The sequence below is a fragment of the Echiichthys vipera genome (assembly GCF_963691815.1).
Source record: "Echiichthys vipera genome assembly, chromosome: 13".
Lineage (NCBI taxonomy): Eukaryota > Metazoa > Chordata > Actinopteri > Perciformes > Trachinidae > Echiichthys > Echiichthys vipera.
The window spans coordinates 15,979,476-16,107,455 of record NC_139838.1 but is presented as its reverse complement, the minus strand read 5'-3'; the positions used below and the strand labels follow the sequence as shown (position 1 = coordinate 16,107,455).

At 41.8% G+C, this 127,980-nt stretch overlaps 4 protein-coding genes across 8 annotated transcripts; all 4 read left to right on the top strand.

Annotated features, from left to right (window-relative positions):
• The first annotated feature begins 8,896 nt into the window (after positions 1-8,896).
• fbxl2 (F-box and leucine-rich repeat protein 2) lies at positions 8,897-27,536 on the top strand. Of its 2 annotated transcripts, none has more exons than XM_083925020.1 (14): positions 8,897-9,467; positions 13,730-13,791; positions 17,675-17,729; positions 18,682-18,756; positions 19,146-19,240; positions 19,897-20,061; positions 20,163-20,289; positions 21,056-21,130; positions 21,224-21,351; positions 22,878-22,938; positions 24,035-24,079; positions 24,405-24,461; positions 24,572-24,784; positions 25,381-27,536. In XM_083925020.1, exons 1-14 carry the CDS (start codon positions 9,438-9,440, stop codon positions 25,486-25,488), a joined length of 1,296 nt encoding a protein of 431 aa, XP_083781146.1. In that variant the 5' UTR covers positions 8,897-9,437; the 3' UTR covers positions 25,489-27,536. The 2 variants fall into 2 exon arrangements, with proteins under 2 accessions (XP_083781146.1, XP_083781145.1); XM_083925019.1 differs by having other exon boundaries at positions 21,221-21,351.
• Positions 27,537-28,514: 978 nt separating this feature from the next.
• On the top strand, positions 28,515-89,623 carry clasp2 (cytoplasmic linker associated protein 2). The gene is made up of 43 exons (XM_083926108.1): positions 28,515-29,220; positions 35,955-36,033; positions 40,038-40,141; positions 40,582-40,673; positions 42,823-42,898; positions 43,600-43,697; positions 48,617-48,687; positions 58,852-58,992; positions 61,774-61,847; positions 62,001-62,093; positions 62,220-62,365; positions 62,824-62,959; positions 63,085-63,155; positions 63,275-63,334; positions 63,500-63,577; positions 63,802-63,969; positions 65,017-65,057; positions 65,482-65,634; positions 67,067-67,090; positions 68,300-68,401; positions 68,630-68,656; positions 70,909-71,082; positions 71,287-71,331; positions 73,623-73,730; positions 74,039-74,101; positions 74,664-74,770; positions 74,920-74,943; positions 75,116-75,271; positions 75,723-75,814; positions 75,899-75,962; positions 76,674-76,733; positions 77,507-77,670; positions 78,805-78,883; positions 80,749-80,892; positions 82,792-82,935; positions 83,051-83,157; positions 83,587-83,728; positions 85,960-86,155; positions 86,253-86,446; positions 86,533-86,661; positions 86,909-87,115; positions 87,348-87,464; positions 88,167-89,623. The coding sequence occupies exons 1-43, from the start codon at positions 29,023-29,025 to the stop codon at positions 88,242-88,244; spliced, it is 4,626 nt and encodes a 1,541-aa protein (XP_083782234.1). The 5' UTR covers positions 28,515-29,022; the 3' UTR covers positions 88,245-89,623.
• Positions 89,624-90,825: 1,202 nt separating this feature from the next.
• On the top strand, positions 90,826-104,543 carry ubp1 (upstream binding protein 1). 3 transcript variants are annotated; one of them, XM_083925688.1, is made up of 16 exons: positions 90,826-91,022; positions 94,943-95,094; positions 96,612-96,688; positions 96,779-96,884; positions 96,985-97,091; positions 97,245-97,397; positions 98,077-98,187; positions 99,919-100,026; positions 100,343-100,446; positions 100,973-101,069; positions 101,323-101,416; positions 101,509-101,599; positions 101,902-102,020; positions 102,121-102,263; positions 103,633-103,684; positions 104,263-104,543. In XM_083925688.1, the coding sequence occupies exons 1-16, from the start codon at positions 90,949-90,951 to the stop codon at positions 104,298-104,300; spliced, it is 1,626 nt and encodes a 541-aa protein (XP_083781814.1). In that variant the 5' UTR covers positions 90,826-90,948; the 3' UTR covers positions 104,301-104,543. The 3 variants fall into 3 exon arrangements, with proteins under 3 accessions (XP_083781814.1, XP_083781813.1, XP_083781815.1); XM_083925687.1 differs by lacking the exon at positions 90,826-91,022 and adding an exon at positions 91,408-92,279; XM_083925689.1 differs by lacking the exons at positions 90,826-91,022; positions 99,919-100,026 and adding an exon at positions 91,408-92,279.
• Positions 104,544-109,614: 5,071 nt separating this feature from the next.
• On the top strand, positions 109,615-126,817 carry pdcd6ip (programmed cell death 6 interacting protein). Of its 2 annotated transcripts, none has more exons than XM_083925374.1 (18): positions 109,615-109,902; positions 113,202-113,256; positions 113,335-113,404; positions 114,588-114,715; positions 115,674-115,827; positions 117,239-117,339; positions 118,689-118,805; positions 118,951-119,173; positions 120,667-120,790; positions 121,008-121,185; positions 122,568-122,679; positions 122,800-122,969; positions 123,431-123,679; positions 123,956-124,090; positions 124,261-124,355; positions 124,535-124,652; positions 124,756-124,964; positions 125,551-126,817. In XM_083925374.1, exons 1-18 carry the CDS (start codon positions 109,697-109,699, stop codon positions 125,759-125,761), a joined length of 2,655 nt encoding a protein of 884 aa, XP_083781500.1. In that variant the 5' UTR covers positions 109,615-109,696; the 3' UTR covers positions 125,762-126,817. The 2 variants fall into 2 exon arrangements, with proteins under 2 accessions (XP_083781500.1, XP_083781499.1); XM_083925373.1 differs by having other exon boundaries at positions 118,674-118,805.
• The last annotated feature ends 1,163 nt before the right edge of the window (positions 126,818-127,980 follow it).

Sequence of the window (127,980 nt, the reverse complement as noted above, 5' to 3'; positions counted from 1 at the left end):
TAAACAACTAAACAACAACTAAATAATTAAATAACATATATAACATAAGTAGAAACTTAAGGTACTACTACAAAACTATGGCTAATAGCAAAATAAATACAATAATTCAAGAAAAAGGAAAGTTTATTTCATTATTTATAAGTTTTCATTATAGATTATACCTATAAAATATATAGTTGTATTGTTTCATTGAATTTTTATGCTTTGACAACAGAGAGAGAGAGAGAGAGAGAGAGAGAGAGAGGGAGAGAGAGGTGACATGGATAAAAGCCTCAGCTTATTCATGTTATTAATGTAAGGAAGTGTGTGTTAGTGTTGAAGAGAAACACACTGACATTGCATTGCTATTTAAAGACAGTTTAGCACCCAGTGGCTAATGAAGGACTTCAGGCTCAGTATACACACAAATGGAGCTGATCCTTTGAGCATAAAATCTTAATTAAGGTGAATTGTCCCATCTGCTAGGCCCACCTTCTTTCTATTGGGCGGTGTGTGTGTGTGTGTGTGTGTGTGTGTGTGTGTGTGTGTGTGTGTGTGTGTGTCCCATTTGGTGAGGGAGATAAAGAGAGATGACCGCAGCCCACAGAGAGCTTTTTGGAGCATTGTTTCAGTGAAGCTGCAGGTGAAGATAACCAACCCACACAGTAAGCTACCAGCAGGCTACATATACAGGATCTACGCCACGAAACCTATAAAGTGACATTATAACCTATAAAAACGTTATCGCAGACGATAAAAGTTATCACAGACGATGAAAGTTATCACAGTGTGCACATATGCTTTTTTTTTAAAAATAAACAAATAAGGTTCTTGGCCATTTTCCTTTTATTTCCATACAGATGCATGTGCACAAACATCACATGCAAGAGGATGTTAGAGTTGCAGTATTACTCATCTGACTGACTGTCATTTTCTCACCTACAGGCGACAAGATTGAAATATTTAGAAGCTGAAAGTTCATTCTTGACCTTTTAAAACATCAGTGGATAAAGTAATCCCATCACAATGTTCATTTAGTAACTGTTCTGGAGCGTTCCTTATATTCCTCAGCTGTTGTCGGGGAACTGTAGATGCTCAAACTTCCCATTTCTGAATTTGTCAGAGCTTTTCCTCTCAATTCTTGAGCCGACTTGCTCAAGAAGTTTATATAAAGTGAAAAGAAAATGGACATTTTATCATCTACAATTTCATACGACTGGGCAACAAATCATAATGAAAGCTCCAGACAGAGCAGCTACACACTGGCCCTCGTAGTGAGATTAACAAAGGAAGAGGTTTTTAAATAATTAAAAAGTCAATACAAATACAATACAAAAAATGAAAAATAAATCCATAAACATACTGCATTGAAAATGTTACTTACATAAAAGTATGCAAGTATTATTAGCAAAATGTACTTGAGGTATAAAAAGTACTCATTGCATGAAAATGGTCCCTGCATGTGTTGTACTATTAAATATCATATCATTAGATTATTAATACTGATGCAATAATGTGTTAGCAGCATTTTACTCTAATCCTTTTCATCATAATCTTCTGAGGATTTTTCTCGATCATTTGATTAATGATGATTGATTGAATTGAATGATGATGATTAATTGTTCTGTGAAATACTAATCAATGTCATTGTTTCACAAAAGCCTAAACTGCCTTCTTCTAACGGCTTGTTGTCTCTAAACAAACAGTCCAAACACTCCAACCATTCAGTTTACTTTCATTTAACAAAGAAATGCAGCAACTCTCTAATTATATATATTGTTAGATAACCTCATCTATAACAGTACATCACATTTATGAAATCATCACGTTTTGTATGTAAAATCTAAATTTATAAATTAATTATATGATTCAAAAAAGGAGTAAAAGGTACAATGTTTCCCTCTGAATTGAAGTTCATTGTTATAATGTGGCATGAAATGGAATTACTCACATAAAGTACAGGTACCACACATTTTTACTTGAGTAAATGATAATGATTATTCTATTCTGTGTCTCTGTTCAAACCAAAGCGATGAAAAGGGAGAGAAGATGCTGAAAACATTTGGAGGGATGGAGTTTTGTTCCTCTCCCTGCAGTAGGAAAGATGAAGTCTGTGATTTGGAAGGAGAGAAACTGTGGTGGAGATGACCAGCGTGTGTGAGTATGCAGATGCACGCACGCACAAGAAAACAATTGGAAGCAACTGAAATTCAAAAAGAAAACGAGACAGTGTTTCCTTAAGGAGGGACACCTTTGTTGAGCTTTCACGCTTACTTCTCTTTCCATTACTTTCTTTCACATCCCACCTTTTCCATTTTCATAATTCTCTGTATTCCCTCTCATGCCGCTGCATCGTGGCTCTCAATCCCCCGCTGACGTCTTTCCATTTCAGTCACTCTTCTCTGTTTCTCCCCGTCACATATTTTCACCCTGCTCTCATGCACCTCAAATACTTTCACCTCCTGTTCAGAGGGGTTTGGGTGAGGGAGTTCAAGGTGGGCTGGGATGTTGACTCATGCACGGGGGCTATTTCTGGAGAGAGGTGGGGGTCGTAGAGGAGAGGGGAGAGTGATGGAGAGGAGGAGAGAGATGGTGATTCACACCTGCACCACCTTGGAGAGGCTGGTGAGAATTATGTTTGCTGCAGGTGTCCTTCACACAGGTGTGTAATCTCAGAGGACTTCCAGTACACACCCGTCAGATAATCTGCGTTGTGGAAACACACACACACACACACACACACACACACACACACACACACACACACACACACAAAATCCCTTACCCTGACCCTAACCTAAACCTAGTTCATACCTGATCCTTAAAACCAAGTCTTAACCCCCAAACAGGACTTTGAAAAAGTGAGAATGTGCTCACTTTCCAAAAGTGTCCTCACTCTTTTGGGAAAATTCTGAAAGTGGTCCTCACAAAGATAGCTGTACAGATACACACACACACACACACACACACACCACAAGATTGCTCTGAGTATGTGTGAGACCAGTGACTTCCCATGTGAGACATGATCTGTCAGACTGAGGTGTAGTGCAGGTGTGTGACTGACTCACAGGAGATCATTGGTCACACTGGACAGGGGGGCGATATGGCTTTGTCTCCATGGTAACAGCATCTATGAGCAACAGGGGCCCGGAAAAACAGGAACAGCTTTGAAAGCCAAGAGTGTAAGCTGCACGCAGGGGAATTTGGTTTTTGAGAGAGATGATTGATGTGTGTGCGTGTGTCTCGCCGTCCTGTGATAACCATGACTCTCCAAAATGTCAACTTTTCATGAGCTAAAGAAAACGATCCTGTTTTTCATCATCATAAAACATGGTTTTAGAAGGCTTCTTTAGGATAAAGACATTGGGAATTCCCCCAAATTATGAAGCAACACTTAATAATCCAATTAAAGAAGCAATGCGTGTGATATTTTACGAACTATGGCGTTCTATTTAACGCCATGAGGCGGCGCCCAGAAGTGGACTGCACAGTTAGGTTTAGGCAACAAAAGATGACGGTTTGGGTTAGGCGTCAAAATGACTTGGTTAGGATTAGAGATAATGTTGTGGTTTGGCTGAGTACTTCTGGCACACAATTACCCTTATAAGTGAGTCTTTATTTGATGAAGCACATAAGGTGAAAGTATTTAAATGCAGGTCTGCGGCAACTCTGAGTTCTTTTAAATCAAGACTGAAGACTTATCTATTTGATGCTGCTTTTCCGTAAACTGCACTGTAACGTCTGTAACTATAACCATCTTTAGTATGTTTAAAATGACCTTTTATGTGTTTTTGAAATGTTTTATATGTTTTAAAGGACCTTTTATGTGTTTTAAATGTATATGTTTTATGTGTCATTTTCCCCAATGCTTGAAATGATTTATGTAAAGCACTTTGAATTACAGTGTTGTTGAATTGTGCTATACAAATAAACTTGCCTTGCCTTGAATCCCTGTATCATCAGCTGAGGTGAAACAGAATGTGTTTAACATTATTTATGTCCTTGCTTGACATCAGCGGAGTTCCTGTGATCATCAGGACACATTCAACACCGAGCTGCGAGCCACAGAACAGTCAGGATGAGAAGGACATGGAGCTATTCAAAGAGCAGAGTTAATGAATTTGACTTTCGATGAGAGATTGTTAATTTCCATGCAATGCAGTGAGTCGCGGTGGCACAAGGATTGAAACTGTGTTGCATGCAGATGAAAAACTACATCTTAGCACAAGCGTCATGAAATGTGTTCATGCCTACACACACACACACACACACACACACACACACACACACACACACTCTGAGTCATACCTTTTCTATGTTAGTGGTATAGAATAATACCGTGTGTATGACGACAAGCATTACTTGACTGTGTTTGCAGAGTCTGAATTCAAATCCCGGTGCTAACTTTACTGTAATTTGCAGCAGAGCAGCTGTCGATCAGCATACATGTGGATGAGAGTGAAGTCTATATGTTTTCATTTAAAAAACATATTTTTGTGTATTTTTTTTTGTTTTTCTGCTCTTTACCAAAATCAATTAAATAACTCCAAACAACATCAAAAATAAATCCCAGAAATAAGTCCGATATCTCTATTCAGATATTTCTCTCTCTGCACTAATATTCAATAATATTAATATTAATATTATAATAGTGTTAAAGGTGACATAATATGCTCATTTTTGGGTTCACTTACATTCTTTAATGTTCAAAAATCTGATTTATATCGTCTATATTATTTGTCTCTGTCTGTCTGAGTTTAACAGTATTCACCCTCTGTCTGAAACCTTCAGTTTCAGCGCCTGTCTCTTTAAGACCCCCCTCCAGAAAAAGCCCAGTCTGCTCTGATTGGTCAGTGTTTCTGGGTCTTCTACATCTGTGCTCTTGGTGTCTCTGCAGAGTAATTGCAGCTGGTTAATGACTGTAACAGCGCTATAGTGGCACTTTCTACCTATATGTAGAGTAGTTGTGAGATTACAGCGGTGCAGAAGTACTGACAGCTCGTTTAGGCACAGCTTCTGAGTACAGGCTCTGTTTGATATTTTCATAATACAATTATATAGCACCTCAACCTGCTTTGTAGTCAAAAGCAACATGGAAATCTCACTTTTTCAGTATGGGACTTTTAATAATAACAAACGTATCTAAATACCATACAGGACTTTTGTGAGGGGTTGCAGGGCGATCAAGCAGACCATGCTCCCAGGCTGCAAACCTCCCCTGACGACCTCCACCAATCAAACAGTTATGATTTCAGTTATGGTTAGGTTAGGATTAAAGTTTCTATTGAAGGTGAGCAGGTGGATGGTTCTCAGGCCCAGAAACCAGAACAACTAAATATAATTCAGTTAATGATGTTATTAGTTACACCTGTTACCAAGTGTTGGACAAAAGTACTGTCAGCATGAAGATCCTACTATTTCTGTATCAGTGTGGTCTAAAAGGCCCGACATTCATTTACTTTGCCCAGTTAGTCCGCTCTCAGGACTGCGTGGGTGACAAACTGAACTTGACTGACGTCTGCCTCACTTTCCTGTAAAAACAAATGAAACGCTTTCCTTATTGGCCTTTTTCTCAGCAGGCCTTTTGACTTCTAAAGCAAAGGTGTTACTAATAACGTTAACGACGGTTCTGTACGTCAATACAGAGCAACAGTGAACCAGGATACACAATACCAAGACCCTCAAACTGAAGATAACTGTAACTAAGTGCATTTACTCAAGTAATACAGTTTATCTATTATTTTTTTAGCTTAAGAAGAAGGAGTTTTCTCATCCCATAAAGGAACACTTAATGGTAAAATGGAGATAAATGGGGTATTAAAACGTAACTAAATCGGTTAAATGCAGTAAAAGCTACAATATTTCCCTGTGAGATGTTCAGTAAATAGCAGTTTCCTTCAGGTTAGTGCAGTTCAAAGGGCTTCGCAGATGAACGACAAGACAGAATGATACAGAAAAGGTGTAGACAAAAAAACAAACATAAAAAATGCAAAAACAATGTCACAATGACCATTACAGACCAATGCACACAAGATAATAAAAATGATGAAAAAGTAATACAACAGATTTAAGAGCTATAATAAGAGCAATAGTAGTAAAACAGAAAAAAAGACCAAGACTAAAGAACTGGAAAAAAACCAAAGCAATGATAAAAAGAAAACAATTTAAAATATTTAAATGTTGTAATATTAACAAAAAAATAAGAGATAATAGTAAAAACTAGATAAAAAGAGAAATAAAATGGATAAATGGATATCAGTTTAATAGAAATCAATAAAATAAGTGCATTAAATAATGTAAACAATGTCTTTAATCCATGTTTACTCGAATGCCTGCTGAGGTATAGGTTTCAGGTTTAATTGTTAAAGTTTTAATGTTGTGGAGTAGAAGTAAAGAGGAAATAAAAAATGCAAATACTCAAGTAAAGCACATGCTGCATGTGTTGTGTGTGTGTCTCCTCACAACAGTGACCAGTACAGGATGGACATTGATGAGGCTGCACTAGACCGCCCTCTAGCTGCTGAAAACACCTCCCAAGATATTCCATCCCGGATGTGCAACTCACACTCCAGTTTGTCTGCAGCCCTGTCCACAAAACCTGCAAAACAGGTGAAATTAGATCCTTGACTTCGAAAAGTAGCACTTCAACAAGGTCAAACAACAATACCAACAATATTATTAACAGAATGAGCTTAAAGTATCATAAGTTAAAGTTCTTCTTACGCAGCGTGGACCCTTTTAGTGTTATGTATGTGATAAGATCATTATTTACAGTACTTTGCATCATTATTGTGTTGGATAAGCTTGTTTTATTAGTAAGTGAGTAAAACAATGTTGTCAGTGCCTTGAAAATACTTTAAATAGTTGTTTTTAAATATATATATATATATATATATATATATATAAATCAACCTATTTTAAAAATATTTGAGAAATTTGTATGAATGGAAACAAGATACAATAAAAAAAAGATGGTTGAAAAATACAATGATACACAATACAATGTATTTAGAAAATACTTAGACAAGTTGACTTGAATTAAAAAGAAGTACGACTTTAAATCATGTTTTTACTGAATAATTAATTGTTTAGAAGCCGATTACATCTTTTGTATGAAAAATAACTTTGGTAAAGTAAAAAGAACAATATTTTTTATAAAAACGGGCATAAAAGGGAAATATTCAAGTAAAGGGCAAGCAGTCCTACTCAGAATGGTACTTATAGTAACTGAGTAAATGTAGGCCTGTTATGATATCGTCTACAGACTCTGTACATACTGGTGTCACAACACTATCGTCCAACATGATGAATTTAACTACATTTACTGGTTTTAAACATTGTCAATTATCTTGTTGACTTTATTATTGTTGTTCTTTTTAAATCTGCCCTGTAAGGTGACTTTGAAAGGCGGCTATAAATAAAATGCATTATTGTTTATTTTATTATAATTATTATAATTATTATTATATTATTATTATTATTATTATTATTATTATTATTATTATTATTATTAAGTACTGTTTTTTATTTATTGGACAGCCCGTTACTTACATTATATTATAATATACTGTATATATTATAAAAGATCTAAAACATGATGCTATGTTCATTGAAAAAAGTTATTACGGTTAAAACAAATCTGACATTGTACTTTGAATATCTCATCCTGTTTTCAACGTGAATCAACATATTTAAATATTTTTTTCCATAATCCCACTGCCTGTACCTGCCTTGATATTTAAGATGTATCCTAGTTGGTTATGTTGATTTGTTTCAAACAGTACCGCATTGTAAAATACATTTTTATGACTCCAAATGTCTTTAAAGCTTTGAGATTCTTGCAGATAAAAATACTGACTATTACTACTAAACTGCCCAACACTTGAAAGTAGGCTAGACTAGTTAAGTTCAGCTATACGTCAACAAACTAATACAAATGCTACGCACACTTTGATGTATCAGTGATGGTAATCCTATAATGTTAATATTTAATTTAAAGGGGTCAATCGTATGAGCACATATGATTCTAAATGCAGGGCTTTCACTTGTAGTGCAGTCTTTTATGGAGGATGACTTAAATCTCAATAGATAAATAAATAAATGTATAAATAGATACAGGAATAAATAAATACATGCATAAATAAATAAATAAATAAATGCATGAAAAAATGTATAAATAAATGTATAAATAAATACAGGAATAAAAATAACTGCATAGATAAATAAATGCTGAAATAAATTAATAAATAAATACATGCACGAATAAATGTATAAATAAATGCATCAATAAAATAATAAATAAATGCTTTACACTTATTTCTACATTTTTGTTCAACTATATTTATCCATGTATTTCTGTGTCCATATGTTAATGAGGTAGTATTTATTTATTCATTCATTTATTTATGCATGTACCTATTTTAAGTATTTGTGAATGTATTTATTCATGTATTTATTCATTTGTTGAGACTTAAGTCATGTTTAGTCCTCCATAGTCTTTTGCATATTTTTCTAATCAGATAGAGGAGTGTCCCACCTTTCCCTGAGCTGTTGCTACATGAGCAGTTTACATAATGCAGGGCCGACACAGAAGTTTTGGGTGTGAGTGTCTGCAGGTTGCAGCCTCCAGTGTGACAGTGTTACACATCTCTACTGCGGTCACACTCTTGTCTCCCGGATCACGTCCACAGATGCGAGTGTTTCCTTCCTTAACATCAGACCCACGGGTTCGTGTCCGGTCACGTCCCGGTGCTGTAATACCCGTGACTGCCACGGTGAATGCGGCCAAAATGAGTGCCTTTGTCGTAATTTCCTCCAAAATCTCCGCAAGACCCCACAATCAAAACAAATCGACCACGCGTGCTTTTCCCGCAGCACTGACGTCACGTAAGCCCTCCCCCTCTCCCCTGCAAGTAAACAGAAAACACTGAGGGAAGCGTCCGTGTCAGCCGCCGCACCAGCGTCTGAAGCGGGGAAAGTGCCGCGGGAGAGGACGGCGGACGTTAATGTGGCGTTTCCCGTGTGTTTTTAGCAAACTTTGGGGGGGATTATTCAGGGCCAGCTGACTCGACGCTGGAGCGATGAAGGGAGAGGCGGAAGTGAAGTCACTTGACAGACCGTCCATGTTATTATTGTTATTTTGAGTAGAGCCCTGTGATGAGACGGGCTGGGGAGCCGTTGGTCTCCGAGACAACGACCGTTGACGTTACCGCAGGACCGACACCACCACCACCCTCACCCTCACCCTCACCACCGCTGACCCGGAGACAGGAGCCTCGCTGACGGCTGGGGGGGTGGGGAGGAGAGGGTGTGAGGACCCAGCTCCTGCTCGGCTCCTAACGTTATACACACTCCCGGCCGACCAAAAAAATAAAACGGCGACAAAAACAATAACGGGCGAACGGCTCGACGACTGGCGTGTGTGCGGTGTGTAGCAGGGACGTGCCGCAGCCGCAGACATGAACGGTATCACCAAGGGCCGGTTCGAGGTATGACAGAGGGAGTGGACCACCAGCGGTTCAACTGTGTGTTTCTAGTAGACGTGGGAGTCGTGGGCTTGTATAAGCAGTGTGTGTTTGTGTGTGTGGTGCTCCTAATTTTACAGGCAGTTCGGAGCCGAGGTGTTTTGTTGGTCAAGGGTAATCCGAAATCCTGTTATTGTCCTGCCGCACCAGTAGACAGCGACAACATGGAGCTCAGGACTGCGGGGCAGCAGGGCTGTGGCTGAGGATACAGTCTATATCAGGGCCGAGGCGGGCTGGCACTGTCGCCTGGGGTTACAGGCTTTCACGAGGGGAGCTGCATGGAGAGAAGTGTAAATAAAAAGCAGTGTAACAGCATTCAATGAGTCATCACTTGGGTTTGACAGGCGGCACCTCCTGTGATACCTGTCAATAACAGGGGCCACAGGGCTGTCTGAGAGCCACCGGCACACTACAGGTGGTCTTTTTTAGTGTTCAAGAATCAGTCATAGTACAGTCGATGTTAACGGGAGCGCTATGAATCACCATGTGTCCTCACACAACCTCTCCGTGATCATTTGGCAGGAAAGTGGTAAACACACACCCTTTTGTATGTGTTAGAGCTCAGCTGCAGAGGTGGGAGAAGTATTCAGATCTTACCCCAAGGTTTAAAACAAACACTTCACTACTGGCTAAAGTCCTGCATTTAAAATGTTACTTGTGTTTTTTAATACATCCTATCTGCTTTGTGTTTAAAACACTGCTTTTCACTACAGCTATCAAGTATTTAAAGTAAAAAGCTACAATATAGTGGAGGTAAAGTAGCATAAAATGCAATACATGTACCTCAAAACTGTACTTAAATACAGCTCTTCTATTGTTTTGAAGTGCAGCTGAGCGCACCTGCCTTAGATTCATGTATATTATCTGCGGTATAATATTAATATTTGGTTTTGCTGAGTCAGCATTTTCTTCATAACTGTCAAAATTTCCAGCCCCACTGGTTTTAGGTCGCCTGAGCTGTGGGCATTGTTTATCTGGAATAGCATTCACACATTGTTGAGATGCTTTAGGGTTTGACCTGATGGTGCTTGACTTTCTCTGTCAGATGTTCAGCTCGCTGTGAGCTTGTCAGTAGTGTGAATGTCTACGTGTGAGTGAATAAGAACAGAAGGCGGTTGTGGTGCTGAATATGTGTGTGTCGCCATATCAGTGGATTTCTCAACAGAGCATTAAGCTTCTTAGACGCAGAGGAAAACCAGCGTGTGGTGGGAAACAAGCTCGTATGGCTATGTGTGTCAGAAGAGTCGGTGGATGCAGAGTAGTCTTTGGAGGGTTGACTGATAACACAAGACCTGAGAAGATGATTTTCAACGATCACCAGGCACAAACCAACCTGTGGTTGAAGGCCAGAAATGTAAAACCTAACATGGCCATGATCCCATTTCTTCATAGTTGTTTTAATGTGACGACTTTAAACCTGAGACATGTAAGTTCTGAAACCAGAAATGCATATCCACCCAGTTGTGCACTGTCTAGGAACAGGAGTGTGACTGCGGAGAGGAACTCCCTGCTTGGGAATGCTGCTCTGCTGGCACAGGGAACAAGGGCACCAGAATGCTGAGGTGCTCACTTTAATGAAGCACGCGTACAAGAGATGAACCTTGCCATCATAATATCATAACTGTGGCTGACATCACACATCAAATACAGTGTTCATGCTATTCTACCTGGAAACTTCTCTATCCGGGTTTGGGTTACCCAACACTTTTTGACTTTCCTCCAGCTGACATGCAATTACTGTGAAATAGGGCTGCGACTAATGATTATTTTCACATTGTGAGTCTGTGTGTGTGTCATCATGGCATATTGTGGTCCAGGAGACCCCCTACTGTACTGTAGTGGGAGCTACCACAGAGGCGGTTTTGAGTATTTTGTTGGGTGTTTATACGTCTGTCTGTCTTTCTGTGGTCAGATTTTGTCACCGCAGTAGTGTCACAACCGTGCAAGATACAGTCACGTAACGCTACAAGTGTTTACTTGTAAAGTTACAGATGTGTGTCGTCCGAGCAAGGACGCCCTAATTTGATGTCACAACTGGTGTTCTCCTAGCAAGAAGTTCTCTGGTCTACATTATCGATTTAATAGATGTTTATGACCAGCAGTCCGAAACCTAATCAATTTACAATGATTTTAGAGCTGTAATGATTACTCAGACGACTGGTCAAACAACTGACATTTAATCAATGACTTTAATCAGTTAACTGGTCTTAATTTTAAAGCAAATATGCTAACTTTTTTTATGTTTTCAGCTTCACAAAAGAGAGAATTTTCTGCTTTTTCTCTTTTCTCAGTAGGTTTTGGACTGTACGTTGAACAAACCAAGATATTTGAGGAGCTTCAGGAAATTACGCTGATCACTTTTCACTGTGTTATGTTTTATAGACCAAACAATGAATATATTAAGCTAGAAAGTAATCAGCAGATTGTTTGATGACGAAAATAATTGTTAGTGGCAGTAGGCTTGAACAAGGGAATATTTTGTATTTTCTTCCCCTTGATTGTTTATGCAGTAATGTATTCATTTAAATCATCTGCATTTGAAGCACTTTATTGTTGTCTAGCCAGTGTGGGCAGTAGATACTTGACTAAATGGCATTACAGTGTAAAGTTTCAGTTTACCACATCATGAAAATATTATTTTGCCAACGTTCTTAGCTCAAAGCCCACAGGGGTTAGGTAGTTGATATTGTGTGTAACTATGTGTCTTTTGAAGAAAAGGTCAAAGGTGAGTGATGTGTTACAGAGGTGGTTTGGTATTATATCTAAATTTAGTCCTAAATCCTAAGCCACCACTGGCTTTAGAGAGATACTGAGTCAGTGTACTGTTGCCTCTTCCTACTGTTCAGTATTGCACAATTAAGGTCACTTTACTTCCAGTTTACTCGATTAATAAGTTTCTAAATATAGTGGAAACTGGAAGTCACACCCTGACGATAAAGACTTTATTCTAAAGCATTTATTTAGAGATTTTGTTGAACTTTCTTGATGTAGTTGAACCCAACCACTCATGGGTAGGTTTTGAAAATGTGTTATTTAATACAGAGGTATGTGGGAACCAGTGATGGAAAAGGTTTAAACTATATCCTCGAGCTATTATTGGATATAGTTGATGAATAGGTTCTGATCAGGTTAAAGGCTCTTTGTCTGCTGTGTTGTTACCTGAGTATACTGTTGATGTTAAAATTCAAACCAGCTAAGTTAATCTTTTGCTGGACTTCGACTGGACCAACTCCCTCTCTTTTGTCTTTTTGGACCCCATTTCCTCTCAAAAGGCCTTTACTTCCTCCCCCTCCTCCCCCTCCTCCCCCCTCCCTTGCACTCTTCTCCTTTCACTCGGATTTTATTAATGACTTTTGTACATATTTGTCCTGCAGTTCTTGGTTCACCTTTGTCTCTTACGTCCCCCAGTTCCTCCCTCTTTCTCCCACCTTCTTTTTCCCTTCTATTGCTTTTCTATCGAGGAGTTAGTTTCTGTCGTGGAATCAGAATCAACCTTTGCTCTTCCTTTGCCTTTCCCTCACTCCCCTTTGTGTTATTTTTGTGTTTGCCTTTGAATCGGCAGGGAGTCCCCCCTCATTAGATACGGCTCCTGAGTCTTTGAGGATACAAGTGTATCACTGGCAGGATGCATGTGTCTGCAGAGGCACACCGAATGTGGGTGTTTGCCGTGATTTAAATTCATGGCTGAATCCAGCCCACCTGATCTAGAACGTTCTGTCTCTGTTCTTGAGGTCTGACTTGAATCACCTGCAACTGTGCAAGTGTGTGAGTGTGAGTGTGTCTCACTCAGCAGATGGCCAGACATCCAGCGAGTAGACTAATTGAGATAAGCATGCCAAGAAGCTGACCAGGCTAACAGAATTATAAGCTTGTAAGGACGGGACGTGGAAAGCTAAATGTAGCTCTTGCTTGTTTATTAGCTTTTTTTCTCACTAGTAACTGGAAATGTGCATTGTTCTATTTTAGTTATTTTTTCCCTCACATTTTACACTCACATGCTCATATGCCCCACACAATTAAAGCGACAATATTTAATGTACGTATGAAAATACGATAAGACTTACTTGAAGGAATGTGAGTTGAAACAACACAATATTCTCATATATATGTATATACTGTAGATCTGTATTTCCTGAGCTTGTGTGTGTTCTTTCTGTGTCATTGCTATTGACCACCTCAAACACACACAAACACTCATTGTTTATTTATCTTGTGTGTCTCGGCAGGTGTTCTCCAACAGTGATGAAGCCCCCATTAACAAGAAGCTCCCCAAAGAGCTTCTTCTTAGGTAAGATTAATAAGAAACCTCCCCCATCCATATACACACACTAGCACACACAGAATTCAACACAAGGAAGCATCCTTGAAAGTGTGTGTGTGTGTGTGTGTGTGTGTGTGTGTGTGTGTGTGTGTGTGTGTGTGTGTGTGTGTGTGTGTGTGTGTGTGTGTGTGTGTGTGTGTGTGTGTGTGTGTGTGTGTGTGTGTGTGTGTGTGTGTGTGTGTGTGTGTGTGTGTGTGTGTGTGTGTGTGTGTGTGTGTGTGTGTGTGTGTGTGTGTGTGTGTGTGTGTGTGTGTGTGTGTGTGTGTGTGTGTGTACAGTATGTCACTGGTCTGAAATTAGTTTTTTTTTAACTATGTCACCTACAGACCAATATTTTGTCCAGCAGCTGACCACATGGCCTATAAATCATGTACAGTGATGACATCACACACACACACTCGCACACAAACTGCCACATCCATCCTCTACACTGATTTATACATGGATGAGTGCATGTATGTATGAAAAGGATTCACCTGCATGTAGCTCCGCAGACACACGATGCAAACTGTTTATTTCTGCACTTGAGCACTGCGTGTTTGTGTGTGTGTGTGACGCTCTCCTGGGCCTATGCAAACTGTACGTCTGTGTATGTGTGCTATAAATAGCTCCTCTTAGCTAGTGGGGAATTCCGCAGTGCTGTGCTCTTCTGCTGCTCCAGCTGTGTACCACAGAGACCACCAGTCCCCCCATTACCACCAGCACTCCTTTCACTGGTGGACAGAAAAACATGCACTCACATGCACTCGCTAACTGCAACACATGACCTACTGTCACATGTGCCATGATGAGACACTTACACAACATCAGATGTGAGGAAGACTCTTTGTTATGGCAGTTAATCTTGTTTTTAAACCATGGAAAGTGGGTTGACTGGAGCTTTTTGTTTTTGTATTTATAATTTTGTTATGCCCTGTCACCATGGTACACAGAGAGGGAATTTATGTTTTCCCAGGTGGATTTGTATAATGCAAGTAGACATTCGATTGTAGATCATTTGAATCACGTGTAGGAAATTAGTTCACGCCCCTTTCATAATTAGACATTAGGAGTATAGGGCTAAGCGGAGGTTCCCAGCCTGAGGATTGGCAGGTTGCAAGATAAATCTTAGGGGTTGTTAGTTGATGATTCATGACGAAAAAGATGAAAACTAATATTCTACCCTCTTTGTTTTTTCTTTAGAAATACCGGACACATGTATTCAATATAACGTTATTTTTATGATAAATTAACCTGCTGATTACTTTCTCAACTAATCAATTAATCATTTTGTCAATAAAATGACAGAAAATAGTGACAGGTAACCACTACAAATACAAATGCTTTAATTCAACCAACAGTCCAATACCCAAAGATATGTAGATATGACAAACAGAAGCATCAAATCGTCACATTAATTAGGGGGAACTAGATGATATGTGACTTAAATGATTATTAAATTAGCAAAATTATTTTTCTCATGATTAATCAGCTACCTGTTTCAGCTCTATAACTAAGCAGGTTTTGAGGAGAAAACGTGGGAAGAGGAATAGCAAGCAGACAGAAGCTTCATTTTTAGGGGTCACCAGCCAAAAAAAGGTTTGGAACTGCTACAGTAGATCACTCATGTGGTATGTATTGGCAAGTGCGTTGCCATAGGAATATATTTGTCACTGTTTATGTTTAATGTATCACTGAGGTAGCCTGGGTACCTGACTTGTTTTCACGTCCGCCTGCCTCTCAGGCGTTGCATTGTGAACAGCTGTTATCTAGGCCAGTGCAGCATGGACACAAACTGTGAAAACTGTGCAGCGATAGAAGATCCTTGTCTGACAAGATGAGCCTTGGAGAGAGTTCGGAGTGGTTCAGGGTCCTCTTACCGAGAAGCACTGACTCAGCACCACCAGAATTCATGTCTGACTGGAGTTACTATGGCAACCAGTCCTAGACTCACGGTTAAGGCTTGACTCTCTTATCTTGCCATGCTTGAAGGGCCAGGTGTACATGTTGTCAACAAATGAAGCTATGTTCCATTAAAATCCCATTATGTACCACGTCAGAGAAAAACAGGCCGAATTTGACAGCAAAATCAAAGGCTGCTAACTCAGTTTCTGTTCTGTTTGTGTTCAAAGGTGACAACAGGGCTTTTGCAAAGTAAAGTAAAAAACGTACTTGAACTTGGCCCTATCATACCACCTGCTGTGAAAACGTCAGTGATACAGTTATAGTCCATCTGTATTCAATAAGAACCCGACTGATATATTGAGACTGGCCCCGAATTAAGAGGGGAAAAAGCCACTGATTACCGATATGGTAGCCAATATAGTCCATTGTTGAGCTGGAATGAAAATATACCTTTTTCTGTGTGGATTTTGCACCAATATGATTATGCAGAAGTATTCATGAGGCTGCTTTCTTAAACAAGTAACTGAACTGAAGAGTATTTAACATTAATATACTTTACATACATGTGTAACTTGCCAACCAATTCTAGAAATGAACGAATCAATTCAAATAAATAGCTAAATAAACATGAGTACTGTATTTTTTATTATCAGTCAATTGCTTACCATTTTAAATAAAGAACTGTGTAATGATACCGTTTCAAAAATCACCCCAAGCACTGTTTTGTGCATTATACGTTCTGTAAAAAGAGTGTTCATATGAGACAACATAAACGCCTGAAACGATAGATACCGATATGTCTTTGATAGGCCATCGGTACTGATAAATGAGTCAGGCTCTAGTATTCAACAATCTGTCTTCATCTAAAACATGGGGTTGTTCTCAACTATTATGGTTTTATTATAAAGTGCAAATGTTCCATAGTTAACAGGACTCACCAAATCAGACTTATGGCTTCCCTGTGAGTATGATTGACAGATTTCTCTCTCTCTCTCTCTCTCTCTCTCTCTCTCTCTCTCTCCCTCTTTCTCCCTCTCTCTATCTCTCTCTATCACTCTCTCGCACATAATGGAAAGTCAGATTGTGTTTGATTAAAACAGACATTCAATCAATGATCTCTGTGTGTGTGTGTGTGTGTGTGTGTGTGTGTGTGTGTGTGTGTGTGTGTGTGTGTGTGTGTGTGTGTGTGTGTGTGTGTGTGTGTGTGTGTGTGTGTGTGTGTGTGTGTGTGTGTGTGTGTGTGTGTGTGTGTGTGTGTGTGTGTGTGTGTGTGTGTGTGTGTGTGTGTGTGTGTGTGTGTGTGTGTGTGTGTGTGTGTATTGCTTTGTCGATTGTGGGCACGTACCCACTGATGCAAGACTCCGGTATAGATTATACAGACATGTCCCTACATGCCCTGGACCAACGCACATCAAAACACACAGCCTTTGTCTGCATGTATATGAAGGAAACAATGGCAAGCTCCTGTTTCCTAGGGTTAAAAGGACATTCAGACTGCAGCTGCACTCAAAGCTTTGGCACCATGACAATTCTCTGAATACCTAACATTTTCTATAGATCGGCCCTTTAAGGCACTTCTGTGAGCAGTAACCATTTAATCCCTGGGAACACGGACGAGGCATGCATGTTTGGTTTCATCTATGTGTCCTTCTGTGTATGTCATATGTTTCTCTGTCCCATGCTGTCCGTGGCCTTGCTTGTCTGAGTGCCAGAGATTACTCATTGGCAGATTAATGGATTGAGCTGACCCAGTAGCCTGCCGCATGCAGCCCTTTGTGGCTGACCATCCCATGGCTCAAACACTGCCTGTCTGTGGGGCTCTCTTGCTACCAACCACACATCACAGGGGATTGTTCTGTTTTCTACAGACACACACAAATACACCTATATCAAATCATACAAAAGGAAAGGAATTTAAACATCATGTTGAGTTAGAAACTAAGCTTTTTATGTCTCTGTTTTCTAGAATATTCTCCTATCTAGATGTGGTTACTCTCTGTAGGTGTGCCCAAGTATCCAAGGTAAGCACTTCCCTCTTTATACGTTCAAACCACCCGCTGCGGTATAACACACTTATTGTTTTAACACCAGTTTAACTTGATTGAATTATCCAGAAATGTCTATAATATAGTGCCATCTGCTGGTTATGTGTAAGTGGACCACTGTTCAGCCCTAGTGCACTGCAGCTGAAAGCTGTTTATGAATGAGCTATCTGTGAATAATGACAAGGGCTTGGCACGTGTGAATGCAGAGCTGTAGGGGCTACTTCTTTTACAACAGCTCCAATGTATTTCTATTAGAAACATGATATTAATCGATCAACTCTTTTGACTAGAAAGTGTCCGGCAACAGTGAAATACATTTAATTTCTTAGAGCCCAGGGTGACTTCTTCAAGTGTCTGGTTTTGTCTGACCAGTATGACCGTAAACCAAATTGTTCTCAGTTTACAACGATATAAAAGAGAGAAGTAAATCCTCACGTTAGAGAGGCTGTAGATGGACGTAAGAAGTGAAGTCACCAGCTTGTTCAACTGCTCCATGAACAAAATAACAAAAAGTGCGCATAGTTAAAGGGATAGTTTGGATTTTTTTGTAGTGGGGCCGTACGGGGTACTGAAATAGTGTGTTACCTACAGTAGATGGAGTTTAGAGAAGCAGGGAGCAGGACAGGCATCGGAGAAATGTACTGCTGTTCAGAAGGGAAGCAGCTAAACGTATTTTAGCCACCTAAAAAGGCCCACCTAAGATAATATCAGTTCAAGTGTAAACTAAACTGCTGCCTTGCTGCCTGTCAAGCCTGTTTAAGTCTACATGTGGGGGACTGAAGCCCATGATTGTTTTAGTCAGTAGAGTCTGGCCAAACCAACAGAGCCACCATGTTCATTAATTTCTCCTACATATTATGATAACAGACCCGCCTCTGTCTGACCCACATGCCTGTCTCTGTCCACAACCTGTCTGTCACCCTTTCAGGCGTGGAATGTCCTGGCACTAGACGGCAGTAACTGGCAGAAGATTGACCTGTTCAACTTCCAGACAGACATAGAGGTGTGTGTGTGTGTGTGTGTGTGTGTGTGTGTGTGTGTGTGTGTGTGTGTGTGTGTGTGTGTGTGTGTGTGTGTGTGTGTGTGTGTGTGTGTGTGTGTGTGTGTGTGTGTGTGTGTGTGTGTGTGTGTGTGTGTGTGTGTGTGTGTGTGTGTGTGTGTGTGTGTGTGTGTGTGTGTGTGTGTGTGTGTGTGTGTGTCTCTCTCTCTCTCTCTCTCTCTCGCACGTGTGTGCTTGTTGAGTAGCATTATCCAACCCAAGGCTTAACGCTGGGTCAGTAGGCTTTGGTACCGACTGTGACGTCACAGCTGATCCTCTGTCCTGTGGCCCAAGTCATATCTCTCTCTTTCTCTCCCTCCCTCTCCCTCCCCCTCTCTCTCCCTCCCTCCCAGGGCCGGGTGGTGGAGAACATTTCGAAGCGTTGTGGAGGCTTCCTGAGGCAGCTGAGCCTAAGGGGCTGTCTGAGCGTGGGAGATGCCTCCATGAAGTGAGATTGTCATTGTCACACTGGCGTACACCGATATAATGAGCGTGTTTCTGCTTTTACTTTTACCAACAGTCCTCCTCTTGGTGGTTTGACGACTTGCTTTTTTTGATTATGTTTATGTGTGATGAGACATTATTAAATGTTTAGGCAGGAGACTCTTTTTTTTTCTGATCTCACTTTACTGTGTACACACAAAAACAAATCCAAGGGCCAGCCGGTGGCCAAGTGGTTAGAGCAGTTGCCCCATGTAAAGAGGCTGAAGGCCCTTGAGGCAGCGGCCGTGGCTTCGACTCTGACCTACACTCCTTTTCTGCATATCTCCCCCTCTCTTTCTCACCCCATTTCCTGTCTGTCCTATATAATTAAGGCTTGAAAACTGCCTAAAAAATAGAAAAAAGAAAAAGAACAATGGGGATGTAACTTTTTACATGGAACTGTTACTACCTCTTCTACCTTTTTGATTTATTCATTGACATGGTTTCACTTGAGGATATCTAACACCTCTATAAGCAATTGCTTTTTAGTCCAAGCTCCTCTTAGATGACTCTATTAATTGGCTCCTGAACAACTCCCAGCATCTGACTTCTTATTTATTCAATGAAGCGACTCTTGAGTAATTCCCCTTCTCCCTCTTCTGCTGTTCGACTGTTTTCCAGGACATTCGCTCAGAACTGCAGAAACATCGAAGTGTTGAACCTGAACGGCTGCACCAAGATCACAGACAGCACCTGTCTCAGCCTCAGCAAGTTTTGCTACAAACTCAAACAGCTAGATCTCACCTCCTGCGTGTCCATCAGCAACCACTCACTCAAGGCCCTCAGGTAGCACACACAATAGGTAATTATATAATATGTGCATATGTCCATTTGGTTCACGTGTCCTGTGTGTTTTCTGTTTCTCTTCTTCGTGTGCCGATGCCCAGCGATGGCTGCAGAATGCTGGAGATGTTGAACCTGTCGTGGTGTGACCAGATCACACGTGATGGCATCGAGGCTTTGGCTAGAGGCTGCAATGGTTTACGAGCACTGTTCCTCAGAGGCTGCACACAGGTACAATTTTTAACAGTGGGCATTTTTTACGCTTTTTTTAGTTGACATTTTAATGCATTTTGACTTGATTTCTATAGTGGGTTATTACCATGTTGAAAATACAGTAGCCCAAATATCATAATAGATGAAAATAAATCAATAAAGGCAATGTTTGTTTTTTTTTTGTTTTTTTACAAATTTTCGTCATAAAATAGGAGATCATTGTTCACTAGTTTACTGTAAACAGGGTCTTCTGTGGTGAAGACAACTCACACTATGCTTCAGCTGAGGAAGTATTAAAAATAAATGGTAAAACAAAAAACAACTTAAAACAAATACTTATATATTCACAGATTATTTAAGATGAAACCAAAACCACAATACACCCGACTGCTGACCTGGAGCAGGCCTCACAGAAGAGAAATGTGTGCTCTTCCCTGTACTTACTGTTCCCAACAAGATACATTTGCCTTCCCATGGAATTTGTTTTTTTTTTACTTAATCTTATTGTTTGTTTTTTGTTTTGTTGATGCAGTGGTTTGTGTCAAGCTTCAGTTTTTGTGCTGCCTCTGTAAAGCCAATATTTTCTATAGATTTTGTGCTCAATTGTTGTCTTTTTTTTCAACCGAAGTCTAGTTTATTTTTCTTCCCTGAAAAGGGAGGGGACAGTAGTCACATGCATTTAACTCATAATAGAGGAAAGGTTATATAAAAATACAGATACATGCACAAATTATTGATCAAGGTAATAATTAACAACACTGTGCATTCTTTGTATTTAACTCAGCTGGAAGATGGAGCATTGAAACACCTTCAGAAACACTGCCCAGAACTCACCACCATCAATATGCAGTCTTGCACAGTAAGACAAACATTTGGGTGTGGGTGAGACTGATAATAATGCATGAGGGATGTGTCTGTGTCTTTGTAATTCGTCTTCTGTTGTGTCCAGCAGATAACAGATGAAGGCCTGGTCAGTCTGTGCCGAGGTTGCCACAAGCTACAGATCCTTTGTGTGTCTGGCTGCAGTAACATCACTGATGCCTCCCTCACTGCGATGGGACTCAACTGTCCTCGACTCAAGTGAGAAAAACACACCTTTCCCACAATCCTTCACAGGGACTCCATCAGCTTGCTTCGGTATCCACAAAATATCCTTCACAGGCAGTGGAACTACTGTCATTTCCCAAAATGTACTGTACTGTACTGTATTGTCAACAAAGGTATTTTTAACTTAAGCTGCCTGAAAATGCCAGAATCTACAGAAAGCAGGGGCTGAGTGGGACAAAAAAATCCACCGGGACAATTCTGACTGCACCGGCCCACCACCGGCCCACAACGGACCCAACCCATCCCCTCCAACAGGACTAAATATGAACACTAGATGGCAGAAGGCAAAATCACACAATTGACAATAAACTTAAGGCCCCTTATTAGGGGGTATGCAATGCACCCCATCTAACCCCACACATTATGATATTTTCCATCCATGACAGAGAAACATCAGATATGTTTATGGACACATGCGTCTCAATTGATTTTGTCACATATAGATGTGATTTAAAAAGAGACCTATCTTATCTTATCCCACCAAATCATGCACAATAAAATCCTCTATTGTTGTTATATGGTTGTTTCGAATAAATCCGTGATTTTTGACCATTTTGATGCACTCTCCTCCAGCATCTGCTTCTTCTTCATTCTGGCCTTTTCAGCCCCTCCTTTCTCTTTTCTCTTCTTGCCCTCCATCAGGTGTAACTGAGCAAATCAAACACGCAAATCCGATTGCTTTTCCACTGTAAGAAAATCCACTACTCCAAACGTGCCCGCTTTCTCTCTGTCCGACAGCCGCTCATTCATCCCTATACTTCATTGGATAAACGCGGAGCGATCATTGGAGCGATACGCGGTTCCCATTTACCAGGGGGCTTTGCTCCGACCATTCTACACTAATTTATGAACCAAAAAAACAAAAAACAAATTCAATTGTTGGCCATCTTATATTTGTGGTCATGAAAGTTATGTAACGTCTGAATAAAAATAATTCGATCAAGATAGGAGGCTAAAGAAAAACCAGTAGGATGGAATATGAGAGTGAGTCTGACACTGTAGCAACCATGAGTGAGATGTAGAGACGCAACATGTGTTAAATATAGTGGTTGAACTCTCCGCATGTATGGTTTATAGAGATCTTGGAGATTTTCAAAGGAACGTGTTTGAATCATGAACATCACACGGCTGCGCAGGGCAGTCTGCTGGCCGGTTTAATTGAGCTTATTTGCCACCGGCCGGTCGTCCTGATGGCCTCTCCGCCCCTGACAGAAAGGCTCTTTTTTCATCATGGTTGTCCTTCCACACGCTTGTAAACATCTAAAAGTCTTGAGAGACAGGTGCGTCAGAGCAGTCACTCATGGGCAAACAAAAAGAAAAAGTCCCACTCTCTAAAGCTTGGAAATAAAAGATGTTATTGAACACACAATGTTAAAATCTGACAAGGATCTCAGGTCTGATTGAAACCCACGACCAATTGCTGGCTGATGATTTTGATTGAGACCATACCCTCTACGAAGCATCTACAAGTAGCGTTTTGTTTGTCTGTGTCTTCTTAGGATCCTTGAAGCTGCACGATGCTCACATGTTACGGATGCTGGATTCACTGTGCTGGCCAGGGTGAGTTTTATTTCGCTCTCTTTGGGCCTCCTTCACCAATACTTTGAAAGTTAGAAAGATATTTTGTTAAATTTGTTCTTTAGAAAGATCCTAAGAAAAGTCTAGGTCAGATCCATGAAGGTGTTCTTACACCGCAGAACTGTTCGTTCCTCTGTTCTTAAAATGATTTATCCCACTGTCCTCGTAAATTGAAAGCATTTGCCAGTTGATCCTTATTACCATAGGTTAATGCCCCCAATCACCATAAAAGGGCATGAGACTGCAGAGAGGCCAAATGAAAGTCTACAGAGAAAGGAGCACCGGACTCCAAACATCTAAAAAAAATCTTTAAAAAAGACCTACTTTGGGCGATCGAATACTAATAGCTAGTGGATGGCATGGTTCTCAAAAAACCGAGGTGAACCGAAGTGTTAATGTAGTGTTTATTTAATTTAAAAGACCATATTGATTTAAAAAAAAAAGAATTATAATAAATTTGGCATTATACAACTGTATAATTGAAGAAAACGCAATAACCAATCGTCAGAACTCAAAAGTATGTAAGAGTGCTCTTGAGTTTGCATAGATTCTGTTCATCTCGAAGAACAAATCCGAAATGAGAAAACATTGGAGAATGTTTTAATGTTTCTGAAAACTATGCATTCTGTTTTTTGTTTTTTTTAACAACTTTATTTTCTGTTATAGAGACAAAGGTTAACATACATACTTACGCAAACATATCAATTCTCGAGAACATTATCCCTCCCCACATACCCTCCCTTGGGACCAAGAGTACAAGAAATTATAAAATAATATAAAATAAAAGGATGCTAATGCTGCATAAGTGCAACATCACTGGGCTAGTCAGACAAGTTGGTACCAAAGACACCATGATTGGTTAGAGATTTAACTTCTTTACATACTCAATAAAGGGAGAGCATACACTGGTATATGTGTCCCAAGAGCCGTTCAGTGTAGGCTGCTTTTAAGAAGAAATGTTTCTTAGTAACGTTTGTGAATGAGGCTCATTGTCCTGTTTTCTCGTCCCTAGACCCTTTATTTTCTTTCTATTTTGTCGTTGTTTATTTAATTGATTGATATATGTTTTTCTTCACAGAATTGTCATGAGCTTGAAAAAATGGACTTGGAAGAATGTATTTTGGTAAGATAATTTGTGGTTCCCTTATTTATTACCAACATCATGCTCATGGTATTTTATCTAGGTTGAATGTGACATAACTCTTTGATTGATTTGCCTCGGTAGAGATTAAATTGTAAAAAGAAAAAGTACACATGTGATTGTGTGCGTGGCAGGGTACGTTTCCAGCCAAGAGGGAGACTGATTTCAGTATTTAAAAATATTTTACAGAAAACAGAGAGAGACATAGGAAAAAAGTACGAGTGTGATAGGAAGCTAGACATGAACATTCAACGCACACTTCAACAAACTGCGCATTAAGACTTAATCAAGCTTGCCCTCTCCTCAGGTGACAGATAACACCCTGGTTCAGCTGTCAATCCACTGCCCTCGCCTGCAAGCACTGGTAAACGTCTACCTCTGCAATTCTGATTTTGTGCCAGGTTCTACCTTAGCCTGTGTGCATGCTTATGGAGCTTTAATCCATCTATCTGTGTCTTGCTTTGTCCCAAACAGTCCCTGTCCCACTGCGAGCTGATCACAGACGATGGCATCAGAGCTCTAAGCAGCAGTACCTGTGGCCAGGAGCGCCTCACCGTGGTGGAGCTAGACAACTGCCCCCTTATCACTGATGTGACCCTGGAGCACCTGAAGAGCTGCCATCGTCTGGAGCGCATTGAGCTCTATGACTGTCAGCAAGTCACCAGGGCCGGCATCAAACGCATCCGGGTCAGTGGAAATCATCAAATAAATGCTTTTTTTGAAACTATAGAATTGGCTTTTGTTGGGGATTGGATCAAGGAGACTTCCTTAAGGTCCCATATTGTAAAAAATGAGATTTCCAAATCTTGGCGGTACTTTGTGAAAGTATAAAAGCGCTCAATCCACAGAGAAATGCACACAGCCCGTATTCAGAAACTGTACCTTTAAACGAGCGGTCAGGACTTCTGTACTGTGATGTCACGATTATACTATATAGAGGTAGAAAGCGCTGCTACAATGGTGTTACAGTCATTCCCCGGCTGCAGTAATGGTGCAGAGATGCTGAAAGCGCAGATGCAGATGACCTAGAAACACTGACCAATCAGAGCAGACTGGGCTTTTCATTAGGGGGTTTAAAGAGAGGGGCGCTAAAACATAGGGTTAGATGAGATTATCAGTATCACTCTAACGTACGTACTATAACAGTGGTATTAAGCAAATTAGCATATTTCCCAAAATGTCAAGGAAAATTTGAACAGATGACTGGACACAGAATACAATCCTGATTAAAATTCTTTTTGTCCATCTTTTTATACCCTTGTATTTACCTCTTCCCTACGCAGGCCCACCTTCCAGAGATCAAGGTCCACGCCTACTTTGCCCCAGTGACCCCCCCTCCCTCTGTACATGGAGGTGGCCAGCGTCTGTGCCGCTGCTGCATCATCCTCTGACAGTGGAGGGCCAGGGGGGGCCACCTCTGTCTACAGGTCCTGCTGCTCTGATATGGGCTGAAATGGGATGAGGGTAGGGGGGGACTGGGGTGGGTGTAGGGGAGAGGAGGGGCTGGACCCACTCACTGCTCCTGATCACTGATCAATCAGAGACTGATCGCCCCTGATCAGTTGAACCCGCCCCTCCTCTCTCCTCTTTGCTCACAATTTAAGACTGCAGCAGCCCCCGGGGTTTGGGAGTGGAGGGCTGGGTGGAAAGAACATGGATGGGTGGACTCTCTCTTTTTCTCTCTCTATCTCATTCTCTCTTTCTCACTGTAAAGACAGACAAAAAAACACTCCATCTGGCTCCTCACATCCCTGACTCCCCACCTGCAGGCGTAGAAGACTGCATCTGGACAGCTGGAGATGGGCGGAAGGGGCGGGGGGTCTACAATGCATCGTGTTCAAACAACAAAAAAAAGACGTTATTGTCATCTTGAACAACAGTTTGCTCTCTGTGGAAAAACATCTCAACCAATCACATGACACCTCTATGTGACCATCCTGTGATTCATCCTGCTTTTACCAATAAACACGCAGCATGGAGGGAGAGGAGAGCTGCGGATCTTCTGGATATAAACGGTGAAGCTTTTGGCACAGCCAGCTCAACTCCCTAATGTGGAAGAGCTGAGGGCGAAAAAAACAGGAAGTACCGAACTGGACTTGTGACATATTTGTGCATCTGAAAAAAACTTTTGTTGAGATTTAGATTCTGTTTGTACAGAGAACGTTTTGCAATGGAAAAAAAGGAATTACACTAAAGGCGATTCACTCGAGAAAAACAACAACAACAAATGTCATTTTCTTTTTTTTTTCAGTGCTTAATGTAATTGCCCAAGCCTGTCTATCCAGAGAGGGAGGGATGTTTGTCATTCTTTTTGAAATGGAAAAGAAAAAAACTGTTGCTGATCAACAAAAAAAGGACCTATGGTTCAGACCCTTAGCGCCTAAAAGCGTAATGTTGACTCTGTTTGCTACTGGGATGAGTGGCCTCTCGTGTACTGTGTGGTTATGTTGGCTCGTAGGCCCTGATCCAGTCCTGTCAGTAGCCCTGTGTACTAGCTCCTACTTGACCATTTAAGCATTTGTTTACATCCTGGATTAGTTTAGCACCACACACAATCTTGTTTACATCAGTAGGTTTCCAGTCTCCCTACTATTCAGAGTGAGTTTAGTAACCCTGATATGACTGTGGTGTGCCCACTGTTTTTAACTGGACTGTGAAGTCCATTATTCCATTTTTTTTGCTGTGTGTATTTGGATATCAATCAGGGCTAACGGTGCAACTTTGCTTCAAAATTAATGAAAATTCGCTTAAAGCTGGGATAATAGTTATGAGAATGTGAGCAAAGGCACCTCAACTTTCTGACAATCACATGAATTTATGTATTTGAAAGTTAATTTAGTGTAGTTTTGTGTAATTGGCGATTTACTGATGATGTAGGATATCATTAATTGTCAGTATTCAATATACTCCATTCCCTTAATGCCCCGACCAACACATGAGCAAGTATTAAGAAATAGCCTTTGACACAAGTCTGGTGAGATTAGCTCATCCAATTTATTGAATTGATCAGCAACAAATTTCCGTTTATCAAATCCTACAAAACTCGACAACATGGATGTGATATACAGTGACTGGAAATCCCAGAACCAACCGTTTATTTCAGTCTATAAAGACACTCTTCAGATCAACAGGATCTCTCAAGATTAACTTTGTTGCCATACGGAGTAACACATGTACGGGGCATGAAATACCACTGCTCAAAGCACTGAAAATACAACAAAACAGAAGCAGCTCACAATTTTGCGCTGAACAAAAGACTGGCAAGTGCTGTGTAGTGCCAAGACTGGGGAGATTGGCAGGACAATGGACAGGACTGAAACAAGGAAAAAATATGAAGAAAGACTCAGATGGATACATAGCTGACTTGACTGGCTGTGATACTAATGCCCTCTCTTTGACAGCTGTTTTAACAATTTTATGTTTAAGAAAATAAAGAAATAAATGAAAAAAAATAAACAAATTAAATAAATAAAAGTGACTAATAGTAAATGTGCTTTGTCTCTCCAGTGTGAGATTTTGTCTTCCACTATCTTAAGAGAAGTAAACTGCGGCAAACTGAGTACAGGCCACACCGCAGCTAAACCGCGAGATGTCACCCAAGAGCCGTGGAGACGTCCGACACACCCACGTAAACAGTGCGGTTTGTTTGATTCATAAGTCTATTACACAAATTACATTGCATTGGAAATGAAAAACATAATTATTCTACTCATTGAGTGTATATTTCGCTCTATTTAAGAGCAAGTGCTGTCCCCAGTACTTGACAATTTGTTATTTTAAATCAGGCATTAGTCTGGCTAGCTGTGCGGTTCCTGAAGACCCATCGGCCTGATCAAGGCTAATGAAAGAAGGCTGGGACCTACACGCCCATAGTTTTCTTTTTTTGACGTCTGATCTGTAATTGCTGTGGCTCAATAGCTGTCGCACCATTATAGAACAATTAAAAGTATTATGTTTAAGAGTTGTGACTTTGTTCTGGAAAGTACTTGATTTGTATAAAAGTGATTTTGTCATTGTACTTAACTTTTTTCTTTTTTTCACTGTAGTTAACTTTATTTGTGTTATTAACTACGATGTAAAAAGTGAAAAATGAAAGAAAGAAACAGCCCAAGCCCACTAAAAGAGCACCTGAGCGGAAATCATGACTTTATTTCCAGCGCCATCTGGCGGAACCCTCTTTTTGTGTGTGTGTCCCAGCCTTCTTCCATTCGCCTTGGGCCTTCTAGTTGCTCGGTTGCTCCTCCCTCAGTCACCGGCAAGCTTTCAGCGCCACTTAACGGGTTTACCAACGGTGGCGGTGATTATTACTGGATTAAAGAGAAAACCAGTTACCGCGGGACCGGAACTGAGCTCTTATTGTGGACGTTTGGCGCAACTTTTCCCCTTGAAGGAGTAAACAGCTGAAAGCCCGGCAGACTTTTCCAGCCGGTGGTCATGGAAGAGTAAAGCGAGCTGGAGCCAGGCGTTAGGCCTGCGGAGTCTACCAGTCTGTCCTTGTTTGGGCTGCTGTGCTAACAGGCTAGGTGCTATTTTTTGTTAGCATAACAATTAGCCAATCAGGGTTTGTTTTGGTTTTGATACATTGAAGGAACCTGCTTGGCTATAATTTTACGTTTCCTGAACTTTCCATAAGTTTTAAGTTAACCTTCTGAGCTTACACTGTGTAGTAAGGAAGACGGCGACCCGCGTCGTTGTCGTACAAAGTTGAGCATTTTATTTGTGTGTTGAATTAAGCTGCATTATATATATTTTTTATTGCATGTTGATACTCAAACGCCAATTAGACGCAGTCCAGACCGCTCAGTCTACCTGCCCCTCCACGGGACTACAGCCACAATAGTTCCCTTTACACCCCCGGTCCCACCGACCGACCACTGTCCTCGGCCCCGGCTTCAGTGGCTGGCCACACGGCACTGAAGGGCCAAATGGAGGAGCATGACAACATGGACTATTTTTACCAGCAGGTAGTGCAGAAAGATGTTAGCCGCAGGTTGCAGGTTGGTCAGGACCTCATTGACTACCTGAATGATCCGCACCGCTCCACGGACGTGGAGCAGGACAAACCCCGGCTGGATAAGACCGTCGACGAGCTGACAGGATGGGTGAACGCCAGTAATTTCAAGGTGAGACATCCAGACCAGTCATCATCATATGAGGGGCATTGCACAGTCACTGCAGCAGTCGCCCCCCTCGGCCTGTTCATGGATTATTGTCCACCAGTTTACCCAGTGAGCTGGAAGATATGAGGGAGTCATGGGGATTTTGATGTTATTTGCCAAGAGGTTGGTTTTAATGCGCCCAACTTTAGCAGAGATAAGGTTTGTCAAGAGGTTATCAAACTGTAACCCTCTTTTCTTATGTGACCTCAGCAAAGTCAAATTTTATTCACATTTTTCATCTCATCTACTCATCAGACCTAGACAAAAGCTGCAGGCTTTGTGTTTCTATTTAACAATCTAGTACGGTAGTCTATCTCTGGGTAACAAGAGGCAGACATATTTAATGTCATCCCAGTGCCAGAGTAGGACAGTTGCAGGTCATTCCTGTGGTTTGTTGGAGATTATATTGTTGTATTGGCTGAGGCTGTGTGTCTGTATAGGGGGGGGGGGGACTGTAGATCACTGTAGCACTGGATGGGGTGGGGGAGGGGTTAGCAGACTCATTGTTGTACCCTGTGCTTTCTCTCCATCACTTACCCTCTTATTTTTCTCCTCCTCCCTCTCTCACACACATACACACAATCTCTATTTTTGCCTTTTAACTATTTTTCTCCTCAGTCTCGTGTGCTCCATCTTTGTGTTTATGCGGAGGCCTTGTCTGTACTCTTTGCCATATCTCAGAAACGCTGGAATGTGACATTTTTATCCAGCTATCAACGCCAATCCAGACAGCAAGTCAAAACAGTCTGAAATGTGTTTTCAAGGCACGCTGAAATTTGACTCCCCATTCTCCTTTTGAACTGATTGAAATAGTCTGCACTGATATGCAGGACTCAGCAAGACTGTAAGAGAGTGGAAATTGTGCATTACGCATGACCAAAGCATCCTCTCTTGGTCTCTCTTTCTAGTGGTAGATGTTCATTTCACTTGGTTGTCATAATCTTTTAAGTACAGCTTTGCAACTTACTGCGCATAAGTTGATAAAGATGTACCAGTGCTGCTATTAAAATTTTCTACACCAATTTCAAGCACCAATCCCCCTTACAAACTTAAAACAAAGGGTACCTACCACCAGTGCATTTAAGATGATTATACATGAGATAACTTTCAGTCATAGAAAACGTTTGCAGTCTAAAACGTAAACATGAATTACTTTTCTTGCATCCTCTCAAATAACTGACCAGACACAACATGTTTGATGTGAATAAAGGGAACAACAAGCTAACGTGTCCCTTTTTGTTCAGATTTGTTCCTTTTATGTGGATGACACATACAGTAACTCGAGCTGAGTGTCTGGCAGTGATGAGTGAGTGAGTTGTGACCCCAGAGGCCCCTCACACTGCAGGCTTTTTAGCGATGATGATTGACTCCCTGTCGGGCAAAAAGGACAGAGGAGTTTGCTGTAAGCAAGATGCTGAGTCAGCAGAGAGAGAGAGGGATGAATGGAGAGATGATGTAAAGCTGACAAGGAGTTATTATAAGGGGAATCCAGAACTGGAATGATAAATGGAGTAAGGGTATGTGAGTGGAAAACACATCAGGACTCATAAGTACATGTAAGGTTTGCAGAGAAATGAAACCAAATGCTGCTCTTCATCTGTCCGGTGGCCCTTTTCATCTCTCTTGTTCACTTGTGTGTCCTTGTCTGGTTCTTTTTTTATTCCCATTCTACTTTCAAAAGGTAGAACAGCAGATTACCTTCATACGCTTTGCTCTCACAAGTTTTCAAGATTCAAGATTCAAGAAGCTTTATTTATCCCGAGGGAAATTATTGTGCAACAGTTTCGATACAAAGGCGGAAAAGGATCAGAGTAACAATAAGCATAAAAACATAAATCAAATCAAAATAAAGCTAACGTCAGATAAATCAAGCAATGAACCAAGTGTGACAGAGTGCAACAGACGTCGTGGTTAAGCGCAGGTATATACAATATACAACAATACGCAGCGTGCAGTTTAGCAGCAGATTGAAATAAAATAAGTACAAACTAAATAAGTGAGAAGGAGCGATAAGTTATAAGTGTTAAAAATGTAGCAGCATGTCCTACAGAACTAAGTGACAGTATGGCACAGTGGAGTGTAGCAGCACTTCGTACAGAACTAAGTGACAGTATGGCACAGTGGAGTGTAGCAGCATTTCCTACAGAACTAAGTGACAGTGTGGCACAGTGGAGTGTAGCAGCATTTCGTACTTAAGTCAGTTACAGTAAACCACAGTGAAATGTAGCAGCATGTCCTAAAGCACAGTAAGTGTATCAGCAGATAGTTACAGTAAACCATTAATAAATAAATAAAGTGATGTAGTGGTGATATAAAGTGACAGTGTAGTATAGCAGCATTACTGACTGAAGTAAGTGACAGTACAACTGCATAAAGTACAACTGAATAAAGTGGTGCAGTGATGGTATATAGTGACAAAGTGACATTTTCAGGATACAGTGTCTCCACTGTTCCTTACCTGACTGGGGGGAGATGAATTATAAAGTTTGATGGCCGCCGGAAGAAAAGACTTCCTCCGGCGTTCAGTATTACACCGGGGGAGAATGAGTCTATGGCTGAATGTGCTTCTGCTGGAGGTCAGCAGCTGGTGGAAAGGGTGAGAGTTATTGTCCAGGATGCTCTGCAGTTTAGACAGCATCCTCCTTTCAGACACCGCCACCAAAGAGTCCAGTATGACCCCCAGGACGGAGCCAGCCTTCCTGATGATCTTACTGATCCTCTTCGCGTCTGCTGCCCTCAGTCTGCTGCCCCAGCACGCCTCTGCGCTTATGTAAGAGACGTAAACAGAGGGCATTAATATTGTATGTTGCATTTATGGGCAGAAGAGCCAGATGACTGCACACTGACCGTATTGATCGAGGGTTGATACTGCTACTAGACCGCCCTATGCAGCTGCACTAATCTTTGGGATTTTGTTAAAATTAAGACAGATTGTCAAATATCCGTAATTATATTTACACTCAAACCCTGATACAATATCTATCACAGTTCACGCTTTAGGATACAAACACTCTACAGTCACTTTACTGTACAATTAGAGTTAAATTAATCAACTCCAGCATTTATGTTCGGATTTCTCCTTAAAACAATGAACCTATTCTGTTAAACTGCTGTTCCTGTAAACTCAACCCTTCCTGCAGGTGCTTCATAGTAGAAACCTTCCAGGGAAGAGCATTTATTGCAGCATTTAGACATTTTTTTGGGTGCATTATTATCTGTAGATTAGTAGTTAGGAGAGGCAGTCCAACTCCTTATTTCAGTTTGGTTGAATCTTAGAGCTTAAATACAGAATATTAATGCATGCTCTGTCATTCCCATGCTGTTTTCATTATCCTCAGTAATGTTAGTCGCCACCCTTTGCAGAGCTGTGGGCTAGGGAAAAAATCCTAATACAATTTAAATGTAACTGGGCGAATATGGCAACAATATAGGCAAATGTAATCAGGCATGACATAAAAACAAAGGCACGTTTTGCCATTACTTTGTACCACAAAATTCGGCTAAACAGCAGTTTGCCTCATCCTACCAATTTCACAGTGATCATATAGATGAAAGTGAGTAAGTAACATAGCTTGAGCAGGGATTTGAACTCGCATAAGCCTCCATTCACTCTCAAATAAGCCAGTAGTTATAATTAGTTTTATTATCAATTAATCTGTTGGTTGTTTTGATATCATGATTAATTGTTCAATCTGTGTCAAAAAAGTCACAGAGCCTGGGCGACATCCTCAAACAACTTATTTTGTCCAACCAACAATCCAAACTTAATCAGTTTACAAATACATATAAATGAGAGAGAAGCAACACATCCGTATTTTTGCTTGGTAAGAAATTAAATCGTTGTCGACTAATTTCTTGACGATCGGCGGATTAACGGTCTAATTGCCTCAGCGCTAGTCACCATTTTTGTCCATGCCCACATGAGGCTGTGTGAGTCCTGGACCCTTAAATCACTTAAAGCCTCTCTAAAATCCAGAGTAAACCCAGTACATGGTATGTGAATTAGCAGGCTAAGCCACCAGACGCACCCACCTGAGTCTTCACAAAGAACCATTCATACCGGGCTAAATATTTACTGTTATTTATTTCTCTCCAGCATACCTCAGTCGCACTGATGTTTTGAAGCTAGCAGTCAAAAAGATGCATTGTATACATGCCTGATTTTTTTCAGTATTTGGGGTGATACCCAAGTACCCGTTTGTTTTCCTTTCCTCCCTCATTCCCTTCTCACCCTTAATCAGACTTTTCACTGCTGGAGAAAACCTCCTCCTCCATTTTTCTCCTGTTCAAGGTAGACATCAAGTCCACCCTCCATCCCTCATCCTCTATCGCCTCTGTCTCTCTCCAAGTGAAGATGCCATATGGTTGTGGGCGCCAAGCTTGATTGGGGTGCTGGGTGGAGGAGGGGAGACCTCAGGGCTGATTCCTTTCTATGCCGTTTCTTCTCCTGCTGTTTTTCCTCCCTCCCTCCCCCTAAATTAGGTCAGTATGAGGTAGTCATCATCGTGACCTAGAGCTCATGTTTCCTCTCCAGGTGATTTTTGTTTTGTCTGGTATTGCTTGGTCTTCGTCTCTGTATTTTTTCTCATCACCCCCATTCTCCCCCTTTTTGTTGCATGGTTACCTGGCTGTGCTTTGCTTTTGCCTAAAATAGGGCAAAAGCTGCAGTCTGTCTCCTAACTCAGGGCAGAGGAGTCTGGAGAGCAATGTTTTAATGGATTTTCTTTTTGGACTGCTCAGTTTTGCCGCAGCACTGCCAAAACAAGCATTCCAGGAGCACAGCGCAGTGTGGGATGTGATCCTAATCAGAAACACAGTGGAAAACTCAACTTTACCACTAGACAAAAACCCAGTCTACCTTCCCCCTACGACGAGTCATATCACAAGCCAGTTTTTTTGTCTTATGATTGGGCCAAATCACAGTGGTGATGAGTCCCATGAATTAAGGGTCCAGATGTTGTTTATCTGTAAGTCATTTGATTTCTAAAAAAAAAGGTGCAAATGAATGCATGATTCCATAAGCTGCTCTTATGTGGATGGTATAAAGAGGGCACAACAAGGTTACATAATCAAGAGTGCCACAGCTGTTAACACACAGTTACCTTTGATACAATAAATTAAATCGGGGCATTTATGTTCATGTTTCGGAGAGGTTTTTCTGATAGATTACAGTATAATTTCTCTATCTATGTCAACCTCAGCCAAGCGCCATACTTGAGAGCGTTTGTGTCACCAAAAAAATCTCACTGTGAGCCTACGAGGTGTTGTGGAGCTTTCCAGTGTCTGGAAGTGATGAGCAAGCGACTTGAGCAACCCCAGAGGTATTTTAGTGATTCTGATTGGCTCCCTGGCTATCAGGCAAAAGGACAGAGTTCACAAGTGAATGGAGCTGGTTTGTGTATCGTCACTTATTGATGGTGTCATAAAAAGTGGTCGTATATTGGGACAGAGTGGGTGTTCAAGGATGGTCTTTGGACGTGAAGACGTTTGTATTAGATTTCTGGCATTTCCATTCACTTAACTGGTGGATGGAAAATCACAGTAACTCAGTGTCTACTGTACACTGCACATTGTGCACTGCACAGTGCTGCCCTTTCAGTCTATAGACTTGTGTCACTTCATTATCACCAGATAGTAGAAACGCCATTGACTGACAACCCCTTAAATCTGCAGCGGGAGTCAAGTAGTAGAAAAATAAATATACTATCTTATATTAGACGTCCAATATGGAATTTAGAATAAAAGTGGGGTTGTTTTTATTTTACCGACGTTCCCGTTTGTTCCGTACAAAAGCACCGGTTTCTACTAAAACTGTACTTTGCTGTTGCCAGTCTGTTTAATACAGTACTTGTGTCAATATCTCACACTACAAGGCTCATATCCCAGATTTGGGGAATCAAACTGGCTTAAAAAGCCGTCGGCAGTGTGACTGGGCTGCATCTTGAAAGGGAGACAAGATACTTTGATTCCTTGGGCATGACCAAATTACCCTTTCCAGTCCTGGCTGTTTCCTGAGTCAGCAAACCTCAAGAGACAGGTTGATTCAGCATTTTTTCTTTTTGCCCCCCCGCCATTTAGGATGCAAAGATCGGACTTGAAATTTTGTTAAAACCTACAAAGAGAGCCTGATTTGATCCTCAGCCCATGTGTCTTCCTACCACTGCTGCTAATGTCGTTGATGTGTAAGCCGACAGTGACACTGGTCGAAATAAATGTGTACTTAATGAGTTGAAAATACGTAATGTATGTAATAATTGCCTATAATACGGCTGGGTGGTAATTTGATATTATCGTTTATATAAATCATATTGTGATGAAATCGTATATCGTGATGCACAATTACATCTAAACTGAAAAGAACAAGCCCACACAAACTCAAGTTTCTCAGAAAATCTGATGTTAATATTTTGAGTTTACATTTGCACTAAAAATGTTCATAAAAAGAGAAATAACTCAGGATTTTTCATTTGTTACATATTTAATTCACACAGGACTAAAGTATTAATATCGGCTTTACCATGTGGTCATTTTATACGGACTATTTATTGAGTTTCAAGAGAACATGCTATATTTTTATCGAGATATGAAGTAATCTATATTGGGATAGAAGATTTTGACAATGTCAACCAACCCTGGCGTATAATTATTTTGTATGACCCATTATAATCTTTACCTCTGTCTCACTCTTTGTTTTGTAGGTGGCTTTGTTGGGTATAGACATCTGCGGTGCATTTGTGGAGCGCATGGGAGAGCGGTTCAGAGGATACCTGGGCACAGGTGAGATATCTAACCTATCCCCACCCTCAATTTCCTTTAGGTTGTGCTCCATTTACAATGAAAGTCTTTTGTGAAGTGTTGTATTTGTTTTTAAACTGAGTTTGCACACAAAGAACACAAATAATCCCAGATCATTATTAGTAAAGTTGGTACGTATCAAGAAGTTTTTTGTCCCTACCAAAAGCTATATGGGGATTTTCAGTCTGCCACAAAATGTATCCCCTCTTTAAAACACACTGAAGATGTTCTTCCTTCAAGTGTTTAATCTTGCCCATATTTCAGATCATAACTAGTCACTTTGAAAAATCTGTGTCCCCATATAACTTTTGCTAGGAGAGAAGCCACTTCTCCATATTTTTCAGACTCCGGCTCCCCCGACACTCCAGGTGCGAGGGCCCGCTCATCGCTGCTTGCAGCTTTAATTAAGATTGTCATTTTAACCTTTACACACCAAGTTTATGTTTTTCATCCAAAATTTTTGCACATTTAAAAATAAATACGACCTCATGTTGTATCAATCAAGTTTATATTTTCTACGTTTTTCAAAGGTCATTTTACCGCTCTGAATCACGGGATATGCAAACGTCATCCTCCAAACAGTCTGATAAACTGATTGATTGACTTTGTCTCCCAGCACAAAGCACTTTACAACAAAGAGATGCAGAATTTAAACTCAGATTAAAGCCTCCCTACATTGTCAGATAGTTATGATCAGGTGGATGATGTTGACTAGGAGGGGGATATAATAGAGAATGAGCACAGCACACATAGAGGGAGCGCGACAGTGGTTGGAGGACAGCTCGTCCCCTTGAGGTAGCCGCGGTGCCAAATGCGCGCCACAGGCAGAGTGTGGAGACAGCCGGTACTTCCAGCGGAGAGAGGAGCGAGAGACAAAGCAACAGCATTTTGTCTCGAATATGATAATAAAATTCATCAGACTCTGCTTGAAAGATTTCAGTGCGTAGCGATTTTTTTCGGGATGGTGGATTAAACAACGCATGTGCAAAATACCATTTAGAATGGGTTTCGTTGTTCAGTTAATCAGGCTGAGAGGTAAATGTTCATCCTTCCATTATTTCACCTGTAAGGAAAGGATACATTTGCCCTCTTGGTCTCAGTTTCTGAAGTTAAATCTGTATCAATTCCCAAGTTGTACCTAACAACACTACTCTGTAATTTTACATTAAGTGTGGTGCTCTGTGTATTGTTGTAAAGGCATTTCTGTGTTTTGGCCTACGTCCCTCCATTTTGTCTCTCACTTCCACTTTGTGGTTCCTCTGAGACGGACCAACAGAAGAACTCCACAGACTGGCACCGCCCCCTCTCTACTGTACACACTTTAGTCTTTCTATATTAAGGCTCTGAACCGACTACCATGCTGTAGCTCCGTCCATTACACCCCAAAACCACACCTCACATTCACATGACCTCATACACTGAATCTTGTATCAGATTTCGTGTATGCGTGTGCGTGTGCGTGTGCGTGTGCGTGTGCGTGTGTGTGTGTGTGTGTGTGTGTGTGTGTGTGTGTGTGAGTGTGTGAGCCCTTGTGTGTTGCCCGCTGAAGGTGTCACCAGCTGTCTTTGTCACCCAGACTGGCCCTTGTCACCAACAAACACAGTCAGTCCTGCAGTGCAGCTCTGGGATGGCTGAACCTGTCACAGAGTGCAAAGTCTGCCACCACATACATATATCTCTAGGACAGTGCCATAGCCCGGCTCTGTGTATGAGTGTGCGTGTAATGGGAGTGTGTCTTGCAGATTGATGATGAAAACATCTCTCTGAGCCACCCACCCTCCGCTGGCTCTGGAATCTCCCTCCCTCCATTTGACTTCCATCTCTCCTTTCCTGTACTCTGTTTTCTTCCCCCTTTACCCACCCTCCCTCCTTCTACACACACACACACACACACACACACACACACACAAACACACACACACACACACACACACACACACACACACACACACACACACACACACACACACACTCACTCTCAGAGGGTAGGAAGATGAGATCATTGAAAGTGAGTGATTGTATTGATCTACAGGACTGACTCAGGGCTGCTGCTATTATTGCGTGCGTGCCTGTGTGGGTGCGTGCGCGCTGTTGTGAATGGAAGTGAAACATGCAGATCACACAAGGCTGCACTTTAACTTGATACTACTTTCTTGTTATCTTTGTAAAGGATGTCATGTTTTTGGCTTGTTTGTTTGTCAGCAGCATTACGGAAATATCACTAATCTCGATTTCCATGAAACTTGAAGGCTGTAGCATGGGCCAAGGAAGAAGCTATTGCATTTTGTAGTCACATGCTGGATACACAAAAATTATTTCTCACTTTCGTTAACAAATGCGAGGGCATGGCTTTGGCAGAGGGCTGCGCTCTCCGAGTGCCCTTCCATTTTGCTGTGTGCCCCATAAAATAAAGTGACATGATTGGCCCAGCAGCTGTTTGCCCGTTTGATCGGCCCATTGAAAAAGATGAAACAAAAGTAGTCATCTTGCCACATACAAGCAAACCATGTCTATGTGTGTGCAACAATGCCCCAACTGTCCTTTTTTCTGTTTGGGGGTATTGTCCTTATTGCTAAGGCAACCAGCTGTTATGATAACAATGTAAGTACACGCATGCACAGCAGGGGAAAAGGACAGATGACATCACTTCCCATACAGTAGTTACAGGCTAAGAATGTGGGTAGGAGCGTGTGTGTGTGTGTGCTCATGCCATTCTGTGTATTTGTTTTTATCTCATTGCCTGAATGTCAAAGGGAGGTTTTGAGTTTTATGTAACTGGGAACGTTTTTCTCTGTCGGACCATTTGAAGATTCATCAGATTTTGTATTTCATCTGTTTGAACAGGCTGTTGGATTTGGGACAAGCCATTTAAACCACTATATATTGTGACTTCTTGACTGTGTGAGTTAAAGAATGAGGTTTTTGTTCCTGTCAGCAAATCTCATGAAAACACCAAAACCACAAGTCCTCCTCTCAGTACTGTGTGTCTTCTATAGCGCTACTGTTTAGTCGTTCATTTGTTGAGGACTATTTTCAACAGCAAAATTGCATGCTAGTGAGCATTTATGGTGTGGTTTGGTATTGACTCACAATAAACTACAGTGCTCATGTTCATCATAATAAAGAAAAATGGACTCATGCAACAATTTTGGCTCATTGATGTGTTTTAAATAGCTTTTGAACAACAGTTGTATTGCTTTGGATACTCAGAAATGTCTTTATAGCTCATTGTTGATGATGGTCTTTTCATGGGAGGCGTTGATGATAAGTGAAATATTTAATAATATGACTCATCCTTTAAATTATCTTTTCACTGAAGATTATTTCTTCATATTGTCACCCACAAACGGTCTTCAGATAAAAAGCTGTCATGTAGCTGTTCAACTGATATTACAGCTGAAAATACACGTAAAGCTGAGGGCCGTCCTGCCAACTCTGTTCCACATTTCATAGTGGATTAGAGCAACCATCTGAAACATTTGTGCCGTTGCCAAAAAGTTCACTTGAATGCCAGCATTTAAAGGCTCTTAGTCTTAATTCTCCACAGTGTGCGTCACTGCGTCACATTGGCCCTGCTACTGGAGCAGTTGTGTGTTTGATAAAGTGGAACTGACACGAGAGCATTTGATGATCTTGACATTATATTAGTCACGGTCCATTTGTCATTTCCTGTCTTCTCTTTCCCCTTGTCTTATCAGAGCCTTGATGTCGATAGTGGTATTGGTTTAGCTTTCACATTGCCATGTTTTTGTGTCTTTCTGTCTCACACACCAACAGGCTGTAACTAAGGATAAACATAAATTTATATTTGTATATTTGTGTTTTAAAAGCACACCACTTGGGGGCAGCCTTTATCGCCGTACCTCTGTCATGTTCATTTCTCCTGTACTTCATGCAAATACTGCACATTTTACTGTAAATGTATATTTAAAAAATACATGCATTGACTCATCACTCCCTTTGTCCATCTCTCTTTCTGTCTGTAGTTTTACCAGCTTTGGTGGACAGGCTGGGTGATAGTAAGGACCAGGTCAGGGAGAACAGCCAAGCTATCATCCTTCGCTGTATGGAGCAGACTGCCTCGCCCATGGTGAGAGAAACATACACACACACACACACACACACACACACACACACACACACACACACACACACACACACACACACACATAAAAATGTCAGCCTCAGGACACGGTGAAAGACTGGTGTGTTTTGAATTGTATAGTGTTAGTCAGCATGCAGCAACATTCAGATCAGTTGTAGTTATTCCAGACAACAGACACAGCCACCAATAGATATTCACTATACGTAGGTGAGAGGTATCTATGTTATGTGGGCTCCCTCACCTGGGTATTAAAGGAATTACTCATGCTACATCTCTACTGATTGTAAACTCCCATGCACTCTGTAATCTGCTCAAACCCCTTGATGAGCTGCCCGGCAGGAGCTTCCTCTGCTCCTTCCAACTGACGCTCTCTTTCTTTTGCCCCGCCTCCCTTTTTTCTGTCTCTCTCCTTCTCCTTCATCCAGTACGTTTGGGAAAGGCTACTTCCTGGTTTTAAACACAAGAACTTCCGCAGTCGAGAAGGAATCTGCCTCTGTCTCAGTGCCACACTCAGCTCGTGAGTATTTTTCCCCCTCTTCATCTGTATCACTTCCAGGGCTTTTAAACTATTCATAGTTTCTCTCATCTTGTGGGCAGAAGGCCATATGTAAGTCCTCATAGTAAGTTCAAAATGTAAACATACACTATATCTAATTGTATATACTATAAACCAACTCATTTATTTCTAAGTATACAGAATGTTGTTTTTTTTAGATTCTACAGTCTTAGTCCTATACTGACGCCATTCATCTTCAGTATGAGTTCATTCAGAGGGGTCAGGTTTTTAATACCCCCCTGGAACATTTCGTTTGTTCCAGAAACTCACAGTCTCTGTCTCCAGGTTTAATCTTCTTAACGGTTTGTGTGATTCCGCGAATGGCACCACAGCTTTTGTCATGTGACGTTAACAACCTTAAAGCATACATGTCGGCTAGTTGTTGCTTTCAGAGAGATTTCAAAATCTGTTCTCTAATCGCCCCGGCCTGAACTCTTAAAGAGTGTCACGCTCATGTCAGGCGTGATGGAGGACTTGCTTTTCAACATTTAATTTGTATGGGACTGTATCTTACTACTGTTTTCCAAAGAAAATATGTCAGCCCATTTTAAATATGTTCTTCCAGAAATCACAAGAGTTCAAAGAAATCACATCTGGGAAAATTTAAGAAAAGAGACCAATTGAAATTGGCTTGTTGGTTAAACTAGACAAACTTTTCTCACAGCTTATTCATGTCTTCTGGTGTCCATTTCTAAATTAATGTTCTAAATTGTTGTTAATTTGATTTCCTCCGGTTAGTTAATAGAGGATTTATCCACAGTTATATTGTAGAGACATAGCTTTCACAGTCAACCTGCATTTTGCAAGCTCACTAACAAATCAAAGCCCTAGACAGCAGCTGGACAGCAGTTCAAAATAACTACAACCTGCACAGAGCGGGTTGTAGTTATTTACCACCTTCAGGTTACAACACACAGCAAATCTGGGCTGGCTGTAGAATGGCAGTGCTAACTTTGTCATCTTTTTGCCAATGGAAAGTCGCACTGTTGTGCTAAATGCTGAGGTGCTACTTGATAGTAAAGCTAAAGTGTTTAATGGACATAGTTGCGTTGCTCAAGATATTACATAAGCTGAAAAAAACTATTTGCAGTGCTGTTTAAGAAACTCATGGAAATAAGGAAGCCATCTTCATTTTAACACTTACAAGCATGCATCTTCATCAGTGTAGGACATTTAAAGAATATGTGGAAGAAGGTAATGTTTGCGCCCTCTGTCTAAAAAGTCAGGGCATTGACAAAATTTTGGGGGCACTTAGTAATTAGTGCATAAGGGTTTTTTTTTTTTACGTGAAATTAGATCAGATTAACTAATAATGCAATAATAACCACTTTGTGCCAACATGAGTAAATAAAAAGCATACTATTAATTATATAAATGCATTCATATTTACCAGGGCTGTTTGTTTGAGTTTATGTTAGAGATGGAATATTAAACTAATGTAGGATTGGGATATTGGCCTAAAGGGGCATTCTGAGTTTTCTTAATCTCACAAATACTTGGCCTCCATGCCAAATTTTAGCCTCCTATGGTGCAAAGTTTAACTGCCAAAGGGTGGGGACTTTTCTGTGGACCACCCATCTTAGTGAGATATAGAGCTGCTGGTTTCTGCTAAAAAGTGGCATAAAATGTGCACCGCAAATGCAGATATGTTGCATGTCGTACACAACAGTTTCCGTTTGACAAAACAAACTGAAAAACTTGCGTACGATGTTGGTAAGTTATGTAACCGTGTTTTTCTTAGTTTTAACATTCTGATTGCATTATTCCTTTATTATTGGATATAATTCATGTACACCTAATGCCTGCCATTTACTAATCACTAACATCTTCTTGTTGTGTGTCATGTGTTAAGCTCTCTCAGCTACCTTAAATAATCATTTTTATTGTGAATGAAGTAAAATGTGCATAATCTTAAGTAGCAAATTTGATCCATATATCCTGGGGTTCATAAATCCTTTTAACAATTTCCACTGCTTTCTAAATCCAGTCTCCCTCCTGAAGATAGAGGCGTTTTCCTCATTCCTGAAAATGTGATATGAAAGTTGCATTATCTTGTAATGAATAAATATCATCCCTCTCATTTGCTTGCCTTTTTGTGACTCTCTTTCAGGTATGGAGCCCAGCCACTGAGCCTCAGTAAACTAGTCCCTCATCTCTGCACTCTGACTGGAGACCAGAACCCACAGGTAGGAGACATAGTGCTTTAGCAAAACAATACAATACATGAACATGCCTATGGATCTGTTTATACTGGTGTGTGTGTTTCTTTTGCTTGTTTCTTTCTTATATCAGTCTGTAGCTAAGCTTGTGGTTTAGCTTTCAGCATCCAGAGTGTTGGCAGGCCTCTTAGAGCAGCTCTGTGATTATTACTATTATTAGTGAGTAGATGGGCTCGAGTTAAGTGCCCCCACCCCTGCCTCGCTTCTGAATCATGAGGACCAACATCCAACCATTAACCCACATAGTACTAGCTGAGACAGGGATAGAGAGAGGTTGGTTTTTTTAACCTCCTCTGGAGTTGCACCCCAAAGCTGAAATCTTCTCCTATAGTCTGCCCAATGACTTTCTGCCCACATACTGTCCTGACCAATCAAAATCTTCAGCAGGCCCGCCCACCCTCAGCTGCAGAATCTCTCTTTAACAGCATCCCACTACCAAATCACAGCAGTGCTCACAACATAACTAGCAAATCAGATGTCTCCCATTAGGGGGGGTGAGTACGGGCCCTCAAGGGATTGTTTTTTAATGTGTTTACGTTTGCAACCCTTAATGTGTGTAACCCCCGACAGCTGAGTGTAATCTGTATGGAGTTATTAAAGAAAATTCACCATAATCGTGTGTGTGTATGTGTAAGACATTTAAATTGGTTAATGTCTGCTGTCTGTAGGTACGTGAGGCCTCCATAGTAACATTGGTGGATGTTTATCGTCACGTGGGAGAGAGGGTCCGAGCAGACCTTGCAAAAAGAGGACTGCCTGCTGCACGGTGAGTTATTTTATCTGTCAGTTATTGAGAAGCTCTCTCTCTCTCTCTCTGAGCACTGGTTGTGTTTTTATTTGTCTGTGTGTGTAAGTCTGTGTTTGAGTGTGTTAATATGACATATATATGAATAATAGTCTTGATCACAACTTTGGCTTCCCAAAATTGAATGAACAGGATCAACTGTGATATTGATGTTTAAAATGTGTGCTGTGCTCACAGAAAACTCCCCCGCAAATCAAACCTAAACTAACAGCCAGCCACCAGGGGGCGATTGGGATGTTATGGCTTCACTTTTGGGATAGCTGTCATGTTGCTGCACCCTGCTGTACCACCCTGTGAAAGCAAAAAATCTGAATGTTGTGGCTGCAGTCCACAGTAGAAAAATAATGTACAATACAGAGCAGTCAAAGAGCTAGTCCCTTTTGGGTACAATTTTCTATATTTATCTTCTCGGACATTGCACTAACTAACTTAAGGTGAAGAATAACTTTATTTTTAAGTCCTAAATTAATCAATTTAAATGTATTATTTATTTTGATGCAAAGAGAGGTGTGTGTGTGTGTGTGTGTGTGTGTGTGTGTGTGTGTGTGTGTGTGTGTGTGTGTGTGTGTGTGTGTGTGTGTGTGTGTGTGTGTGTGTGTGTGTGTGTGTGTGTGTGTGTGTGTGTGTGTGTGTGTGTGTGTGTGTGTGTGTGTGTGTGTGTGTGTGTGTGTGTGTGTGTGTGTGTGTGTGTGTGTGTGTGTGTGTGTGTGTGTGTGTGTGTGTGTGTGTGTGTGTGTGTGTGTGTGTGTGTGTGTGTGTTCGAAGCAGGGGATGAGTTGTGTGGAGTGTCACTGGGTCCCGTGGCCTTGGCACTCAGTCTGTCCCAGGCCACACCATGCACCACTCTGCCCTTCACACACACAGAGAGGCACTTTCATCCAGAGCACAATGCTGACTGACTGGGGGAGGAGGGTGGGAGGGGGCAGATGGGGTACAAAGGCGTTGGGTGGAGTAACGGAGTTGAGGAGAAAGTGTGTATGTGCATTAATGTCATCTGAAGAGGTCCAGTGAGTGGTTTCGTCCTTCTTTGGTCGCTGGGGTTACATGCGCCAGGTTGAGGGTTATTTTAAGCACACAGTGACCCCACCCCCCACCCTGTTTCTCCCATGGGTGAGATCTTAGCAGCAGCCAGGGTTGTGTGCTGACTGCTCAGTATGAGTCTTGCGTCTGTGAATGCTGGCTGTGACCATGTGTCATGTGTTGCGCATATTAAGCCTGTTTGTCTCCAGTGTAAACACGCTGTCTATGTGGGATTCATACAGTCTGGTGTGTGTCTGTTATGTGTAGAAGTCTGGCAGATGCAGAGATTTAGGTCTGTAACCGCTGCTTGTTACAAAATTTGGCGTAAATTGTAATGCGCACAAATATCTGTTTAGTTACTATTCCCTATTAATTTTGGAGCACTGGTGTGAGGGAAAGGTGGAAGTTTTGTGGGCCTGAGTGTGTTTGTGTTGGTATATGGTTGCAGGATGGAATGCAGGGCTGCAGCCAGAGTCCTGCTGACCAGATCACATATCAACTCTGCAGAGCAAGCATCAGATAATGGAGACAAAGGATAGGGAGTATCGAAGGCCGAGAATAAGCGGTGAAAAGGTTGAGAGAGCATTAGAGAAATAAATTGTCTAAAAGCAAGGAGTTGACCAAAGGACTGCCTTTTTATTATATCATTTAAACGCTCAGGAGTTATGTAAACTATATTTCTAACATAGGGTTAGGCTGCATAAAATCCATGACATGTCTAGATTATAGCAGTTTGTGACACCTGCACTAGGGGCATTTTAGATTTTAGTCCCTCTCTCTCTGTCTCTCTCTCTCTCTCTCTCTGTCGCCTCTTTAATTTGAAAAAGAGCCTAATTGAAATTGTATCCAGGGCAGGCCTACAGTATTAAATCACACACAGACTGTGTATATATATATATATATATATATATATATATATATATAAATAACTGGTTTACATTACTAACTACTAATTGGTAGTACGCCTGGAAGCTGTGACTAATGAGTGTAATAACATTTTTGAATGCAGATCAGGACAATCTAAAGCCCAATCCACATAGAAATCTCTTAGAATAGAGTCCCAGTCTGGTCAGATGCGTACATGAACTGATGAAGTCTCTTGGATGAGAGGTGAAACATCTTCCTAGACAAACAACCAAGTCCAGTTGCTTTTGACTAAAACTGCTTTGGGGATAACGATGACCTGGACGAATGAGAACATTCACAGGCTTTAGAATAGAAGGATGAATAGATCCCCACAAAGAAAATTCACATAAGACATGTTTTTGACATCTGACTGCCAGTGCTTAGTCTCATTAAACATATAGACTTTAATTTTATAATATCAAAATTGACTGACTCTAAGGAGAGAGAGAGAGAGAGAAAGAAAGAAAGAGACATGCATATCGCCAAGGTACCTTCCATGTTTTTTCTACCCTCAGACTGTTGCTGGGAGCTTGCCGGTTTCACTATCTGGCATATTCTGGCGTAGCCCACCATGGCAGGTGGGAAGATAAACGCAATCAATCAATAAGTAAAGTTCCTGTGCAGCCTATTTGAAAGCTATTATTTTAAATATAAATATATCATATAATATAAATTCTGATTGTCACTCAGCCCGGTGAAGACCGTTTGGTATGCTGGTTCAATGGTCGGGTCAGCCGAACAGAGAATATAGTTGATGTGGATTGAATGGGCCTAAAGCTTCATTAGGTTGGATTCCCAGTGAGAGTTGTACCTTTGAATTATCATTTACTATGCAGATGATGTGAAGATGCAGGAGACGCATTCAGCAGAACCGTCTACAGTGCGTGCAGGTTGTTCTGTCTGCAGGCTCTTACATTTTACAGCCTGGTAATAAATATGTAGTTTACAAACTGTGTTGGTTGAATGATGAGGCATTTTATTAGCCCAAATTAGGTTTGTCCTTAAAGACTTCCCAGAACAGGATTGGAAAAAATAGTTCAGTTTCATCATTCAGGTCAGTTATTCTGGTCAGAGTTCACCGCACTGTACACTGTGTATGTTTGCCAGTTTCTGATGAGATCAGTCATCCTTCAGTGAACCTGATAACCCCTTTCACATCAACAGTGACACGAGTTAGACCTGCGTTGGCAGTCAGTCTGAATGGGTCAGAGAGACTGATCTGACCAGGCCGTTAGATCCACCTCTTCCTGTCCTGCTGTGTGTGTGTGTGTGTGCGTGTGTGCGTGTGTGCGTGTGTGCGTGTGCGTGTGCGTGTGCGTGTGTGTGGCAGCTTTATCGATCAGATTATTATTGAGTTTACAGTAACTACGTGGGATTAACCAATTAACAGTCTCCTATTATTCGGTCAAATGCTGCTTTAATGAGCATTCAATAGACCTGGAGCGAAGAGGGAGTAAAAAAGAGGAATAGAAGGGAGGGAGGGAATTATGGGCAAATGGGGTGAAGGAGAGACGTAGAGGAGAGGGGGAGGAGCAGCCTCAATTTCTGTCTGCCGCTAGCTGTACAGCCCCTCCCCCTTTGACAAGCGTGTATTTGTGTCTGGATCATAGACTGTACAGTCTATGGTCTGGATATGAGAGGGAGGTTATATAAAGGGTAACTGAATCTCTTTGCTGTCTGTCACATAAACTGGCCCATTTGTCTCAAACACACACACATGCATGCAAAGACTATGCCTGAGGTTTAACTCTTTGTACCACTATGGAGATTTCTCAGTGTGTGTGCGACAGTAGGTGGTGCTATGTCGTATGCCCGTAGCATGCTTTGGTCTTACGTTATTTGGCTCCTTCTCTCTCTCTCTTTCTCTCTCTCTCTCTCTCTCTTTCTTTCTCTCTCTCTCTCACGCCCTCCCCCCTCCTTTCTATCTCTCTCTCTCTCACACCCTCCCTCCTCCTGTCTTCCTCCCTCCCTCCTTCTCGGAGCCACTGCACCATGTTGGATACAAAGAGCTGAGGGAAGCCGAGGACCTGTGTGTGTCACTAGCATGGGAGCTAATGCAACGTTGCGCAGCAACCTATTAATCAGGCCACTGGGAAATACTGAAGCAAATGAGTATAGAAGACTAAAGACTGGGCTATTTCTGAACCAAATGGGCAAATTAGAATGCTAATGAAAGAAAGGGGACCACGTGAAAACGCTGCACGGCGGATGAGCCCATTGCAACTCTAATCGTGACTTACCAGGAGCTGCTAAGCTGTTTTGTAGTCGTTGACCTGCAAACAGACACCGAAAGACAGACAGACACACAGTGGGCGGTCTGTATGACTCTTAGTCTTGTATGCTCACATCTATTTCTAACCTTTTGGCAAGGAGACATTAAGGCATGTTACTGGACAAGGGTCATTGTGTTTGTGTTGTATTATTGTCTTACCAGTCATGTGTAAACAATGTGTAATGACACTGCTCAGTGTGCAGGAGATGTTTGAGGGGCCTGTAAATGTTCTCATGTTTGAGGTTATTATCCGTGCAAAGGTGTTACTGTCGCTTGGTTTGTCTGTGATCGACAAAAATCTTTAATATGCAGATAGTCTTACCTGTACAGAATGTGACTTAGCAGAACGTGGCTTGAGACGTTGTGTCTTTTGTGTGTTTGTTGCTGAGCAGGATATCAGGAGTCTTGGTCATGTAGCTCCTGCAGCTTCATGAGAGTGACTGGAATAATAGACAGACACACCCACCCGCTGACAGTCAGTCATGCAGGCTGTCAACATGTTGCTGCTAATGATACGTTTACTTGGATTTCAAAGCACCATGCCTGTCTCTCAGTCAAAAGTGTGTGTGTATTTTCTTTGTCATGATCCGGTCAATGAAAATGACTGCATGTGTAGTATATGTATAGTTCTCTATTTTTTTAAAATCAATGTTCTTCTCTGTCTCTCTCTCTCCCTCTCCAGGTTACAGACATTATTCGCTCGTTTTGATGAAGCCTTGAATTCAGGCAACATGGCTCTCAGCCCGAGTCACGGTCAGTAACTTCTCTCATATATTTTGCCACAGTTGTATTGCCACCAAGTTTAGTCATGTTGTCGAGATGATTTTACAGTTGTCAGGTATTGGGTGTGTACCTGAAAAATGTGTGTGTCGGTTGGTGCTAGTGCGTGTCTATATCTGCATGTGATCTTGTCAGTTTGATGCCATGAGCTCCTGTAAGAGGACTTGACAGGGTGTGTGTGTGTGTGTGTGTGTGTGTGTGTGTGTGTGTGTGTGTGTGTGTGTGTGTGTGTGTGTGTGTGTGTGTGTGTGTGTGTGTGTGTGTGTGTGTGTGTGTGTGTGTGTGTGTGTGTGTGTGTGTGTGTGTGTGTGTGTGTGTGTGTGTGTGTGTGTGTGTGTGTGTGTGTGTGTGTGTGTGTGTGTGTGTGTGTGTGTGTGTGTGTGTGACTTATTTGACCAACAAAGGTCATTCTGTAGTGGTATTAACTCTTACAGTAATGTTTCACTTAGTTGCTTTCACCTTTCAGAATATTGACGTTGGTACAGTCGGTATTTAGGGATTTTCACACTTGATTAAATGTTTGGGTGAAAACTCTTCACTGAATAATGATCAACAAAGTGATCTGGTTAGCTTCTATAGACCTTTTCAAAGGTGTAAACATAAACCTTCTAAATGTGTCCTAGTTTATGTCCAGTGTCAGTGAATGTCATCGACTGACAGGAAGTTGACAAGGACCAAGGCTGTTGCCTAGCAATAGAATTCCATTGAAAAGGTCTATTGTGTTGTTTCCACCAACAAAGTCATTGTTTTATAGGGCTTTGACAATCTGATATGCAGAATCAATTTCAGTGCCACAGCAATCCCTGGACTAATGTTACTTTATGAATAGAAATAATTCCAATGGCGTTAGGTAAAGCGTTTTTAAATTTGGCTAAAAAGAAAAAAACATAGGGCTGGGTATTGCCAACAACCTTACGATACGCTATGTATCACGATATAGAGGCCACAGTACGATACATATCTCAATACACGTTGATTTTGAGTAGGGACCATGTTCTAGCGCTTGGTATTATTTTCTAAATCGATTCAATTTTTAATTCAGTTTGATTTAATATGAATTCTGTGAGGGATATTTCAAAAAACACTACAAAACACTTTAGTTTGGATATGAAAAGAGATTCTAAGAGAATTAATGCTGTAAATTGCACAAGGAACCCTCTAACCTAACCATTATAACAAATATTAATGTTTAAGAATTACGAATTGACCCCTAACCGTTTTATTAAACATGAACACGCCATAGTAGTCAACATAATAAAGTGCAACTCTACAGACTCCCTGAGTTTTGAATGACTTTTACATTCAGATATTTGGAGACCAGAGGTCAGCGGACTCCTTTTGAAAATGACTGTGTCAGTTTTTCCCTCTCCAAAATGTAACCTAAATATGGAGCATTCCTGACAGGCTAGCATGACTGATTGGTACAAATGGATTCCTGGACATGTGTTTTTGTGTATCGGTTCTTTCAAAAGATTTTAATCAAAAAATCAATTTCTTTTTTTAAACCCAGCCCTAGTATTTGGTATGAGAGTTGGTATCAGGAGAGGAAAGGTCGAGTATGTGTTGATATCAAGCAGTCTACCATTGGCTGTTAGTACCTTTAAGCTGCCCTGTCAGCATCTCTGTCTGTCTCACAACGACAGCAGCGGTTTGTGTCTGGTGTGCTGTTGCAGTCTGTTTACTTGGAGAGAGAGACATCAGAAGAGACGTGGAGAAGAGCTCAGGGGCGTGTTAGTTGGTGTAGTTGCCATGATGCAATCTCTGGTGGCAGCAGAGGGACGGAGCGAGTGTTGCCTTTAGCTCCCACCTCCCTTGGGGTTTAGAGCACGGTTTTGTATTTGTGCTCTGTTGTTGTCTTCTGTCATGTGCTTCGCTGGGGAAGAAAGCACTGTTTGTTATCAAGATGTTAATAATGATAATGTCTTTGGACTTTCCATTTAAAATTGGTAGGAGACACATTATAGGAGTAAACTTTGCAACAGACTAGTGACAAGTTTGGTGTAGAGAATATGCAAACCATGTAGTGGTGCTTACACAACCAGCCTTCATACTTGAGACGCTGAAATCTCTACACTCTTACTAACTGTAAGGAGAAAGTTGCAACAGATGCTCACCAAGGTGAAGTGTGGCTGCAGGCCTGGCTGTTTGGCCTTGGCTGCCACCTAAAGTGTACTTAAGCTTCTTTCTTTTGCAGTTCTTGGCTAATGCAGCTTCTCGTGCAAAGGTTGTTGTTTCCATTATTGATCAGTCTGCAGATTATTTTCTTGGCTTATTGGTTTATAATGTGAAATGTCCAAAGTAACAAAACTAAATATTTTACATTTTAAAGCTGAAATGCGTGGCTAAACAGAAAAGTCATCTGCAACTATTTTGATAATTAATCTTTTGCAGATTGATTTTTTGTCATTCCTCAATTTGTGTGTCCTTCATACACATACTGAACTGAATTGACTCTCTTTCACGTGCAAAGCAAATTTGAATCTTCCTTGTGAATAAACAAATAATGTTCAAGTCTGTTAGTTTCCCCCAACTCGTTCCTGCCTTCTGAACTCATGTTTGGCACTCAACAAGTAACACTGATCAGCCCGAGGCTCACAGTCAACTCTACTTTTGGTTAGAAAATTTACTAAAAGGGGTAGCGGAAAGTGAGAGACAGACTGTGATGAGCATGAGCTGATGATTTTCTCTTAACAGTCCAAGAACTTACCAGGATTCAACCTCTGAGTACAGAACGCAAACTTGCACCATGTGCTAAAACCCATGGAAACACAAATTCGTTCTTACGTGTCCTTGCCTCACATCTCTGGTAGGCCAACTCTTGGCGTTTGCTCTAAAGGGTTTGAGACAGCTGTTGCTGAGAGAACAGGAGAGGAGTGAGGGAGGGAGGGAGGGAGGGAGGGAAGGCAGGCAAAGGATTGAGGGAGGAAGCTCAGAGATCTCTCGTAGCCGGCGACTCACAGCGTTGTGCCTATCACTGCCTTCCCCTGATTCATCATGACGGAGACAGAGAGAGAGATTGAACAAACGGGAGGAAAGGAGATAGAGTAAAGAACGGAGGGAGAGAAGCAAATACACACAAAGACAACAGGAAGTTTCTATCCATAACGCACTGTAACCATGGCAGTTGGGGATGATGGCGATGGTAAGTGTGTGTGTGTGTGTGTTTGTGTGAATTTAATCTCATCTGGCTGTGCATGTTGGCAGTCAGACAAAGGCTTGTCAGCATATGGTTTTAGATTGAAATCAGCTTAAACTGCACTTTCACCCCAAGTGCACTGGCTCAGATGTAGGTTACATCTGCGTGTGTGAGAGGGGAAACTGGGGTGTCCTAAAATGCCTCTGTCATGGCGTACTGCGTACGCATGTCTGGAGAGTAGGTATGCAAGAGCATGTTTGTATTCAAGCAATCCATTGTTTTTTCTGTTTCAATTTTAAAAATATGAAAGAGTGATGAGATTTGTTGTTATTCATGTTTTGTTCTTCCTTTGTTGTCGGAAATGGATTTGTAAACACTAATAAAGATATCGATTAGAGAGAGTTGGGACATATTTGGAGAGATGGTTGTCATGACTGAGGCCTGACTTGAAACCAAGGATCTCAGTCGCAGTTACCTGTGACAGAACGCACCTTAGCTACCCATTTTTAATTTTCTTGATTCTTGTAACTTAAACTTTAACCGTGGTGTTGGCAGACTTCCTGTTTCTGACTCACTGCCCAGGTTTTTTTATTTTGAGAATCAAGTCATCGGAAAGATTATTGATGATTGTTAATTATGGACAAATAATCATCATTTAAATAAGGTCCATTATAACTCGCTCTGCCTATCTCGACTCCAGCCTTGAAGACTGGGTTTCCTTCCCCATCAGACCAAAATATCTTGATGGCAGAAAAGGGCATTTTATTTAGATGTGTGTTATATTTAGATGAAACATAATCATCATTGCTGAGAGATTTTTTTCGTTTGAAGCAGTTTGAAGCAAATCAGTTCACCTGAATTTTTAGATTTCACCGATGCATCCACAGTGAGATAAAAATAATGATAACAATCTTAATGATAATAACAGTCAAATAAAATACCGCTGTTGCAAACAGGTCACATATTTATGATTTTGATACTGAGCACTGGAGCACGTACTTCTTGAACGGAACTTCAGTCCATTTAAATGCAAAACAAGCCATAATTTTATTCCGATATTTGGATGAATAATATCCCAAAAGGCACCAACAAATGCGCCAATCGAGTCTGTTTAATACCACGCACCAACAGCACAAACACTGCGAGAACGGCGGTATTGTGGCGGTAAAGCAAAGCAGCCACTCCCTTTATGCACTTTAAGCCTTAATATAATTTAAATGGATGACTTATGAATAAATTCACCCCCGAACAGTTGTAATGAATAGTGAAATTAAGTATTGGCTTAATTTCTCAGAACCGCCGTTGTCACTTGTGCTTAATGTCATCTATTGGCAATGCAGCTTTAAACCCAAAATACAATACAGACCCAATAATTTGTCATGTATGTGTATTAGCAGTATTTTTTTTTAACTTATTATGTATTTTGTGGTTCCCAATAAAAAAGGGCAATTGAGATGCCACATTGAACAAATCCTTTCTGTCAGACTGACATACTGTCTGGTTTCAACATTGAAATACAAGATTTCACCTGGACACGTGTCACTCAAACTCCGTGACAAGACAACCAAAAATGTAACCAAAAATTAAACTGGTTAACATTGATCAGGTCATTCATTCATTCATCTTCCAACGCTTGTCCCTGTTGGGGTCGCGGGGGGCTGGAGCTGATCCTAGCTGACATCGGGCGTGAGGCGGGGTACACCCTGGACAGGATGCCAGTCTATCGCAGGGCACATAGAGACGCACAGAGACAGACAACGATTCACACCTACGGGCAATTTTAGAGTCATCAATTAACCTGCAACAACAAATTGATTATTCATCATTTGCATACATCCTCTAGTTTATCTGTGTGCACCTAGATTAATGAAGCCTTTTCCGTTGTTTGTGTCTAAGAAAGTAAAGCATGTCAGTGCCGCTGGCGCCTTACTTAATGTTATTTGGTCCTGTCTGAAAATGTACACACACACACACACACACACACACACACACACACACACACACACACACACACACACACACACACACACATTGGTGCCTTGCAAACTGGCCATCAGCAGCAGCTTCCATAGCATGCATAGCTCAGTGTTGACAGGGGCTGACGCACACAAACACACTCTCTCTCAGTGTCTATCTCTCACAGACATGCTCATTCTGCTTCAGTGCATCTCCGGCTCTGCAAGCATGACCCCGTTTCCAGGCTAGGCTGGTTGCCATGGCAAAGCTTTCCCCTGAACATTATGGTTTATCCAGACTTGGAAATGGGACTCAATACGTGTGTGTGTGTTTGTGTGTGTGAAACATCTGATCATGATATAAATGTCTACAAACACACACTCCCTGTGTGTGTGTGTTGTAATCTGGGGTTTGGGGAGCGGGTGGTCACTTTTTTTTCAGTGTCTCAAGTACAGCACCTTTAACAGCTCTATTTCTGGACGTACCAAACACATATACATGTTATATATGCTATACACATTATATTTATGCTGCATTTATTCCTCCTCTTTTGCACTCATTCAGGACCTGTTATTACACAATCAAATAAGGGAGTCGGTGTGGTCTTATCTTATTTACTTCTGTACTATATTGGGCCTTCATGCTTCTCACTGTGTTTGCTAAAATCACTATACTCACATACTAAAGTGATAGTAATTTGTTCCACATGACTCTTTAGTTGGACTTTGTAGGTTTCTGCAGGAATAGCTGTGGGATTCATAGTCTAGTTGTCTGTTGACACACATACCTCTTCGGGTTTACTTTGGAGCTGGTGCAGTCATGAGCTTTTTAACAGCTTTTGTCCCAGTTCTTGCAGTGCTACTCATGTTTCTCATATAGTCATCTCATCTCTCTGTGTGTCATCTTTTGCATGGGACTCTGCACACTGTCACATGGTTGGGAGTGGGAATATGTGACATCGCCTGTTCCCCCTGTAGATTATAGCAGATCAGCACAAACACAGACTCCCTATAGTTAGTCTTAATTCCTCAGAAGATATCTGGTTATGCTCTTAGTCGCCTGTTTAGATTTTCAGAAGATATATGTGATGATGATGTCTGCTGCAGCTGCTCAAGTGTGTCCGTGCTTTAAAACAGCTAAACTGACTGGACATTTCTTCACCCTCTGTTCCTGAGGTTAAGAAAGATTTGCATAGGATTATGATATGATTATACTAACAGAAGTTCCTCTTTGTTATGAGATTTTTTGACTCATGATTAGAACAGAGCCAACGCTGCCACCGTGTGGTCTTAACCAACTAGTTTTTGTTTGTATGTTTGTGTTCACACATCTGTGATTTAATCACTACATGATTTTCAGTTAGTCTTCCTCTTTCCTTCTATCATATTCCTAAATTGTCACTATTGCATGTAGATTATATTTGTTTTTTGGCTGGGAAGAGCCCTGGGATTATTCTGGCATTGGGGCAAGCTTTTGCGGATGTATTTTTAACATCTGATTAATTTGACCACTTTTTGATTTTTTATGGACAGCTATCAGATCTGTATATTTAAGCCGGCCGTCTTCTCTCCTCATGTGGCTCCTCTGAAATGGAGAGAGGGGGGGATCTCGGCCTGGAGTTCCCATGGCAACACTGCCTGGTAAATGGTTGAGCTGATATGTCTCTGTGTGTGTGTGTGTGTGTGTGTGTGTGTGTGTGTGTGTGTGTGTGTGTGTGTGTGTGTGTGTGTGTGTGTGTGTGTGTGTGTGTGTGTGTGTGTGTGTGTGTGTGTGTGTGTGTGTGTGTGTGTGTGTGTGTGTGTGTGTGTGTGTGTGTGTGTGTGTGTGTGTGTGTGTGTGTGTGTGTGTGTGTGTGTGTGTGTGTGTGTGTGTGTGTGTGTGTGTGTGTGTGTGTGTGGTTTCCATGTGTATGGTTTCCATGTTGTGGCATATTTTTTGGCGATAGGTTGTGGTGTATCCTTGGAGACACTAATTCTGCTGAAGGAGCCTTTCTGCTCCATCAAACCAGAATTTTCCTAATTTAATAAACTAACATGAAGTCAGTGAATAAACAGTACATCCCAACTGTTGATTAAACCAAATTGGATATTTGTGTGTGTGCAAGTGTGCTTACTGAACATCTTTTTTTTCCCTGTTTGCTTCTCTGTTCATATGAGAAGCTGGTCTGCACGTGTCGCCATGGCAACAGCATGTGTGCAGTCTGCTCTCTACAAGGGATTGTGTGTGTGTGTGTGTGTCTCTCTCTCTCTTTCGCTCTCTCTTTCTCTGCCCTTCACCCGGAGACATTTACTCCAGTGGGGTCTGACTAGTCAAAAGCAAGAGATGCAAATCCTGCTAACAGCGAGGCTAATCAATGCTTATACCCTCCATGCATGACCAAATATTGCTAATTGGCCCGTGGGTTTTGTAAGAAAGTAATTAAATTCACTTAACTGGTGAATTCATTGAATTCTATTAGTGTCTTTGTACTCAGATTTAACTGTAAACAGCACTGTATTTTCTTATGCATGCATTCTACATTATGTAAGAAGCCGTTTCATAATTGTATACACAAAGGAGGGTCTTAGACCGCTTGACCCTTGAACTTTGACCCTAATGCTGACCCATAGCTGTTATTTAGAACCCAGGCTGTTTGCAAAGTAATTTGTGTATAACGTGCCAAACAAAAATAGAAAACAAAAATATCACTCATACAATCTGATAGGAGGACCATATATAATAATAACTTATTTTTTTACATAAAGGGATCCAGGCATTTTTCAGTCTGGTATATATACAGTTACAGAGTTTGTATTTATTTCATATCGGCACATTTTCATCACATTAGATTTTAAATTTAACAATGATTATGAGATTTAAGTTCACTTTAAGCTGTAATAGTTGTTTAATTGGGTATTTTACATCCATAACGGTTGACCAGTCTAATAGACATTGTGGTCCTTTTTTATCTACAGCATTCACACTTTAGGACAATGCTGTAACTCCAGCTGAGCTTGTATTTTTTTTATGTCTGTACCAAACTGATGCAAAACTTTCCCAAAAACAAGCAATAAGTGAAGATGTCTGCAGTGCGTTTACCAGGCAAAATAGCAAGTGTCTGCTGGTGTATTTAGGTTAGAGACTTGTCTGTAAAGTATTTATGTGGTTATATCGCATTTGTTTTAAAATTATTTTGTATTAAAAGCTGCTAATCTGATGTGGATGCAAGCAACTGGACTACAGAGTTAAATCAACCAAAAACATGCGCCTGTCCACATATTCACAAGCTGCACTGTATTTGTGTGTGTGCATCTGCGTGAGAGTGGGAGGGTCAAGGCCTCAGATGCAGGGGTGTGACCCCACACGTCACGCCCCACATGACCTCCTTTGATCATTGCTCCATCATCCTTTGTTCTTTTATGTACGTGAAGAGGGAAAGGGTGAATGAAAACATATGTTTCTTGTTCTCACAGGTAGATATAATAGCATAAAAAGTGTGTTAAGAGGTTGTTGAGTTGTGTGTTCGTGCGTGCGTGCGTAGGTATGGTGTATGAGGCTGGAGTGCTTGTGTTTTGTCAATGGTAATGAGTTTAGGTAAGCTGGTCTGGCAGGGACACCTAGAAGCCCTGTTAATATTCCTGGGGTGTCTGTGTGTGTGTGTGTGTCTCTCTCTCCCTTTCTCTCCCATCACATACACACTCACAGTCCTGCCTCCGCACTGGCTGCAACACTATGATGTCACCTCTTGTCTGATTGGTTGTGAGGCTACTGAGGGAAGGAGGAGAGAAAGAGACATAGAAGAGAGAGAGTGAAAGAAAATGCCGGCACTTGTATGGATGGAAGGGTTATCGAACAGCGGTGTGAAAGGCGTGTGTGCGCAGCTTTAGCCCCACTATGAAGTGTGTGTGAGGTGTGTGCATGTGTCTTGGTGTACGGTTTGGAGAAGAGGGACCCCAGTACCACGCCCTCCCAGAAGCATGAGGAGACTTATCTGCCAGCGGATCTGTGACTGTGAGTGCAGTGATGTGCGTGCGTGTGCTTGTGTGTGTGTGTGTGTGACGATGATTGCATGTGTGGTAAATGTTGTTGTCGTGGTAAAGTATACATATGTCTGCTTCTTTATATGTCTTCTTGACACAATGGGCTCTGCAATCTATGTGAAAACGTAGCTTGCATGTACACATGGAAGGCTGTCAATTGATTCTGTACGTCGACTGTGTGTGTGTAAGTTGATGTATGATTCAAGGTGTAGGGTGGTGGCTTTGGCGCATTTCGCAAACGGCTGGTTGTCAGAGCGACCAGAGAGCAACTGCATTCCTGAGCCAACAGTTTCATCTGCACTGATGACTTATTTGTCTGTGTATATATGTCCTCACATATTCCTCAAGTGTTCCTCAATTTCACATTCAGAATTCTGCACTATTGTTGCAAGCCTGTCTCAAGTTTCAATGCTAGCTTTTTAGCTAGCTTAATTTCTCTTAGCCTTCAGAACGAAAGCTGCAGGGAGTTCTGCCAGTCACTGGTTGCATGGATAGACATCTTGCGTGGGTTTGCCTTTTTCTTCGAAATGGTGTGTTTGTAATTAGTATTGATTTAGTGATGCCTGACCAAGGTCTCTGCAGACAACAACCTCCTACATTCGTTTGTCTTACTTTTTCGCCTTACTTGCTTTTCTTCTTCAAACGGCTGTAGCTTTTTATGCTCAACATAAAAGTTAAAATCAAATGTAATCAAGTTATTGGGACATGTTTCAGAAGGACCTGAGGGTTTTAATGATGACTTTGTTTCTGTTTACAAAGCAGATTTCAACATAGTAATTTAGAGTCGATGTCGATATTATTGTCAAAGAGAATCTGTAGTTGCAATTCTGTATTTGCTGTTAGTTTATAATGACTCTCATGCAGGTTTTGAACAAATAAAAGAGTCATTCCTCTGTGTTTAGAATACTTATGACCTTGGTTTCATGATAATGATTTGCAATATAGTGTAAGATGATCTTGTTCAATAATAATTTCCTCACCTTCAATGTGGACGCTAACGCTCCTCTCTCTGTCCTCTCCTTCCAGATCGTAGTTTTGAAGATGATGACAGTGTGGATGGGAATCGTTCTTCCTCAGCCCAGGCTGCCTTTAAGGTCCCAAAAGTCCCTAAGAAGCCGGCAGAGTCCTCTGCTGCACGCAGGCCCAGTGCTACAGGCGGCAAGCTTGGTATTTAAATTACTGTACCTTTACACACACAATGAATGTTGACACACAGCTGAGTTCATGTGTTTCTTCCAAGTTTGGAAAATAGACATTTCTATATTGAGAAAGTGGGGTCATTTAATTCATTTATGACTAGTAGACTTGTGGTTCATCTTCGTTAGTGGCAAATGAAAATTATCAGTATCAATACAATTGGCAAGCCTTACTTTTGTCTATGTGGCCAGAAGGTCTGTACGTCACGATTTGATTATTTAGAGCTTTTTAAATATGGTAATACACCCCACTGCCTCAAGATGAGTCCAAGGCCATAAAAGGTCATTAAGAATTTTGTGAGAAAACAACAGGAAACGTTTTCTTTTGTACAGACAGGATCTTGAGTGACCGGAATTACATGCATTGATACAAAGTTGGACCACAAACAGGAATTATTATTGATTATATTTGTAATATATATAATATATATTATATATGTAATTTTTCTAGAACTACAAGACTTGAGCTGTAAATGAGCCTGGTGCCACTATAAGTTTGTATCCGCCAGTCTTTTTAATTCAAACAAGAACTTTTAAAGATGTCTTAGAGTCACTTTTGTTTTAAATCTTCTTACAAATTGATCGGTAAAGAACATCTTATTATTTGTACATCCTTTTTGCAGTGTGAAATTGTGTTTTGATATTTGAATGTGAACTAAAAGCCAATGCAGGTGTATGTTTCCTTAATGCTCTGCTTTAAAGCCTAAATGCATGTGCAAAAGATAAACAATATAATAACAATAATAATACATTTTATTTGTATCGTATAACGCTTTTTAAGGTACTCAAAGACACTTTACATAATGCAATAAAAACCAATACATTTAAACAAGAAGCCGGCTATAAGTACTGTAAGTACATTAAAAACAAGTAGTCTACATTTAAGAAACAAGTAAGTTACGGTGAAAGATTCAAAGTGATAGAAATATAATGAAATATTTATAAATATCTACCCGGTTATCCTTTATTAAAGACAGTTCATTTTAGGCCACATTTTTCAGGTAAAAAATGTTCTCCAATCGTACATTACTGGTGGTCACAGAAAAGGGACAGGCTCTTGGGGCTGTTAAAAGAAGTGAAAGGACTTGAGTAAGAAAACATCGCAGGCCACGGGGACACACTCAGAAATCTGATACACTCTCATTTTCTTATCAGCTTCATATCTGTGGTCGACTCCGGCCTGCAGAAACCGTTTATATTATCCTTCCCGTCGAGTCTTCCTTCTCCTGTAGATGTCTGGACTGTTTGTTTCGTCTTTGCATGTATTGATTTTTTCATTCTCTCTGTTGGGAGGAAGCTTTGTTCCCACGACCATGCACTCAGTTTCCTGCTGATGTATCTGTGTCAGCAATGTCACAGACACGCACATACACTCACTCATAAGTGTAAGTGTTTTACAAGCCAGCAGTCTGCCTGAGTCTGGGTACACCGCTCTGTCGGTTGGAATCAAGACTGTTCTCTTCAGTCACTTGAATCATTACAATCTTATTGATCGCTGAACGGCTGTCAGAGGCTGAAGTCAAGTGCATGCTGGGTGTTTTTCACACACAGAAACGGCTCTAAACCCCTCGATCTTTTTAAGTTTGATGTGACGAAAAGGAAAAACACCTGACTTGACCTTTTACCTGGAAACATTTTCTGGAGGCCCGTTCATCTCGATTTGCATTTAGATGACAGTACGCCCACGCGCTTTGGCAACACCCAACAGCAAGACTCAGACAAAAGAGATTTTTCAATTCTGACAATAACAGACAAACAGAAAAAAAAAGGTTTAAAGCCATATCTGGACAAGGTGACTGCTCTTTGTTAGCAGTCTTCAATCGCAGCAGTACACATTGTTTTCACACTGCTGGTTAATGATCATATCTCGACATTATGACAACGGATATGTTTATACAAGGAGCGAAATACTCTAACAATGTTAGGTTTCGTACATTTTAATCAATCTAAATTATTGCTATTGTTAAACACTTGTTTCTAATATCAAACTGTTAAAGCATGACCTAGCAACATAATCATGATTATTATTGCAGCCATAACTGCTCACCCTGATAACGTGCCATTTACAATTCCATTTCATACAACTGCAAATTAACAATAATTGTGAATGCTGATGGAGTGCAGTTAGAGGAGGCTGCTACCATGTAACCACTGGAGAAAAACAGAGGATAGGGTCTCCAGATAGCCAGCTGGCCACATCGATGTTCCCCAGCTCTCTAAGGGCCATGGTCACTAGAGTTTCAATAAAACACATAAAGCCAACCACAGTGAAAAGAAGGAAAGGATATGTTTCTACTGGCTTACTGCCCTTCAGCCTCTTCTCCTGTGAATGTCCTCTCTCTAACCTGTGCCACTTAATGTAATAATATTCTCATCCTTGTGGGTTGCTCTCAGCTCCTCCTGGTTTGCTTTTTAATTATTAATTATTTTTTTTGCTTTCTTTGTCTCGTCTTTCCCTCTCCTCTCTGCATCTTGAATAAGGAGTTGTAGGAGCTCCCAGCCCCCTAGAGAAATATGATTGACGTGCCCATTACTGCCAGGAAGTCCATTAGAAACACAGACTGCTCCCACTGTGTGTGTGGGTGTGTGGGTGTGTGGGTGTGTGGGTGTTATTGGAAGTGTGCTTGTGTTTTTGTGAGTTAAGCCACAGTCACACAACTAACCAGCGCCAAAAGCTCTTAATAACGGAGGCTGACACGCTATCGTATAAGCACACACATATATATTTACTGCCTCTGCTCTGATTTTCTAGTTTCCAAGGAAAGTACTGGAGGAATTGATGAAGAGGACTTCATTAGAGCCTTCACAGATGTCCCTCCTGTCCAGGTAAACCACACACAGGACGCAGGAGCATAATTCCAGATTATGTTTCAAATTTAAAACTAGACCGACAATCGAGGCCAGGCCATCTGTCCGAGACTTGTCCTTCAAGTTTTTTGCTCTGCTCCCTCCCTTCCCTCCTTGTGTCTGTCCATGCAGATTTACTCAGCGAGGGATCTTGAAGACAACCTGAATAAGATCCGTGAGATCTGCTCCGATGACAAACACGACTGGGACCAGAGAGCCAGTGCTGTCAGTACTTAAACCTTCGATCCTATTTGCAGTTAAAATAATGAAATGACCTTTGTTGATACTGCTTCATTTGATCTTTGTTGATGTCTGTAATGTGTGTTTTGTTTTTTGTTTTGTTTTTTACAGATGAAGAAGGTCCGCTCACTGTTGGTGGCGGGCGCAACAAGCTATGACTGTTTCTACCAGCACCTACGGCTACTGGATGGAGCCTTCAAACTGTCAGCTAAAGACCTGCGCTCACAAGTTGTCCGAGAGGCATGCATCACTGTGGCGTGAGTGTTGATTATAGAAACGGCTGTTAGCATGATGTGTAGCGAGAGCAAACAAAATCATGAGAACCAAAACCCTGCACTCATTCACGTATTGTACATTATGTTATGTAACGGTAACATAACGGTTGGATTTAAAGGGAACAGTGATTTGAAAGTTTCTGCACTTTTTGTCATTTTGTGGTGTAGAATTGCACAGTGGTAATTTCCCGATCTTTCAATTGAAGCGCATTGCATTGTGGGTATGTTAGCAAAATAAGTTCTCATGGCATGGACGCTACCTTTTTTGATCCATTGGTGGAATTTTTTGAGGACACTATAAAGTAAGTAAATGTGTGATTTTGGGCACAGTCCCGATTAATGAGAGTGCATTTCACTTTTATTACGACGTTTACCACAGTTTTAATCGTGCTATGATTATAGCATATGCTTGATGTGTGTTCGTCTGTGTATTCTTGTAGCCACCTGTCAACAGTGCTGGGAAATAAATTTGACCACGGAGCGGAAGCCATCGTCCCCGTCCTGTTCAACCTCATCCCCAACTGTGCCAAAGTCATGGCCACCTCTGGCGTGTTGGCTATTCGCATCATCATTAGGGTGAGTTCTGCAAACACACTTAGAAGTTATTTCAACAGCCTCGTTTAGGTTCTTCATGGTCAGTGTAACTACTGTAGTCTGATTATTGGATTATTTTCACACTTTGCTTCCTCTCCTCTCTGCAGCACACCCACGTACCCAGGCTCATCCCCCTGATAACCAGTAACTGCACATCCAAGTCTGTGTCTGTAAGAAGGTGAGATTAACAGAGGCACAAGCAGGTCTCAAACAATTCAAATCTATAAGATCATAAAATGCTTGATGATGCTTTTAAGTAATGTTTTTTTTTTGGTAATAAAAATGTGTCATCTCCAGGCGCTGTTATGATTTCCTGGACCTTCTGCTACAAGAATGGCAAACCCACTCTCTGGAGAGGTGAGGATCGATTCCAACATGGTTCAGAGCAAAGATATGCTCAACACTGCTCTCTAAGAAATGCAAAATCATGGCTGTGCAGGATTCACATTATTGTTTACAAAGAAAACATGTTTTAAACCCGCTGTTCTACTTGTTCACACTTTCGTGGTCTCTCCCTGGCAGGCACACGGCAGTTCTGGTTGAGAGCATCAAGAAGGGAATTCGAGATGCAGACTCAGAGGCCAGAGTGGAGGCCCGCAAGTAAGACACACACACACACACAGGCATCTCTGAAAATGTAATTATATGAAAGACAAGTGGTGTTAAATATCTCGCCCTCCTGTTCCTGTCTGAATCCCTTGATTTCGTCTCCTCCATTTTCATCTTTCTACCTCCCCTTTCTCTGTTTGACTTTTCCATTTGTCTCTCTTCCTCTGTCCTCCTCTGTCCACCTCTGTTAACGTCTTCCCCGCTGCTTCTCTCAGGGCCTACTGGGGTCTGAGGAACCACTTTCCAGCGGAGACCGACGCCCTCTACAACTCCTTGGAGCCGTCGTATCAAAGGACCCTCCAGTCTTGCTTGAAGAGCTCTGGCAGCGTCGCCTCACTCCCCCAGAGTGACCGCTCCTCGTCCTCCTCTCAAGAGAGCCTCAAGTAAATCAGCACTCAGCTATGTTCCTTCATAGTTCGCTTTAGACCTCTGGATTTACTTTAAGACTACCTTTGAGTCTTGAAAATTTACAGTGACATAATTTTGGCATGAAAAATTTTGATAAATGTTTTTATAAGACCCCGTCTGTTGACCTACCCTGCTAGACATGGATCAAATCTCAGTTTACTTTCCTTTTTCTCGTCCAGCTGTCTGAGAGTTTTAGAAAACCCCTTCAGTGAACATAGTTATTACAATATCCTCAATCTTCACTTCTTATTATCAAATAAGAATAGAAGATAAATAGTAGCATTGTGAGACCATCCTGATCTCGCAAGCTCCATTGTATTTTACTCACACATCAGTCTGGTAACGTGCGTAACGTGAGTAAATGTGGAGCCGTTTGCCAAGCTAAACGTCCAGTTAGCATTGGTTTTGAGGTGCACGTATGACACAAGACATGCAAATCCGACCTGATCTAGACACATTTTCAGACAGCGGTAGCTCTAATGCTGTTAGCTACTCGCTAACGCTTTGTTCTCTCAGATCCTTCTGTTGGAATATCGACCAGGCACCTGAAATTGTGCCTTTTATCTGTAAATTTGTGTTACACAAACAGCAAATATCCTTTACCCACATGTTGTTTACTTTCTGAGCTTTGCCTCAATGCTCTGTTATTACCTCCTACGCTTCGTTGATCTGATTGGTTGATTTGGACCAATAGACAGATGGTTTATCCAGTCAGCAACCACTATTTTTGCCCCTTCCCAAAAGATCTCCAAACAAGAGTTCCCAGATGGATATGCTGAGTAAACGTGAATCATGCGAATCGATTTGGCGGAGTCAGGTTGAATAACTAGATCATTGATTAGAAAAATTCTCTCACACTAAAGTGTATATTTGTTTACATTTGAAGTGGATGGATTAAGCTTTTTTTAAAGTCAAAGCCATGTGATTCAACTTTACTTCTGTTTATATTTTGTCATATGGAGAGAAAAAAAGTTATCTATGTGTGGTTTTGGACTGACCTAATTTTCTTCCTCCTCTGTCAGTCGGCCTCTGACTTCTAAATGGTCTGCAGCTCCAGGGCGAGGTGAGGCAAATCCCGTCACACACTCGCTCTCTCGCGCACACACGTGCACACACACACACACTCAAGCAGATACATGTGCAAGCTCTCCCAAACACATAATCTCATGCCCGCTCGCTCGCTCCTGTGAAAACACACATACACTATGACAAACATTAGCTCCTACAGAGCCATTTCCCATCATTCTCATTTACATCTGCCTGTGTCCGTACATCCACTCCTGATGTTGTTTTATGTTACACACATGTACGCACACAAATGCGTATATGTGTCTGGCTGTTCGTGTATTTCTGTATCAGTATTTGGGTAGTGTGGTGCCTGCATGTGTTTGTGATTTGTATATATATATTCCCTCATCACCTCCCATTCCTTCTCCAATACACTCCTCCTCCTCCTCCTCCTCCTCCTCCATCTCCTGTTCAATCAGTCCCTGCGGGTTCAAAGGGTGGGGTGTCGTCAGCCTCCCTGCAGCGTTCCCGTAGCGACGTGGATGTAAACGCAGCAGCAGTCGCTAAGCACCGGCACGTCGGACAGACCAGGGGAGTGGGGCGTCTGACCCCTGGCTCCTACTCCTCACTGGGTAAGAGCCCTGTCAGTCAAGTTAGCCTAATCAGACAGCGCAGGCATCGGTCAGCATGTGATCAGCAGGATGTCAGGCAGAGATGGAGACCTCATCTGAGGAGTCATCCTAAATCAGCTCAGAAGTAGCTCTGACAGGACAAGTGTCTGACAGGTTGAAGTAAGAAGTAAAACTCATCCTCTATACAAGCTCACCACATCTGCATAGAGATGGACACTTACACACTTTGGTGCTCGGACTGGCCGTTCTCCTTTCCGCTCCTGCTGTACTCTCCTCTCCTGCTGCCTCCTCACTTGCCCGTTAACGTGTCCTGTAAATGTTTTGGTATGGATATTCTCTGTGTGCATGATCTGTAGATGAATATCATCCTCGTTTGTTTTTCTCTCTGTTTCGATGTCGACCACTGCATCTGCATGGTTCTCTCTTAAACCCAGTTCAGACCAAAGATTCGCAACGAGACAAGTTGAAACTTGCAACTACGTGCAACATCCGGGTCTGCATCGTTCTGAAGCCTGCCAGTTGACACTAATGAGACGATACGATGTATCATCTCCCTAGCAACGACTATCTATGCTTCTGTTCAAACCTCTGACTTTTCAGGCTTTTTTTTGTAGCTGGATATAATTTGTAGCATTATAAAATATAAATTAGGACGGCGATAATGAGATTCTTGCTACAGCTGCATTTCTAGTTGTGTTGAAACAGCGAAAATAATGTTTTATTTCCCTGATTCACTGATTTGCTGTAGATTACGGTACTCACTCTCCATATTCATTGTATTGCTTGCTCCACCCTCTCTCTCTCTGTCTCTTTTTTTTCTCTCTCTCTCTCTCTCTATCTCTCTCTCTCCCACGCACATTGAGCCTCCACCCAAAACGGCCTTTTCAACCAGCTGACAGTTTGTAAGTGACTTGACCAGCAGACTTTTCTAAGACTTTAATTGGCTGTTGCAACAGGTGACGTGTGTTATGTTTTCAAACCAGCTGCTGGCCATTTTACAAACGGAGTCGCGGGCGACAACATCAGTCGGTTTGAGTCCAGACGCGACGGGTCAGCTCAAACCACTGCAACTTTCACCTGCAATGTTCTAAAACGGTTTTGTCGCGTTGCGAATCTTTGGTCTGAACTGGCTGTTAAACAGATATTCTGTAACTAATACAGACTGTGCTCCTCTCTTCTCTTGTCCCTCTCCTCTCACTCTTCTCCGTCTTTTATCCTCTATTCTTTGTCATAATTTTGTGTTTCCCTGTTACTGACACTTTCTTTTTCAATATTCATTTTCTTCAACTTGGGTTCCCTTTACTTTTGTGTCTCTTACTTTTCAAAATCATTTGAATCAATCCTGTTTTTTGTTCCCCTTCATGTCCTTTCTTCCACACTCTCTCCCTCTCTCTCTCTCTCTCTCTCTCTCTCTCTCTCTCTGCCACTTAAGATGATGCCTCTGATAAAACGGATGGTAAGATCATCTCGCTCTGCTTCACCAGCAACAAACTTACTCATGCTTTTCTTTTTTTTCTTTCTCTTCTTTTCACTTTCCTCACTTCATTCCAGTCCACCAGCTCCACATCAGCTCCTTTTTGTTGCAGTGTGTGGCCATAGCGCCCTCTGCTGTCAGGCTTAACCCTCATTTGTATCTCCATCCTACTCATCACATCATGGTTCAAACTAATTACACATTAAAGATCATCTTCTGCTTGACTACAGTTTAATCTTATTTTTAATACAGAAATGCTCTCAAACCTTCAACACCTGCATTAAACTGTATCATTTAGTTATTTAGGCTTTATTAGAATACTTTGGATGTGTTGTTGTACAGTTATTATACACAGATTACGTTAAACTTTGTCATTACAGAATACAGGTACTTAAACAATAAACTGCAGTTTAGCATCTAACAGAAGTATATACATAATGAATATAAATAATGTAGAATAAACAGTTAGTGGAAGATATGAAAACGCTTAGATATATACAATTTGAAACGTGCAGGTGAAATGTACTATTTACAACCTGCTCCTTCTCTGTCTGTCTGTAGGAACCAGATCAGACAATGGTAAGGTTTTGGTTAGGGGTGTGTGCATGTGTGTCGGGGGATGTTTTAGGGATGTAGTGATCTAGTTCGGAAAGTTGACAAAACTGAGTTTTTTGTTGGCTGTAGAGGAATCACCTGGAATATTTTACTGTGGTGCATTAAAAACAGTATAATTGTAAAATAAAAATGCTTCACGTCTTGAAATTTGCCATCACTGATCCAACATTGACATTAGTATTTTGATAGAAGAATGGCTTTCATTAAAATAATTGCAGCTGTAAGTGGATCTGATGATGCACTGCAGTTGATGGCAGGCGGATATTTTCATCAAATCAATCAATACTAATACTACTACTAATTAACACTATGAACAGAAACTAGCTGGGTCATGACCAGTTTTTAGACTGATTCCTAATCCACTGAAGCATCCCTGGTGTTTGTATTTGTGTGGCTGAAGTTAGTGTTTAGTTTAGGATTTGGCGCTCGCTGAGCAGCTTCCAGCATTAGCGGCTTTTCGTCTACTGTAGCGCTTTTTGGGTTCTGTGCTTCATTCAACTGCAGACAGTTTGTGACTAGATGTGTAGAAGCATCTTTTGTATTTTTAACGGATTTCCCCCCTCCGCGCACATACAGGTCGTGTACGTACCAAGCAGCCATTGTCCACCGCCAGCAGCGTATCCAGCCAGGTGGACTCACGAGGACGCAGCCGCACCAAGATGGTCTCCCAGTCACAACGTATGTACACCAACGTATGCTCACCGACACACACCATGACTTAATACCCAACTCGGAGTGCAACACTATGGGTATCAAGTCCACTTACACACACAGCAAAAGAAATTATGTGTGTGTGAGCTTCTTGGAGTGTGTGCTTGTAGTTTCTCAGGCTCTTGTTGTGGAGTTTCATTACCTGTTGCCTTCACGGTGACGATAAGCTCTATGTAAATGTTTTTGTGCCTTCAGGTTCCGACGAATCCGATTGCACACCAGGTATTCTGTTTGTATGTCAGAGTGTGTGTGCGTCTATCTGTGTACCACAGTGGGAATGGTGGCCCCACCCGCTATCGCTCTCATTCTGATCAAGGTGTTTTGTGTAAAGAAGAGTGTGTTTTAATGTGTGAGTGTTCCTTATGCATGCTGTGTCTCATCACTGAGGATGGTGTGGTGGACAGTTTATTTCCGGTGCTCTAGCCTGGCTCTGGCTGTCATTTAGGTTCTTAGAAACACTTCAACAGACACGAAGGAACACAAGCTACTGAGCTGTTACTGTTGCAACACATAATGCAGATGTGTGTGTGTGTGCACCTGCTTTCCAAGAATACTAGCTGCTTAAGGAGCGATGGCTCTGGTGCCGTGGACGGTGATCGGAGCACAGCCCACTGCACCAATCAGATCTGGACATTTAGAGACCAAATGGAAGTTGTCTGATCAACAGTTCAAAGCCCATATCTCAGAACAAAAGACGAATAGAAACAGAGGAAATGGCAGCTGAAGGCTGAGGCTTAGAAAGATTTCTACGTATGTGTGTGATCGAGTGGATGGATATTTTTGAGCATTATTTACTTTGAGGCATTTTTTCCCCTCATTGTGAACAGACTTTGCTTGATACATATGCCAGCTGTCCCAACATGCACTGCTTTTCCCAGGCTATCATCTGCAGCTGGTTCAGTGTTTGTTTGTTTTAGCAACACATTTCCAAAACTTGTTTTCTCTTTAGTAAATGGAGTTATTTAATCAGCTTCGCCTTCATTCTTGATATGGAACACCAGGATGCGCTCCCATCGTACTCTGTGTTCTAACTCCCATGACGCTTTTATTTTTTGCGCTAACACTCATAATTCATCTGGTTTAATCTGCTGTTCCTTCCCCCTGGCTTCTGCTTCCCCCCTCCTCCCAACCCATGGGCTTAATGGCTCAGGATCTCAGTCTGCTACCCCTGTTGGTGGTAAGATTACAACGCTACTTCTTTTCTGCTCTCTTTTATCTTTACTGCCTTTCCTCTTTTTCCCTGACCCCCCCTTCCTTCACATGCACCCAGGAAGTTCACTTAAAGCTCCTCCCAATCTGGCATGCTGGGATTTGTAGTCACAGACTGTTAACATGGCTGTCCTGTGATCATGCTAAACACACTGCTTTAGGAGCCTCGTCTTTCTGCACTCTTATGTGTGCCTGGATGTAGTCTAGAGATTGTTTCATTTTATCAAAATATATTTTTTCAATGCACACAGACATTTACAGAATCCACATTAACCTTTTATATCTTCTAATATGAGGAGACGACTTCTGTACATGATAAAATAAATAATAAATACCATGATGGAAATTGATAAATTATCAGCTACTGTTTAAAGTCACAGGTGGTGATCAAGATAATAGAACAATCCCTGTTAAGCTTTTCCCCTGTAGTTTAGTTATATTTATTTAGCTGTGTTTCTCTAGGTACTAGTGCATGGAAACAGACTTTTCATGGGTTGTGTGTCTGAGTGTGTGAGTGACTGAGGGAGGGAGCGAAAGGCTTTCAGTCATGTTAAAATCTATGAAGGTCCAGCTTCATGTGTTGAGCCCTGGAGCTCGTTCCCCAAACATCTGTCCACACTCTTTGTATTCATCACTGCAGCGCAACTTCTCCTCTGTTTGTCTTTGGGTTGATCGTACTGAGTCATTGTAGAACTGTGGGCTTTGCATTTGGAGACCGGATGTAAAGGAGAGGACAAATTGAGAGCTGTTTTATCAATTGTTATGTATTCATAAGACAGTAGAGCTGTCTGTAAATCATCATGTTGTCAAAATGTCACCTTAATGACAATTTATTTATTTTAATTCAAATGTATTTGTTAAATGTATTCACTTTGTTGTAATTTATTGATATGAAAGACTTTGTACAAATGGGTAAACATTTAAAAAATGCTCGTTAACTCTCCTAGCCTCGAGAATCCTCTTTCCAATGACATCAAACACCGTAAAGTGTGCCATTTAGTTATGTGTATTTTTAATATATCTAGTGTATGTTACAACATTTACTAAAAAGGTGTGTGAAAACTAGTGCCACTTAGTGAACAACAGTAGCAACTGTCTTGGTTAGTTGTATCTATGTAAGATTAGTCCCGATTTTTAAAATAACCTCCTCACATTAGAGGGGATTTGTTACGATTCTCTGTGGCTTTGACAGTTAAATTCCACTTGTCCTCTGACTTTACTTTCTGTCTGTCTGTGTTTCGTCCTCTTGTTGCATCTCTCTGAAGCTGGCAGTCGGAGCGGCTCCCCAGGTCGTGTGCTGACAAGTACGGCCCTGAGCACCATGAGCTCAGGGGCCCACAGGGTGCTGGCCGGGTCCAGCGGGGACAAAAACAGACGCAGCCGCATCCCTCGTAGCCAGGGCTGCTCCAGAGACTCTTCCCCCACCCGCCTCTCTGTTGGTAAGTCAACAATTACGGTTTCATTTGATATTCCTCCAGTTTTATAACATAAAGTTACATGATGTTTTGGTGTTAAAAAGTCAGGCTTTGACACTCAGTGGTTCCTTACGAGCAGCACGCACAGTCACCCCTGGATCTCAACTTTTTTTCCCCTCCTGCTCCCTGTCCTCCTTTCTTCCTGCCCCTGATGCTTCTGTCCTCTAGCTCCTTCCAGCATTAGTTCCATCTACAACGGAGCAAGCAGAGGAGGTAAGGCTCCGACCTCGACCATCCTACTATCCACCTCTAAACCCCAGTCTATTTATTCTCATCATCATCCTAAAATCATCCCTCCTCCTTAATCGCCATCCATCACTACAAATCTCACAATCCCGCCCACCTTCCTACTCCCTCCATCAAGCCTCATAGAGCCCATCTCTCTTACCTGTCTCTGACTTCATGGCTGTGTTGTTATGGCAATGGGTGCCCATGACCAGCAGAAGTCCATGCATTATGAAATCCTCCCAAGCTTTTACTAACCTGTCGTCAGTGGCTGATGAACAGAAGCTTCTAGCAGGGTCGGCGAAGCTTTCATCAGGGCTTTGGTAGGCTGTGATTAACCCTGATTGGCTGATTTAGACGCTGATGAACAAAGCAATGAACGGCGAAGTTGATTGCGATGCTACTGGATGAAAACACAGATCCGCCCCACCCGATCACTTAATTCATCTCAAATCACTTCCTTTTCTATTCTGTGTGTTTGCGTGTGAGACGTGGGGCGTTCGTCCAAGTGCATGTGATTATCAGACAGGTTCTTTTAAATGAGTCCAGCAGTCCTGTGCGTCTGTTGGGTGCATCTCTTCTAGAGCTGGGAAAACAATTGGCAATCTGCAACAGTTCTGAGAATAAATTCATTGTTTAAATTGTTTTTTTTAAGCAAATTTGCCCAAAATTCTTGCTTCGGAAATTGTATCTGTTTCTTTGTAAACTTGAAAACTATAATAGTTAACCCAGATATAATACATGACTATAAGTCTGACAAATCAAAGTAGATCAAATGTAAATATTACCTACCCCGTTGCAGCACACTTTATACAGTTTCTACTCATCTCTACATGAGCATAGGGACTTTTTCTGGAAGATTAGTTTTTGTTGAAAAGAGAGGCCTTTTGGATCTATTTCTTAAATAACCTTGTCCGTAATGGCCTAAATGACAATTTTGGTTGAAAACTCTTCGTTTGAAAAGACTTTCATCTATACTACTGTCAAGACTTTCATTATTTAACCCTTATTTATAGCTCTGAGCAATTTATTTAAGAGTTTTGTATCTCATATTATTTTGCCTGCCTGACTGCCTGTGTTATTGATCACAGCCGTTATTTCCCTGTTTGGCAGAAGCACACGGCCCATTGGTTAGCTATAGTTGAGAAATAGCCTGCTAACAATGTGTAGCTTGTAAATATATAACGCATTGGTGTTAATTTCACTTGTGGTTAATCATTTCAGGTTTATGACCTGTCACGGTCATGTGTCATCATTTTGTAATAAATAAAAGAAGACCATGGACAAAGCAGGAGTTACAGCTTCAGCGTGCTTCCTGTTAAGCCTTTTCAGAGGGCTAAGAATTAAAAAATCCGAACAACTACATAGATACCAGCATCTTCCCTCTTTTCTTTATGTAAAATAGTTTTTTTTCCATACCTTGTTTTTTTCTCTCCAATATGTTCATTATACATCTACTACTACTAGATGTTAAGTATATCCCTTGAGTTTTCCTCTTCAAGAGCTCAATCAGAGCCAGCAGTGTTTTGTTTTTTCCTTAGTAACACTCTTCCTTTTATATTTATAAGAAGACATTTTTCATACATAGCACAACGTAAGCTATAATCAAATGTTTTGTGTCTTTACGTTAGCCTGCGTTTAGAGATTTACATTTAGATGTTCTTCGATAGACTGTAGCTACTTCCCTCCTACAATATGTAAATGTAATTGAGGACACTCGATAGAGCACTCCTGTGTCCTCTGTTGCCGGAATAAAAAAGTTGTGCATTTTTCATTGTGCCGACTTTCTTCCCTCACACAGTCGGGACGAATCCTGCAAATGAAAGACATCACCTTTTGGTGAGCTTTTTATGGGGGCTTTCAATATTTGAGGACATTTGATAAACATGTTGAAACGATTAGTTAGTCGTCAGAGAAGTATTGTGGAACTTCTTGTTCTTGCTCGGGAAAATGCTAAAAAGAAGTGACTAAAACCTGTTGAGATGCTCCCTCAGTGCCAGTTGACCTGTGCTCGTATTCTCTTCTGTTTCTGTTATTTTGTCACTTTTGCCTGGTCCGTCTTATTTATTTCTTTATCCATGTACTGTCCACACTCTCTACTTTGTCACTGCTCATGTTTGTCTTTCTTCTGTCTTTTTCTTGTCTTCTTTATGTCCCTTTCCCTTGTCCTTTTGTGTTCTTACTCTCACTTTCCTTCCCTCCACTGCTCTTCTTTCCCCTTGTTTCCCTCTCATCATTCCCTCTGCTGCGGTGCGGTGTTGTATCCCGTGTGGCGTTAGCTCGGGGCAGTCGTATCCCTCGGCCCAGTATGAGTCAGGGCTGCAGCAGAGAGGCCAGCAGGGAGAGCAGCCGGGACACCAGCCCTGTACGCTCCTTCACACCCCTTGGTGAGTAGCAGCAGTAGACAGATACAGGAGGGATAATTAAAAAACTCAGGATCAATAAGATATCAAAGGGAAAAAAACGAAGAAACTAGAGATATTTTATTTAATTCAGTGTCTGATTTAAACTCAACTTACAAAAATCTCAACGGTTTAAAAAGGGGTGATTAAAAAAAAAAAGAAAAAGCAATCACTTGCATGTCTTTCAGCCTTTCTTTCTACTCTCACACCCTGTTTGATCAGTGTGAGGGGTGTGTGTGTGTGTGTTTGTGCGGGTGTTAAACTCTGTATGTGTGTTTTAATCTTGGTTGCAGCAACGCGGAGCTACTCTCGCTCCACTGGAGCTCTCCACACACCTGACGCTTTTGGTGCCGCAGGTGAAGGCTGAGTACATCTATTTCTCCGTACCTCACCCACCCACGTCGCCTTAATTTGTTTTCGCTCACCCGTTTTCTTTTTTGTTCTCTTCAGTGCCAAGCATCTCTTCCTACATTATTTATCAGCCTGTTTCTTTTCTTATCCATCAGCCTCCGTGTTTTTTTATTTCCTTCTGCTCCAGGATGTTGAACCTTCCAGTGGAACTGCATGTTTCCGCCCGTTCAGTTGCCAGTTGACAGCCATTCTGCCAGTTTTACCATGTGTTTTATTTATCTCTGCCCCTTTCCTGCAACGACATTGTGTTCTTCCGTTTTTTCTGTCAATCATACTTTATTCCCCAGCGGCACCTGCAATGTCACCTAACAAGTCATCCCATCTACTTACAGGATTGGCTCATGGGAAATGTAGTGTGCTTGTGTGTGTGTGGGTTGAGTAAATGTCAGAGAATGGATGATCATCAGAGGACGAGTGAGCGACAGCTCGATGAGTGAGAGAAGGGGGGTTGGGTATAAAGCCGTCTGTATGTCCTTTCACTCTTTCCGTCTGTCTGCTTCTGTGCAGGATCGGGTTTCGGCATCAGTCAGTCCAGTCGTCTCTCTTCTTCAGTCAGCGCCATGAGGGTTCTCAACACAGGCTCCGATGTGGAAGAGGCTCTCGCAGATGCTCTGGTATGAAAGCATGTACAACACATACGTAAATCATAACGGTTCATATTTCAGTAAGCCGTCACCATGTGCAGCTCACACCTCCCGGAGTGTGTGTGTGTGTGTGCACGTGTTAACTAACCACTGGTTCTACCTCTGTTCAACGCTGTCAGCTGTTGGGAGACATGCGGTCCAAGGTCAGCTTCTTATCCTGCCTCTTACACTACCTGTGTGTCATGTGTGTTTAGTTGTGTTTGTGCTCTATAAAGTAGGTGTGTGAGTGCATGTTTTCTGCCTGTGCCTGGATTTACTCTGCGTTCATTTTCAGTTTAATTTCATCCCTTTTGGATTCCTGTCCTCCACCCACAGAAGAAGCCAGCACGGCGGCGGTACGAAAACTACAGCATGTACTCTGATGACGACGCTAACAGTGACGCATCCAGCGCATGTTCAGAGAGGTCCTACAGCTCCAGGAACGGAGGAGCCATCCCCACCTACATGAGACAGACGGAAGACGTAGCTGAGGTTGGACACAACAAAAACATCCAGTTTGAATCTTTGCACAGATTTTAAGGATTTGCAGAATAAATATACCATGGACCTGCAATGATCAGAGACACGAGAAATTCGTAACACTAATAATTGTACAGTAATTACACTGCCGAACTGCACGTTTGCACGATTATTTTCTCTATTTTAATTGTTTGGTCTCAAAAAATGCCATAAAAACAGTCTAATGAAAAACTGTCCCAGCTTCTCAAAGTCAAAAGTTGTGTCTTTAAATGTCTTGTTTTGACAGTCCAAAATCCAAAGATCTTCAGTTTGATATGATATTAAAACAGAAAAAGCATTTTTGCATGAAAAAATTAAAAAACGATTATATTTTTATCTATCGTTTAACTAGTCAATTAGTCGACTAATTGTTGCACCTGTAGTAAAAATCCTTTTGTGTGTCTGTATTTGTGGTTCTTGCCAGGTGCTGAACCGTTGTGCCAGTGCCAACTGGTCAGAGAGGAAGGAGGGGCTGTTGGGCCTACAGGCGCTGCTCAAGAACCAACGCACCCTCAGGTCAGCCACAGAACGGGCAGATATGTTTTCAAAGAATAAATTGAATATGTTTTTCATTGAACTGTGTTTATTTCTGATCGACAGTCGGGTTGAGTTGAAGAGGCTGTGTGAAATCTTCACCAGGATGTTTGCAGACCCTCACAGTAAGGTATGAGTGCATTTGGCGCAAGTATTCGCACAAAGACGCACAACACTCACTCATTTACATCATGCAAAATAGTCCATATCATAATTTTCACCCACTTTTATTTTTTCCTTTGGTTACATATATTTTGTTCATCCGCACCACCTTTCACTGTACCGGATTCTGCCAGAGCAAACACAAGGATCTCTTTGTTAACACACACAAACACACATTCAGAAGTTCAAAGTTCGAGATTAAAAAAAGGCGGAAAAAGCAGGTCAAAACTTATTTTCAGATGGACACAAACATGGATATTCATATTCACATAATCACAGGCATGCAAAGTGTGCGACGGACTGTTTTCTAACGGCATGCCACGCCTGAGTTTGCGTGTGACCTCACACTCTTCGCCGTCTCGTGGGATTGCTCTGTCACTGTTCAGCAGGCAATCCGCCGGCTGTGCTCACTGCACTCGCTGCCACTCCCTCTCTTTCCCCCCTCCCTTCCTGCAATCTGAAGCGACGACACAGACCGCACACACACAGACGCACTTTAAAACGCACACAAACATATGGGCTGCCAGCTCTTCTCTCTGACTAACCAGCTGCGTTTCGCCCTCTCTAACACTGCCACTTTTCTTCCGGCGTTTTTGAGCACCCCACACATGTCGTAAGGTGTGTGCGAGCCCCTCTCCCTTCCCAATCGTTTGACGTTTGACGATTTGATGAATTTCAGCGAGACTGCAGCAGGGTGTACGGCACGGCAGAATCCGGTATAAGCTCAGCCTCCTTCAAGGTACCGCATCTCACCGTGGATCTCCTGCCTTCATCTATTCACCCTACGACTTTCCCACTTCTTCTCTCTCATCTCTCTCTTTTTTCTTTCCTAGTGTGCACAAAACATTACTTCATGTATTTTATAAATGTTGTTGCTCTTATCTACATGACTCTTATTTCCATTTTGCAAATGTAGGATTGAAAGTCAAGATTTTTGAGCGTACACACAGATGCTGACTTCATGCAGGTATTCTTTGTCAGGATGTTAACCGATGTGTTTCTCTCTCCCCCATGCCGCCTCGCTCTGGAACTCTCTGTAGAGAGTAAGTTTAGCCAATCAATGTTATCGCATTTTTACATTGTGTTTGGTTGAAAATCTCACTCACTAACCTACCTCAAAAGAGGTTGCCTATAACTACACTGTCCCGGTGAAATCAACCACTGGCATGAAGGGACGGTGACCACACACAGTCTGATTGGTGTTTGTTCATTTGGTCAAATAATTAACTCTCACTGTGGTCTTCTAATATTATTAATATTGTTTTTAATATGGGTGATTTAAGTTTAATTGGTGATTGGGAATGACGGTGGGTTGCTGCAGTGATGAGGGAATAACCACTAACTTCACAATGGGAACTAATGCTACTCTCACATGACACTTAAGTGCAACCTTCCTTTATCCCGTAATGACACTGTCAATGCAGAACTACTTGCGAGTATGCATGTGTGCATGAAAAATGGGAATTGTTGAATGACTGAGTCACTCAAAACTGTGTCTGTGTGTGTGTTTAGGTGTTCAGTATGTTCCTGGAGACGCTTGTAGATTTCATCCAGGTCCATAAGGAAGACCTGCAGGACTGGTTGTTCGTGCTGCTCACACAGCTGCTGAAGAAGATGGGAGCTGACCTGCTGGGCTCTGTACAGGCCAAAGTTCAGAGAGCCCTGGATGTCACAAGGTGGGTGTCGCACCATTACAGTATAGTCTGACATTAGGGCGTATGAGTTGTTGATCCACGGGTAAGATTATTTAAGTATATAGTTGTATTTGAGCATGGAAGTTCAAGGTCCATTTTTAATTCAATCTCTAGCTGTGGTTGACAGGTACAAAAAAAGATAATTATTTCTTATTAGCTCTTAGATTATTTGTTACATACAAAAGCACATATAGTCCTCTGAGGAACAACGCTGCCTTCTCTGTCTTGTGTTTTTACACATACACAAAAAGAAAGGACAACAACAAATTATTACCCGGCTTTGTTGAATACTTTTTTCTGATTGGTCATTCTCAGCAGTCTGTTATTTCTGTATAGCAGATTGTAGCAGAAGTATAACAACCCACTGCTATGGACGCAGTTCTGGTCCATCATCCATTAACCTGCAGAAAGAGGTCTAATACATTTAACGTAAGCTGCGGCACAAGAAAAGAAAGACATAAGCTTTCTGCTGAAATCAATATTTTGTGTCAAATTATTGATTTCTTTTGTAAGTAGCGGTATTATAAGCAGGTTAATGTTGAGTGAGCGGCTCATTATTGCGAATGAAACCCCGTCAAAGACTGTGGGTCCCCTGGTTCCATTTGTGATAATGACCCTCTCGCTGAACATTGTCCCTTACACACTGTTCCTCTGACTTTCTTCTTTCTTTTTTTTCTCACTTTTTTTTTATTGAATTTGCAGATGGTCAATGAAGAAAAAGTACAACAGTTGTACAGTGTGTCAATACATCTGCCTAAAAGTGAAGAAACAGGAACAAAAACACCTACATACCCCACTATCCCTCACTACAACCCTTGTCAGCCATGGTCATAGTAACCAACTAAATAATTCAATAACTTATAACATAAGTAGATAATAGGGTACAATGAAACCAAATAGAGTGAAATCCATAGCTAATAGCAAAAATAGATAAGGTAGTTCAGGAAAAGGAGGAAAGAGAAAGGGGGGGGGGGCTCTCTCTCCTTCCAAGCATTAGGAAGTGTCACAGAAAAGTATCTTAACCTGTCAACCGGGGAAAGATCCTTTTAATCTTGAGAGGTGTTTCTGCATGCCCAGGAAGTTAAAAGTGTTTTTTTTCTTCTCCCCCTCTGTCAGAGAGTCTTTCCCCAATGACCTCCAGTTCACTATTCTCATGAGGTTCACCGTCGACCAGACGCAGACGCCCAACCTCAAGGTAAATGGTGTGTGTGTTCGTGTGCGTGTGCGTGTGTTTGTGTGTGCGTGTGCGTGCGTGTGCGTGTGTGTGTGTGTGTTCTAAGGGACTGTGTAACCATGGTAACTCTGCTGTACTGATATGACCTCATGCTTGCCCAAAACCCTAAATCCTGGGCTGTGCTTGGATAGTGATTAACCTCGCCTCCCCACCGGCTTTTTGCTCTGCTACAGTGTGGACACAACCTTCAAGCTTTCCTTCTCTAACTCCCATTTCCATCTTGTACTTTTCCTCCTCGCTAACATTAACTTCTCAGCAACTTCTCGCCTCACCAGTACCCCCTAGCACACCACCCCCACCCCCACTCCTTACCTTCCTCTCAATTTCTACTTCACTCCTCTCTTTCCTTACCCGATTATCTGTCTGTCGCTCTGCACCTTCCAACACCCGTTCCTGCCCGATATTTCACCCCTTTCTCACTATTTTTTCAGTCATTATCAGTCTCTCTTCCTCTGCCTTACAAATAGGCTTGGGCAATAAAAGATTTTTTTATCAGCATCACAATTTAAACCCTCCACTAAAAATAGAAATTCCCTTTAAGACTATTCTCGCTCTTCATTTGACTCGGCAGAATTTCAATCCTTCTGTGATTTAAGAGGTAGCTTGCTGTTGCTTTTTATTATTGTTGTCAGCTGTAGATAAAAAGAAATAACATTTTTCTCAGAGTCTCAGAGCTCACATCATAGGGAAGGGCTATATATATATATATATATATATACATATATAAAATATGCTTGTGGGGTGATGTTGGAAATCAATCTGCCAATGTTTCACAGGATTTTTGTAAATGTGCCTGGGTTTTTATATATCAGCAGCACACAATATAAATGCACCCTAAAGACACTGCCTGAGGGGACATGCAAGATCAAGTCATGCACTCTGCTTGCAACACTGATACGTGCACACACATTATAAGGATGTTAAAGGATGTTGAGCATTTCAGCAGCGTCATTATCCATCTTCTCTCTTGTCACATGAAGCTTCATGAACCACTGGTTTTTGTTGATTAACTAAACATTGCAGCACTTTGCTGCCATCATGTGGCCTAAACTGTTACATTGTGTATTGCCAGATTTTCGGAATTGTATAAACTTTCAATATCGCCCCAATCCTACTTTCCAATCTTTTTACTCCACTACACTCTGCACTGCACCCTCCCTCCGCTTCTTTTTTTCTCTCTTGTCTCCCCCTTCCCTCCCCTGTCCCTGTCTCCCTTTTTCTCTCCGTTGATTGATGCGGTGCTTCTCCTCTTTCTCTCTGAAGCCTGTACGGAGCTCGTGTTGCGGGCGAGGGCGAGGCAGGGGAGGGTCCGGGGTAAAATTGTTCCCCCCCAGAGCGCGGCGCCACGCCTGCTCTCTAGACGAGCAGGCCGCCGCCTGGAGCCAGTCCTCCCAGGTCAGTGCGCTCCGGGGGGAGCAATTATATGGCGCGTGATTTGGAGGAAGTTACTGGTCCTTGAGGTTCAAATGGAGGAACATCTGGGCAGGAGTCAGTTGTTGTGGCGTTTCGGAGCCTGCGATGAATGTTTAGTCATTTGTCATCGCTTTTTCTTTTTGATGGATTTGTTTTCCCACGTGATTGAGCATGACCATGAATGCACTTTGATCTTCTCTCACTGATTCATCAGATCATTTTGATTTTCAGACCTGCAAGAGATGCACAATCTGCTGCGGTCGTACATGCTGAGTGTGAACATTGGTGGTTACTTTTTTCATGAGTGCGTGATTACTGTATTTGTGTTTTGCAGGTGAATATTGGCCATGCAGTGTCTTTGTTATCAGTCAGCCCACTAATTATTTGTATAAATGTGCGTTTTTGTGTTGCAGGTGAAGGTGGCCATTTTGAAGTACATTGAGACGCTGACGTTACAGATGGAAGCTCCAGACTTTGTGAACTCCAGTGAGACTCGGCTGGCTATCTCCCGCATCATCACCTGGACAACTGAACCCAAGAGCTCCGACGTCAGAAAGGTACTGACACAAAAACCCCACCGGCTCAAAACATTATTCCCATAGTTACTTCTCATGATATTGGAACGAATGGCCCCACTTTTTGATTCAGTGAAACACAAAAAAACAGAAAACGCAGCAGAGATTTTAATTGAATTTTTGAGAACGGAATGTAATACAAGCCAAAAAGGGTTAAAAAAAACGCATCTCAGAGCTTGGATATAAATATCACGGACCGAAGAGTAAACAACTAATGCACTCATTTACCAAGAGAGCATTAGACATTCAGCACTGGAAGGATGCTCAGCCGCAATGCAGGGCCCCCCTGCTAGGTCTACTGCACAATTTGGGATGTAGTTTAGAAAAGATGCCAATAGTTTATCAAAAACCCTCTCATTCCCCTTCAAGATTGTATTCAAGTGCTCAAATCTGCAAACCTTTAAAGATTTCTGGTCACTGCTTAACAGTAGGAGGTCTCTGCTAATAGGAGAAGCTTGTTCAGTAGTTTTTTCTTGTCAAGAGAGCCCTTTGCCTAAAAGCTTCAGCAGGCACAAACCAGGATATTTCTAACGAACGGATTTTGTATTTTACAGGCAGTACAAGAACAAACGGTGAGTCCGCACACCAGAATCTGCCCTAAATAGCGTTTTTAATGCACCATGTAACATTTTGGGCCCCAGCCCTTCTTTAGACATGAGACAAAGTGAGGAGACAAACCTCCTTAAAAGCACCTGTGCCAAGTCACATGATTAGCGCTCTCAAAACGGAAGTACAGAATGACCATGCAAATAAGTATACAAATATACATACACACACTCAAATGTATAAATATACACTCCAAAATTTACCCTACCAAGAAATTTAAAGTGCAAAAGTATTTTAAAGTGCATGAATCATATAGGTAAAATAAGGCCTACTGGGCGTAAAGCTTAACCTAAACGACTTGTATATACATGTCTGAAACATCAGGAAAACTGTCATACTGACATGCAACATCAAGGAGAAAAACTTAGTATAGAGGCACCCCTACCACTATAAAAAGTCGTGATGAGAAATGAAATATTAACATTAGACAAATACCACAGGGGTGTGTTACTACACAAGTCTTGAGTAACATGCTGGACATCATTCCCATAGCAATGGAAAGATACATGAATGTAATAAACTATCAGACCAACAGCTGGGGGAAAAATGTCCACACAAGAGAAATGCATCCAAATCAAGCAATAGCGTAAAATACACAGACATCTCAGAATCTAAGACCAGGTCAAAATGGCTCAGAGCAATACACCAACACAACAGGAAAGTCACAGACAGATTTATAGAAATGGTCTTAAGTCAAAATCCTCATTCAACCCTTTTGGAGCTTAAGTGTCAAGGGTATAGATCCAAACCGTTTCTCTTTTAAGTAACAGACAATTAACGGCACCTCCACGGCAGGGCTGTTTTACCATTCATATACCAAAGTATCTGAGAGTCGACCCATTGTGCAAGGCTTGTGTGAAGTGCAACGCTACAGGGTTTCTGGTGTCATGGTTACGAATATTGGATTTGTGATCGGAAATTCTTGTTTTCAGTGGTCGGGTCATTTTTCTACATAGGCCAAGCCGCACGGACACTTAAGTAAATAAATTACATTATTGGTGTTACAAGTGATCACACCTTTGATGTCATAAGATTTTCCTGTGCATGGATGATTAAAGGTAGTAGTTTTATGTTTGACACATATGTAATTCCCAGCAGGTATAGACCATAAAAAGTGGGATGGAGTCAACGGTGGAAGATAGAATCTCACCAACATGTTTTTAAGGTTTAGGAGGTCTCTTGTACACAACACGAGGTGGTGTGGTGAAGCATTTGAGTGCTGCATCAGAGTCAATAATGTGCCAATGTTTAAGGATGATGGATGGTATTTTACAGGCAGCCCAGTCGGTGCTAATCTCGCTGTTCCAGCTCAACACTCCAGAGTTCACCATGCTGCTGGCAGCTCTGCCCAAAACCTTTCAGGACGGAGCGACCAAGCTGCTTCAGAACCATCTGAAGAACACTGGCAACGTCGCACAGGTAGAAAGGGGGGTGTTTCAGACACGCATAGTACACTACGGTAGTGAATCATTATTTTTAATGGCATACTCCTTTCTAACTAGATTTAACTAGTGTGTTTTTGTCACTTCCACAGGCACCAATGGGCAGCCCACTGACGCGCCACACCCCCCGATCTCCAGCAAGCTGGTCCAGCCCGGTCACATCCCCCACCAACACCTCCCAAAACACCCCCTCACCAAGGTAACACACACACACACGCACACACATTTGGATTTGGGAAAATCCATCTAACAATCATTGATGCATTACCATTAAAACAGGACAGGGTTTAAAGTCTCCAGAAATCAACCACATTAGTTAGACAGTATGGCTGCAGTTCACACTGTAAAAATAGTGATGGATAGATTAAGTGTAATCTAGGAAGGGGCGACACATTTTTATCAAATTTATTGACAGAGCCATGAAGTATAAACCTTAGTTTCTCTAGTTTTAAGCGCTGTATAACGTCTCTCAACCATAAAATGTAACTGGGAGAGTGTGACTCTTATAACTAGCCTAAGTGCTAATAACATTATAAAGGTTCAGGTTTAATCAGATTTATTCTAGATGTGTAGTAGAAACACATGCAATACCATATGATATAAGTATCTAACTGTCGTTTGTGTTCAGTGCATTTGACTACGACACAGAGAACATGAACTCAGAAGACATCTACAGCTCGCTGAAAGGTGTCACCGAGGCGATCCAGAACTTCAGCTTCCGCAGCCAAGAGGACATGAATGAACCCGTCCACCGGCGGGAGGGAGAGGAGGTCAGTAGAGCAGACGGATGGATGTCATATACGCTGATGCAAGTACACATCCGTTCTGTGCCGAGGCTGATATGTAACTGCACGGAGCTGCACTGTTGCTTCCGGGGAATACTCTTGTGAAGTTATTTTTTCTGTCAACACCTTTGTTTTTAAGTCTAAGGTTATGTAGCGTGACATTTTCTTACTCTGGCATGATGACATAACTTTGAATGAGAACAGAAGTGAAACATCTACAGACGTTTGTGTGAAGGATAACAGCCGAGATTTGCAATCAACGCAGTGTTAAAGAGTAGACTTAAAAATTACCAAGCTGACAACTTTTAGGAATTCCTTCATGAAACACCATAAGTTCACACACAAGTGAGGCAGAACACAAATAAACAGAGTAGAGGTGTTAGCAGGAGAAAAACATTCGTAAAAGAAAAATGTATTTGAAAGCATTTTAATGTCTATCAGTTCCCACATTCTTCAGAAATACAATTAGTTTGATTTACCACTCAAATCAGTCAACTTGCGTGGTGTTTCCATAGAAATTAAGAACTGCTGGGAGCTGAACACTGATTGCTTCTTGACATAGCCGGTGCTGTTTAGAGGGTTGTTGAGATGCTTAGAAATTTTAGTTTGATACTTTTACAAGGATGTCCTTTTCAGTAAAATAGTTTGGGTATTTTACTTTACTTTGAGGAAGGGCAGGTTCTAAATTATTTTTTGATCTATTTCAAAACGTTTGACACTTGTTTAATACTGTCTTGATACTTAATACTGTCCATAACATTATGGAAAGTTAAAGACATGTTTCACTTGGGCAAACAGTAATGGGTTTTTAGCCATAGTGTTGTTGCCTTACAGCGTGTTTTACAAGACTTGCAAAGGTCTACACACACACACACACACACACACACACACACACACACACACACACACACACACACACACACACACACACACACATAGCTAAGTGTATGTGACCCTGACATCTGATCTATTCCACCACTCCCCCCCTGCAGCGTGAGAACTGAGAGGCAGACATGAAGTGTTTTTGAGACTGACGACTGTGAACTTAATCCTCTACAGCCACTGATAAACCCATGCCAGGTCTTTTTGTGGCCCCTCCCAACAACCCTTGCCCCTTAAGGACACAGTGTACTCTAGAACAGAGGTGTGACCTTCTGACATTTTCCCCGTGAAATGCATCTGAAATCTAACCGCCCCACATGTCATTAGCTTGCCAGTCACAGCTCAACTCACCAAACCACCACTCAGATACTGGCATTTAGTGGTTTGAGTGTAAATATACACAGAAACAAGAGCACCTTAACCCTCTTGACCCTGCTTCACTTCTCACCTGGTAGTTCACCATGTGTTAGCCTTCTCAAGTCCCAACAGAGCTGCATTCTGTCAACAAAAGAAATGTCACCCAAATACTATTGGTCATGTAGCTTGAAGTGTCTGGAAAAGGGAAACTAACCCCTAGTCTAGACTACAAACGTCTAGACTGGAAAAAACATTAAAACCATCACACATTAAGATAAGGATTACACAATATGGAATCAATAACGAAACAGTAATAAAAGACAAAAAAATGCCATCAGAAACAATAAACCCAAAAAAGATCTGCCTGGCGTTCCCGGGTGTAGACTTGAAAAATGAATAAAAGCTTGGGGCCCATGAGAGCAGAAAGCTGCGTCGGTTAAAATGAGAGAGTATTTGGTGTGTGTTTCCTTTTTGTTTCGACCAGTTTCTGTAATTGCTGAAACAGAGTACAGCCCAGCATTTAAGGATGTTTTTACACCTAACCTGGTGTGCTTGGTTTATTTAGTCTGGTGTGAATCTGAACTCTAGTTCAGTTTGTTTCTGGTGTAAGACCAAATCAGACAAAGAACTGGATTCTGGGATGGTCAAGAGCGTAATCTCCCAAGCAATCTGTATAAATATGCTTTGTAACTGCGGTATGTACGTACGTCAGCATGTGAGTGCGGGGATTTTACTTCAGGAGAAGATAAAACCGTGATATGATGTGCTGTTGTCCTACTTTGAGTATTGTAGCAGTTCCCGTGGGTGTTGTGCTGATGATGCAGGATGACAGTCATGGAATTAGTCCGGTGAATAAGTTAACCTTTCAGTCCATGTGAGACCTCTTTGGTTGTTCTGGACTAAATTAACCAGAATTCAGCTGGGAAATTTACCTCAAATTCTGAGCCTCTTTGACAATTTTTATTGCATCTCTGCAGGGGGACAGCGGGACAGACAGCAGAATGTCAGACTTTGTGGACGGAGGCCGCATGGCTCTAGACAACAAGACGTCCCTCCTCAACACCCCCCTGCTCTCCTCCAGCCCCCGAGGGGCCCGCGACCACTTATCAGACTCCCCCTTCAAACGCAACCGGAAAGACACCAGCATGGACGACTCTGAGCATCTCACAGATGGTACACAAACACATTCTGACAGGAAAACACTGTATACACACTGTGCTGCGCAAAGAAACCATAACCGTCCCACTGTTTGTTTCTTGTCTCTTAACAGATAGCAGCCTGGACCAATCGGAGCTGGTGGCCGAGCTGCTGAAAGAGTTGTCTAACCACAACGAGCGCATCGAGGAGAGGAAGGCAGCGCTGTGCGAACTGCTGAAGCTTATTCGGGAAAACACCCTGCAGGTTTGGGACGAACACTTTAAGACCATCCTGCTGCTCCTGCTAGAAACGATGGGCGACAGAGAGGTATACACAGCCACACTTCATTTCTGCGATAGCTTTGCGCAAATAGGAAGAGCTTTAGACTTCTAAAATCATGGTAATTCTCTCAGCATGTGATCCGAACACTGGCTCTGCGGGTCCTGAGGGAGATTCTCTGCAAGCAGCCCTGGAGGTTCAAGAACTACGCAGAGCTCACCATCATGAAGGCCCTTGAAGCTCACAAAGACCCCCACAAGGAGGTACGTGTAAACACATAAATAAGTTCACTTAGAAACTGTTTTTATCATGAGGACTGCAGAGGGCGTGGAGAGATGGTACACATGTTGTTTTTGTTTATGTAAGGTTGATCAAAGTGTTCAGTAGATTAAAAACATTTCACATCTGCTACATGATTATAAAATTTACACATTTCAAATGAACACAGATTAAATGCTGAGTGTTCGCCGTTTTTTTTAGCATCAGTACTGATGATGTTTGTTCCCGCAGGTGGTACGAGCAGCAGAGGAGACGGCCGCCATGTTGGCGTTGTCTATCAGTCCAGACCAGTGTATCAAGGTGCTGTGTCCCATTATCCAGTCAGCTGACTACCCCATCAACCTGGCTGCCATCAAGATGCAGACCAAAGTGGTGGAGCGGGTTCCCCGCGAGGGCCTGATGAGCCTGCTGCCTGAGATCGTTCCAGGACTCATACAGGTACAGAGGTCATATACTGTATTTTTAACACATGTAATCTAGCACTATTTGAAGTATAACGTTGGGTGCATTGTTTATTTAAAGTATGAGGAATTGTTGTTTTTATATTTTACTGTAGACTGTAAATGTTTTTTTGAGTTACTCCAGATCTTTGGAAAGTGTGACCTTCATATACACAGTCATTGAACACAGCACCATGCAGGATTATAATCCTTTCTATCTGGTTGAGCAGGGTTACGACAACTCTGAGAGCAGTGTGAGGAAAGCATGCGTGTTCTGCTTGGTGGCCATTTACGCAGTGATCGGAGAGGACCTCAAAGCGCACCTCGGCCAACTCTCCAGCAGCAAGGTAATCAAACCTATCAGCATTTAAAACGTAGACTTAGCACAAACCAGTTGGCTGAAAGTGTGTAGTTCCTCATCTATGTTACCATGTAAGATCTTATTCTTAACACAAAAAGTTATGGCGTCTTAGTAGATTGAAAGGTTTCTGAACACATTCAAAATTGGGAGCAAACACCTTTTTTGTGTTGTAGTGGGAGACTAGTGTGTTTTTTATTGTTTTTATATGCAATAACAGCACTGTTTTACTTCTATCCATCCTTCCATAGTTTCCAACAAGTTAAATTGAAGACTTTTTAAGGCATTATAAATGCAATTCCAGGCCTATTTCAAGTCCATACTGGCAAACAAGAACAACAAATTAAAGTCCCCAGAATTACTCTATAGATTCAACATTAACATTCAACTGAACACGGCCACGCAGAACTAACAATTTTAACTTATTACTTCTAAAGGTAGCTATTTCTTTTGATGAGTGGAGACGCCACATTTGCCCAACGCGCTAGCTCTGATAAATTCTGCGTGATGAATACAAAACTTTCCCCAACACATTTAAAAGCGAGTTACATTAAGTTCATAATCCAGTAAAGTTTTAAGATCTGTCAAAATCGTTTTTAAGGCCTAAGATTCATGTTGTTTGCTACGGAAACAGTCTTCAAAGACAAGTGCATTTACTTATCTATCCTCTGTCTGTTTTTGTTGTCCACAGCTGAAACTGTTAAATCTGTACATCAAGCGTGCTCAGTCTGGCTCCGGCGGCAGTGAACCCTCGTCTGAGGGCCTATAGGAGACACAGCGCCCTCCCACAGGGCAACCACAGAACTGCAACTCTGCCCGACAAACATAAACATCAGTTCATGAGCTCACACCCACACAGACCGAGAACAAAACACACATCCTAACACTCTTTCACAGCAGCAAACTGATTACACACACACACACACACACAGGTACACACAGTCCTCATACATTTCTTTTCCTACTACAAGACTGGAGTTGTGGTGCGGAGGAGTGTTGTAGTTCTTCTGGCTATCGCTGAGGATCCACCCTGACTGAACCGAACCCTTAAATTTGGATTAAACATAAACAGATAACACATTCAGTCACATCCAGGTTTGTCACTAATCACTCAAGGTCCGTCCTCTATCCCCAACACTACAGTATCCCCTCTGGATAACATCTTGATGTCAACAGGAAGTGGTGCATCTGCGTGGTTCTCATTTTTGACGGGGTAAGGTTCACAGAACAGGGCTGAGGCAAACTAATGGTGCCGTCTTGTGTCTTTCTTGAGCAGTGAGTAACTGGGGCCAGGTAGACAGGAATGTAAATTTACATTGTGTCATAGTTTGGATTTTTTTCTTTTCTTTTACGCAATGAGGTTTTACTGCAGCTGTTTTAATGTATCTCTCTCACACACACACATGTTCTGTCTTTTCAAAAAGGAGCTGATCAGCCTAAAAGGTACGACCAACCAACCGTGCACAGCGCTAACACGAGTCACTGTGGGTCACGCCTGCTCATAGCGAATACAGTACACAGGCAGATTCCAAAGGATAGGGGGTGGTACATGCTTGGCTATGCATGAGACTACATTTTGAAACTATTTTTAATTTTATTTTTTATTGGAATCTTATCGACGGTCAGAATAGTGCGACTGGGATTTTAAATTAATGTGAAGAATGTCCGCCCCTTTCAGAAGAATTCATGGCGTCCTCCGTCTCTCCCAGCTCATCTTGGATCAGTCAACATGAGGAGGAAGATGGGTGCGTGCTGCTTACCACATGAAGTATGATGGGACATAGCTTATTATCACATAGTGGATATGTATCTATATATGATATTAAAAAAGAATATCCAATAACAGTGTCATTTAGGAAAGTTCCCCAGGGGGTGCGCATGTGTGCCCGTTCTTGTTTTTATTTTCTCTCTGTTGCGCTAGCCGTAGTCTCTCTCACTCTTCGTCTTCTTCTTTTTTTCTCTGCTGATAAATTCGTAGAAATGTATTATTTACAGCTCTGAAAAACAAATCGTCATGTCACCCTTTTCTCTTCTCCTCTTCGTGTCTTACTTTCCTTCCTCCTCTCGTAACATTCTAGTTTTCACTGTTGTGTTTCCTCTGTGCATTTACAAAGCTGTGCTTACATTACAATAAAGAACTTGTACAGATCATAAGTCCCGCCTCTTGATTTCTGCAGTGGGGAAAGAGACCTGTGGTGAAAGGGTGGATAGAAATGGTAAGGTCAGAAAGGGATCCGTTAAACATATTTACTGATTGCAGTGCAGTCGTGTTATTCATCACTGAAGACTATTTGTCGAACTGGTCCAGGATCAGTAATGAAACAGTCTCCTGTGTATAACTCATGTCTATAATCTGTGATGAAGGATCACAATTACATTTTGAATTATTTTAATATTTTCATTATCGCTTTTCTCAATCCCAAACATAGACAAAAGTGTAAAATCATCACACATTTTCTGACCAACAGCTAAATTCCTTTCACCTCCAGCTCCACTGTCCTGTTTGTTTATAGCCTTGATAGATACTTAATTGACAGATCAGAGAGATGTGGCAGGAAAATGTGTGCAGCAGTAAATATAAAGTGGACTCAACATTTCACTGCCTTATGCAACATAGCTATTTGAGAAACCGGTGTTGGATTTCATGTATGCATCTGTTCTCTGTGCAGTAAATTTAGGTGCAGCTAAAGAGGATCCAACACCAGCCTGCAGCCACCTGCTAACTGCCAAGTCCCTGCAGTTAATGTGCTGCCTGTCCTCACTAAAAAAAGTACAGTTCTAAAATACTTAGTAATACATTTTATGTTACTTTAAACTTCTATTGCAGAACAGTTCAGGGAGAAACAGCGGCTTGAGTTAATAGTTTAGAATGGGGTTTATTGGCAAGTAGTTTTCACAAACAAGGACTTAAAAATAATAAAATAAGTTTAAAAAAAGAATCAAGGAAAATACTGCAACAGTCAAGAATAGAAAAATACCAAGAATAAACTGTAACCAACTATGCACTTTAGTTTTACACTTTAGTGCAAGACGTGCACAAATATAACATTAAAAATACAGTTTATAAAATCAAATAAAACAGAAAAATGCTGCTTACACTGAAATGGGTCATTCTGCAGGGATATGTTTGACCCATATGTTTGATCTTTACTGTGGTTTGCACTAAACTTGTCTGACTGTTGTGTGTTGACGTCCCTGTCCTGAACTGTCTGACAAGTCAGACAGGGGGGGACTGATTAAGTCCTGAGGGCGGGTCTTCCTTCTGGGCCAAAATAGTGCGTGCTCCCTGCTCGGAAAATAACTTTGCCACTCAGACTTGACCGCTTGCAACGTTCAGGGTCCGAGCTTTGGATAATTATTGACCAGACAAAGAGAGCTATCGACTCTCCAGCACGGACCTGACACAGACATGAGCTCCTCGGTGCCGGACTGAGTGGTGTTTATCTGGAGTACACAGCTGTTTGTCGGGCACGATGTTGTTTTGGCAGCCTTACACTGAAAACTTCCGTTCCCCTGCACAGAGACACGGCGGCAGCAGCTACGCACGGTATGAACCTGTTGCACCTCAAATGTGCATTAAGTCCAGTTTATAGTTATAATTAATCATTAATAATTAATAACTATTTTGAGTAGGTCTTCTTTTTATTTGTATATTGCATTTATGTGTGGAAAGCAGGGTTACACATATCTACTGTATCTCCAGTCTTTGTTGATGCATTATGTTTTGGGAGGCAGAGCCCAAAGTAACAGTTGGACGCAATGACGGAAGCTCGGGGGCTTCTGATTGGCTAATCCCCCCTGCGCTGGGCACAGAGCGCTGCTTCTGATTGGCTGAGCGTCCGTCCTGGCATCCTTCCTTGAGGCTGGCGGTGGCAGCAGCAGCTCCTCCGCTGCAGGCTCCACAGACCCGTCTGTACGCTGCTGAGGGAGCCATGTTGATGCCTGGTTTTGTGTCAACCGCTGCACTTTGGATGGTTCAGGGACTGCGGAAGACCTTAGCGGTGACTGCAGCTCCGCGATGAGAAGAGGAGAGCGGGTGTGGACGGTTCAGGGAGCACCAGAGGAGGAGAGCTGCTGTTAGGTCTACCGGACATCTCACGGTTGAGTCAGAAGCAAGTTGATGCTAGTTAGCCTGGTAGCTAAGTTAGGTAGCAACAGCTGTGGCGGACGCTGCGTGGGGATGCGGCGGCGTGTGGACTTAAACTAAATCACATCTGCTTGTCGCATTTTGTTGGGCTAACGTCAGAGAGACTGCTTGAAGACTCTGGAGTAACAACTGGGTTCATGCTAGCCTGCTTAAAGTTGCCTTTTATCAAAGCTAGCTAGCTGTTAGCTCACATTAGCATGCTGACAATCATCTCCAGTCACGACTAACGTTAGCTAGCTGAGTGGACCCTAACTTAACGTTACTTTACAGTTGTGCAGCATCGTGTTGTGTGACAAAAGCAAACCCCCGAGTGGAGATATGGAGATTCATCCAAGCTACCGATTCGCTCGCCCAGCTTGTTGCCAAGGGAGCGGCTAACGGGCTAGCAGCATAACTTTCCTCTCACGGGTGTCACTCAGAAAGAAGCTGCAGCAGAGCCCGCTTCCTTCCTTTCGTCGCCTTAGCCCGACTGTCTGTCTCGTACCTTGAAGCAAAGCTGGCGACCCTCCGAGTAGAAGCCGAGGACAAGGAGCTGGGGCCGATGGCCTGGGTACTGAAGATGGACGACGCCACCATCGAGTCGGGGCTGGTGCACGACTTCGATGCCAGCCTGTCCGGCATAGGACAGGAGCTGGGGGCTGGAGCCTACAGCATGAGGTTAGCGACGGAGAGAGTCAACCTCCAGGCTTCCTAACACAGTAGTGGGGTCAATATAGAGAGAACAACATACACTCTGTCTGGAAGTGTTAACAGTACACCCCCCCCGTGTGTGTGTGTGTGTTATTCCCTTTGTACTTGGTGCGATGGCTTTCTCTTTGTTTTGGGATTTGGAGTAGTGCAATCATTGCAGGGTGCCACGATTAGGGGACAAAGATTAATTTCCCTGAGCCACACAAAAGGAAGAGCACGTGTTATTCTGTGAGGGGACAAAGACCTATCAGACCAAAGAGAGACCTAAAGTTTGTGTACATATCAAGATAACACAGGAAGTTTGCAGGGAAGGCCTTGTTTTGGCCCCTCAGACTGACAGTGATCAGAACAGGCCATGGTTTTGTTTCTAAAGACCTGTAGTGTGTGGAAGGAAAGGTTGTGCATTATGTACAAGGTGATGGGTCTGGTTTTTGTATTTTTGATTAGGGAATCTCCTAAAAATCTCCTACATTTGACATGGAGGTGTAAAGGGCAGAAGCTTCAGCACTTCTTTTCTCTCTCTCTTGCATCAAATGATGTGTTTTTCTTCAATAATTTCCTACTACAATATTGATGTAAGAGGTGTTTCTGACTGACGATCCATGGTTATCGAAGTTAACTTCCATTGCTTTAACAACTGTTGGTTTTTCCTTACTTCTTGCCAAGTATGTCAAACTGCACAATGCATTGGTGTTGCATAAGGATCTTTCTCTTCAAATGTACAAAAAAGAAAAGTTCCTTCGTTTTTAAATGCAGAAATCTCAGGTCAAAAATAAAACAATTCTAACAATCTGACCAAACCGCCGTCAGTACCAGAATTGGTTTTGAATGCTTGGACAGATTCTTCAACACTGAACCAAATAATCTCAGCATTCATGAATATGTTTCTGCTTTAGAGCTTTTGATCAAATCTCAATTTCCTTGGCAACAGTTGGTCCAGTTGTCATTGACGTTTAGATGTTGATGATATTTTTTTAAACAGTTTTATATTCCCCTATATTTAAATAACAGTTTCTTTGGTATCGCTATTGGCAGTAGAGATATTTTATTGGGAGAAAATCTAATTTAAAATGTTCACATGATACTCAGCTCTAGGAGCCACGCACATTCTTTGTATGCATCCCTCTCATATTCCATGTTGAGTTTTAATTTACTGGCTTGTGAACATGCCAGCAGTTCTTTCCTGTTCACCAGGTGATTCCAACATTTGTTTCTAAATTGAACTCTTATGACTCGCTAATGTGTGTGTGTGTGTGTAGGATGGACTCTAATCCCTTTGAGTGCTTTTAGAAGTAAAGTGTTGGCATCAAAGGGACGTCGTTGTAAACCACCTGTTCAGTTAGAAACTCTTGCCATGTGTGCCAGTGATGACATTTATGTGACTAAGGCAAGAAGAAGCTCCCGGGACCTGCATGTGTCTTATCATCTGCCTCCTCAGCCATCTGCCTTAAGAGTGCGTCTATCTGTGACGTGTCGTAGGTGTGTGTCAGTCTCTTACGAGGGCAAGCGAGTTCACCGATACTCAAGCCATGGGGTTTGCATGTAAGTGAATTAGTGAAAGCGGAGAGTGTCTGTGGAGTGTCAGTGCTGTCTGTGGTGTTTGGGTGGGTTTGCGGGGCATGTTTGGAGTCAGCAGCTAGTAGGAACAGAATGTCTCAGTGTGCTTAGGTGGTAGCTCCTCAGATTTCAGGAAGCAGATGTAGTTTTTCCTGGGCAGCGGGGCTGTGGCACCCAGGTTGGCTCCCTCTGGGCATCGACTGTGCAGAGCAAAACCACAGCAGCAAGTGATTTGAGATTGAATACATTCAGCTTGGTAGACTTTGTTGTCTGGAGGAAGGTGCTACAGGAATGTCTTGAAATTGTCATGTTGTTTTTAATGTTTGTTAGTTTTTTTTAAAAGTTTGGCTTGAGTTTAGAGCAGCATCTTGGCAAAAAGTTTTCCAGGTAATGGGACGCCGTGATCTGCATTCTTTACATGGATCCTTTTCCGCACAGCCACTGAGATGTACACGCACACACGCTCTCCCGTTCACTGTGCACCGGTTGACACCCTTGCAGCATTTGTCAGGGTGAGCTGAGGACGGCTGGTTGTCCGGAGTGGCTGCCAAGTGTGAGAGATAGCGTGTGTCAGCAGCTCAGGCTATCTCTGGGTGTTTTTGTTCATTTATCCCGCTGCAGTCTCATGCATACATAATGAGAGAGCCATTTGATCGATGGCGAGTCTTCGTCACCTCTTCTAAAATAAGCCAGCCCATTTAATAATTCCACACCATGAGGAGGTAAAGCATTGTCTGGCCAAAAGTGGAGCTTGCAACAGTTTAAATGGCACAAACCAACTTGATGTGTTTTAAAGATAAAGTTTTAGGAAAGAAGGGAGTTCACAGTGATTAGGTTGCTGTCAGGATGGTATTGGAGATTCAATAAAAGCTTAGAATGTTAAACAAAGGCCAATTTAAGTATATTGAGAGGACGTAGATGCACCAATTAGGCTGTTCTCAGAAAAACCTTTAAGCAACTGTTCTTTCATGATGGTTTTCTGTTTTCCCGCATGTCTTTTTTTTCTACGTCACTTCCCTACCATGCTGACTTTCTGTTTGTGTTTTTCTCCTCCTCCCTTCCGTCCCTCTCAGCGATGTGTTGGCTCTGCCGATCTTTAAGCAGGAGGACTCCAGCCTTCCTCCTGAAAGCGAGACCAAAAATACCCCATTCCAGTATGTGCTGTGTGCCGCCACCTCGCCTGCCGTCAAGCTGCACGACGAGACGCTCACATACCTGAACCAAGGTGAGACGAACAATACACAAGAGAAAGTTTGGGTTTAATAAGATGGTCACCTTCTGTTTTTCTACTACTACTAAAACTGCAAATACAGACTGGTATTTGATGTGGTTCGTATGTACACAGTCTTTGTGCTCCGGGGCCACACACACCCATCATTCAGCATCAATAAATAATCATCACATTAATTTATAGCACATTTGAATAATACTATAAAATGAAGCTGTTGTTGATGCGAATGACAGCCTCTTCTGACCTTTACTCTGCACTTTAATGTTGCGTCTCTGCTACATTGCTTTATGTCACAAATGGAGATTTACTTTATTTGAAGGCACATAAATGGAAGAGCCAGTGACATCGAAGCAGCAGCATAAATTAACTTATATCCCTATATGTATTACTGCAAGACAGGATCTGTCAAATACCGAGTCAGATTTCATGGAATTACAGAGATTAAAGCAAAATGCATCCTTTACAAAAATGTTTTTTCTAAATGTGGAATCATTTAGAATTGCTAGAGCAGCTAAAATGCAATTTCTGGTCTATTGTGTGAAGATGCGAAACATTTTCCAAACTGCAGAGTGGGCTGTGTGAAGGTCTGGTCATCTATGTCATTAGGTCAGGATGCACTTTGCTGGAAATAAAAAAGCACGTTGTGGGTTAAGTAACTTATTGTGTAGTCTATATCCAGTTTGTAGGTTTGATAGAGAAGGAAGTCGCTCTGAAGTGCATTTACTGTTGAGCCTTATTGAGATGGTGTGAACCTGTTTGAACATACCAAGCTTGACAACATGGGTATTTACCTTTTTATATTTACCCTTTAGTACATAGACTGTAGTCATCTGTAGTTTTTTGTGTCATGCCCGTACAAGTGCCCAGCCCACTTAGACATCAAGTATGCCACTGTCAGATGGTGCGATAGATACCTGCAGCTCTACTACGTGAATGAAAATACAGTCGATGCTAGCAGAGATATAGTATCAACTTGTCATCCATCTGCACAGCTCTCAGATTTTGAAAATGTGACGACACGATAAACAAACTTTGGCCATGATGCTGCTGGCACTGGAGACTGTGCAGCTGGAAATGGGGGAACCTGAAATGCTGACTTTTGTTTCTAAATTGACTATACGTCTCACAGTGTAATCCAAGACCAAGATTTCCAAGCTACATGTCTCTTCACTTTTGTCTGGGACAACCCAAAACCACTCAGTGTGGAGGGGCCTTTATATACAGTGTTACAGTGGAAACCTAAAGCTTTGTCTCAGGTGCAAGATATCAAGTCTGCCACAAAAAGGCTGCCTTCATAAAGACAATAAAGTCTTTTATAATCATACAATGTCAAACCATATAATGAGCAATAAAACAATAAATGGACATCAGCAACCAAAAAACTACCCCTTTGAGGAGTAGTTGCAGTTACTCCACTGTTCTGTTTTTAGTAGCTCTTATTTTTTTACCACCTTTCCCATCATGTTTTTTTTTCCTTTCCTTTGATGTTGTGATTTCTCTCCCTCCCTCAGGCCAGTCTTACGAGGTGCGTATGTTGGACAACAGGAAGCCGGAAGAGTTACCAGAGCTCAACAACAAGATGATGAAGGTGAGAGTATCTTCACAGCTGGAGGAAAAATTTTTACGACTTGCGTCAGATACACTTCATACCTAACTGTGTGAGTGTGTGTGTGTGTAGAGCATAGTGCGTGTGGTGTTTCATGACCGCCGGCTGCAGTACACAGAGCACCAGCAGCTGGAGGGCTGGAAGTGGAATCGTCCCGGCGACCGTCTCCTTGACATCGGTAATGAAGCCTGATGAGAAATGTTTACTTAAACCACTCCCTTGTGTGTGATTTTTATGGTTCAAATATCTGTGTGTGCGTGTGTGTGTGTGTGAGACAGATATCCCCATGTCAGTGGGCATTGTGGACCCGAAGACTCACCCCTCCCAGCTTAACGCTGCAGAGTTCCTGTGGGACATGAACAAAAGAGCTTCTGTTTTTGTGCAGGTACACACACACACACACACACACACACACACACACACACACACACACACACACACAAGCTCTCTCTTGTGCCATCTGTTGGGCGTGTAACTGAATTTCCATATCAAACACATTTTCATCACACTCATCCTCTTGTCCCGCGGCTGTCTGCAGGTGCACTGCATAAGCACAGAGTTCACACCCAGGAAGCACGGTGGAGAGAAGGGCGTCCCCTTCAGGATCCAGTTTGACACGTTTGCCCCGGGAGAGAGCGGAGAATACACAGAGCACCTCCACTCTGCCTCCTGCCAAATCAAAGTCTTTAAGGTACACATTCATTCTCTCATGGGGGGGACGTTTTTCTAACCTGACTCTCACCAGATGAATTTCATTCCGCCTTGCTTCACTCATCCATCTGGGATCGCTCCATAGGAAAGTGATTTCAGGAGGCAGGGCCTTATTAAAAATCCTAGCATATGATTTGATAAATCACTTGTCCGTCATCTTTATTGACGTGCAACTTTAACCATTCACATTGAAACCAATTCGTGACACCGATGAGAGCGACGCAGGAAAAAGCCAAACCTGGTTGGGAGAAGGGCGAAAACATCGTTTCCACCAACAAAAGCCTTCAGTGCCGGTCTCTGGTGTTCTTTTAAAGAAAAAATATTCGCTAGATTGGACAACACGGATGAAATAGCAGCGTCGATGTTGACGCCTGCTTCCTTGATGCGATCCACCATTGTTTTCTGAATCACAATAGTCGCGTGTCCGCTACGTCACATCGAAAACCCCTGCCCGGCGGCCATGATTGGCTTGACCACCTGAAATCCAGATGGTTGAGTGGAGCTAGGCAGAGTCAAGGCTGAAGCAAGGCGCAACAAAAATTCATCTGGCGACAGTCAGGTTTGCGTTTTTACACCACCTCATGCATCGGCTCTCGCAGCAAATTTTAAATGTAGCTTTCTTTTCCGGTCTCCCTATTTCTTCTCCACTTCCTTTTTAGCCAAAGGGGGCGGATCGTAAGCAAAAGACGGACAGGGAGAAGATGGAGAAACGCACACCTCAAGAGAAGGAAAAGTACCAGCCTTCTTATGATACCACTATCCTGTCAGAGGTCAGTATTCAGCTGCTGTGAACTGTCAGGCCTTACAAAAACAGGGCTGTAGCAGAAACTAGGCTAAAGTACCAGCAAGCATCCAGTTTCAATTTTCATTTGGGGGGTTATCTATGTTAAACTATGCACCCAAGTCAGGGAAATGCATTTCTGCAAAGTCTGCTATGTGGATAAATGTGAAGTTAAGCACCGTATTGGTGTTCTTCATTACTGCCAGCCATTTTCTCAAACATAATCAAACTATTATTTTCTCTGAGCTCAAGGTGACATTTACAAATTGCTTGTTTTGTCAGTTAAACCTAAGAGAATCCTAACTAACCAAAGTAAATCCTCACATTTTAAAAAGCTGGAACTAGAGAGTTTTGGCATTTTTGCTTAATAACTGACACTAACTGATGATTATCTATTATCACGATTGTTGCTAATGCATTTACTGCCAACAAACTATTGGATTCATCCATTAAAACAAACGGAAAAGCTGTCATTTTAATGCAAGGTCAATCATTTTTCTCTACGGTAAATGGCTCTTGAGTTAAAATATTGTTACTGATGACGGAGCCTCATAAGAACTTGAATAATAAAATCACAGCAACCCTCTCTTGAAGTGCAGGGCATCAACTGGACAAAACAGTCAAAATGACAGTGTGATTGATATCCTGTCTCAAGCAGATTTGAAGTCTCCTCACGTACATTTAATTGTGTTGTTACATGAACTGAAACAAACGGTGTCCGATGCGTGCTTTGGAAAGTGGTTGGCTGTAATGTTCAACAGGGTTTTCCGGAGTAATGTAAATAGTTTAGCTGAGGTGGTGAGCCACCTGAATCCTGACGAGTCTCGTCTCCTGATCAAGTTTAGTTTGTAGACAGGACCTAATCTGCTTTTTGTGTATGTATGTTTTATTTCATGAAACTACTTTAGTTGGTGTGATGTTAGCAAAGGTGGTGTTCTTCTCAGGTGAGGTGACCCACTTCCACAATAAAACACAGAGTTTATATAAAATGCAAAATGTCGAAGAACACTGCTCCTTTGATCGGGCTGTTCAGTCTTTATCATTACGTACAGATTTGAATGTTTTCTGTGTCTCAGAGGTTTTTAAGATGGATTAAGGGCCGTCCACACCAAGAACAACAACTATAAATACATTGTTTTAATAATTGCTCTAACTCAAGTGGATGGCGGGGGCTACACCACGGCTATAACGATAACGACAGAGCTATTTGATGAACGATAGAAACACTGACAGCCAGTCAAAATCCATCCCTCACTTTCAAACTCTATCATAATAATAAGTAACGCGTAGTCTCTGTCCTCACCTCCATAGTGCTGAAAGACGCACAGTACCAAGGATGTACGGCACAGCTGCAGCTACTTTTCAACTGTTTTCTTTATTAATAAGAATATTGAGAAATAAAAGCTAAACTAAGTGGTTTCTAAATGTTGTATATGCCTCTTTTATGGAAGCTAATTTGATGGCATTTAGGAAACAAATTAATGCAGAAAACGAGGGACACGTGGGGCTCCAACACAGCCGGAGCGGGCAACGCAATTGGGCGCAGCTGTTAACTGAGCATAATTGTTCATAAGTGTGGATGCTCACATCGCTATAGTTCTAGTTCTTGGTGTGGGCGGCCCTTTATTTTGAAGTGTCTACACTAAGACTGCCCTCAGGTTATTGGTTGTTTTTGTGTTGGTCGCCGGCTGGTTAACTTCTGCTGTGTGTCTGTATGTAGACGAGGCTTGAACCCATCATAGAGGATGCGGGTGACCACGAGCTGAAAAAGTCCAGCAAGCGGACACTTCCTGCTGACTGTGGTGACTCCTTGGCCAAGAGAGGCAGTGTAAGCACCCTGCTCACCTCTCCTCCACTCCTCCTCCCCATCACTCCATCTACAGTCTGCCTCCTGCAGACACCCGGCTGCAGTCTGAAGCATTTAGACACTAGCCCCTCAGCTGATGGGAAGGAGACGTTTTAATGCCATGTATTTGACATTCGGTGGGGTGGAGATGGTGCAAAGCTAAATTCCCAATCCATCCTTGACTTCTCCTCAACCATTATTCCTTTTTCTCTGGGGTTATTTGAAGTTGGCCGACAGTGTTTATTAACCTATTAAGTCTGACTTAATTGCGTATTTGTACTTATGTGTCTCCCCTCAGTGCTCCCCATGGCCAGATGCCTACGTCAGCCCCAACCAGGCAGCTACTCCCTCCTTCACCTCCACCCCATTGTCCACCTACACGACCTCCTCAGTACCGGACAGGTAAGTGTGTGGCAAAGGGCCGGGCAATAATGCCGATATCGTGAGATACTGTAGGTCATTTCGGATCTCGACAGTGATACACAATATATCACAATGAAGTAAATAAATATTCTATATGAAATAACCACATAGTAAAGCCTATTTTGTCTACTCCTGTGTGAATTAAATACATGACAAATGAAAAGTATAAAGCCTTTTTTTATTTTTTTAAGAACTTTAGTGAGAAATGCGCAAGAATCAGAATGTACAGCGTCGTCCAAATCATATAATATTGCTGCAGTTTTATGTTTAGAAGCTATGTAGAAAAATATATACAATAGATTTTTTTTAAGACTTTTTAAAAACAATAAACCATAACAAGTTGCAAATCAAGAAGGAGGATAAAAGAAAAAAATATTATAATAAAATTGACAAAATAAACAAATACAATTATAAGAACATTTTTGTAGTGGACATTTTTTTTGCTGTTTGCATCATGTTTTTGTCGTGTGTCCGTGTCTCTTAATTATCGTCTCTCGTGTTCTAGTGACTCGTCCTCACCCAATCACCAGGCAGACCCTGGTAGCCATGGAAACTCGGAGGTCAGTCTCCACTCTTCTCACCTGTATGAATTGGTGGAAAAGGTAAATAATAAAATTTTCTTTCATCGTAGATTTTTAAACTTATTACACTAGGAAAAGCATTATAGTGAATTACATCATTGTTTTTGACATGTTAAAATAAATTCTTGCTAGATCAGTGGCAAAAGAAACGTATAATATACTAAACTTAGTTGGAGCCTTAGTTACGTCAAACAAACTGTACAGTTTTGTATGATTCCTCAGTAGGACTGAATTGTGGGCAGTAAAACTTTGTGTGTGTGTGTTTGTTCTGCAGCAGTTGAGCCCCACTGCCTCCATACAGGATGCACAGAAGTGGCTGCTGAAAAATCGCTTCAACTCCTACACACGGCTCTTCTCTCACTTCTCAGGTTCAAACACACACAGTCTAATACACTAAAACATGTGTGTGAGGTTGTAAGAACTGCAGTACAAGTGACTGGTCCTTTAACTTGTTGCTTAGGTTCTGATTTGTTGAAGCTAACCCGGGACGACCTGGTCCAGATTTGTGGGCCAGCAGATGGGATCAGACTCTTCAATGCACTTAAATCCAGGTGTGTTGCAGTGTTTCCCCTACCATTATATTAGGGGGGGCGACCCAGCCCACAAACCCGGTCATTTAAGGATCCCTTTCCTATAGAACAGCTCTGTACCTTGTTCTTTTAGTAAACAAACTAAACAGCCTTATGTTATTTATCCTATTTGTACGACAGCCTGTGAATTCTGTCTCTACATGGTTGCATTTACAATTCTGAGAAAACTCTCCCACCCTCCCCCCTTGTCCTTTGTGGTTGTGCATGAGCATTATGAAGGGGCTGCTATGTTTCACTGCATGTATTATGATGTTTGCGTGTAGGTCAGTGCGTCCCAGGTTGACAGTGTATGTATGTCAGGAGTCCCCCCAGGAGAGCCCCCTGCTGGAGAGACACGCCACCAATGAAAATGGAGAACACGGCATTTCCTCTAGTTTACACGGTAAACGAGCTCTGCGTTTGACAGCAGTCCTATCATTCCATGCGTAGTAAATGCAGGGTGTGAATATCAACACATCATCTTTTCTGCTGTTTCTGTGCAGTGTATCATGCTCTGTACCTGGATGAGCTCACAGCTGCAGAACTGATCAGCAAGATGGCGTGTGTGTGCAACCTTCCCCTGGGAACGATCCACCAGGTGTACAGACAGGGTCCGACAGGCATACACATCCTGCTCAGTGACCAGGTACCAACAAACACACACAGGCCGATAGCATGTTCCTCTCCACTAGCACTGTAACATCTGGATTATTACAATTAAAACGGAAACAGCAGGATATAAAACCCATCACCATGGATATTTATTGACACTTTAGTTTTTCAGCTTTTTGAGATGCATTTTGTGCTGCTGTTATAAATGCATAATAATAATAAATGCATATTTTATAATATGATGGGTTTAAGACCTTTCCCTTTTTAATTTTAACATCACTGCACATACTGTGAATGTTGTCTAACCCATGGACCAAACAACAGAGGTTTGCTTGCTGTGGTAGTCCGTGTTACGTGTTTCGGCATTAACCAATTACATTACTTGCCCATTGCCGTCTTTTTGCTTTTTGAAATAAAACCCATGTAGTTAAATCATCAGCTCCCACGTCAAATTGTCTGCTCCGCTCCGTACAGCATCGTCACGACACAGGAGTCCGATTTCACTCATCACGCAACGAGACGGACAAGACCATGGTGGAGGATTTTGTGTCAAAATGAAAAGCAAAAGTGCTGAATCAGAGGATTTATATCACGTATGATGTATTTATATAGTTAACACAGTGAATATATGTATATTTATATAGAAAGCAAAGAAAATAGATCAAAAACTAGATTGTGGTCTAGCCGCGGAGCTCCATGACACTGTGGTCTGAACAGACCAGTTGGTGTACATCATATCTATGTACAGTCTATGGTTGACACGGCGCTTCCGCCTCCTGTCTCCACCCGGCAGCTGCCAAAATGGGCCACGCAGCAACAGATCGACCGCAGAGTCAAAGAGGCCAGACACAGCCGTGGTGCGTTTGTGGTGTAATCAGTAACACCAGCGTTGTCACAGGTTTACTAACCAGTGGGAAAATTTACTCACTGTTGCATCCCTAATTGTCGCTCTCTCAAATATTCCTCTGCTTCAAAAAATCCTCAGACTCATTCTGTACAGAGGAAAAGAATAAGATGTGCGTCACTATTTTGTGTGCATCACTGTTTAAGGCTCCATCTTACCAGGAACACCTGTTACTTAATTGCATGTAATTTCCATTCTCACACACACTGTACTGCATTGCTCCTCCTTTTATTTATTTTTTTCAATTTTTTTTATTGGCTTTTGCAGGCAAACACAAACAGGTATAGTACATGTACAGTATGTCTGCTTTAAGGTGAAAAAAAAAACACAGACAGAAACAGAAAAACCCCATCATGAATCCCGCTATCCCTCCCAACAATCCACGTCAGACACTGTCACAATAAAAAAAAAAAACAAGTATGCTCCTGCTTTTGTGACGACCTCCCTTACTCAGTTTATACAAGTTTAAGACCTGTCTTTTTTTGTGTGTCTTTTTCAGATGGTTTACAACTTGCCTGACGAGAGCTGTTTTTTGATCAGCACTGTCAAAGGTGAGCTTCTAATAAACCTGTGAATGTTCTCATTTGTCCAGGTCATCGTTATCCCCAAAGAAATTTAAGTCAAAAGCAGCTGGACTTGGTTGTTTGTCTAGGAAGACGTTTCACCTCTCATCCAAGAGGCTTCATCAGTTAATTTGGCACGATAGTCATCATCACACCTCATATAACAACTGTTCACAAAAGCCTCCTGTGACTCCAGCGACTGTCGTTCTAACCCAGTAGACCACTAACAAAGTCACTTCAACGGCACCAAGGGTTCCAGTGACACCATCGACCTTGTTCACGCCCTCACTAGAAGTTAAATACCTGGATCTCCACACCAGTTAGTTGGACCAGTCCCAGCCTGGTCAGATGCTTAAATGAACTGATGAAGCCTCTTGGTTGAGAGGTGAAACGTCTTCCTAGACAAAAAACCATGTCCAGTTGCTTTTGACTGAAATGTCTTTGGTGAATGAGCTTCTAATGCATTGTTAGTCTTTTAGCATTGTAATTTGGCCTGTAACAAGGCTCAGCAGATCCCTTATTTGACAAGGATTTAATGTACTTCTTCTTTCACCACCCTTCTCCAGATGAACTGGGCGAAGGACTCCATCTAATCCTGAAGTAGTGCGGAGGACAGATGGCATCACTAATACTCCACCCTCTGTCTTGGAGCTGAAGCCTCCCTCTGTCCCTCTCTGCCTGCCTCTACTCTTCCCTCGTACTTCCTCCCGTTCTCTCTAAACAATCGCTCAATGGAAAGCAGTCAGACTGCGCTAAAGCCATGTAAATGTTAGAATCTGACATGGGTGTGTCCACTGTTTCATATTGAAAACACTATTAACGGAGGAGATTAGTTAAAAGAGGAGAGACTGGGGGGGTATATGGGGTTAGGGGAAAGATAATGATGTATGTATTTTGATTTTATTATTTTATTTTTTTGTCTTTTATATGGTTTCTGCGGGATAAGGGGGGAGGGGGACTCCAGGAGAGAGTGCGTTCTGGCCGGCAGGAGAAGGAAAGAAAGCAGCGTTTCCTAATTGCTCGTTGCCCTTCTTTTACACAACGCGTACAACCAGCACTAGGCCAGTATTTGATAACCTGTACTGCTGAACAGCATGCGATCTCATCATACTAACCCGCTTAAATGAAAGTCCCAAAATGTAATCATTTGCTTGTTGAACATTCTCGACGGGGTTTATTGATCAGCTGAGCTTGGTAACCCCTGAAATATCCAGGCTAAATCTGTGGAAGTGGCGTCATTTGTGAATGTTGACACCAACATTCACATTTTTTTTTTTTTCTTGGACTTTGTCAGGTGGACTGATTTGCATTATCTGTCGTCACATAGAGGCATCCTTTTGTGAATTTACACCTCCAGCCTAACTCCCTGTCTGTTGACTCCACACTCTCTTCATGAACGTCCTGTTTGGCATGCGCTTTTACTCTTTTTAGCCGATGCTTTATTTGTGGATCATTTTTGGTTTTCTGTTGCTCTCATTGAATTTACTTGTCTCTGGTGCCATATTGGCTTTTTAGCTCAACCTTTTACTCCCTTTCACAAACACGGTGCACCTCATCTTTGACTCCTCTGTTTTCCGTGCTGACTTTGAAACACTGGATTAGAGGAGTGCGGTTTACACCTTCTGGGATTTTGGCCATAAATATGCCGGGGGGGGGGGGGGGGGGGCAACCCTTTCGAAGTCTGGCAGGTGGAGCATAAACGCCTATCCTAAAACCTTCCATAATGTGGACCAAACGGGTTTCAGATTGATAGGCATTTTTTGGAGAAAAGGCCTCATTGGCTCTGTACATCATGGTCGTTTGAAGCATTCATAGAATTGATCCGATGGCAAATTTAAACCCTCATCTAGTGGAGTTGCTTGTGCGCTGCATGTACCCCGTAAATAACCCCCCCCCCCCCCCTTCCTGGATCTGCTCTGCAAGAAGCAACCCATCACACAGCAGGCTGGTAGAAATGTATCATGGCGGTAGCCTGGTTTCAAGTCTTATCCTGTAGACTAGAAAGTCATGGCAGCTCCTCATCCATCTTTAAAATCTTGTGTTTTTAATGTAGCTGAACACAGGAAGTACAGGTCACGTGTTTCAAGAAACCTTTGAAAGGGGACAGGAAATCTCTCACAGGTCCTCAGTCACGGGTTTAGTTGACCCCCCCCTTTAGTTATGGTACACATTGTCTGGCAGTGTTGCAAGTGCACACAGTTTGCACGCCTCTTAGTGTCAGAATATGTGTGTGTATGTGTGGTGTGTGTGCACGCGCGCATGTGTGTCATTTTTCATTCTTGTAAAGAAAACTTAAGTCAGTAGTTGTCATGAACCTTTCCTCTTGGTATGATGAAACTGTGTTTAGCTTGCTGTTTAGTAAAGAGCATGTGGAAGATGGGAAAGGGAGGGAGGGATAATTTGGTTCTTGTTGAGTGTAACACCTTGTTTTTCCATATGTTAGAGACCAAGTCTGCACTGAGAAATCGGAAAACTCATGCTCGATGTGTAGTCAGTAGTCCTACAACCACACCCTTTTCTTACCCGCCTATAAGAAGGAGAACAAAAAAAAACAAACAAAAAAAAGAATGTCAAGACTAAAAAGCATCTGTGTTTTTGAGTCACCATGCGCCAGAGCCAGGACTGTAGCTCTTGTGGTGTTTACAAGGACATGAGTACCACAGCACAGTAAACTGTGCTCAGTAACGGAGCGGATGTGTCAAGGGCAAAACTCTGGTGAGCAGATTTGGTCCCCTGAAGGCCTGATCAGTCGCCTGTCTGTCTTTGTGACCGAGTGTTTGTGTGTGTGTGTGTGAGTGAGTGTGGAAGATGAAGAGGTGACCACTGTTCATGTATAGCCTAATGTCAATGATGATGCTTCTCATGTGCACAGTATCGTATGCTGGAGATGTACACAACCACATGTGCTGGGAATAAATGATTTCATAACTTTCTCTGGTGTCCTGTTATATTATATTTCCTTATTTGAGCTGTTGGATACTTGTTTTGGCTCGAGAGGAAAGAGAAATTGGCAGGATTTTCATAAAGGGGGACTTCTGCAATTTAGTCAGCCTAATTAATCTGCCTTATTAGATCCTCAATAACTGGTAACTCATGTCTTTCAAACTCATCTACATTTTGTAAAGTCGCAAGAGACAACCCTGATAATATAGCCTGGATTGAATAATCACATTTTTGTTTAAATGAGAATCCAGATACACTCTTGTTCATACACCCGACCATAAAAACAGTTATTTGCTATGCTGCCATACAAAGCGCAGTAACTACAAAATCATGATTTCTGCATAATTTTTGGGCTTAAAGTATGGATCTTAGGATTTATTTGGATAATTATTAAATAGCAAACTAATAAACCCTAATTCGTAAACAGTGTACCAAATATGAATTTGTTGGGACAATAAACAAACTTTAAAAACATTTCGTTTTTTTACCTTGAATTAGTTTTTTTAGTTACTGCACTTGGGCTTTAAAGGGCAGTATGCAGGAAAATCATATATGGACTTACCTAATGCACAAGGAGCCACAATGTGTGTTGTTGTATGGCATATCAAAGGTGACTGTGCAAAACAGCGGCCTTTTGTTGCAGGACAATTAGATGACAGCGCAGTGACTCATATAGTCTGTTAAGCAGATTTAGAGAGCAAAACACCAGCCAAAGGTCTCTCCCAGAGCAGATGTTTAGGGCCCAGAATGATGCTAATTTTCACCACAGCAATTGTGTCAGAGGCTGAACAACATCTGGGAGGAAGAGTGAATACAGCTGTTGCAATCAATTAACACAGAATAGAAAACAAACCATTTCTCTGCATCCTGGTGAACAGCTGGTGGTTCACACCTGAACGTCTCAAAGGGTGCGTCATTGAGTGTATGTGCTGTTACAGGTCACCCAGTTGCTTCTGCATTATAGCCTTTTTAATTTCCCATCTGGTTTAACGGCCATAACTGCAGTTATTGCACATGTGTTGTGTTCATTCGGTGCATATTGCTTAATCACCAACAGGCCAAAGTGGACAACTGCCCTGAGACTCAAGGACCCCCGCTGGCCATTCGAGTTCACTGTGTAGATTTCATTATTTACAAATATTTAACACTGTTTGGGAAGGAATATGCCATTTTTATTTACAATATAAGCTAACATGATAAAAGTAGATTTTAAGACCTTAAATATTATGGTTAATGTTTGTAGATATTCAAAATGTTTACATTTAAATAAATAAATGAGCATAAGCATATATACAGGCAGTATTTGTTGCTGTGGGCTGAATGAGCAAGCAGCAGTTTTTTTATTTATTTGTACAACAATCAAAGCTAAGCAGGAAATCTCCATCTAAATAGTTATGTAACTGATGTAGCTGATTTAGGTGAATTAAGTGTCTTTTTAAAGGGAGGGGATCATTTAAATACATAAGCACAAAATGGTAGGGGAAATATGTCGTAAAATAAGAACGGTGTAGAAAACAAACATTTTAAAATGAAACCTGAAGGAATTTCTAATTCTTGCAAAACTTCAGTAGATTCATCATTGACCACATTTATAAAGATGTGTTAATGTGGAACAACGTGGTATTCTTTTTTATCAAAAGTCAAAGACAAGAAAATAAGTACTTTATATCAAATGCATTAATTCTATTGGCACAATTTTTACATTCACAAATGTAAATTCAGCAGTAAAAATTCTAATTGTATAGTTTTCCTCCATGAGGTTGAACAACGTTTTTTTTTTTTTTTTACATATGGACTTCTCTAAATATCCGTACATAATAAAGGCCCCTGGCACTGTTGTTGTCTGTATTTGAATACTGATATGTATATTTTTGTATTGTAATATTTACCTTTCTGTAAACTATGTATGTGTTCTCTTGCTATAAACATAAATAATAACTATTATCAAATTACTCAATAAAACAATGTGAAATAAAAACTAAGGAAAGCTTAAAAGTGAAAAATTTGCAAAAAGATTTTTTGTGCATTTTGAATTTTACTCCCTTAGTTTAGCAGACCCCATACTTTTTGTTTTTGTTATTCTTAATTCCCTTTTCTATGTTTTACTGTATTTGCACATTTATGTTTTTATTGTTTCTAAATGTAGAAATACCTTTTTGGCATTGTGTAAAACTCTGGAACATGAAAGAAAAGTCATGTTTATATTGAATCTTTTGAGTCAGCGCAGTGCGCCTCCACGTTTTTGTTTTGTCGAACTTTATTTGCACATTTTCACAAGTATAATACAAACATAAAACAATATATATGAATATATATGAGGCAGTCAATTCTCCTTTCAATAAACAGTACAATTTTAAATTAAAATGACGTAACATAAGTGAGAGTAGATACACAATAAAATACAAAGGCATAAAATAATACAACAAATAAAGCAAAACTAAATACATACAAAGAAACTACATTAAAAAGTGGGCTATATTGTTACATTTCTTTAAAAAATATTGCACTATATCAGCGGTATAAGTACATTTCTTATTATTAATCATTTGGATAGACTCGAAATAAATACGAAATTCAATTTTGAAGGGAATAATATTTGGCCGAGATTTGGAGAAATACATTTCCCCAGTATAATCAGTAAGTTGACAATCCACTGTGTTGTTTTGTTTTTTGTTTTCATAGCAGGTAATGACGCCTCTCGCTTCCAATTTAATTCATTTATTGTGCTGAATGTTATAAAAGCTCTCAACGTTTTTCCACAGCTCCAAAGTTACAAACGCTCCAAAAATAAATACATCATAGTTTATCCTTCCATCTTACAAAATGCACATTTGTTGTCCACATCTGCAAACCTTGAAACAGATTGTATAGTGGGGTAAATATTGTAAATGTAAAAGTAATGGCGAAAACACATTTACACGCGTTCCTCAACGTTCCCTATGACGTAATTTGACGCGCCCTGTCAGAATCCAGGAAGTGCTCGCTGTTGTTTGTGTTCGTTGGTCGCGAGCTCGTCTCTTGGTTTTTTTCTGAATAAACCGCTTTTTACGGGCCGAAATGGCGACGTTTATTTCAGTCCCGTTAAAGAAGTCCCATGAGACGGATCTGGTGAAACCGCTGTCGAAGTTTGTAACAGCCTCATACCCGGCGGGCGAGGAGCAGGGGGAGTATATCCGCGCCGTGGAGGAGCTCAACAAGCTCCGCAGGAACGCGCTGGGAAGGCCGCTGGACAAACACGAGAGCTCCCTGGAGGTCCTGCTCAGGTAGAAAGTGCTGCTTTTATAACACCTGAACTAGCTACCGTATTACCCACACTCAACCTGCTCACCTGTCGAGCTGCGTTAGCCCGGTCACTGCCGCACCCAGATGTGTTAGCTTTCAGTGGCTAACCTGGGAGCTAAAGTTAGTCAGGCTAATGTGCTAATGGAGCATTTCTCCCCATAATAACTGACTCATGTGACGCATCCGTGCCAAGTTTCCTTGTGAGGCTTGTGTACTTCTTTAACTTAACCGTCAGATACGTGAGTTAGTTATGAGCTTTAAAGCTTTGGCTTATTCATGTTCAGTGACTCTTAAAGTAAACTCTGTGTACCTTAGCATTCAAATTAGCTTCAACTTAAACTTTATTGTCCCCAAAAGTGAAACACAGAACACACTTAGATTTGACCATCAGACACAATAAAATGCTTAAAATAGGAAAACACACCCTAAAACTAAAACCCACCTCAAAAGCTCAAATACTGTATAAGTGAAAGCATGACATCAAATTTGGAGTCATCATCATTCAACCTAATCCTCAATCAACCTTCTTCACCTGTTCATGAGTTTGGTGTAATGACATGAACAGAGGTCACAGCTGCTAACAATAACTTGATAATGAATATACCCAGAAGATCAGCAGCAGCCGACGAATCCATTCATACATAGTCCTGTCACTATAAGCAATACATCCATTAATCGCATGATAACTTTAAATGAGCTGGATAACTTTGCCAGCCACAGTAATTTCCATTTCCCTGCTGTCCCTCTATCGAAGAGACTGGATGACAAGAGTTTTCACTCCGCTGCATCTGTTTCCACTGACCCCTCTCGCTTCCTCTGCATAATGAGGCGTTACCCAGAGTGCAGTAGGAGACCCCTGTGAGGAGCAAGTTAGAGGTCACGCTAGTTAAGATTTGGAGGTATAATAACAAAGATGGAGTTGATCCTTCGGGTTCAAACCGAATGACCGCGGTGAACCACTTCACCTGATCGCGCCGGTGTGTCGAATTTGTTTTAAAACTGTAGCAACTAAACGCAGCAGTGTGTTAAAATAGACTGAGAGTCCACTGTATCGATTGTTTTTGGTTGTTTTGTTTATTTATTTTGGAGATTTAAAATGTCTTCGAGTTCTAGTGTCGAATATTCTTTAAAAATAAGAATCTCTGGATCTTTTTAAGGGTGTACTTATTATAATGCCATTATCATTTTATCAGTTAAAATGGTCTCAAAGAAAAAGCGGCAATATTATTGCTTCTCGCAATAATTTGTGACAATTTATCACCCAGCAAAATATGTTATTGTGACCGGCCTATTCGTACATATTCATACTCATGAGTACATTTAAGATGTAGTGACATGAGCTCTGTATTTAAACAGCACCAGTGAGAAAGTCTTAAGCACACCAGTCAGATGTCGGTCACATTCAGGCCCACATAAGTCGAGGCCTTCAGTCCACTTTTAGCCACATGATCAGACAGAAAGAAATAGAACCAAACTTTTCACACCAGAAAACAGATATTAATATGATTAAGCATAACAGCTGTGTGTGAGATTCAGAAGCAAGAAAACACACGAAGACCTGTATATACTCTGTCAGCGGATTTTATTTAAGAGTGTCAAGGTGTCACTTTGCATAGAGGAACTGGGATAAGAATAGGATGTATGTTCTTTGTTAAACAAAGTTCCTCTGCGACACATGCTCTATTTATCTCGCCATAAACCATACAACTGTTGTGTGACTTAATAATATCCAACACACTGAATTCCTAGGTAGATACAGACTTTGCCCTCTCTCGTTTGAGTCTTTCTGTTCTATGACTCATTAATTATTCAATTCACAGGGTTTGCCCAGATCACGTCAGCCAGGTATGCATTTGCAGGGTGCCGGTCTTTTTTTCTCCCCTAGGAGCTTTTTCTAGCCACAGTGCAAAGTGGACTTGTTTAGCGAATGGTGAGATTATGATCTTTAGTGATCCCAGCTTAAAGTCCTGAGGGTTAAAGGCCAACAGGCGGCGTTCAGCTAAACTGGAATAATGCAGAACATTCACTTTACGTTGCTTTCACTCATGTGACTTTGTAACGCTTTCCTACGAACGGTGATGCCAAGAATTAGTGGCTCATGACCGTTGACTAGCTGCAGTATCAGTCACTAACACTCAGTTAGGGATGCCCCAATCCAATACGCCAGATCGGTCTTGGCCCCGGTTTGAAGGGTTATTGCAATCTCTGAACTCATGTTACCCATACATAGATATTCTATCAACACAGATTTATTGACATAAATTGAAATATAGTTGAGGTTTCAACGTTTGTATTGGGAGACAAATGGTTGGATAGGTCTAAACCGTTTACAAGACAGAGATACAGAGAGATGTTGACAGAAAATCTTAGAAAATATGATCCGTTCTGCTCTGAAAGAAAAACATTTCTTCTCAGGATCTGAAAGATGTGCCCACTGTTTTAATCTGGGGATACAGTTAACTGCCTCTGTGGCTTCGTAGCTGAGTGGACTGGAAGCTAGCATGTCTTTCCTTTGCTGACTGCTAGCATTGCCACTCCTTGGCTCTCTGCACATGTCGTCTGTCAGCAATGTGCCAGGTAGCCCGGGCGACGGGCCATATCCTTTTCAAAGCCGCACTGACACACAGCTATTGCGTCACCATGGTAACCATTGTTTTGTTCGGGCCATTTTCTTTTTCTCTTTAGTTTACCAGTAGACACACACCTCGTCTCAGCTTTCCTCTGTGCATGTGTCGTCCTTGTGTGTCTGTATGGGAAAGAAACTCTAATGTTTGTTGTTTATTATATAAAACCGGTCTTTGTTTATGTATGTGTTCACACTCGCATCTTTCTTTGCAATTGATGGATGGACTCGTAATATGGGATTCCCTAACCGGCCTCTCTGCATCTTGTCATTCCTAATAATAGACTATTCGTGTCACATGCGCAGATACTGATACGGTGTCTGTGCGTGTTGTGCGTGTGTTTGTTTGTCTGCCTGTTCTGACATTTTTTCCCCCAGACTCACTGTCAAGTGTCTCTGAAATGGCAGCGCTCCCTCAGGCCTCACATCTGCAGTTATGTCATAATCAGTCACTACCCTTTAACCTAGTGTCTCAATTATTATTCACTGTACAGCCTTATCTCTTATTTTCTTTTATAATTTAACTTTAAGTAAACTTAAGTTTGATAATATCAGTATAAATCTTCCCACAATGAAATATGCTCTGTAAAAAATATCAATTAGGGTTTAGACGGAAAACATGTTTTTCATCCTGCTATTTCTCCCTTCTCTCTTCAGATACTATGACCAGCTGTGTGCTGTCGAGCCCAAGTTTCCCTTCTCTGAAAACCAGGTAACTGACTGGACAGCAGCACACATGAAGGTAACACTTCGAAGAACTCGAACTCAACTCATCTCTCTGTTTCCACAGCTCTGCTTAACTTTCACATGGAGGGATGCCTTTGATAAAGGCTCGCTGTTTGGTGGCTCAGTCAAGCTCGGTAAGTGTGACCTGGAAGAATGTCTATGCATTTTAACTTCGTGTGTACACAGGTGCAGTAAGCTGCGTATTAAAGAGCGTTAAAGCCAATGTAGCACTTTGCCCTCAGGCTACACGTCATACTATCTCTTACTATCCGTCTATTATTTCCATCTATCTCTTTGTGTGTGTTTCTTGCTCTGTTTCTCCCACACACTGGATGAGAAACAAAGCTTTCTCACAATAAATAGGTCCCTGTTTTATTTTGCGTCCAGAAATGGACCTTACGAGGTGGCCTATAGGATTTAAAGAAAAATGAGCCACTGAATACAGTTCACTGTATGTACTGTGTAAGACATGTGTGTCAGGTTTGCTAACAGCAAAAAATAATGAGAGAGAGAGAAAACAACTTTCCAGTTCTTAAGACTTTAAAGGTCTTTGTTGAGTTCAGTCTTGACATCTGTTCTTTTTACGCTTGAAACGTTTGGCCTCTGTGATGAATTGTGGGAGCTCATGACTGGGATGTTTTTCCAGTGTATTCTGGGTGAGACAAATGTAGAATGAAGCAGTAGAAGATGTTGGTTCAAGGAAATGCCACACCCATACCACATGAAAGCAGTCGATATCTTACACAGTTAAAAGTTAGATGTAACTTTCCCCCTCCGTCCTCACTTTACAACTGCGGGAAAGAAACTAAAACTAGTCTTAATGTTACAGATTCAGTAGAAACTTGCCAGTGTGCCATCAAAAACTTTAGGTATATTACCTTTAGAACCGCATGTGACCAATAAAGACATGGACCTAAGAATTACATCTGTTGTGCGTTTCCACCTAATACCGTACTCTTAAATGTAGGCAGAGTTATTACCTGATGGTTAGAGTCATGGACAACTATGCACTGAGAAACGAGCAGAAAACCTTTTTCATTCCTCACTGCTCCATTTACTTGCTGTATTTTCTCTGCAGAGGAACATCTGCACCAATCAATGCAGTGTTTCTAGCTCCACTTTTTTAGTATCGGATCAGTGTACTCGGTACCGCAGTTGAGGGGTAACGGATTGAATTGATTCTGTTGGTACCATCCTCAATGTTTGACAGTGGAAACACAAAATTAACTGTTCTAATGTGGAATGAACTCAACTGAATGGTGGAAATGATGAGGAGATGAATTGGACAACAAAAGTGTTTGTTTCTGTGGATTGCAGCTTTGGCCAGTTTGGGCTATGAGAAGACGTGTGTGTTGTTCAACGCCGCAGCGCTGGCCACTCAGATTGCATCCGAGCAGAACCTGGACAACGATGAGGGGTTGAAGGCTGCAGCCAAATACTATCAGGTGGGTACTGGGTATACTTGCACACAGTAACATGTACTGCTTTATTTTAGAAAACCTGGTGAAAAGGAAAGGTATGAATTACAACTGCTATACTGATTTGTCACATATATACAGATGAACTCTGTCTGGTATCTTTAGGAGTCTTTTCACATTTCCAATAGTGTTTTATTGTGTTTTACAGGCAGATTGAATTTAGATTTACATTCAGGATTGGTATGCTAACTGTTTTTACACATTTTAATTCATTTACACAAGACACCATCTAATCTTTATTTTGTATACGTATTACCTGAATACTTATCAGATGGAAAAGCACACAATTCATTCCTCTACTTCAGGGGTGTGACAGAAACAAAACTAGTTTCACTCTATGTATTCTACTGTTTAAAAGTTTGAAATCACCTGTTGTAGTTTCTCTTCTTTCCTTCAATAATGGCTATTTAACAGAGAAGAACCCAAAGTTATTATTTACATTTGAAATCATTCATCAAGGAAGAAAAAGTAAATGATTAAAACTTCCATTCAGCCGATGTCCCCACAGTGTTGCATGACAGTGGAAAAGACTGTTGTAACTTCTCTAACTTAATTTTAAACTTGTTTTCTAGTCCAGAAAAGCATAACTGACCCACGATGAACAGTGAAATCAGGCTCTAAATATTTATTTTTTGTTGGGTCCTCAGGCTAATTCAAGACTAACTAACCATAACTTTTTTTGCCATCGCTGCATACAAAATCAAATCTATTTGTACAGAGGATTCACAGGACTGTACCAATCAAGTTTTTGTGGCAGTTGATTTCAAACTGTTGAATGGTGGTGGTCATTAGTGGAGTCAATGCATTTTGAAATGTTTCACTTCAAAATAAACCTGTGACACAGGCATGAGCATGCTTAAGGCTAATTGACATCATTGACAATCTTGCCTCATCTGGTTCTCTCTTTATCTGTCTCACTATCCAGCTCGCCAGCGGAGCATTTGGTCACATCAAGGACACAGTGCTGTCAGCGCTGAACAGGGAGCCCACCATGGACATCTCCCCCGAGACTGTGGGCACCCTGAGCCTTATCATGCTGGCCCAGGCCCAGGAGGTCTTCTTCCTCAAAGCCACCTCAGGTGCCAAAGCACAGACACCTCAAGGGTCCAAACACTAGAGATGGGCACGATTACTCGAGCACCCGCGTGCTCGTTGTTGATGTCGACTTTAATTAATTCTCTCCACAGCGTTGGGTCTGCTGTTGCCTTTTCTGACATGTTCCTAATCAGCCCTCAGTGTTGCCACTCTTTTATAATACATTTTCTCCACCCTTGTTGCCGTTGTTATCCGTGACGGTGGCTTGCACTCAGGCTCGATAAAAGTAATCCGCTCGCGAAAGCCTTCGCCTTCCACAAAACTTAACAGCAGCAAAAGACAGTAGAGACTGTGTTGCTCTTCTCCGCTTGCTCCCCGCAACACTCTTGAATTTACTTTAAAAGCACAAAACGAAACCGATGCATAGCTGGAAACACCAAGCCCATCCAGCTGTTCAGAAGGTAGATGAGAGTTATAATAATCGCTCAATGAAGGACGGTGAGGGAAAGAGAGAGCTTGAGGTGCTTCTGCAGGTGACTCATATCAACAGAAACCTGTCTTAAATTTATATCTGAATGTTAAAGGCACCAAATGGCTTGCTTTAAATAATTTCATTAGCTTGTAATATTAAGAATATAAATATACAGTATAATTTCCATGCCGCTATCAAGTCAGAAAGTGACAGAAGTTTGTTTTACTAAAAGTACTGGAGTAGTCGTTCGTCGACTTGAAATGCCCAAACACCCACAGTCTTCACCTGTCACATCATAAACTGCTGGAGAGACTTTCAAGCCCTTTCTGTCCACTCCATTATGATTTGTTTCTGTTTTTGTCACGTCGATACTCGGAAGAAGAGAAAAACAATCCATTTTGAGGCTCTAGTTTTAAAAGTGCATCATAGACACCACTCCTTTTGTGCTCGGTAATGAGTTTAACAAGTTTATGCACACTGGTATCACAAATATGCCAGTAACCCAGATATAAATGAACCAGAGTAATTGCACTATGAATAAGTAGCATCTTTATCAAGCCCATTTTTTGCTGTAAGATTAATTAATGTATAGGGACGTCAGGAGGAAGTTGTGATCCAAGTTGCGCAGCCTCTGTCCCAGTTCTTTCTACAGAGTTGCTAATTAGTTTTTAAGCAAAACAGTTTTGAAGGTTACACAAAAAATAAGCTCCTGTTTTTTAAATAAAAATGCTTTGTGACGTGTAAGAGCAATTTCATCAGGGTGATTTAGAAACATTATTGTGAAATAAAAACTGCAGCTGCAGTCCGCTCTTAAAACAACTTGGAGTGAGAAACTGAGTGTTTGACCAAATGTCCGTCATCAGTGAGCAAATCCCAGATTTTCTGAACAGCTTCTTACATGTGCTTTTACAACAATACAGCTTTTTATCTTGAGTGTATTTTGTTTTATATGTACTTTTAAAAGCGGCCTGTTCACCCGATAGATAAGATGAAAGATGCTGTCATCGCAAAGCTGGCCAACCAGGCAGCAGATTTCTACGGCGACGCCTTCAAGCAGTGCCAGTACAAAGACAACCTTCCCAAGGTATGTGAAAGACACACACACTCACACACACTCACACACACACACACGGCAGCTAGCCAGCCATGTGTTCAGTGTGCTAAAGACGCACACACACAGTTTGGATTCTGTGTGGTTCGGCGCGTGTGTTGTCCGTCTGATTGTGTGTATTTCTGGAAAATAGACTTGAGGTGTGGTACTCAGGTTTGTGGGACTGTTCAAATTGCAACTTCTCTCTGTTCTCCTTGGTCCATTTCCATCCTGTTTTCACTCTGATTGGTTGATAGCTATTAAGTTGCAGTTTGACTTGTTTTCATTCTGATTGGTTTCTTAGCATCTCTAATCATGGGCATCTGAAGTACTTACTGTCTGTCTAACACTGTGACTGAAACACTAATACACAAAAACACACATTGCATCAAGTTCACATTAAAGATTTCACTTTTCAAGAATATTTGAGACAAATTTGAGTGAAAAGCAGGAGATAAGTAACTTGCACCAACAAGTTCAGAATTAAATCACCTAGTTGTAATTGACACTTGATCAAAATTAAGCATAATAATGATTTAAACTGAATATTTTATAATACAATTCAGAAAGATTATACAGCATACCTAAATTACAAATGCTATGCCAGCTACTTCAGACTAAATTACTAAATAACGTTGGAAAGGTTTGCTATTTTATATTTCTCTCTCTCACTGAACTACAAACTACTGACACTGGAATACACATATTTCTACATGTGCCGTGGTTTCCAGTTTCTGAATTGTGAGAATTTAAATTTGCTTTCAAGGGGTTAATTGTTTTTAAAGTGATCCATATCTGAAAAAGCTTTCAGTTCTCACCGGCCGCAAAAAATCAGAAACACACACATGCACCAAGGCACGCTCCTACACACACACACACACACACACACACACACACACACACACACACACACACACACACACACACACACACACACACACACACACACACACACACACACACACACACACACACACACACACACACACACACACACACACACACACACACGTATGCTATGGAACGTGTGATGAAGCTGCAGCAGCTTTTGCTGAAAGAGTAAACACTCATGGCCTGTTCTGTTTTTCTCTCTCGTTGTCTTCCTTTTCTTTCTGCATCCCTCGTGGTGGTGACGTTGGCACTGGTGTTGTGTGCGCTTGTGTTGTGTTTGCACACTTCTGACTGCCTGTGCCTGTTTGTGGCTGCCTTTCGTGATTTGACCTCGCTGGTGTGCGTCTGCCGTTTTTGTGGTTTTTCCTTGCCGTCGTGTGTGTACATATTTGTTTGCGTGCCTGCTTGTTGCTCTGTGGTTGCCTCTCCCTGGTCAGTATTTTTATTTTCAGGAAGTGCTGCCGGTGCTGGCGGCCAAACACTGCATCATGCAAGCCAATGCTGAGCTGCACCAGAGCGTCCTGGCCAAGCAGAAGAAACGCTTTGGAGAGGAGATTGCTCGCCTGCAGGTATGCAGCTTTCACAAAGATTCCTGTCTCTTATGTAACCTTCGAAAACTCACGCCTTGAAGTTCCACATCGAGAAGTAGAAAAGTTATTTGTGAAGCAGATGTGACCCTCCATCTTCGCTTCTCTGGTCTGATCATCCCTCCAGCACGCAGCAGAGTTGGTGAAGACGGTGGCGTCTCGTTACGACGAATATGTGAGTGTTAAGGACCTGAGTGACAAGATAAACCGGGCCCTCACTGCAGCCAAAAAAGACAACGACTTTATCTACCACGACCGTGTGCCTGAGGTCAAGGACTTGGAACACATCGGCAAGGCAGCGCTGGTCAAAGCCACCGCCATCACACCTCCAATCAGCCAGAAATTCACAGGTAAGACACACACTCACTCAACTCAGTTCCTTTATTGTCATCCTCAATTGTCAGTTGTACTTGTAGACACTTTTATGTTTCTCTATCTTAGTATAAAGCCCTGTTCAGACCAAAGATTTGCGACGAGACAAGTTGAAACTTTTAGGACTGGAACGTTCTGAAACCTGCCAGTTTCTACCAACGTGACGAGAGGAGACGCCGTATCTTCCCCATCGTGACAACTCTCTTTACTTCCGTTCTAACTTCTGACTTTTCAGCCTTTTTTGGGGGGCTGGATGATTTGTAGGATCATAAAAATACGAATGAGGACAGAGATAGTGAGAAAATGCAGCTGTAGCAAGTTTAAGTAGTGATGAAATGGCAAAAATAATGTTTTATTTCTTGCATCCACTGCTTTGTTCTCGATCATGGCGCTCCCTCTCCTAATTTACTCTCTAGTTCACTTGATCCTATCTGTCTCTTCTCTCTTCTTGCTGTAGCTGTATGTTTAACAGACACATGAGAGTGGTATCACTATTCCTGTCTAACTCTTGGCAACAAAAACTATGATTGTATTTCCTAAAATGTCAAGCTTTGCTTTATTGTCATATCCATGATTTGTTGGGTTGTAACACGGCTTCAGTCAGCATTTATGCTGCCCAGTCGACTCAGACAGAAGTTTTACTTAAACATACTATACTGTATAACATGTTGTTTCAACTTGTTTCCCATGATTTACCCTGGTTGATCATCCTCATTAAGTGAAAATGCACAGATGTTGTACCCAGATATTTTGAGCTGAGAATTTTCGAAGCAAATTCCTATTCTAAATCCCTATTCGGACGGGACTTGTTTAATGAGGGGACGTGGGGTAAAATAGTCTTACCTCTGGATGTTTGTAATGTTAATGGCCCTGAATCTACCAGAGGTGGGAGGGGTTACTCTACTATGTGCTGCCGTCATCTCCCTGTGGCCATGTGCGTCCTACATAGCTTCCTTATCACAAAATTAAGTAAACACAACACAAAAGCCCCTCAATTCTCAAAAAAATGTGGAAACTACATATGGACGGCATAGACGTGATATCAACATGTTTTACAGAAGGTCGTATTCTGGAGGAATGGTTTTAGGTATTTTTTCGAGACAGTTTTACAGAAGGTGAAAATCGCTGTCACATTCTCTCAAATAAGTACTGACATGGCACACTTGGACAGGACTAAAACCTCCGGTAAAAATGACCTTACCCCACGTCCCCACATTAAACTAGTCCCTTCCAAAAAGGGCTTTAGACTGTAGAGCTGTAATCTCAAAGATTTTCATTTAAATAAATGTGTGAAGTCATTGTGTCACCGACAACAAGACATCAGCTGCTAAACTTTAAGCACAGTTCAGTTGAATCAACTGAAATCTAAAGGATTAACTCTCTAAATGGAAGACGGCAGCACCTGTTCCTGTCGCTGACCCTCTTTGTTTTAGCACAGTCCTTTCTGTTTTTTCTGTTCCTGTCTCTTCAGACTTGTTTGAGAAGATGGTCCCCATGGCTGTGCAGCAGTCCATGAGCGTTTACAGCCAGAGGAAGGCCGAGACCGTGAACAGACTGGTTGGAACGACGAGGGAGGCCACCAATCTCTGCAACGGGTACGCTGTCCTGTGTCTAAATGAGCGTATATGTTGCATGTCAGTGACTATGCAGGCGAAACTGTCCATGAGCGCTTGTGTCTCCATGCATGGAGGGATTTATAAAAAATTTTTTATAATGAAATGGTGTATTATTATACTTGCCCAAAGATTAAGGTGCAAAAGTTGATGTTTGGAGAACACACTAACTGACGGAGGCTTTGTTACTGTCCATCAGGGTGTTGGCATCCCTAAACCTGCCAGCTGCTCTGGAGGACCTGTCTGGAGACTCTATCCCACAATCCATTGCTGAGAAGGCCCGAGCCGTCGTGCAGCTGGGAGGACTGCAGAGCATCGAGCAGCTAATCAAAGACCTGCCTGAGCTTCTGACCCGCAACAGAGAGATCCTGGATGAGGTCAGAAACACAATGAATTATAAATATTCCACTGCACTTTGTAGATCATAAGCAGTGATCTAACCTCTCATTGCTAACCGTAACCACAAATGTATTTAAAAAGTAAAGCAGACACTTTTAGAACTACCGCCTTTGTAACAGCTTGTTTGTCATGTGCCTTTGCTTAATTGACAAAGCAGCATATGAATGCAATGCTGTTTAGGAGCTTTTCTATCACCAATACCAGAAGAACACACGGATGCTAAAAACTCATAATCATTCCTAATGGCAGAATTCCCAGATCAGGATCATCACTGAAAAACTAATCCACTGATCTTTGGGCCAAGGACTGTCTGTCCACCCGCTTCAGCCAACCAGTTTTTATTTTTTAATATATATATATATATTTTTAGACTTGCTGACAAACAAATAAACAGACGGGAGTAAAAACATAAAACACAAACTGCTTCCAGGTTTGTTGGCAGTGTTGGAAACACCATAAACTCCTAACTTCCCCCAAAACGTAGTTGGTTGTGTTGTATTAGGATTCATAACCCAAAATGACAAAACAGAAAAATACATTTCTTCTGGACAATTATTATTTCCTTGCATTTCGGGATATTGTAATTATTATTATTACACATGCAAGTAGTGCTGAAACAATCACTCAATCGGTTGATTTGAAAGACAATTGAACGGACAGGAAATGTGTGACAATTTTCATCGCTGAAGTTATTTATCAAGACAAAATAGCAAATATTTCCCAGCCTCTCCAATGTGAGGATTTGCTGCTTTTCTGTCACAGTAAATTGAATATTCTGAGCACTCTGAGCTGCGTGTTCGGCTTTTTTCTGACATTTTATAGACTCGACAAAATCCATTTTTTGTATTTTTTTTTATTTTTTTATCAGGGAGGTCATACAAAGTCCAAGTTCAAAAGACAACTACTTACATACAATTCTTCACATGTAGATGATACATCTACATAGATACTAGACAATGATACAAACAGCAATCAGACAGTTGCATCAAGTCATGACTCATGAACATCTCAACAGAAGATGTCACACTCACTCTTTTATTCATGAAGATCATCTCAAAACACAGTCTCTCCAGTAGTTCACTTAAATGGCAATTCATTAACGTAACTAAAGCAAATCTGGTTTCTGTGGGCTAATGTACCTGACCCACTTTGACCACAATCCCGCAAATGTCTCTGATTGTATTTTTATAGAGGCAAAAAGAGTTAGTTGCTGCCCTTCATGAACTTGTGGTATAGTTGGCTGAGTAATTATACACTGGATTCTAAAATAGTAATAACAAAAGATTATACTTACACATCGCACGCAAACGTCAAATTAATTATCAAGGTGTAATCGTGCGTGTCTGTGTGTTGTCTTTAGTCTTTGAAGATGCTCAACGACGAAGAAACGACAGACAACGAGCTGAGAACCAAGTTCAACCAGCGCTGGAACAGAACTCCCTCTGGAGACCTCTACAAGCCCCTTCGTGCAGGTAAAAAACCCGTCCTTCTTGTTTCATTTTTTGTTTGTCACTGTCAATATTGTTTTTCTTGTTCTTCCTCCTCTCTTGTCACCCCTAACCCTCCCTCCTTTCTCCCTCCCACAACCCTAGAGGGACTTAACTTCCGCAACATCTTGGACAAGGCCGTACAGGTGGACCAGGTGGTGAAGGACCGCTACAACACCCACTGTGACATGATCGCGCTGCTGTGTAAACCAGAGAACGAGCTCAATGCCGCCATACCCTCCGCCAACCCCACCAAGACACTGCAGGGCAGCGAGGTTTGTCAGCTGTTGTAATGTACAGATAATGTAAAACTTTGTGTTGTTGTGGTTGGTTTTTTGAGCTCAGACTGCGTGACCTCAACCCTGAGGTATGTTGTGTGCCACGTAAACATAGACTCACCCACTAGACATTTTGTGCTTTATGGCGCTGTCTCTCCTCCCCACAGTAGCTCCATTTTTCATTTTGTTTGCTGACTTTGCACTGTGTGTCACTAGGGAACTTAAATAACTAAGCAAGCAGAACTGGGAAAGCGCAGAGAAAGAAGTGCATATCCCTCCACAGCTACACTGTGTTCATGCTAAAGTGGGAAAACAACCGTATATTGCAGTCGTCATGAGGTTGAGAGGTCAGGGGATTAATGTAGCATAGAGCACTAAAAAACAACAAAAAAGTGATGATGCATTCATGATGTATGAGCTCTTGGCTCACCGCGTCCATCTCCTCCATCGTCACCCAGGTAGTGAATGTGCTGCGCTCCCAGCTCGCCCAGCTGGATGAGATGAAGAAGGAGAGGGAGACCCTGGAGGGAGAGATCAAGGCCGTGACCTTCGACATGTCTACCACCTTCCTGACAGCACTCGCCCAAGACGGGGCCATCAGTGAGGAGCAGCTGTCACTCTCCCAGCTCGACCAGTTGTACGGCTCCTACAACCAGAGAGTACAGGCCACGCTCCGCACGCAGGAAGAGCTGCTGGGACAAGTTCAGGTATACAAACAAACAAAACAAAACAAGTGAGCTGATAATGACAATTCTTGAGAAGTAGAGGTAAAAAAGTGAATTTCCTTACTGGAATCAATGAAACATTACCTATCAAACGCATACAAGCAGAACACTCAGGTGCAGATAAAGACCAAAAAATGAGCTAAATCTGGGTTGCCCTCTAAACGATGCTTCTGTGTGTGAACAAATAATTTATAGATTGCATAAATTTACTAAGAAGTGTCAGAATTTAATCTTTTCCAACCTGTGATCTCCCTCCAGACATCCCACCAGGAGTTCAGCAGTCTGAAGCAGTCCAACACGGAGGCCAACCAGAGGGAAGAGGTCCTGAAGAAACTGGCTTCTGCCCACGACAGCTACGTTGAGATCAGCAACAACCTGCGCGAAGGCACCAAGGTACTCACACAGCACAGCACGCCGGCACACACGTGCCTCAGCGAGGACGCATAAGATCGCAGTAACGAATATCTTGTCTACTTTAATTTGTTGTTTTTTTTGTGAAGGAAAGGTGGTTTGCAGGCCAGGTGATTTATTTTTGTCCCCCCCTTCTTTCCCTTGCTCCTCAGTTCTACAACGACTTGACAGAAATCCTGCTTAGGTTCCAGAACAAATGCAGTGACATCGTTTTTGCTCGCAAGACAGAGCGGGATGAACTACTTAAGTATGTCCTTTCTTGGTTTTTGTCATTGTGATTTGTTTGTGTGACAGGATTTTAATGCCCTAGACCAATTCCAGCACGAGTTTCAAGGTGTTTATCAGTACAAGAATGACAGCTAATAAATCCTGGAATATGATGAACACATTGCAACACAGTCACTGTTGGTGATGCTTGAATTTCAGGGACCTGCAGCAGAGCATTGCCCGAGAGCCCAGTGCTCCTAACTTCAACATTCCCGCCTATCAGAGCACCCCACTTCCCCCCGCTGGTGGCCCAACCCCTGCACCCAGGACCGTCTTTGTAAGCAGCCACAAAAACAAAAAGCCAAACGCACAATACCACTGGGGCAGACGTGAGGCTGACAGTTGGATATTGATTTATCTTCTTTCTTTCTATCTTCTAGGTCCAGCAGCCTCCACAAGCCCAGCAGCAGCCCCAGGCGAAGCCCCCACCCCCAGCCAGGCCTCCTCCACCTAGCGTCAACCCTCAGGCGGCCACCACCACTCCCGCCGATGCACCTCCCGTTGGCCCTCCCGGCAGCAACCCACCACCCGTGGCCCCGCCATCCCAGGCCCAGGGACCACCTTACCCCAGCTATCAAGGCTACCCAGGGTGAGTTTCCCATCACAGTAATTGAGCCACACATGTTGTGATAAAGTGAATATGAGTTCATCCACCTCCATCTTAGAATTATCTCCTTTATCTTATTCGATACCCCTTAAGTTGTTCTGAAAACAATTGTTTCTCTACTTTATCTGCTCAGACGCATATTTTGACTTAAAATTACTTGTAATACATTAAACAAGGTTTGGAAATTACACTTATTGGCCAGCAGCCTCTTAGCGGAGCATAAAGACTGGAAGCAGGGGGAAACAACTAGCATCTCTAAAGCTTGCAAGCTAAAACATTATTTAGTTATTGTTTTGTCCGTCATAGAAATTACATTGCAAGGGTCGCTGTTTCCCCTGCTTGAATCTCAACATTTCTTTTATTTAAATTAAAAAAACAAAAGTCTAGTCTTTAAGTTAACCTGCTACTGGCTCCAGCTCCGTACTTACCGCACAGACATGAGAGTGGTATCGATCTTGTTATTTTACTCTCGTAAAAGAGAAGAAAATAAGCCTATTTCCTGAAAAGTTGCAAAATTCAGCTTTAAATTAGTTTAATATCTTCTCATGTGTTTTCTCTGTCCATGCAGGTACTACCAGATGCCTATGGGCTACAATCCCTACGCTGCTTACAACATGCCCAACATGCCCAACATGCCCTACATGCCCAACATGCCCTACATGACCTACCAGCAGACTCCAGGACAGGGAGGCTACCCAGCAGCCCCTCCAGCTGGACAGCCCTACCCCGGCTACCCCCAGCAGCCTCCTCAGCAGCAGCCTTACTACCCTCAGCAATAACTCCCCTCTCCATCCCCTCACTCCTCTTCTCACCAGTTAACATAACACCAAATAAAAAAATCCCCCTCAGCAATAACACTTCACCTCCATTAGCTCCCTCCCCCCTGATCTTTTGTTTTCCCGCACTAACAACAGCTATAGAAACCCAAGTGAAGGGCGACCTCAGAGCTGATTTGCACTTCTCTATGAAACCTTTTATTACTTTTGTCGCCTCATAGTCCCTTCTCCTTTTCATCTCACGGCCCCTTTTTCTTTCCTGGCTTCTGTTTTCTGGGTTCTGACAGCACTTTTCTTAAACTATCTCAACTTTCATCTATGCTCTACCCCCCACCTCCCCCCGACACCTCTTTTGCCGTAGTTTTTTTACGTACTTGTTTACCAATGGTTTTGTTAATTGTTTAATTTAAACCCTAACTTTTTTTTCATTTGATAACTCATTTGACTCTTTGTCTGGTCTGGACTGCTGTACAGCACTTACAGAGGCGCACAGAACCCTAGGACAGCTATTTGTTTCATGGTTTGTGTGTGTGTATGTGCGTCTGTGTCGGATGGATGGTCGTTACTAGTCATGCCACTGACGGGAGGGCACAGCCACATCCTCACATACAGCCCCCCGGCCCGTTCAATCAACCCCCCAGTGCTTCTTTATCAACTATATTCCTATTTTTGTAATGAATACTGATGCCTCGCTCATGTATAAACCTATAAAAAGGAATGGCCTGTAGGTTTTCTAATGTAGATGACGACTGTTGAGAGTTCTGCTTTCTTTTTCTTTCTCTCTCTCTCTCTCTCTCTCTCTCTCTCTCTCTCTCTCTCTCTCTCTCTCTCTCTCTCTCTCTCTCTCTCTCTCTCTCTCTCTCATCCAGGGAATGTTGGTATATTTCTGTGTTACAATCAGAGGCCGTACAGGTGGGAGAAATGGCTCTATTATATAAATATATGTATAAATAAGACTCTGTAAGTGGTTAACTGAGACACTCTGTGTGCTGCACTCTCATGCTCGTTGTGTTTATTTTTATTCCTCAGCTCTAATGTGATTAAAAACATCAGCTGCAAGACAAAATTTGTCTTTTTACATGTGGGATGTCTAAATTGTGTGTGTGTGTGTGTGTGTGTGTGTTGTTGTTTTGTTTTTTTATCAAACTGGAGAACTATAAAGCGGCCAGAAGAGGGCAGTCCTGCAGCTCTCAGAGGGAGCAGCAGCTGAGCAGCAGTTCACCTGCCACCGTCTCTCCTTTCAGCCAATCGGGGAAGTGAGTTTGTGCCATCCGACTAAGCGGACGCCTTTTGACCTCCTGAGCGTTGGGGGCAGATCCCATTTAGATGACATGCAAATTACGTCCCAGTAAGGTCGCGATCTCATCCAATCGTATTTCCCCGCAGGTGATTTCTCCACAGACAGATTTTCATCCCCAGATATTTATTCAGTGTCAGGAGACGCTAATGATTTCACATATCTCGTGTGTGCGAGTGTGTGTTTCTGTGTGTGTGTGTTTGTGTGTGGCAGGGAGAGGCAGATGGCAGCACAGTGTGATGTCTGGAAGGATGCATGGAGATGTTGGCAGAGAGCTGCTGGTCCCCTGCCTGCATCCATCACTCCACCTCTCTCCATTTTCCCCTCTCTTCTCTCCGTCTAATCTGTCTTCTGGAGTTCCTATCTGCTCATATTATACTTCACTTTTCCCCCAGCGCTCTTCCATCCTTTGTTTTCCTTCCTATCAGACTCTCTTCATCGTATGTTCCTTTTGCTTCTGAGCTTTTTCTGTGTACCACCTGTCTTTAAATCCTCAGCTGCTTTCCCCCTTCATTTATTCCCCCTCTCCCCTGGCTTGTCTGCTTTTGCTTATCATTCATCTGTCCTTTCTCTCCGAGCCGCAACTCGTTGGCAGAGAGTTGTCTTCACTGGTCAGTATCTCTTGGCTCATCAGCGTCTCATAACATCACGTCAGTCTCCGGTGTGTATGTGTGTGTTATAGAGTGAAACTCACAAGGAAGGGTACACACGTTTAATCAGATCTAGCAGCTCGCATCTCCTACTGGAAGTGACACAACACATACACACACAGTCATGTCTCTCTCCCCCTCTCTATCTATAAAGCGTGCCGTTGCTGCCAAAGCCAATTGTAGCTCTGGAAGTGTTTATCAAAGGTGTCTGTGCGTCTCAGGCGCTTAATTTTAACAAGACGTTCTCCACCAGAGGAGTGTCATATTTTAATTGG

Bases quoted from the DNA above. Each gene is read 5' to 3' on its own strand.
- pdcd6ip (XM_083925373.1), top strand. From the start codon at position 109,697: ATGGCGACGTTTATTTCAGTCCCGTTAAAGAAGTCCCATGAGACGGAT. The intron at 119,174-120,666 runs GTAAGACACACA...CTGTCTCTTCAG, and splicing joins AATCAGCCAGAAATTCACAG to ACTTGTTTGAGAAGATGGTC. The intron at 122,680-122,799 runs GTAAAAAACCCG...CCACAACCCTAG, and splicing joins CTACAAGCCCCTTCGTGCAG to AGGGACTTAACTTCCGCAAC.
- ubp1 (XM_083925687.1), top strand. From the start codon at position 92,164: ATGGCCTGGGTACTGAAGATGGACGACGCCACCATCGAGTCGGGGCTG. The intron at 100,027-100,342 runs GTAAGCACCCTG...GTCTCCCCTCAG, and splicing joins CCTTGGCCAAGAGAGGCAGT to TGCTCCCCATGGCCAGATGC. The intron at 101,070-101,322 runs GTAAATAATAAA...TTTGTTCTGCAG, and splicing joins TGTATGAATTGGTGGAAAAG to CAGTTGAGCCCCACTGCCTC.
- fbxl2 (XM_083925019.1), top strand. From the start codon at position 9,438: ATGAACGGTATCACCAAGGGCCGGTTCGAG. The intron at 24,080-24,404 runs GTAAGATAATTT...CCCTCTCCTCAG, and splicing joins ACTTGGAAGAATGTATTTTG to GTGACAGATAACACCCTGGT. The intron at 24,785-25,380 runs GTCAGTGGAAAT...TTCCCTACGCAG, and splicing joins CCGGCATCAAACGCATCCGG to GCCCACCTTCCAGAGATCAA.
- clasp2 (XM_083926108.1), top strand. From the start codon at position 29,023: ATGGAGGAGCATGACAACATGGACTATTTTTACCAGCAGGTAGTGCAG. The intron at 67,091-68,299 runs GTAAGATCATCT...GCGCACATACAG, and splicing joins TGCCTCTGATAAAACGGATG to GTCGTGTACGTACCAAGCAG. The intron at 71,332-73,622 runs GTAAGGCTCCGA...GTGTGGCGTTAG, and splicing joins CAACGGAGCAAGCAGAGGAG to CTCGGGGCAGTCGTATCCCT.